At 51.3% G+C, this 142,721-nt stretch overlaps 6 protein-coding genes across 15 annotated transcripts in view; 5 read left to right on the top strand and 1 right to left on the bottom strand.

The window, feature by feature from the left end:
- The window catches only part of dnah2 (dynein, axonemal, heavy chain 2), a 118,591-nt gene extending 95,849 nt beyond the window's left edge, over nucleotides 1-22,742 (top strand). For all 3 annotated transcript variants that reach the window (XM_031899560.1, XM_031899559.1, XM_031899561.1), the window contains 23 exons: nucleotides 1,481-1,645; nucleotides 2,211-2,333; nucleotides 2,447-2,595; nucleotides 2,827-2,893; nucleotides 4,292-4,442; nucleotides 4,789-4,937; nucleotides 5,106-5,239; nucleotides 5,428-5,572; nucleotides 5,745-5,944; nucleotides 6,165-6,291; nucleotides 7,489-7,675; nucleotides 7,835-7,983; nucleotides 11,381-11,564; nucleotides 11,650-11,840; nucleotides 11,943-12,134; nucleotides 12,226-12,410; nucleotides 12,964-13,195; nucleotides 13,305-13,456; nucleotides 14,479-14,593; nucleotides 15,748-15,924; nucleotides 16,020-16,094; nucleotides 16,175-16,325; nucleotides 22,378-22,742. In XM_031899560.1, coding sequence (XP_031755420.1) covers nucleotides 1,481-1,645; nucleotides 2,211-2,333; nucleotides 2,447-2,595; nucleotides 2,827-2,893; nucleotides 4,292-4,442; nucleotides 4,789-4,937; nucleotides 5,106-5,239; nucleotides 5,428-5,572; nucleotides 5,745-5,944; nucleotides 6,165-6,291; nucleotides 7,489-7,675; nucleotides 7,835-7,983; nucleotides 11,381-11,564; nucleotides 11,650-11,840; nucleotides 11,943-12,134; nucleotides 12,226-12,410; nucleotides 12,964-13,195; nucleotides 13,305-13,456; nucleotides 14,479-14,593; nucleotides 15,748-15,924; nucleotides 16,020-16,094; nucleotides 16,175-16,325; nucleotides 22,378-22,532 — 3,555 coding nt within the window. In that variant the 3' untranslated portion in view covers nucleotides 22,533-22,742. The remainder of the gene's footprint in view (nucleotides 1-1,480; nucleotides 1,646-2,210; nucleotides 2,334-2,446; nucleotides 2,596-2,826; nucleotides 2,894-4,291; nucleotides 4,443-4,788; nucleotides 4,938-5,105; nucleotides 5,240-5,427; nucleotides 5,573-5,744; nucleotides 5,945-6,164; nucleotides 6,292-7,488; nucleotides 7,676-7,834; nucleotides 7,984-11,380; nucleotides 11,565-11,649; nucleotides 11,841-11,942; nucleotides 12,135-12,225; nucleotides 12,411-12,963; nucleotides 13,196-13,304; nucleotides 13,457-14,478; nucleotides 14,594-15,747; nucleotides 15,925-16,019; nucleotides 16,095-16,174; nucleotides 16,326-22,377) is intronic.
- Nucleotides 22,743-27,792: 5,050 nt separating this feature from the next.
- Nucleotides 27,793-106,654, top strand: kdm6b (lysine (K)-specific demethylase 6B). 8 transcript variants are annotated; one of them, XM_031898017.1, is made up of 25 exons: nucleotides 27,793-27,970; nucleotides 55,368-55,430; nucleotides 71,611-71,724; nucleotides 73,502-73,965; nucleotides 87,585-87,663; nucleotides 89,169-89,286; nucleotides 89,402-89,500; nucleotides 89,623-89,836; nucleotides 89,919-90,008; nucleotides 90,746-90,898; nucleotides 91,007-91,144; nucleotides 91,302-91,532; nucleotides 91,623-94,303; nucleotides 94,403-94,529; nucleotides 94,618-94,723; nucleotides 94,864-95,069; nucleotides 95,167-95,231; nucleotides 95,312-95,386; nucleotides 95,502-95,650; nucleotides 95,834-95,948; nucleotides 99,020-99,207; nucleotides 99,863-100,004; nucleotides 100,285-100,411; nucleotides 100,495-100,674; nucleotides 101,164-106,654. In XM_031898017.1, exons 6-25 carry the CDS (start codon nucleotides 89,174-89,176, stop codon nucleotides 101,185-101,187), a joined length of 5,223 nt encoding a protein of 1,740 aa, XP_031753877.1. In that variant the 5' UTR covers nucleotides 27,793-27,970; nucleotides 55,368-55,430; nucleotides 71,611-71,724; nucleotides 73,502-73,965; nucleotides 87,585-87,663; nucleotides 89,169-89,173; the 3' UTR covers nucleotides 101,188-106,654.
- A 5,227-nt stretch (nucleotides 106,655-111,881) lies between these two features.
- LOC100489710 lies at nucleotides 111,882-116,497 on the top strand. Its single transcript, XM_031899558.1, has 2 exons — nucleotides 111,882-112,048; nucleotides 113,727-116,497. The coding sequence occupies exon 2, from the start codon at nucleotides 113,740-113,742 to the stop codon at nucleotides 115,990-115,992; it is 2,253 nt and encodes a 750-aa protein (XP_031755418.1). The 5' UTR covers nucleotides 111,882-112,048; nucleotides 113,727-113,739; the 3' UTR covers nucleotides 115,993-116,497.
- Nucleotides 116,498-122,647: 6,150 nt separating this feature from the next.
- On the top strand, nucleotides 122,648-131,101 carry LOC105946942 (transmembrane protein 88). The gene is made up of 2 exons (XM_031899557.1): nucleotides 122,648-122,985; nucleotides 129,653-131,101. Exons 1-2 carry the CDS (start codon nucleotides 122,740-122,742, stop codon nucleotides 129,899-129,901), a joined length of 495 nt encoding a protein of 164 aa, XP_031755417.1. The 5' UTR covers nucleotides 122,648-122,739; the 3' UTR covers nucleotides 129,902-131,101.
- A 187-nt stretch (nucleotides 131,102-131,288) lies between these two features.
- naa38 (N(alpha)-acetyltransferase 38, NatC auxiliary subunit) lies at nucleotides 131,289-135,822 on the bottom strand. The gene is given in 3 exon segments (NM_001276499.1): nucleotides 131,289-131,630; nucleotides 132,060-132,231; nucleotides 135,700-135,822. Coding segments are annotated over 3 exon segments (342 nt in total). The 5' UTR covers nucleotides 135,757-135,822; the 3' UTR covers nucleotides 131,289-131,517.
- Nucleotides 135,823-135,990: 168 nt separating this feature from the next.
- Nucleotides 135,991-142,625, top strand: cyb5d1 (cytochrome b5 domain containing 1). Its single transcript, NM_001079152.1, has 4 exons — nucleotides 135,991-136,182; nucleotides 138,878-138,954; nucleotides 140,757-140,975; nucleotides 142,056-142,625. Exons 1-4 carry the CDS (start codon nucleotides 136,056-136,058, stop codon nucleotides 142,284-142,286), a joined length of 654 nt encoding a protein of 217 aa, NP_001072620.1. The 5' UTR covers nucleotides 135,991-136,055; the 3' UTR covers nucleotides 142,287-142,625.
- The last annotated feature ends 96 nt before the right edge of the window (nucleotides 142,626-142,721 follow it).

Below are 142,721 nucleotides of genomic sequence, written 5' to 3'. Positions count from 1 at the left end.
TGATTACTCTGTACAAGTACATTAGAGGGGATTATAGGCAGTTGGGGGATGTTCTTTTTTCCCATAAAAACAATCAACGCACCAGAGGTCACCCCTTTAGATTAGAGGAACAGAGCTTCCATTTGAAGCAGCGTAGGGGGTTCCTCACGGTGAGGGCAGTGAGGTTATGGAATGCCCTTCCTAGTGATGGGGTAATGGCAGACTCTGTTAATGCCTATAAGAGGGGCCTGGATGAGTTTTTGAACAAGCAGAATATCCAAGGCTATTGTGATACTGATATCTACAGTTAGTATTACTGGTTGTATATATAGTTTATGTATGTGAGTGTATAGATTGGTTAGTATAGGTTGTGTGCTGGGTTTACTCGGATGGGTTGAACTTGATGGACAATGGTCTTTTTTCAACCCTATGTAACTATGTAACTATGTAACCTGCCCACAAGGAGCCGGGACTTCCCCTCAGTTATAAATCCAACCGTACCTGCCCACAAGGAGCCGGGACTTCCCCTCAGTTATAAATACAACTGTACCTGCCCACGAGGAGCGGGGACTTCCCGTCAGTTATAAATACAACTGTACCTGCCCACGAGGAGCCGGGACTTTCCCTCAGTTATAAATACAACTGTACCTGCCCACGAGGAGCGGGGACTTCCCGTCAGTTATAAATACAACTGTACCTGCCCACGAGGAGCCGGGACTTCTCCTCAGTTATAAATCCAACTGTACCTGCCCACAAGGAGCCGGGACTTCCCCTCAGTTATAAATACAACTGTACCTGCCCACAAGGAGCCGGGACTTCCCCTCAGTTATAAATCCAACTGTACCTGCCCACAAGGAGCCGGGACTTCCCCTCAGTTATAAATCCAACTGTACCTGCCCACAAGGAGCCGGGACTTCCCCTCAGTTATAAATCCAACTGTACCTGCCCACAAGGAGCCGGGACTTCCCCTCAGTTATAAATCCAACTGTACCTGCCCACAAGGAGCCGGGACTTCCCGTCAGTTATAAATACAACTGTACCTGCCCACAAGGAGCCGGGACTTTCCGTCAGTTATAAATACAACTGTACCTGCCCACGAGGAGCGGGGACTTCCCGTCAGTTATAGATCCAACTGTACCTGCCCACAAGGAGCCGGGACTTTCCGTCAGTTATAAATACAACTGTACCTGCCCACGAGGAGCGGGGACTTCCCGTCAGTTATAAATACAATTGTACCTGCCCACGAGGAGCCGGCGCTTCCCCTCAGTTATAAATACTACTGTATCTGCCCACGAGGAACCAGCGCTTCCCCTCAGTTATAAATACAACTGTACCTGCCCACGAGGAGCGGGGATTTCCCCTTAGTTATAAATAGAACTGTACCTGCCCACGAGGAGCATGGACTTCCCCCTCATTTATAAATCCAACTGTACCTGCCCACGAGGTTTAGCAGTATTAGAATTATGCCAAGTGCCTGATACCCATGGTGATTGTGCCACAGGTTGCTGAGCGCCTGGAGCAGCTAAAGACTCAATACGATGAGAAGTTGGCACAGAAGGAGGCGCTGCGTGCCGAGGCCGAACTCATGGAACTGAAACTCCAAAGGGCAGGAACCTTAGTGACTGGGTTGGCAGGGGAGAAATCCCGATGGGAGGAGACTGTAAAGGTCAGAAATCTAATAATACTGTGTCCTGTCATTAGCCTCCTACTCTACTCTGTGCCCACATCATGCCTGTCATTAGCCTCCTACTCTGTGCCCACAGCATGCCTGTCATTAGCCTCCTACTCTACTCTGTGCCCACATCATGCCTGTCATTAGCCTCCTACTCTACTCTGTGCCCACAGCATGCCTGTCATTAGCCTCCTACTCTACTCTGTGCCCACAGCATGCCTGTCATTAGCCTCCTACTCTACTCTGTGCCCACAGCATGCCTGTCATTAGCCTCCTACTCTACTCTGTGCCCACAGCATGCTTGTCATTAGCCTCCTACTCTACTCTGTGCCCACAGCATGCCTGTCATTAGCATCCTACTCTACTCTGTGCCCACAGCATGCCTGTCATTAGCCTCCTACTCTACTCTGTGCCCACAGCATGCCTGTCATTAGCCTCACACCCTACTCTGTGCCCACATCATGCCTGTCATTAGATGTCTCGTGTATCTCCTATGCCACGGCCATATTGTATATTGGTGCCGCTCCATGTCTCATACCACCGTGCTTATGAATTTAAGGGCCTGGATGAGGATCTGGGGTTCCTGGTGGGAGACTGCCTTCTGGCCTCTGCCTATCTCTCTTACATGGGACCATTCCTGTCCAGTTACCGGGAAGGCATCCTGTCCATCTGGATCAAAGAGGTAAGACATTACCCAGCAGCCAGTTCTTTCACAGGTCTCAGTCAGTTCCCTTCCCAAAATATTGCTGGTCCCTTGCCCAAAGCCCTAACAGTTTCCCTCCTGTGCCCCTGCAGGTCCGAGAGATGCTGGTTCCCTGTTCTGCCGTCTTCTCCCTGACCAACTTCCTGTCCAGCCCGACCATGGTACGTGAGTGGAACCTGCAAGGCCTGCCCTCCGACAGCTTCTCCAGCGACAATGGGGTCATTGTTACTCGAGGGAACAGGTAACTCCCAGCATCCTCTGTGGTATTCCATTATCCTCCCCTTCAGCCACCATTTCTTCTGCTAGGAGTGTGCAAGGGAATAAACAGCCTTTACCCTGGGGGGGGGAGGGGGGGGTGTAGGGGTGATGGTGCTGCACACAGTGGGGTAACAATGCGAGTTATTGCTTGGGTCTGTGCTACTATGATTACCTGCCGTGTATCCACTAACAACGAGTTGTATCTGTGCTGTAGGTGGCCTCTCATGGTAGACCCACAAGGACAAGCCACCAAATGGATCAAAAGCATGGAGTCTGCAAAGGCAAGGCCTCAGCCATAAGCACATACTCAGCAACTTCCTGCTGCCTTAGTAGATCATCAGACTTAGAGACATAGCCCCTCCCTCTTCTTCATCAACCCTTCCCTCTGTCTTAGTAATATAGTCCCTCCCCCTTTCTCAGAAACATAGCCCTTCCCTCTGCCTTAGTCACACAGACCCTCCATTGCCTCAGTCATATTTCCCCTCCTTCTCCCTCACTCACATAGCTCCTTCTTCTCCCTCACTTACATAGCCCCCTCCTCTCTCAATCACATAGCCCCTCCTTCTCTCTCAATCACATAGCCCCTCCTTCTCCCTCACATACATAGCTCCTCCTTCTCCCTCACTCACATAGCCCCTCCTTCTCCCTCACATACATAGCTCCTCCTTCTCCCTCACTCACATAGCTCCTCCTCTCTCAATCACATAGCTCCTCCTTCTCTCTCAATCACATAGCCCTGCCTTCTCTCTCACTTACATAGCCCCTCCTTCTCTCTCAGTCATGTTGATTTTCCCACTAATCTCCCAATTACCTATTACCCTCCTTCGCCCTTAGTCATATTGCCCCTCCTTCTCTCTCAATCACATAGCCCCTCCTTCTCTCTTACATAGGCCCTCCTTCTCCCTCACTGACATAGCTCCTCCTTCTCCCTCATTCACATAACCCCTCCTTCTCCCTTACTTACATAGCCCCTCCTTCTCTCTCACTCACATAACCCCTACTTTTCTCTCACTCACATAGCCCCTCCTTCTCCCTCACTCACATAGCCCCTCCTCCCTCACTCACATAGCTCCTCCTTCTCTCTCACTCACATAACCCCTCTTTCTCCCTCACTCACATAACCCCTCTTTCTCCCTCACTCACATAACCCCTCCTTCTCCCTCACTCACATAACCCCTCCTTCTCCCTCACTTACATAACCCCTCCTTCTCCCTTACTTACATAGCCCCTCCTTCTCTCTCACTCACATAACCCCTACTTTTCTCTCACTCACATAGCCCCTCCTTCTCCCTCACTCACATAGCCCCTCCTTCTCCCTCACTCACATAGCTCCTCCTTCTCTCTCACTCACATAACCCCTCTTTCTCCCTCACTCACATAACCCCTCTTTCTCCCTCACTCACATAACCCCTCCTTCTCTCTCACTCACATAACCCCTCTTTCTCCCTCACTCACATAACCCCTCTTTCTCCCTCACTCACATAACCCCTCTTTCTCCCTCACTCACATAACCCCTCCTTCTCCCTCACTCACATAACCCCTCCTTCTCCCTCACTTACATAGCCCCTCCTTCTCCCTTAATCACATAGCCCCTCCTTCTCTCTCAATCCCATAGCCCCTCCTTCTCTCTCAGCCATGTTGATTTTCCCACTGACCTCTCAATTATCTGTTTCAAACAGGGTCTGAAGGTAATTGACCTCCAAATGACAGATTTCATGAGGACTCTGGAGCAAGCCGTGCAGTTTGGCTTCCCCGTGCTCCTACAGAACGTCCAGGAAGAGCTGGACCCCTCATTGGCTCCCATTCTAAATAAATCCGTCACCAAAGTGGGTGAGTTTTAGGAGGCCATACTGTGCAGGGAGGGGCCATTCTGTTTATGGGCAGTTATGAAGGCCTGTTATTATATGGCACCGTAGGCAGTTAAACGGCAGGATGGGGGGGGGGTAATAGTGCCATGTCTGGTATTGTCTGTCCTTATAAAGCCATAATGGTTCCTACCTGCCATGTCCAGGCAATACATACTGCAGTGACTAACCGTCAGACTTACCAGCCTGTAATTGCCAGATTAAGACCCTTTTTGAATTTCAGAAATTGTTTCGGGGATGAGTGTGACAGTGTGAGAATATGGCCTGTGTGTATTGTGTATAATAACCAGCCGTGTATGTGTGTCACACAGGGGGGCAGCTGCAGATCCGACTCGGGGATAAAGATATTGTGTATAACCCTGAGTTCCGATTCTACATCACAACTAAACTGTCCAACCCGCACTATACTCCCGAGATCAGCTCCCAGGCAACCATTGTGAACTTCGCTGTGAAAGAGCAGGTAACAACATCCACATATCATTGGCTCTGTTACTCCACATGGGACTGACCAACAGCCAATCATAATGCTGATGTGGCAAAATCCATATAGAGGGTGGGCATTGCTCTCTGTCCCCTGTATATACAGAGATACCTTTAGACTGAGGCAGCAGTACTTTATTCCCCGCAGGGGCTGGAGGCTCAGTTACTGGGCAGTGTGGTTCGGAAGGAGAGGCCGGAGCTGGAGGAGCAGAAACAGTCTCTCGTACTAAACATCGCAGCAGGAAAACGCAAACTCCAGGAGCTGGAGGATGAGATACTGAGGTGAGTGCCCCTGGGAGTGGTTATATGAAGATATAAAGATATTTTTTGACTAGAAAAAAAGAGCTCTGTATAAACAACACCTCCTCCCCCCCTTTATCATTTGCTGTGACTGTGGCATAGGGCCAGGTTACTACTTCCACTGCTACTGCCAACTGCCCCCTCGGGTTCTGCCCTTTGCCGTCCCACAGGCTCCTGAACGAAGCCACCGGCTCTCTCTTGGACGACGTGCAGCTGCTGAACACTTTGCAGACGTCGAAAGTCACGGCCACGGAAGTGAGCGAGCAGCTGGAGAGCAGCGAGGAGACGGAGGAGAAGATCGACACGGCAAGAGAGGTAAGACAGCCCGTGGGAGTCAGAGACAGTTGTGCTAGAAAGAGACAGCAACGAGTGAAGGGGTCACATCTAAATGCCAGGGCAAGGGTTGCCCCTCTCAGTTCCTTTGGTGTCTCTCTCAGACTAAATGGAGCCGCTATATCCCTCATCTCACATATTCGCTCTCCCCCAGGCGTACCGCCCCTGCGCCCAACGCGCCTCCCTCCTCTTCTTCGTCCTCAATGACCTGGGGCGGATAGATCCCATGTACCAGTTCTCCTTGGATTCCTACACGGATCTCTTTCATTTGAGCATTGACAAGAGCAAACGCAGCGCCAACGTGGAGGAGAGAATCGCCAACCTCAATGACTGGCACACCTATGCCGTTTACAGGTGGGGGTCATGACAAGTGTTGGATTCTGGGTAAAAAAAACATGGCTGACTGGGCAATACACATGGTAACTACTTGCCCACAGTCAGCCATGTTTTTTTACCCAGAATCCAACAGGAAAGCTTAAAGCTCCCTGGCACATTGCCATTATTATGAGTGGGGGGGCCAAGACATCCAACAAATGGGCTTTCCCGAATGCCGCCATATTCCTTCCCATCGCAGGTACACGTGCCGCGCACTCTTTGAGCGCCACAAGCTGCTCTTCAGCTTCCAGATGTGCGCCAAGATCCTGGAGGTGGCAGGGAAGCTCAACATGGACGAGTACAACTTCTTCTTGCGCGGGGGGGTGGTGAGTACTATCCTTCCGAAAATGGCTGAATCTTGGCCAAACTCCAAACCGAATCCTGGGTTTGGTGCATCCCTACTTCTAATATCCTTATATTTTACAACAGGGGGTACTTTATTATACAGGTATGGGACCTGTTATCCAGAATGCTTGGGACCTGAGGTTTTCGGGATAAGGGATCTTTCCGTAATTTGGATCTCCATAACTTAAAAGTCTGCTAAAAATCATTTAACCATTAAATAAACCCAATAGGGCTGTTCTGCCCCAATAAGGGGTAATTATATCTTAGTTGGGATCAAGTACAGGTACTGTTTTATTATTACAGAGAAAAGGGAATCATTTAACCATTAAATAAACCCAATAGGGCTGTTCTGCCCCAATAAGGGGTAATTATATCTTAGTTGGGATCAAGTACAGGTACTGTTTTATTATTACAGAGAAAAGGGAATCATTTAACCATGAAATAAACCCAATAGGACTGTTCTGCCCCCAATAAGGGGTAATTATATCTTAGTTGGGATCAAGTACAGGTACTGTTTTATTATTACAGAGAAAAGGGAATCATTTAACCATTAAATAAACCCAATAGGGCTGTTCTGCCCCCAATAAGGGGTAATTATATCTTAGTTGGGATCAAGTACAGGTACTGTTTTATTATTACAGAGAAAAGGGAATCATTTAACCATGAAATAAACCCAATAGGGCTGTTCTGCCCCAATAAGGGGTAATTATATCTTAGTTGGGATCAAGTACAGGTACTGTTTTATTATTACAGAGAAAAGGGAATCATTTAACCATGAAATAAACCCAATAGGGCTGTTCTGCCCCAATAAGGGGTAATTATATCTTAGTTGGGATCAAGTACAGGTACTGTTTTATTATTACAGAGAAAAGGGAATCATTTAACCATTAAATAAACCCAATAGGGCTGTTCTGCCCCAATAAGGGGTAATTATATCTTAGTTGGGATCAAGTACAGGTACTGTTTTATTAGTACAGAGAAAAGGGAATCATTTAACCATTAAATAAACCCAATAGGGCTGTTCTGCCCCAATAAGGGGTAATTATATCTTAGTTGGGATCAAGTACAGGTACTGTTTTATTAGTACAGAGAAAAGGGATATATATATACTGTACATACGCTATATATAACATTAATATTATATCCCCTTCAGTCCGTGTCTGTTTGCGCCGCTGCAGGTTCTGGACCGGGAAGAACAGATGGACAACCCCTGCTCCGCATGGCTCTCCGATACCAACTGGGATAATATCACGGAGCTGGACAAGCTGGCCAACTTCCATGGCATCATGAATTCATTTGAGCAGTACCCGCGAGACTGGCACCAGTGGTATACCAGCCCAGAGCCGGAGAGTGCCTGCCTGCCAGGTAACAACATGGCCGCTCCTACTGGGAGTCAGTATGTGCCCTGACGCACCAATGTGCAGGATTGGCTGAAAGCAAATGTTGGCTCACACAAGCTCCTCCTCTAGATGCCATAACTTCCCCCCCCCCCCCCCACTCAGTACATGTGTTTGCCTCCGGCAGGTGAGTGGGAGAATTCGTGCAGCGAGATACAGAGGATGCTGATCGTACGCTCTCTGCGCCAGGACCGCGTGGCCTTCTGCGTCACCTCCTTCATCATCAACAACCTTGGGTCCAAGTTTACAGAGCCCCCAGTGCTGGATATGAGGGCGGTGAGTGCAAAAGGGGTCACATATATGATCTGTGTGTGCCCCCCAGCTTCCCTTTCCCTATAACTGTCTGTGTGTGCCCCCCAGCTTCCCTTCCCTCATAACTGTCTGTGTGTGCCCCCCAGCTTCCCTTTCCCCATAACTGTCTGTGTGTGCCCCCCAGCTTCCCTTTCCCCATAACTGTCTGTGTGTGCCCCCCAGCTTCCCTTTCCCCATAACTGTCTGTGTGTGCCCCCCAGCTTCCCTTTCCCCATAACTGTCTGTGTGTGCCCCCCAGCTTCCCTTTCCCCATAACTGTCTGTGTGTGCCCCCCAGCTTCCCTTTCCCCATAACTGTCTGTGTGTGCCCCCCAGCTTCCCTTTCCCCATAACTGTCTGTGTGTGCCCCCCAGCTTCCCTTTCCCCATAACTGTCTGTGTGTGCCCCCCAGCTTCCCTTCCCCCATAACTGTCTGTGTGTGCCCCCCAGCTTCCCTTCCCCCATAACTGTCTGTGTGTGCCCCCCAGCTTCCCTTTCCCCATAACTGTCTGTGTGTGCCCCCCAGCTTCCCTTTCCCCATAACTGTCTGTGTGTGCCCCCCAGCTTCCCTTCCCCCATAACTGTCTGTGTGTGCCCCCCCAGCTTCCCTTCCCCCATAACTGTCTGTGTGTGCCCCCCAGCTTCCCTTTCCCCATAACTGTCTGTGTGTGCCCCCAGCTTCCCTTTCCCCATAACTGTCTGTGTGTGCCCCCCAGCTTCCCTTTCCCCATAACTGTCTGTGTGTGCCCCCCAGCTTCCCTTCCCCCATAACTGTCTGTGTGTGCCCCCCAGCTTCCCTTCCCTCATAACTGTCTGTGTGTGCCCCCCAGCTTCCCTTTCCCCATAACTGTCTGTGTGTGCCCCCCAGCTTCCCTTTCCCCATAACTGTCTGTGTGTGCCCCCCAGCTTCCCTTTCCCCATAACTGTCTGTGTGTGCCCCCAGCTTCCCTTTCCCCATAACTGTCTGTGTGTGCCCCCCCCAGCTTCCCTTTCCCCATAACTGTCTGTGTGTGCCCCCCAGCTTCCCTTCCCCCATAACTGTCTGTGTGTGCCCCCCAGCTTCCCTTTCCCCATAACTGTCTGTGTGTGCCCCCCAGCTTCCCTTTCCCCATAACTGTCTGTGTGTGCCCCCCAGCTTCCCTTTCCCCATAACTGTCTGTGTGTGCCCCCCAGCTTCCCTTTCCCCATAACTGTCTGTGTGTGCCCCCCCAGCTTCCCTTCCCCCATAACTGTCTGTGTGTGCCCCCCAGCTTCCCTTTCCCCATAACTGTCTGTGTGTGCCCCCCCAGCTTCCCTTTCCCCATAACTGTCTGTGTGTGCCCCCCAGCTTCCCTTTCCCCATAACTGTCTGTGTGTGCCCCCCAGCTTCCCTTTCCCCATAACTGTCTGTGTGTGCCCCCCAGCTTCCCTTTCCCCATAACTGTCTGTGTGTGCCCCCAGCTTCCCTTTCCCCATAACTGTCTGTGTGTGCCCCCCAGCTTCCCTTCCCCCATAACTGTCTGTGTGTGCCCCCCAGCTTCCCTTTCCCCATAACTGTCTGTGTGTGCCCCCCAGCTTCCCTTTCCCCATAACTGTCTGTGTGTTCCCCCCAGCTTCCCTTTCCCCATAACTGTCTGTGTGTGCCCCCCAGCTTCCCTTTCCCCATAACTGTCTGTGTGGGCCCCCCAGCTTCCCTTTCCCCATAACTGTCTGTGTGTGTCCCCCAGCTTCCCTTTCCCCATAACTGTCTGTGTGTGCCCCCCAGCTTCCCTTTCCCCATAACTGTCTGTGTGTGCCCCCCAGCTTCCCTTTCCCCATAACTGTCTGTGTGTGCCCCCCAGCTTCCCTTTCCCCATAACTGTCTGTGTGTGCCCCCCAGCTTCCCTTTCCCCATAACTGTCTGTGTGTGCCCCCCAGCTTCCCTTTCCCCATAACTGTCTGTGTGTGCCCCCCAGCTTCCCTTTCCCCATAACTTTCTGTGTGTGCCCCCCAGCTTCCCTTTCCCCATAACTGTCTGTGTGTGCCCCCCAGCTTCCCTTTCCCCATAACTGTCTGTGTGTGCCCCCCAGCTTCCCTTTCCCCATAACTGTCTGTGTGTGCCCCCCCCAGCTTCCCTTCCCCCATAACTGTCTGTGTGTGCCCCCCAGCTTCCCTTCCCCCATAACTGTCTGTGTGTGCCCCCCAGCTTCCCTTCCCCCATAACTGTCTGTGTGTGCCCCCCAGCTTCCCTTTCCCCATAACTGTCTGTGTGTGCCCCCCAGCTTCCCTTCCCCCATAACTGTCTGTGTGTGCCCCCCAGCTTCCCTTCCCCCATAACTGTCTGTGTGTGCCCCCCAGCTTCCCTTTCCCCATAACTGTCTGTGTGTGCCCCCCAGCTTCCCTTCCCCATAACTGTCTGTGTGTGCCCCCCAGCTTCCCTTTCCCCATAACTGTCTGTGTGTGCCCCCCCAGCTTCCCTTTCCCCATAACTGTCTGTGTGTGCCCCCCCAGCTTCCCTTTCCCCATAACTGTCTGTGTGTGCCCCCCAGCTTCCCTTTCCCCATAACTGTCTGTGTGTGCCCCCCAGCTTCCCTTTCCCCATAACTGTCTGTGTGTGCCCCCCAGCTTCCCTTCCCCCATAACTGTCTGTGTGTGCCCCCCAGCTTCCCTTTCCCCATAACTGTCTGTGTGTGCCCCCCCAGCTTCCCTTTCCCCATAACTGTCTGTGTGTGCCCCCCAGCTTCCCTTTCCCCATAACTGTCTGTGTGTGCCCCCCAGCTTCCCTTTCCCCATAACTGTCTGTGTGTGCCCCCCAGCTTCCCTTTCCCCATAACTGTCTGTGTGTGCCCCCCAGCTTCCCTTTCCCCATAACTGTCTGTGTGTGCCCCCAGCTTCCCTTTCCCCATAACTGTCTGTGTGTGCCCCCCAGCTTCCCTTTCCCCATAACTGTCTGTGTGTGCCCCCCAGCTTCCCTTTCCCCATAACTGTCTGTGTGTGCCCCCCAGCTTCCCTTTCCCCATAACTGTCTGTGTGTGCCCCCCAGCTTCCCTTTCCCCATAACTGTCTGTGTGTGCCCCCAGCTTCCCTTTCCCCATAACTGTCTGTGTGTGCCCCCCAGCTTCCCTTTCCCCATAACTGTCTGTGTGTGCCCCCCAGCTTCCCTTTCCCCATAACTGTCTGTGTGTGCCCCCCAGCTTCCCTTTCCCCATAACTGTCTGTGTGTGCCCCCCAGCTTCCCTTTCCCCATAACTGTCTGTGTGTGCCCCCAGCTTCCCTTTCCCCATAACTGTCTGTGTGTGCCCCCAGCTTCCCTTTCCCCATAACTGTCTGTGTGTGCCCCCCAGCTTCCCTTTCCCCATAACTGTCTGTGTGTGCCCCCCAGCTTCCCTTCCCACATAACCCAGTCTGTTCTGCCTTGGCCGTAGGTGGTAGAGGACTCCCTGCCCCGCTCCCCTCTGGTGTTTGTGCTGTCGCCAGGAGTGGACCCGACGGGGGCCCTATTACAGCTGGCGGAACAGTGTGGGATGGCGCAGAATTTCCACGCTCTATCCCTTGGGCAAGGCCAGGCCCCCATCGCCACACGCATGATCAAAGAAGGAGTGAAGGATGGTAAGGGGGCATCGTGCCACTCCCAGCGAGGCCGTTGGGTTGATTCCAAGTCCTATTGTGAATGTAATCACTATCTCTGTTCCAGGACACTGGGTCTTCCTGGCCAATTGCCACCTGTCCCTATCATGGATGCCCCAGCTGGACAAGCTGGTAGAGCAGCTGCAGATTGAGGACCCTCACCCAAACTTCAGGCTGTGGCTCAGCTCCAGTCCCCACCCAGACTTCCCCATCTCCATCCTGCAGGCCAGCATCAAGATGACCACGGAGCCACCCAAGGTGAGAGTCCCATGGGAAGCAGCTTGGGCACGCTGGGGGGTGAGAGAATGGCATGGAGAGCTCAGTGTTACACATATGGTGGCACCTCTCTTTCTTCCCTAGGGACTGCGGGCCAACATGACCAGACTCTACCAGCTGATCACTGAGCAACAGTTCAGCCACTGCGCCAAATCCTCCAGCTACCGCCGCCTGCTCTTCTCCCTCTGCTTCTTCCACAGCGTTCTACTGGAGAGAAGGAAGTTCCTTCAGCTCGGCTGGAACATCGTCTACGGCTTCAACGACTCAGACTTTGAGGTCAGTCAACTTTACATTGTCGCCATGGGTTCTCCACTAATGGAAGGATGTTCCACCAACTACCGGCAATGTCTCTCTGTGCTTTCTCCAGGTGTCCGAGAACCTGCTGAGCCTGTACCTGGACGAGTACGAGGAGACACCGTGGGAGGCTCTTAAATACCTCATTGCAGGGGTCAACTACGGGGGTCACGTGACCGACGACTGGGACCGGCGGCTGCTGAGCACCTACATCAACGACTACTTCTCCGAGCCAGCACTGACCAACCAGTTCTACAGGTGATGGGGCGGCCTGGCACATATTGCTGCCCATGTACGGAGCCGCCCATTAATGGGTCCACGTAGGCCACTCACTCTTCAGTCTTGACCAAGTTGTGGCCAAAACTTTGGATTCCCCAACTGATTGGTGCTTGGCCACATAATGGTCGGGCCGGGTGATGAGTAAAGGTGGCCATACACAGGCCTATTTCAGTTGCCGATTTGGGTCCTTCAGACTAATCATCCCCCCCACGATGGGTCTCCCTGGCCAATATCTGGCCTAAAATTGGGCAGATCTTGATCGGGCAGGTTTGATTTTCCATCAGATTAAGGACCACATTGGCTCGTTAATATAGTTCTCGGCACCTATCCACCATTTTAAATTGAATTAACCCGATATCGCCCACCTTAGGTGGCCATATTGGGAGAAGATCCCTACACCTCAAGACGGACTGTGGTTGCCACCCTGTACCAAAGCAGTAGGAAAGTTTGGGGGGAGACTGGCACTGCCAATGCCTGCTCCGTGTATGCTGAGGGGTAAGAGTGGGCACTAATGTTTCTCTCACCTGTGCAGGCTCTCCTCCTTGGACACCTATTATATTCCTCGCGATGGACCTTTGGCATCGTATAAGGAGTTCATTTCCCTGCTCCCCGCTGCTGATCACCCCGAGGCGTTTGGGCAGCACCCCAATGCGGACATAGCCAGTCAGATCACCGAGGCTCGCACCTTGTTCGACACTCTGCTCTCCCTGCAACCCCAGATAACCCCAAGCGCCCAGGGAGGGGGGCAGACCCGGGAAGAGAAGGTATCCCATGCTGCTTCCTTATTGGTCCTCTCAGCTCCCTATGCCTTCCAATCCCCTCCCTCCCGTAGCAGGAAGCCTTCCCGCTGGCTCACCCTGTGCTCCCCGGCAGGTACTCGACTTATTGTCTGACGTTCGGGAGAAGATTCCACCGGAAATCGATTATGAGGGAACTTGCAAAGTGCTGAGTGGCGACCCCAACCCCCTGAATGTGGTCCTACTGCAAGAAATACAGCGATACAATGCGCTACTCGACACAATCAGGTCTGCACCCCCCCAGCACACATTATAAGGGATAATGCACCCCCTACTGTAAATGATAAGGATATTAGCAGTCACTGAGGGGTTCTGTGCCCCCCATATAAAGGCACAAGGCTGCAGGCTGAGTTATACAGGGAACTCTGAGTATCACTCATGTATTATAAGGGATAATGTACCCCCTACTGTAAATGATAAGGATATTAGCAGTCACTGAGGGGTTCTGTGCCCCCCATATAAAGGCACAAGGCTGCAGGCTGAGTTATACAGGGAACTCTGAGTATCACTCATGTATTATAAGGGATAATGTACCCCCTACTGTAAATGATAAGGATATTAGCAGTCACTGAGGGGTTCTGTGCCCCCCATATAAAGGCACAAGGCTGCAGGCTGAGTTATACAGGGAACTCTGAGTATCACTCATGTATTATAAGGGATAATGTGCCCCCTACTGTAAATGATAAGGATATTAGCAGTCACTGAGGGGTTCTGTGCCCATATAAAGGCACAAGGCTGCAGGCTGAGTTATACAGGGAACTCTGAGTATCACTCATGTATTATAAGGGATAATGTACCCCCTACTGTAAATGATAAGGATATTAGCAGTCACTGAGGGGTTCTGTGCCCATATAAAGGCACAAGGCTGCAGGCTGAATTATACAGGAAACTCTGAGTATCACTCATGTATTATAAGGGATAATGTACCCCCTACTGTAAATGATAAGGATATTAGCAGTCACTGAGGGGTTCTGTGCCCCCCATATAAAGGCACAAGGCTGCAGGCTGAGTTATACAGGGAACTCTGAGTATCACTCATGTATTATAAGGGATACTGTACCCCCTACTGTAAATGATAAGGATATTAGCAGTCACTGAGGGGTTCTGTGCCCCCCATATAAAGGCACAAGGCTGCAGGCTGAGTTATACAGGGAACTCTGAGTATCACTCATGTATTATAAGGGATAATGTACCCCCTACTGTAAATGATAAGGATATTCTTGTGACGGACAAGCTGCTCTCCCCTGCAGGACGTCTCTGAATGACCTGGAGCGGGGCATACAGGGCCTGGTGGTGATGTCGGCAGAGCTGGAGGAAATATTCACCTGTATCTATGATGCCCGCGTGCCGCCGCTGTGGGAGAAGGTGGGTGATGAAGGTGCCAGGGAGAAGGGTATCTGTATGGGCAGAAGGGTATCTGTATGGGTAGAAGGGTATCTGTATGGGTAGAAGGGTATCTGTATGGGCAGAAGGGTATCTATGGGCAGAAGGGTATCTGTATGGGCAGAATGGTATCTGTATGGGCAGAAGGGTATCTGTATGGGCAGAAGGGTATCTGTATGGGCAGAAGGGTATCTGTATGGGCAGAAGGGTATCTATGGGCAGAAGGGTATCTATGGGCAGAAGGGTATCTGTATGGGCAGAAGGGTATCTATGGGCAGAAGGGTATCTGTATGGGCAGAATGGTATCTAGGGGCAGAAGGGTATCTGTATGGGCAGAAGGGTATCTGTATGGGCAGAAGGGTATCTGTATGGGCAGAAGGGTATCTATGGGCAGAAGGGTATCTGTATGGGCAGAATGGTATCTAGGGGCAGAAGGGTATCTGTATGGGCTGAAGGGTATCTGTATGGGCAGAATGGTATCTAGGGGCAGAAGGGTATCTGTATGGGCAGAAGGGTATCTGTATGGGCAGAAGGGTATCTGTATGGGCAGAAGGGTATCTGTATGGGCTGAAGGGTATCTGTATGGGCTGAAGGGTATCTGTATGGGCAGAAGGGTATCTGTATGGGCAGAAGGGTATCTGTATGGGCTGAAGGGTATCTGTATGGGCAGAAGGGTATCTGTATGGGCAGAAGGGTATCTGTATGGGCAGAAGGGTATCTGTATGGGCTGAAGGGTATCTGTATGGGCAGAAGGGTATCTGTATGGGCTGAAGGGTATCTGTATGGGCAGAAGGGTATCTGTATGGGCTGAAGGGTATCTGTATGGGCTGAAGGGTATCTGTATGGGCAGAAGGGTATCTGTATGGGCAGAAGGGTATCTGTATGGGCTGAAGGGTATCTGTATGGGCAGAAGGGTATCTGTATGGGCAGAAGGGTATCTGTATGGGCAGAAGGGTATCTGTATGGGCAGAAGGGTATCTATGGGCAGAAGGGTATCTGTATGGGCAGAAGGGTATCTGTATGGGCAGAAGGGTATCTGTATGGGCAGAAGGGTATCTATGGGCAGAAGGGTATCTGTATGGGCAGAAGGGTATCTGTATGGGCAGAAAGCTGACTGTGCCCCCCTTTCCCGCCAGGCATACCCCTCCCTGAAGCCTTTAGCCGCCTGGACCCGTGACCTGGTGCTTCGCGTGGAGCTGTTTTCTCGGTGGGCAAAGACGGCTCATCCGCCGGTCCTGTTCTGGCTCTCGGCCTTCACCTTCCCCACGGGCTTCCTAACGGCGGTGCTGCAGAGCGCGGCCCGGCAGAACAACGTAAGGGTGTAGCGGCCATTAGCCCCCCCCCCATAGCCAGAGTAGCCATCGTGGCACCAACAGGGGGCAACCCTGACATCTCCTTTATCCCTCAGGTCTCGGTCGACTCCCTCTCGTGGGAATTCATCGTGTCCACTGTGGATGACAATAACCTGGTGTATCCCCCTAAGGTAAGCTCCGCCCAGGCAGAGGGGGTTATGGGTAATAGCCGAACCAGGGGGCCATTAGTGACTAATGATTGCTGCCTCAGGATGGAGTGTGGATTCGGGGCCTGTACCTCGAGGGGGCCGGTTGGGATAAGAAGAATTCCTGTCTGATCGAGGCCGAGCCCATGCAGCTGGTGTGTCCCCTACCCACAGTGCACTTCAGGCCCACGGAGAGCCGCAAGAAGAGCAGCAAAGGTACAGAATGGGCATAAATGGGGGGTATATACTAACTGGGGGGGTATATACTGGCACTCTCTGCCCTCTCTCTCCCACAGGTCCCTACTCCTGCCCCTGTTACTATTACCCTCACTCTCTGCCCTCTCTCTCCCACAGGTCCCTACTCCTGCCCATGTTACTATTACCCTCACTCTCTGCCCTCTCTCTCCCACAGGTCCCTACTCCTGCCCATGTTACTATTACCCTCACTCTCTGCCCTCTCTCTCCCACAGGTCCCTACTCCTGCCCATGTTACTATTACCCTCACTCTCTGCCCTCTCTCTCCCACAGGTCCCTACTCCTGCCCATGTTACTATTACCCTCACTCTCTGCCCTCTCTCTCCCACAGGTCCCTACTCCTGCCCCTGTTACTATTACCCTCACTCTCTGCCCTCTCTCTCCCACAGGTCCCTACTCCTGCCCATGTTACTATTACCCTCACTCTCTGCCCTCTCTCTCCCACAGGTCCCTACTCCTGCCCATGTTACTATTACCCTCACTCTCTGCCCTCTCTCTCCCACAGGTCCCTACTCCTGCCCATGTTACTATTACCCTCACTCTCTGCCCTCTCTCTCCCACAGGTCTCTACTCCTGCCCATGTTACTATTACCCTCACTCTCTGCCCTCTCTCTCCCACAGGTCCCTACTCCTGCCCATGTTACTATTACCCTCACTCTCTGCCCTCTCTCTCCCACAGGTCCCTACTCCTGCCCATGTTACTATTACCCTCACTCTCTGCCCTCTCTCTCCCACAGGTCCCTACTCCTGCCCATGTTACTATTACCCTCACTCTCTGCCCTCTCTCTCCCACAGGTCCCTACTCCTGCCCATGTTACTATTACCCTCACTCTCTGCCCTCTCTCTCCCACAGGTCCCTACTCCTGCCCATGTTACTATTACCCTCACTCTCTGCCCTCTCTCTCCCACAGGTCCCTACTCCTGCCCATGTTACTATTACCCTCACTCTCTGCCCTCTCTCTCCACAGGTCCCTACTCCTGCCCATGTTACTATTACCCTCACTCTCTGCCCTCTCTCTCCCACAGGTCCCTACTCCTGCCCATGTTACTATTACCCTCACTCTCTGCCCTCTCTCTCCCACAGGTCCCTACTCCTGCCCATGTTACTATTACCCTCACTCTCTGCCCTCTCTCTCCCACAGGTCCCTACTCCTGCCCATGTTACTATTACCCTCACTCTCTGCCCTCTCTCTCCCACAGGTCTCTACTCCTGCCCATGTTACTATTACCCTCACTCTCTGCCCTCTCTCTCCCACAGGTCCCTACTCCTGCCCATGTTACTATTACCCTCACTCTCTGCCCTCTCTCTCCCACAGGTCCCTACTCCTGCCCATGTTACTATTACCCTCACTCTCTGCCCTCTCTCTCCCACAGGTCCCTACTCCTGCCCCTGTTACTATTACCCTCACTCTCTGCCCTCTCTCTCCCACAGGTCCCTACTCCTGCCCCTGTTACTATTACCCTCACTCTCTGCCCTCTCTCTCCCACAGGTCCCTACTCCTGCCCCTGTTACTATTACCCTCACTCTCTGCCCTCTCTCTCCCACAGGTCCCTACTCCTGCCCATGTTACTATTACCCTCACTCTCTGCCCTCTCTCTCCCACAGGTCCCTACTCCTGCCCCTGTTACTATTACCCTCACTCTCTGCCCTCTCTCTCCCACAGGTCCCTACTCCTGCCCCTGTTACTATTACCCTCACTCTCTGCCCTCTCTCTCCCACAGGTCCCTACTCCTGCCCATGTTACTATTACCCTCACTCTCTGCCCTCTCTCTCCCACAGGTCCCTACTCCTGCCCATGTTACTATTACCCTCACTCTCTGCCCTCTCTCTCCCACAGGTCCCTACTCCTGCCCATGTTACTATTACCCTCACTCTCTGCCCTCTCTCTCCCACAGGTCCCTACTCCTGCCCATGTTACTATTACCCTCACTCTCTGCCCTCTCTCTCCCACAGGTCCCTACTCCTGCCCATGTTACTATTACCCTCACTCTCTGCCCTCTCTCTCCCACAGGTCCCTACTCCTGCCCATGTTACTATTACCCTCACTCTCTGCCCTCTCTCTCCCACAGGTCCCTACTCCTGCCCATGTTACTATTACCCTCACTCTCTGCCCTCTCTCTCCCACAGGTCCCTACTCCTGCCCATGTTACTATTACCCTCACTCTCTGCCCTCTCTCTCCCACAGGTCTCTACTCCTGCCCATGTTACTATTACCCTCACTCTCTGCCCTCTCTCTCCCACAGGTCCCTACTCCTGCCCATGTTACTATTACCCTCACTCTCTGCCCTCTCTCTCCCACAGGTCTCTACTCCTGCCCATGTTACTATTACCCTCACTCTCTGCCCTCTCTCTCCCACAGGTCCCTACTCCTGCCCATGTTACTATTACCCTCACTCTCTGCCCTCTCTCTCCCACAGGTCTCTACTCCTGCCCATGTTACTATTACCCTCACTCTCTGCCCTCTCTCTCCCACAGGTCCCTACTCCTGCCCATGTTACTATTACCCTCACTCTCTGCCCTCTCTCTCCCACAGGTCCCTACTCCTGCCCATGTTACTATTACCCTCACTCTCTGCCCTCTCTCTCCCACAGGTCCCTACTCCTGCCCATGTTACTATTACCCTCACTCTCTGCCCTCTCTCTCCCACAGGTCCCTACTCCTGCCCATGTTACTATTACCCTCACTCTCTGCCCTCTCTCTCCCACAGGTCCCTACTCCTGCCCATGTTACTATTACCCTCACTCTCTGCCCTCTCTCTCCCACAGGTCCCTACTCCTGCCCATGTTACTATTACCCTCACTCTCTGCCCTCTCTCTCCCACAGGTCCCTACTCCTGCCCATGTTACTATTACCCTCACTCTCTGCCCTCTCTCTCCCACAGGTCTCTACTCCTGCCCATGTTACTATTACCCTCACTCTCTGCCCTCTCTCTCCCACAGGTCTCTACTCCTGCCCATGTTACTATTACCCTCACTCTCTGCCCTCTCTCTCCCACAGGTCCCTACTCCTGCCCATGTTACTATTACCCTCACTCTCTGCCCTCTCTCTCCCACAGGTCCCTACTCCTGCCCATGTTACTATTACCCTCACTCTCTGCCCTCTCTCTCCCACAGGTCCCTACTCCTGCCCATGTTACTATTACCCTCACTCTCTGCCCTCTCTCTCCCACAGGTCCCTACTCCTGCCCATGTTACTATTACCCTCACTCTCTGCCCTCTCTCTCCCACAGGTCTCTACTCCTGCCCATGTTACTATTACCCTCACTCTCTGCCCTCTCTCTCCCACAGGTCTCTACTCCTGCCCATGTTACTATTACCCTCACTCTCTGCCCTCTCTCTCCCACAGGTCTCTACTCCTGCCCATGTTACTATTACCCTCACTCTCTGCCCTCTCTCTCCCACAGGTCCCTACTCCTGCCCATGTTACTATTACCCTCACTCTCTGCCCTCTCTCTCCCACAGGTCTCTACTCCTGCCCATGTTACTATTACCCTCACTCTCTGCCCTCTCTCTCCCACAGGTCCCTACTCCTGCCCATGTTACTATTACCCTCACTCTCTGCCCTCTCTCTCCCACAGGTCCCTACTCCTGCCCATGTTACTATTACCCTCACTCTCTGCCCTCTCTCTCCCACAGGTCCCTACTCCTGCCCATGTTACTATTACCCTCACTCTCTGCCCTCTCTCTCCCACAGGTCCCTACTCCTGCCCATGTTACTATTACCCTCACTCTCTGCCCTCTCTCTCCCACAGGTCCCTACTCCTGCCCATGTTACTATTACCCTCACTCTCTGCCCTCTCTCTCCCACAGGTCCCTACTCCTGCCCATGTTACTATTACCCTCACTCTCTGCCCTCTCTCTCCCACAGGTCCCTACTCCTGCCCATGTTACTATTACCCTCACTCTCTGCCCTCTCTCTCCCACAGGTCCCTACTCCTGCCCATGTTACTATTACCCTCACTCTCTGCCCTCTCTCTCCCACAGGTCCCTACTCCTGCCCATGTTACTATTACCCTCACTCTCTGCCCTCTCTCTCCCACAGGTCCCTACTCCTGCCCATGTTACTATTACCCTCACTCTCTGCCCTCTCTCTCCCACAGGTCCCTACTCCTGCCCATGTTACTATTACCCTCACTCTCTGCCCTCTCTCTCCCACAGGTCTCTACTCCTGCCCATGTTACTATTACCCTCACTCTCTGCCCTCTCTCTCCCACAGGTCCCTACTCCTGCCCATGTTACTATTACCCTCACTCTCTGCCCTCTCTCTCCCACAGGTCCCTACTCCTGTCCATGTTACTATTACCCTCACTCTCTGCCCTCTCTCTCCCACAGGTCTCTACTCCTGCCCATGTTACTATTACCCTCACTCTCTGCCCTCTCTCTCCCACAGGTCCCTACTCCTGCCCATGTTACTATTACCCTCACTCTCTGCCCTCTCTCTCCCACAGGTCTCTACTCCTGCCCATGTTACTATTACCCTCACTCTCTGCCCTCTCTCTCCCACAGGTCCCTACTCCTGCCCATGTTACTATTACCCTCACTCTCTGCCCTCTCTCTCCCACAGGTCTCTATTCCTGCCCATGTTACTATTACCCTCACTCTCTGCCCTCTCTCTCCCACAGGTCCCTACTCCTGCCCATGTTACTATTACCCTCACTCTCTGCCCTCTCTCTCCCACAGGTCCCTACTCCTGCCCATGTTACTATTACCCTCACTCTCTGCCCTCTCTCTCCCACAGGTCTCTACTCCTGCCCATGTTACTATTACCCTCACTCTCTGCCCTCTCTCTCCCACAGGTCCCTACTCCTGCCCATGTTACTATTACCCTCACTCTCTGCCCTCTCTCTCCCACAGGTCCCTACTCCTGCCCATGTTACTATTACCCTCACTCTCTGCCCTCTTTCTCCCACAGGTCCCTACTCCTGCCCATGTTACTATTACCCTCACTCTCTGCCCTCTCTCTCCCACAGGTCCCTACTCCTGCCCATGTTACTATTACCCTCACTCTCTGCCCTCTCTCTCCCACAGGTCCCTACTCCTGCCCATGTTACTATTACCCTCACTCTCTGCCCTCTCTCTCCCACAGGTCCCTACTCCTGCCCATGTTACTATTACCCTCACTCTCTGCCCTCTCTCTCCCACAGGTCTCTACTCCTGCCCATGTTACTATTACCCTCACTCTCTGCCCTCTCTCTCCCACAGGTCTCTACTCCTGCCCATGTTACTATTACCCTCACTCTCTGCCCTCTCTCTCCCACAGGTCCCTACTCCTGCCCATGTTACTATTACCCTCACTCTCTGCCCTCTCTCTCCCACAGGTCCCTACTCCTGCCCATGTTACTATTACCCTCACTCTCTGCCTCTCTCTCCCACAGGTCCCTACTCCTGCCCATGTTACTATTACCCTCACTCTCTGCCCTCTCTCTCCCACAGGTCTCTACTCCTGCCCATGTTACTATTACCCTCACTCTCTGCCCTCTCTCTCCCACAGGTCCCTACTCCTGCCCATGTTACTATTACCCTCACTCTCTGCCCTCTCTCTCCCACAGGTCCCTACTCCTGCCCATGTTACTATTACCCTCACTCTCTGCCCTCTCTCTCCCACAGGTCTCTACTCCTGCCCATGTTACTATTACCCTCACTCTCTGCCCTCTCTCTCCCACAGGTCCCTACTCCTGCCCCTGTTACTATTACCCTCACTCTCTGCCCTCTCTCTCCCACAGGTCTCTACTCCTGCCCATGTTACTATTACCCTCACTCTCTGCCCTCTCTCTCCCACAGGTCTCTACTCCTGCCCATGTTACTATTACCCTCACTCTCTGCCCTCTCTCTCCCACAGGTCCCTACTCCTGCCCATGTTACTATTACCCTCACTCTCTGCTCTCTCTCTCCCACAGGTCCCTACTCCTGCCCATGTTACTATTACCCTCACTCTCTGCCCTCTCTCTCCCACAGGTCCCTACTCCTGCCCATGTTACTATTACCCTCACTCTCTGCCCTCTCTCTCCCACAGGTCTCTACTCCTGCCCATGTTACTATTACCCAGTCCGGGCGGGTTCCTCTGGCCGGGCCTCGTTTGTCATTGGGGTGGATCTGCGCTGTGGGGCGGCGCCGGCGGAACACTGGATCAAGAGGGGCACAGCTCTACTGATGAGCCTGGACAGCTAGGCCTTGTGTTACCCCGACCCGGCACCATCCCAGGGCTGCTGGGACTTCATACACATTGCCCTCTCCTTTGTACTATTGGCCAATGTACCCCCCCATATTCTGCTCCACCACCCTGCAGCCCCTCTCCTTGGTCTGTGCCTTGGGAAAACTGTATTTAGTTGTACGCAAAGAGCAATATCTATTTAATAAAAATAATAATCTATTCTTGCACCTCGGGGTCTGTGTCCTTCCCGTCTATGTTGTTAAGGGGGCACCAAACATGTTATACTGTGGGGGTGGTGTAAATTCTACCCAGGACCCCAGCAACCAGGCAGAGGTGTGACAGACTGGATAAGGAGCTGATATGGAACTGCCCGGGGGCACCAGAGGAAGGCAAGCAAACAGTTCCTTCCCAACACCAAAATGGCCTGATTGCCCCCTACCTTACTATACCTACTTACTATACTTACCTGCCCCATATGGAACCGATATCCAACCAGCACCTAGAGATGTAGCCTCAGCCCCAGTGCACTCTCCAGCTGGGTGCCAGCACCTATGGGTGGGCCAGACCTTACTGCAGCATCACTGTGCCCAGAACTGACTCCCCTACTCACCATGAAGGTGCCATATTCTCCTCCATAGATTCCAGATGACACTTACACCCCCCCCCCCCCCCCGTGCTACTCACTACCTGTGATCTACCTATGGGGGTTCTGCTGACTCTTCTGTACCCCCAACCCCCAGGCACTGCTACCACTGAATCCCAGCTCTGTGCCTGCGCCCCCCCCCCCCCCCCCACACAGAACAATGTATTTTCCACTAAATCCTGCCACATTCACCTATAGACCAGGGATCCCCAACCAGTGGCTCGGGGGTAACATGTTGCTCCCCAACCCCTTGGATGTTGCTCTCAGTGCCCCCAAACCAGGGAGTTATTTTTGAATTCCTGACTTGGGGGCAAGTTTTGGTTGAATAAAAACAAGATTCCCTACCAAATAAAGCCCTGTAAGCTGATAGGGTGCATAGAGGCCCCTAATAACCAATCACAGCCCTTGTTTGGCTCCTCCATGAACTTTTATGGTGCTTGTGTTGCCCCCCAAGTCTTTTTACTTGTGACTGCGGCTCCCGAGTAAGAACGGTTGGGGACCCCTGCCCTACAGAATGTTTCTAAAATCAGATAATTTAACATACAGGAAGCCATTCACAATCGCGCAATTTCACACTAAATAACATACATTAGGGCAAAAGTAACATTTTCCTACATTTTGCTAGAAATCAGGCAAATAGAAAGACTTGCGGAGTCCCAGGGCCTGATTTACTCAAGGTACGAGGCTGCTGGGATGTGATTGGCTCACAATACACTGTGGGGGCTATGGGGGTATGTGAGGCTGCTGGGGGGGGGCAGTAATCCTGGCACACATCCTGGCATCTCAGCCAATGACGCAGCCAAAACTGTGATGAACAGAAGAAAAACAACAACAGGGAGCTAATTTGTTTTGCTCCTTCCCTCCCCAGCGCTGCCAAGCTCCTTAATGAGCCCGTCGTTAGCGCATCACCATTCCCTGAGATTCCCTGCCAACGGGCGCACTTCCTGTTATCTTTGCATCCACGCGTCTCCGCTTCCTGGGGGTGCAGAGCCTTCTCTCCGTGACCCCCTGGCCCCCCGTCTGCAAAACAGATTCCCCCGCAGGGAACTGGGAATAAACAGGATATTTAAAGGGAGCGCAACGCCATGGAGCTGAATTGTCTCTATGAACAGGACTATCCCCCATTTCTACCCTCAGTGGGGCAACACAAATCCATTCAGAGTAAGGTGTAAGGCCATGTCTGCCCAAGCCACACCCCCTGCTGAGCCCCAGCCACGCCCAGTTCCACCCAGACCTTACCCCCCAATAGCCAGGATCTACCCTAAGTGGTCGCTCCTGCACCCCCATCTCCAACATCAGGGGAAGGAGGGCCCAAAGCCATAAAGTAGGGCGAGCCTTGTAGCCATTGGCACAGAGGGTTGGCATAGGGCACTGCGCTATGGGAAAGTACATTATGGTGCCAGGCAGGGACCTGGTGGAGGAGCAGTTAGTTGGCCCAACAGGGAGCTATAGATTATCTTTCTCTGTGTGAGAGAAGAGCTGTGATTGGCTACTCACATCCTACCAAGCTTCTATACCCATAATTCCCAAGTGAAGGCTAAAGCTGTGTAGATGGGGGCTTTGATTAGGCTGGTACTGCAGTCTCTGGGGCTCTCGGGCTGCTGTCTCGCCCTGACCGTGATGGTCTCTCTACCACAGAAAAACCAAACAGCTGATACATTGCAGCCCTTAGCCAACATCTACTGCCCCGCAGGCTCTCTGGGGCATCTGTGCTATCAGTGCAGGTAGCCACTATCCACTGGTGGGACAGAGGGGCATCCTGTGGCCAAAGGCTCAGCTGCTATGGAGCCCTAGCGTTACTTGTGCCCCAGGCTTGGCACTCCTGGGTGCCCCATCTGATGGCATTACCCCCTGTAAAATGGCACCGGGGCACTTATTACTCTGGCACCTTATGCCCTAAGTCCTAAGCCACTTCTTGGGAAGATACCGGTAAGATACAGTAAGTACAGGAGAGGGGCGGGGATAAGGTACAGTAAGTACAGCAGAGGGGCGGGGATAAGGTACAGTAAGTACAGGAGAGGGGCGGGGATAAGGTACAGTAAGTACAGGAGAGGGGCGGAGGATAAGGTACAGTAAATACAGGAGAGGGGCGGGGATAAGGTACAGTAAGTACAGGAGAGGGGCGGGGGATAAGGTACAGTAAGTACAGGAGAGGGGCGGGGGATAAGGTACAGTAAGTACAGGAGAGGGGCGGGGGATAAGGTACATTAAGTACAGGAGAGGGGCGGGGATAAGGTACAGTAAGTACAGGAGAGGGGCGGGGATAAGGTACAGTAAGTACAGGAGAGGGGTGGGGATAAGGTACAGTAAGTACAGGAGAGGGGCGGGGATAAGGTACAGTAAGTACAGGAGAGGGGCGGGGATAAGGTACAGTAAGTACAGGAGAGGGGCGGGGATAAGGTACAGTAAGTACAGGAGAGGGGCGGGGATAAGGTACAGTAAGTAGAGAGGGGCGGGATAACCTTATCCCCGCCCCTCTCCTGTACTTACTGTACCTTATCCTGTATCACTAATTGCTATGAGGTGTATCTGTGCAGCGGTGCCCTGGGGCAATAGGGCAAAGTGCTGCATAAGGTGCCAGAGTAATAAGTGCGCCTGTACCATATCACACGGCTGTGTTTGGGCTAGTCCCGGCTGTGGTTGGGCTACTCCCGGTTGGGCTAGTCCCGGCTGTGTTTGGGCTACTCCCGGTTGGGCTAGTCCCGGCTGTGTTTGGGCTACTCCCGGCTGTGGTTGGGCTACTCCCGGTTGGGCTAGTCCCGGCTGTGGTTGGGCTACTCCCGGCTGTGTTTGGGCTACTCCCGGCTGTGGTTGGGCTACTCCCGGTTGGGCTAGTCCCGGCTGTGTTTGGGCTACTCCCGGCTGTGGTTGGGCTACTCCCGGTTGGGCTACTCCCGGCTGTGGTTGGGCTACTCCCGGTTGGGCTAGTCCCGGCTGTGGTTGGGCTACTCCCGGTTGGGCTAGTCCCGGCTGTGTTTGGGCTACTCCCGGCTGTGTTTGGGCTACTCCCGGTTGGGCTAGTCCCGGCTGTGGTTGGGCTACTCCCGGTTGGGCTACTCCAGGCTGTGTTTGGGCTACTCCTGGCTGTGGTTGGGCTACTCCCGGCCGTGTTTGGGCTACTCCCGGCTGTGGTTGGGCTACTCCCGGTTGGGCTACTCCCGGCTGTGGTTGGGCTACTCCCGGTTGGGCTAGTCCCGGCTGTGTTTGGGCTACTCCCGGCTGTGGTTGGGCTACTCCAGGCTGTGTTTGGGCTACTCCCGGCTGTGGTTGGGCTACTCCCGGTTGGGCTAGTCCCGGCTGTGGTTGGGCTACTCCCGGTTGGGCTAGTCCCGGCTGTGTTTGGGCTACTCCCGGCTGTGGTTGGGCTACTCCCGGCCGTGTTTGGGCTACTCCCGGCTGTGGTCGGGCTACCCCCGGTTGGGCTACTCCCGGCTGTGGTTGGGCTACTCCCGGCTGTGGTTGGGCTACTCCCGGTTGGGCTAGTCCCGGCTGTGTTTGGGCTACTCCCGGCTGTGGTTGGGCTACTCCCGGTTGGGCTAGTCCCGGCTGTGTTTGGGCTACTCCCGGCTGTGGTTGGGCTACTCCCGGTTGGGCTAGTCCCGGCCGTGTTTGGGCTACTCCCGGCTGTGGTTGGGCTACTCCCGGTTGGGCTAGTCCCGGCCGTGTTTGGGCTAGCAGGAACGGCCCGTTGGCTCAGTAGGACTGAGCCAGAGACAAAAGGCGAGAGGTAGAGAGAGAAGTGGGCGGGGAGAGGACGAAAAGGGGCTGCTGATTGGCCGGCTTAGAGAAGGAGTGACAGGGGGAGGAGCCGAGGGTGGGTGACGTCGGGCTCACTACGCACTTTAAATAAACCAGCGAAATTTCCAGAGGAGCCCGGATCCCTATTGTCCGCTCCCCCTGCCCCCCCTGCCCCCCCAGCTCCCCCTGCCCCCCCCCGTGCCCCCCCAGCTCCCCCTGCCCCCCCAGCTCCCCCTGCCCCCCCTGCCCCCCCAGCTCCCCCTGCCCCCCGTACCTCTCCTACCCCCCCATCCTCTCCATCTCATCCTGCCCCTCTCACTTGCATTTTGCCCCTGCCCCGCCTCCATTTTTATGGGATTCCTCATTATTCTGCCATTGGCCCCCCTCTCCCCTCCCTGCATTCTGCCCCCACCCATATCATTATTTACCTCTTCTGCCCCCCTGCCCCCACCTTTCCTATGATAGTTACCCCTTTCTTTATTCCTGTGGGAACCCCCCCCTGCAGCCCCTCAGGTTACTGCTCCCCCCCCTCCCCTGCCCCTTCCTGTTTTTCCTTTGCACCCCCCAATGGCACCACCAGCACCCTCCTGCCCCCCCCCAGTCATCACCCTTTGTACCCCCCTCCTGTGCCCTACCCCTTCACTGCACCCAACCCCCCCATCACCCCTCTCCTTCTGCTCTGCACCCCCTCTAGTCTGTCACTCCTGCCCCTCTGCACCCCCCCTCCAGTCTGTCACTCCTGCCCCTCTGCACCCCCCCTCCAGTCTGTCACTCCTGCCCCTCTGCACCCCCCCTCCAGTCTGTCACTCCTGCCCCTCTGCACCCCCCCTCCAGTCTGTCACTCCTGCCCCTCTGCACCCCCCCTCCAGTCTGTCACTCCTGCCCCTCTGCACCCCCCCTCCAGTCTGTCACTCCTGCCCCTCTGCACCCCCCCAACCTTCCTCCCCTCTCCCTTTTCCTCCACGACCCCCTTCCTGTTCCCCCTACGCACCCAGGGTGCCATGTACAAGCCTTACACCCCGCTTGAAGATGCCACGCGGGACCCCTCCAGACTGATGAAGGGCAGATACACAGGTGTGTGCGCCCGGGGCACCAATAAGGGGGGAGTATGGGGCAGGATAGATGCTGGTTCTGCTGGCCCATTCCTCCTGCCTTTCCCACTTTTGGAACAGCACTCCATTTTCTTTGTCCATGTGTTAGAGCTGTGTGTTAGAACCCTGTGTTAGAGCAATGGGTGAGAGCCCTGTGTTAGAGCAATGGGATAGAGCCGTGTGTTAGAGCCGTGTGTTAGAGCCCTGTGCTAGAGCCCTGTGTTAGAGCCATGGGATAGAGCCATGGGTTAGAGCCCTGTGTTAGAGCCATGGGTTAGAGCCCTGTGTTAGAGCCATGGGTTAGAGCCCTGTAGTGTTACTAAGTGACGGGAGCCCAGACTCATATTGCTGGTGAGTAATGGGCATGTAAAAAGTGCCAACTCTACTCCGTTTGCCCAGCGGAGGGTAAAAAATAGTATTCCCCCCCCCCCCATAACTGTTATATTTGCTCATTTAGCATCACCCTGCTAAATGCCCCGGCCCATATCTGCCCCCCCCCCCCACGCGGTAGCACTCACCTCCTTCTTTATATGTGTATATATATATATAAATGGGTGTGTAGCTACTGTATATCCATTGGTCAGGTACAGGGCAGAACTGGTCCGATTCCTCCTCCTCTGAGCCCACAGGTTCTGTACAGAACTCTCCATCTCTGTACTGTATATTATAGGGCTGTACCCCCCCATGGTATATTATAGGGCTGTACCCCCCCATGGTATATTATAGGGCTGTACCCCCCCATGGTATATTATAGGGCTGTACCCCCCCATGGTATATTATAGGGCTGTACCCCCCATGGTATATTATAGGACTGTACCCCCCCATGGTATATTATAGGGCCGTACCCCCCCATGGTATATTATAGGGCTGTACCCCCCATGGTATATTATAGGGCTGTACCCCCCCATGGTATATTATAGGGCTGTACCCCCCATGGTATATTATAGGGCTGTACCCCCCCATGGTATATTATAGGGCTGTACCCCCCCATGGTATATTATAGGGCTGTACCCCCCCATGGTATATTATAGGGCTGTACCCCCCCATGGTATATTATAGGGCCGTACCCCCCCATGGTATATTATAGGGCCGTACCCCCCCATGGTATATTATAGGGCTGTACCCCCCCATGGTATATTATAGGGCCGTACCCCCCATGTTATATTATAGGGCCGTACCCCCATGTTATATTATAGGGCCGTACCCCCCATGTTATATTATAGGGCCGTACCCCCCATGTTATATTATAGGGCCGTACCCCCCATGTTATATTATAGGGCCGTACCCCCCATGGTATATTATAGGGCCATATCCCCCCATGGTTTATTATAGGGCCATATCCCCCCATGGTTTATTATAGGGCCATATCCCCCCATGTTATATTATAGGGCCGTACCCCCCATGGTATATTATAGGGCCGTACCCCCCATGGTATATTATAGGGCCGTACCCCCCATGTTATATTATAGTGCCGTACCCCCCATGGTATATTATAGGGCCATATCCCCCCATGGTATATTATAGGGCTGTACCCCCCATGTTATATTATAGGGCTGTGTGGTAATTAGATATGCCAAAATGGTATGGGTTCTAGGTTTGTATAGAACTCCCTAGATCCATATGGTATTGGGCAGTATAGGAACCTCTTATCTGCATACAGTATATTATAAGGCTATATAGGAACCCCCTATCTACATACAGGAATCCCCTAGCCCCATATAGTATATTATAAGGCTATATAGTACCCCCTATCTACATACAGGAATCCCCTAGCCCCATATAGTATATTATAAGGCTATATAGGAACCCCCTATCTACATACAGGAATCCCCTAGCCCCATATAGTATATTATAAGGCTATATAGGAACCCCCTATCTACATACAGGAATCCCTAGCCCCATATAGTATATTATAAGGCTATATAGGAACCCCCTATCTACATACAGGAATCCCCTAGCCCCATATAGTATATTATAAGGCTATATAGGAACCCCCTATCTACATACAGGAATCCCCTAGCCCCATATAGTATATTATAAGGCTATATAGTACCCCCTATCTACTTACAGGAATCCCCTAGCCCCATATAGTATATTATAAGGCTATATAGGAACCCCCTATCTACATACAGGAATCCCCTAGCCCCATATAGTATATTATAAGGCTATATAGGAACCCCCTATCTACATACAGGAATCCCCTAGCCCCATATAGTATATTATAAGGCTATATAGGAACCCCCTATCTACATACAGGAATCCCCTAGCCCCATATAGTATATTATAAGGCTATATAGGAACCCCCTATCTACATACAGGAATCCTCTAGCCCCATATAGTATATTATAAGGCTATATAGTACCCCCTATCTACATACAGGAATCCCCTAGCCCCATATAGTATATTATAAGGCTATATAGGAACCCCCTATCTACATACAGGAATCCCCTACCCCCATATAGTATATTATAAGGCTATATAGGAACCCCCTATCTACATACAGGAATCCCCTAGCCCCATATAGTATATTATAGGGCAATACAGGAACCCCCTATCTACATACAGGAATCCCCTAGCCCCATATAGTATATTATAAGGCTATATAGTACCCCCTATCTACATACAGGAATCCCCTAGCCCCATATAGTATATTATAAGGCTATATAGGAACCCCCTATCTACATACAGGAATCCCCTAGCCCCATATAGTATATTATAAGGCTATATGGGAACCCCCTATCTACATACAGGAATCCCCTAGCCCCATATAGTATATTATAGGGCAATACAGGAACCCCCTATCTACATACAGGAATCCCCTAGCCCCATATAGTATATTATAGGGCAATACAGGAACCCCCTATCTACATACAGGAATCCCCTAGCCCCATATAGTATATTATAAGGCTATATAGGAACCCCTTATCTACATACAGGAATCCCCTAGCCCCATATAGTATATTATAAGGCTATATAGGAACCCCTTATCTACATACAGGAATCCCCTAGCCCCATATAGTATATTATAAGGCTATATAGGAACCCCCTATCTACATACAGGAATCCCCTAGCCCCATATAGTATATTATAAGGCTATATAGGAACCCCCTATCTACATACAGGAATCCCCTAGCCCCATATAGTATATTATAAGGCTATATAGGAACCCCCTATCTACATACAGGAATCCCCTAGCCCCATATAGTATATTATAAGGCTATATAGTACCCCCTATTCCTCTACAGTAACAAAGTACCAGTCGCTAAATTGACTCCATGTAATTTCTCTGATAATGACACAATGAGAAGTTTATTTTGGCGGAAGGGCTTGTGTCCTATGTCAGTGATTGGCTGGAAGAGTGAATATATTGTGACCAACCAGTTCAGTGAGTTGGAAAAGGCTTGTGGGATACAGAATACGGGTTCCTCACATCCCGACCAATCATATAGGGAATATTACTAATTATTAAATATACATATAAATAAATATAATATAATAATTTATTACACAGGAATCCCCCAAACTTCTCATCACCCCCTGTACTGACTTGTGTGAGGGCTGAGTGGGTCCATCACATCACATTATAGTAAGTCTGTCCCTCATTATGTATTATTGTCAGTATGGCAGCCCCTACCCATGTACTGTCAGTATGGCAGTCCCTACCCATGTATATATTATACTAAGTCTGTTGCCTCATTCTGTACTGTCAGTATGGCAGTCCCTACCCATGTATATATTATACTAAGTCTGTTGCCTCATTCTGTACTGTCAGTATGGCAGTCCCTACCCATGTATATATTATAGTAAGCCTGTCCCTCATTATGTACTGTCAGTAAGGCAGCCCCTACCCATGTATATATTATAGTAAGTCTGTCCCTCATTCTGTACTGTCAGTATGGCAGCCCCTACCCATTTATTTATTATAGTTAAGTCTGTCTCTCATTATGTACTGTCAGTATGGCAGCCCCTACTCATGTATATATTATAGTAAGCCTGTCCCTCATTCTGTACTGTCAGTATGGCAGCCCCTACCCATGTATATATTATAGTAAGCCTGTCCCTCATTTTGTACAGTCAGTATGGCAGCCCCTACCCATGTATATATTATAGTAAGCCTGTCCCTCATTATATACTGTCAGTATGGCAGCCCCTACCCATGTATATATTATACTAAGTCTGTTGCCTCATTCTGTACTGTCAGTATAACAGCCCCTACCCATGTATATATTATAGTAAGCCTGTCCCTCATTATGTACTGTCAGTTTGGCAGCCCCTACCCATGTATATATTATAGTAAGTCTGTCCCTCATTATGTACTATCAGTACGGCAGCCCCTACCCATGTATATATTATACTAAGCCTGTCCCTCATTATGTACTGTCAGTTTGGCAGCCCCTACCCATGTATATATTATAGTAAGTCTGTCCCTCATTCTGTACTGTCAGTACAGCAGCCCCTACCCATGTATATATTATAGTAAGTCTGTCCCTCATTCTGTACTGTCAGTATAATATATACATGGGTAGGGGCTGCCGTACTGACAGTACAGGATGAGGCAACAGACTTAGTATAATATATACATGGGTAGGGGCTGCCGTACTGACAGTACAGGATGAGGCAACAGACTTAGTACGGCAGCCCTTACCCATGTATATATTATACTAAGTCTGTTGCCTCATCCTGTACTGTCAGTACGGCAGCCCCTACCCATGTATATATTATACTAAGTCTGTTGCCTCATCCTGTACTGTCAGTACGGCAGCCCCTACCCATGTATGTAGTAATATTAATGACGTAAAAGAATGGGGGAAATGAATGGAAGCTGATCTGTACGTGGTTAATTTCCCCCTTTAGATTGGTTGTTTTGATGCGTTAGAGTCAGGTGCTGGGCACTTCCCAGAAGCCCCGGGGCAGTCAGTATTGCGTCACGCCGCTCAGTTGCAGAGAAGGGAAGTCGTGGGCCGGCGGCGGGGAATTCGCAGCATTTAGAGAACCGAGGAACACGTGAGCCTTTTGGCCAAACCATAAACAAATTTACATGTGCGACCGCGTGGGGGGGGCATTAGAGCTCATTATCAGTAACGAGCCTGAGTGTTTGGCCCCTAGGGGCCCCCACCACTTGCACTGTCTGTTTATATTGGCTGCACTGCTGGTTCTGACTCTGAACAAGTGCTTATAGCAACAGATGGGAGGGGCTAGTGGAGGTGGCGGCCCAGCAATCCGCTCTTACAGAACAACCCTACTGCTTAGAATGGCCTTAGGTGGGGAGACATTGCCGGTTCCCTGTACTGGTTTCTACAGGGATCTTTCTGGCATGTATAGGGTTAATTTAATACATTCAGTATATTTTCTGTAGTGATCTTACCGGCATGTGTAGGGTTAATGTAATACTTTCAGTGTATTTTCTGCAGTGATCTTACCGGCATTTGTAGGGTTTATGTAATACATTCAGTGTATTTTCTGCAGTGATTTTCCTGGTATGTATAGGGTTAATGCAATACTCAGTGTATTTTCTGCAGTGATTTTCCTGGTATGTATAGGGTTAATGCAATACTCAGTGTATTTTCTGCAGTGATTTTCCTGGTATGTATAGGGTTAATGTAATACTCAGTGTATTTTCTGCAGTGATTTTCCCGGCACTCCCCTGTATTGAGGGGGGAGGCATTAGACATGCACCCCACATTTCGCCCCGGGAACACACAGGGAACACGCCGTCCGGGCGCCCCCACACCTGTGAATAATTCCAGATACGCAGATAGGTACAATATATGTGCATATATTAACAGAGGGATATATTTACCCCAGGCTGGTAGGCATGGGGTATATTTGTCCCTGACTGCATTAGGCGCCCACTCTCCCCCGGCGCCAACCCTCTCTCACGCAGAAGCTGCTGCGCTCTCGCTCCGAGCGTTCCCTTGCTTTCCAAGAACGGCCTGTTAGTAACTCCCCCCCCCCTTACTCATCGCTCGCTCTTCCCAGTAAACACCCAGTTGTTATTATAGTTGCCCTTTATCTGACTTTCCGAGTCCCATTTCTGCATCGACGGATTCGTTCAGCCACTGGGGGGGGTAGGAAATCCCCTTTGGCTTTTGTAACCAAAAACTGACAGGGTGACAGTTGCAGTGCGGCGGAATGCTGAGTGCCAGCTCATTGCGAGACTGCCTGTAGTGCCATTCTGGGAAGCCGCCACTCACGTGCGGGGAAATGGGGCTCTAATATATAAACAAGTTTTTCTTTTTTATTCCGCTTCTTCCTGGCTGGTTGTCAGGGTCGCTGACCCCAATAATAAAAGCTAGGGATTGGCTGGGTTATAGAATGGCCTATTCCTAGCAACTATTCTTCATTTGTATTTTTTTTCCTTCTTCTGACTCTTTGCAGCTTTCAGATGGGGGTCACTGACCCCGGCAACAAGTAAATGATTGCTCTGTGAGGCGCCAGTTTTATCATTATTATTACTTATCTTTCAGTCTCTATTTAGGCCCCTCCTCTGTTCATATCCCTGTCTCTCTTTCAAACCACTGCCTGGTTGCTAGGTTACATTAGACCCTAGCAACCAGATAGCTGCCCACATTCCAACCTGAACGAACAGATAAATATTTCAAAAACCACAAATAGTAAAAAACTAAGACCAATTGCAATTTGCCTCAGAATATTACTCTCTACAACATACTAGAAGTTAATTTAAAGGTAAAGCTTTGTATTTATTTATTTTATTGATGATTTGAAATCAACCTTTATCTGCGCTTAATTAATTTTAACTTCTAAGTGTAAAATAACGTGCAATTAGCAAAAAACCACATAAATACCCAACAATAATGACCATAAATGTGACCTAAACAAAAGTGAACAGCTGCCTTCCTCCGGACTAATCCCAAATATAAACTAAAAAAATTATTACAAAACGGAGTTGGCGCTCAACGAATTAGACCACCCAGTGTAAATATAATAATCAATTTATTTGAATTTTTAATTCATTAAAATAAAAATAATCACACAGAGTTACACATAATTAGTCTTATATTAAAAAACAAAGAATAAAAAATACCTATACATGAACTAATAATCATGAATTAAATATAATACCAGAGTAAGAAAAGATTTGTCACTTAATAGAGAAATGGAAATGGCATTGTATAATTTCATAGAACAGTAGGAATTAAAAATTGAAGTTACCAAAAAGAATCAATACATGAAACAAATTATCAGAGATATAGCAAAATATGTGTAAAAACAGATAAAGCGGATAAACTAAATAACTCTATAGCAGATTGTTACATTATACACAGGAGGGAGAGGATTATTGCACATATACCCAATAAATAGATATGAAGTTCATTAATTGAGGCTTCACTAATAACTAATCGCCTATTACTGCAATTAATTAGGGCAAACTGGCTCCTATAGGGAGATCTCTCTCAGGCAAACACCCTAAGTGCACCAAGGGTTAAAACCGGTTCACAGGCCGGCAATTCATAAAATCTAGAACAAAATTATCCCCAAATATTAAATAGATCCCCCCACACTTGTAGTGTTAGATATATTACCCTCTGTCCCGGGTCAGAAACAGTCTGAGGATCAGCCCCCTACAAACGGCACAGCGCCGCTTCTCTTCCGAGCGGTGACGTCACTAATGTGTCTTTTCTTACTCTGGTATTATATTTAATTCATGATTATTAGTTCATGTATAGGTATTTTTTATTCTTTGTTTTTTAATATAAGACTAATTATGTGTAACTCTGTGTGATTATTTTTATTTTAATGAATTAAAAATTCAAATAAATTGATTATTATATTTACACTGGGTGGTCTAATTCGTTGAGCGCCAACTCCATTTTATTGATGATTTACCTGTTCAGGCGCTTTCCTATTCAGCTTCCATTCCGACTTCCGACTGGCTGTCTGGTTGCCATGGTAACTGAGGTTGCGTCCGGGGCCGGCAGGCAGGGAAATACAGGTTATTCGGGTTCTTCAGGCTGGATAGAAAGACAATAGAGCGTTACAACATGTCCCTTCCCCCCCCCCCCCCCGGGGGAAACTATGTGGTGATGCCCCAAAGGGAGGCCCCCTGGGGTTACTGCCGGGACTGTGCAAGGTCCATATTTATCTTCCCCTTTAATTTCAATCACATCCGGCAGTAGCAATGTGTCTGTCAGCCACAAGGTGGCAGCGTGTCTCTAACAGCTGGGAGTCACTTCCCACGGCCGACGGGGGTATATAGTAAGGATTTTTGTTACCTAGTTATTTTAGGTTAAATATAGTCACATTCAGGAAAAAATAGTCTCCCCTTCCAGAATTAGATCTTGAACGCAGTATCCCTACGCCTAACCTATTATTATTTAGAGAGAGATATTCTGAGAAAACTTGCAATTGGTCTTCATTTTTTATTATTTGTAATTTTTTTCTTAATTATTTAGCTTTTTATGTAGCAGCTCTCCAACAGCTATCTGGTTGCTAGGGTCCAAATTACCATAGCAACCAGGCATTGGTTTGAGTGAGAGGCTGGAATATGAATAGGGGAGGGGCTGAATAGAAAGATAAGGAATAAAAAGTAACAATAACAATAAAACTGGAGCCTCACAGAGCAATAGGGTTTGGCTGCCGGGGTCAGTGACCCCCATTTGAAAGCTGCAAAGAGTTTGAAGAAGAAGGAAAATAATTGAAAAATTAAGACCAGTTGAAAAGTTGCTTAGAATGAACAATTATATAACATAATTAAAGTTAACTCAGAGGTGAACCACTCCTTTAATTAGTGTTCAGACTGTTGCCCTTCATTAGAGTCTGTACTTGTGTGAGTTAATAAAGGTCCCCACTATTAATTTAATTGCCTGTTACTGTATTTGCACGCAGATTGCCTCGGGTTGTTTAGGCATGGCTGCCTTCTCTGCAGTGCTGGGATCCACTCTACCCGGGGCCTGTAGGTTCCCTGGGGGTTAACTGGCTCCTGATCCTACTGTTTGTCATGTAGTGAAAGTAGATTGTAAGCTCCACTGCCCGGTGATACTCACCATAGAGTTCCAGGAAACATTCTTGGGGGGCAGTGGGGTTTCCCTTCAGTTATTAACTCATTGGGGGGCAGTGGGGTTTCCCTTCAGTTATTAACTCATTGGGGGGCAGTGGGGTTTCCCTTCAGTTATTAACTCATTTAGGGGCAGTGGGGTTTATATACTGTATATGCAGAGATGTTGATGAGTATGTTACTATGCGGTACTGTATATGCAGAGATGTTGCTGAGTATGTTACTATGCGGTACTGTATATGCAGAGATGTTGATGAGTATGTTACTATGCGGTACTGTATATGCAGAGATGTTGATGAGTATGTTACTATGCGGTACTGTATATGCAGAGATGTTGATGAGTATGTTACTATGCGGTACTGTATATGCAGAGATGTTGATGAGTATGTTACTATGCGGTACTGTATATGCAGAGATGTTGCTGAGTATGTTACTATGCGGTACTGTATATGCAGAGATGTTGCTGAGTATGTTACTATGCGGTACTGTATATGCAGAGATGTTGATGAGTATGTTACTATGCGGTACTGTATATGCAGAGATGTTGATGAGTATGTTACTATGCGGTACTGTATATGCAGAGATGTTGATGAGTATGTTACTATGCGGTACTGTATATGCAGAGATGTTGATGAGTATGTTACTATGCGGTACTGTATACCCAGAGATGTTGATGCGTATGTTACTATGCGGTACTGTATATGCAGAGATGTTGATGAGTATGTTACTATGCGGTACTGTATATGCAGAGATGTTGATGAGTATGTTACTATGCGGTACTGTATATGCAGAGATGTTGATGAGTATGTTACTATGCGGTACTGTATATGCAGAGATGTTGATGAGTATGTTACTATGCGGTACTGTATATGCAGAGATGTTGCTGAGTATGTTACTATGCGGTACTGTATATGCAGAGATGTTGATGAGTATGTTACTATGCGGTACTGTATACCCAGAGATGTTGATGCGTATGTTACTATGCGGTACTGTATATGCAGAGATGTTGATGAGTATGTTACTATGCGGTACTGTATATGCAGAGATGTTGATGAGTATGTTACTATGCGGTACTGTATATGCAGAGATGTTGATGAGTATGTTACTATGCGGTACTGTATATGCAGAGATGTTGATGAGTATGTTACTATGCGGTACTGTATATGCAGAGATGTTGATGAGTATGTTACTATGCGGTACTGTATATGCAGAGATGTTGATGAGTATGTTTACTATGCGGTACTGTATATGCAGAGATGTTGATGAGTATGTTACTATGCGGTACTGTATATGCAGAGATGTTGCTGAGTATGTTACTATGCGGTACTGTATATGCAGAGATGTTGATGAGTATGTTACTATGCGGTACTGTATATGCAGAGATGTTGATGAGTATGTTACTATGCGGTACTGTATATGCAGAGATGTTGATGAGTATGTTACTATGCGGTACTGTATATGCAGAGATGTTGATGAGTATGTTACTATGCGGTACTGTATATGCAGAGATGTTGATGAGTATGTTACTATGCGGTACTGTATATGCAGAGATGTTGATGAGTATGTTACTATGCGGTACTGTATATGCAGAGATGTTGATGAGTATGTTACTATGCGGTACTGTATATGCAGAGATGTTGCTGAGTATGTTACTATGCGGTACTGTATATGCAGAGATGTTGATGAGTATGTTACTATGCGGTACTGTATATGCAGAGATGTTGCTGAGTATGTTACTATGCGGTACTGTATATGCAGAGATGTTGATGAGTATGTTACTATGCGGTACTGTATATGCAGAGATGTTGATGAGTATGTTACTATGCGGTCTGTTTATTCAGAGTCACTGTCCCTAGAGACCCTAATTCATTGAAGTCAAACGAACTCTGCAAAACATGTTGGAACCCCCCCCCCCCCCGCCATACTCCCCCCTGCCCTACAAAAGGGACAGTTAGTAAGATTAGGACGGTGTAACGAGGTTAGTAACGGTTGTACTTCCTGTAGAACTCGCCGGCTCAGGGAAGTGGCTTTGCCCTCAGCGTTTGGCTGTCGCCTCGTTAGGTGTTTATCTTCCCTTGCACTCATTGGCTGAAGGCAACTTAGTCCCTTCCCGGCCACCTCTGCTGAATTCCGGGGGTCCCCTGTGAGTAACCCTTACACAGAAGCAGGAGCTGGGGAGGCACCTGTTAGTTAATATATATTAACCTGTACTAAATCAGGCACTACTCACACAGCACCCTGTACTAAATCAGGCGCTACTCACGCAGCACCCTGTACTAAATCAGGCGCTACTCACACAGCACCCTGTACTAAATCAGGCGCTACTCACACAGCACCCTGTACTAAATCAGGCACTACTCACACAGCACCCTGTACTAAATCAGGCGCTACTCACACAGCACCCTGTACTAAATCAGGCGCTACTCACGCAGCACCCTGTACTAAATCAGGCGCTACTCACGCAGCACCCTGTACTAAATCAGGCACTACTCACACAGCACCCTGTACTAAATCAGGCGCTACTCACACAGCACCCTGTACTAAATCAGGCGCTACTCACGCAGCACCCTGTACTAAATCAGGCGCTACTCACGCAGCACCCTGTACTAAATCAGGCGCTACTCACACAGCACCCTGTACTAAATCAGGCGCTACTCACGCAGCACCCTGTACTAAATCAGGCGCTACTCACGCAGCACCCTGTACTAAATCAGGCGCTACTCACACAGCACCCTGTACTAAATCAGGCGCTACTCACACAGCACCCTGTACTAAATCAGGCACTACTCACACAGCACCCTGTACTAAATCAGGCGCTACTCACACAGCACTCTGTACTAAATCAGGCACTACTCACACAGCACCCTGTACTAAATCAGGCGCTACTCACGCAGCACCCTGTACTAAATCAGGCACTACTCACACAGCACCCTGTACTAAATCAGGCGCTACTCACACAGCACCCTGTACTAAATCAGGCGCTACTCACACAGCACCCTGTACTAAATCAGGCGCTACTCACACAGCACCCTGTACTAAATCAGGCGCTACTCACACAGCACCCTGTACTAAATCAGGCACTACTCACACAGCACCCTGTACTAAATCAGGCGCTACTCACACAGCACCCTGTACTAAATCAGGCGCTACTCACACAGCACCCTGTACTAAATCAGGCGCTACTCACGCAGCACCCTGTACTAAATCAGGCGCTACTCACGCAGCACCCTGTACTAAATCAGGCACTACTGATAGTAGTACTGATAATAGCCAGTAGTATAACACACTATAGCAGTAGTAGTACAGACACAGGAATATCTCACACACACACACACACTAGTAGTAGTAGTACAGACACAGGAGTATCTCACACACACAGTAGTAGTAGTACAGACACAGGAGTATCTCACACACACACACACACACACACTAGTAGTAGTAGTAGTAGTAGTACAGACACAGAAATATCTCACACACAGTAGTAGTAGTAGTAGTGCAGACACAGGAGTATCTCACACACACACACACACACACACACACACTAGTAGTAGTAGTAGTAGTGCAGACACAGGAGTATCTCACACACACACACACACACACACTAGTAGTAGTAGTAGTAGTACAGACACAGAAATATCTCACACACACTAGTAGTAGTAGTACAGACACAGGAGTATCTCACACACACACACTAGTAGTAGTAGTAGTACAGACACAGGAGTATCTCACACACACACACACTAGTAGTAGTAGTAGTACAGACACAGAAATATCTCACACACACTAGTAGTAGTAGTACAGACACAGGAGTATCTCACACACACACTAGTAGTAGTAGTACAGACACAGGAGTATCTCACACACACACTAGCAGTAGTAGTAGAGAGACACGCTGGCCCCTCCCAACCTTCCGCCAGATGCCACACACATGAGCGCCCACGTGCAGACACACTCCTCTCCTGGCTCTGTGCCTAGCTCAGCATGTAGTATTACAGCAGATCAGTGCTTGTTCTGATTGGCTGGTTTTGGTTGGGGCGGGCTCCTCTGTTGTTAGGGTAACGCTTCCCTTGTTACCGTGGCGACTCAGTCTCTGGAATCCACTCAGCCACTGGTCATAGGAGGCCCTGGCTGTGTGACATCACGGGGCACTGGCCAATCAAGTGCCAAGAGGGGGGCTGTTACTAGGACTGATGAGAGTAGATTGAGAGAGACAATACATGGACTCCCTGCTTTGCTTCGGCGGCTGGCATGGCGGGAACCTGCTTCTATACAGCCAGTCATGCAGCCAGGGCAGAGAGACACATTACCCACAATTCTCAGTGGGAACCAGTCTGGCTGCATAATCCTGCCATGTAACACACAGAGCACAGACATACCACATTCACGCAGGTATAGCTGCACTATACTCCCAGGTCTTGTACCTTCCATACACAGCCACTCACCTGAGGTAATATGTTACCCACAATCCCACAGGGGAACCAGTCTCCTCACATGATTCTTGTACCTTCATATGGAACACAGACATACACAGCCACTCACCTGAGGTAATATGGGCCCAGGCCTGTTACCCACAATCCCACAGGGGAACCAGTCTCCTCATATGATTCTTATACCTTCATATGGAACACAGACATACACAGCCACTCACCTGAGGTAATATGGGCCCAGGCCTGTTACCCACAATCCCTCAGGGGAACCAGTCTCCTCATATGATTCTTATACCCTTATATGGAACACAGACAGACACAGCCACTCACCTGAGGTAATATGGGCCCAGGCCTGTTACCCACAATCCCACAGGGGAACCAGTCTCCTCATATGATTCTTGTACCTTCATATGGAACACAGACATACACAGCCACTCACCTGAGGTAATATGGGCCCAGGCCTGTTACCCACAATCCCTCAGGGGAACCAGTCTCCTCATATGATTCTTGTACCCTTATATGGAACACAGACATACACAGCCACTCACCTGAGGTAATATGGGCCCAGGCCTGTTACCCACAATCCCACAGGGGAACCAGTCTCCTCATATGATTCTTGTACCCTTATATGGAACACAGACATACACAGCCACTCACCTGAGGTAATATGGGCCCAGGCCTGTTACCCACAATCCCACAGGGGAACCAGTCTCCTCATATGATTCTTGTATCTTCATATGGAACACAGACATACACAGCCACTCACCTGAGGTAATATGGGCCCAGGCCTGTTACCCACAATCCCACAGGGGAACCAGTCTCCTCATATGATTCTTGTACCCTTATATGGAACACAGACATACACAGCCACTCACCTGAGGTAATATGGGCCCAGGCCTGTTACCCACAATCCCACAGGGGAACCAGTCTCCTCATATGATTCTTGTACCTTCATATGGAACACAGACATACACAGCCACTCACCTGAGGTAATATGGGCCCAGGCCTGTTACCCACAATCCCTCAGGGGAAACAGTCTCCTCATATGATTCTTGTACCTTCATATGGAACACAGACATACACAGCCACTCACCTGAGGTAATATGGGCCCAGGCCTGTTACCCACAATCCCACAGGGGAACCAGTCTCCTCATATGATTCTTGTACCTTCATATGGAACACAGACATACACAGCCACTCACCTGAGGTAATATGGGCCCAGGCCTGTTACCCACAATTCCACAGGGGAACCAGTCTCCTCACATGATTCTTGTACCTTCATATGGAACACAGACACAGCCACTCACCTGAGGTAATATGGGCCCAGGCCTGTTACCCACAATCCCTCAGGGGAACCAGTCTCCTCACATGATTCTTGTACCTTCATAATGAACACAGACATACACAGACACTCACCTGAGGTAATATGGGCCCAGGCCTGTTACCCACAATCCCTCAGGGGAACCAGTCTCCTCATATGATTCTTATACCCTTATATGGAACACAGACATACACAGACACTCACCTGAGGTAATATGGGCCCAGGCCTGTTACCCACAATGCCTCAGGGGAACCAGTCTCCTCACATGATTCTTGTACCTTCATATGGAACACAGACATACACAGCCACTCACCTGAGGTAATATGGGCCCAGGCCTGTTACCCACAATCCCTCAGGGGAACCAGTCTCCTCACATGATTCTTGTACCTTCATATGGAACACAGACATACACAGCCACTCACCTGAGGTAATATGGGCCCAGGCCTGTTACCCACAATCCCTCAGGGGAACCAGTCTCCTCATATGATTCTTATACCCTTATATGGAACACAGACATACACAGACACTCACCTGAGGTAATATGGGCCCAGGCCTGTTACCCACAATGCCTCAGGGGAACCAGTCTCCTCACATGATTCTTGTACCTTCATATGGAACACAGACATACACAGCCACTCACCTGAGGTAATATGGGCCCAGGCCTGTTACCCACAATCCCTCAGGGGAACCAGTCTCCTCACATGATTCTTGTACCTTCATATGGAACACAGACATACACAGCCACTCACCTGAGGTAATATGGGCCCAGGCCTGTTACCCACAATGCCTCAGGGGAACCAGTCTCCTCACATGATTCTTGTACCTTCATATGGAACACAGACATACACAGCCACTCACCTGAGGTAATATGGGCCCAGGCCTGTTACCCACAATCCCTCAGGGGAACCAGTCTCCTCACATGATTCTTGTACCCTTATATGGAACACAGACATACACAGCCACTCACCTGAGGTAATATGGGCCCAGGCCTGTTACCCACAATCCCTCAGGGGAACCAGTCTCCTCACATGATTCTTGTACCCTTATATGGAACACAGACATACACAGCCACTCACCTGAGGTAATATGGGCCCAGGCCTGTTACCCATAATCCCACAGGGGAACCAGTCTCCTCATATGATTCTTGTATCTTCATATGGAACACAGACATACACAGCCACTCACCTGAGGTAATATGTTACCCACAATCCCACAGGGGAACCAGTCTCCTCATATGATTCTTGTACCTTCATATGGAACACAGACATACACAGCCACTCACCTGAGGTAATATGGGCCCAGGCCTGTTACCCACAATCCCTCAGGGGAACCAGTCTCCTCATATGATTCTTATACCCTTATATGGAACACAGACATACACAGACACTCACCTGAGGTAATATGGGCCCAGGCCTGTTACCCACAATGCCTCAGGGGAACCAGTCTCCTCACATGATTCTTGTACCTTCATATGGAACACAGACATACACAGCCACTCACCTGAGGTAATATGGGCCCAGGCCTGTTACCCACAATCCCTCAGGGGAACCAGTCTCCTCACATGATTCTTGTACCTTCATATGGAACACAGACATACACAGCCACTCACCTGAGGTAATATGGGCCCAGGCCTGTTACCCACAATGCCTCAGGGGAACCAGTCTCCTCACATGATTCTTGTACCTTCATATGGAACACAGACATACACAGCCACTCACCTGAGGTAATATGGGCCCAGGCCTGTTACCCACAATCCCTCAGGGGAACCAGTCTCCTCACATGATTCTTGTACCTTCATATGGAACACAGACATACACAGCCACTCACCTGAGGTAATATGGGCCCAGGCCTGTTACCCACAATCCCACAGGGGAACCAGTCTCCTCATATGGTTCTTGTACCCTTATATGGAACACAGACATACACAGCCACTCACCTGAGGTAATATGTTACCCACAATCCCACAGGGGAACCAGTCTCCTCATATGATTCTTGTACCTTCATATGGAACACAGACATACACAGCCACTCACCTGAGGTAATATGGGCCCAGGCCTGTTACCCACAATCCCACAGGGGAACCAGTCTCCTCATATGATTCTTGTACCTTCATATGGAACACAGACATACACAGCCACTCACCTGAGGTAATATGGGCCCAGGCCTGTTACCCACACTCCCACAGGGGAACCAGTCTCCTCATATGATTCTTGTACCCTTATATGGAACACAGACATACACAGCCACTCACCTGAGGTAATATGTTACCCACAATCCCACAGGGGAACCAGTCTCCTCATATGATTCTTGTACCTTCATATGGAACACAGACATACACAGCCACTCACCTGAGGTAATATGGGCCCAGGCCTGTTACCCACAATCCCTCAGGGGAACCAGTGTCCTTCCATTCAGTACACAGAGATACAGAGCTACTCAGGCAGAGCAGTGCAATATATCAGTAACCGTGTATGCTGCTGTCAGTTACCCACAATCCTCCTGGGGAGCCAATGGCCTCTCACTTTCATTTTCTGGACCCCTGCAACTTTCAGTATTTTGGAATAATATTCAGGTATAATGTGTCAAATGCACTAAAAGGGAACATAAAAGTGCCCTACTTACACTAAATTATATGTGTAATGGATAATAGTGTAACACTGCAGTTGCATAATTAGCCTCCATTTTAGGTGGAGTAGGCAGTTGGGCAAGTTTTACCGAGACAAAGGGTAAAACTGGATGAAAGCGTGTCTTTTTAAACCGCATATACATTAACCCTAATGGCAGTCTCCTGTGAGGAGCAACGTGGCGGGTGTGTAACAAGAGCAGCAGCAGAGCCAAGGGTGCCGGGGAAACCCAGTGAAATAGAGCACCCATAGGCTACTGGGTGACATCTATATCTAAGAGGTTATGCGGGGCCATAGAAACCTTATGCAAGCCAGAATTTGCCAGTGGTCCCCAATACCTTACGTCACCTGTGTTCCTTATAAACAGGTTCTTCCACATTCAGTGTTATGTGCCTGTGGCTTATTCTGAGCCATTGAGTTGAATTTGAGCAGTGGATTTAATGTGCATTGTGAAAGATGGGTGCAGGAGCTATATTTATAAGGAGCCATAGGCAGCGAGCTATACAGAAAGCACAGGGTGATTCATGTACTTGTTCCAAAGTATTATTATCTGTCATACGGCACCCTTAATGGGGTGGCTCACTGTAACTTTTAGTATGTTATAGAATGTCCTATTCCTAGCAATTGGTTTTAATTATTTATTTGTTGTAGTTTTTGAATTATTTGCTTTCAAATTGGGGTCACTGACCCCGGCCGCCAAAAACTGTTGCTCTGTGAGGCTCCAATTTTATTGTTATTGTTACTTTTTATTCCTTATCTTTCTGCTTGGGCCCTCTACTATTCATATTCCCTTCTCTCATTTAAGCCACTGCCTGGTTTCTAGGGTAAAAAAGACCCTAGCAACCAGATAGCAGCTAAAATACCAAATGGAAAGCTGCTGCACAAAAAAAGCTAAATGACTGAAAAGCCAGACCAATTGCTAGTTGTCTCGGAATATCAATGTCTAAAACTTATTAATAGTTAATTTAAAGGTGAACTACCCCTTTAATGCTGTGCTTTACAAATCGGACCATGACACTTGCGTTCCCTATTTTATTCATACTTGCTAGGTCAGCATCATCAGGAGCGAGTTAACCTGCCTGTATGTTCAGTATAGTATTATCTAGATGGGCACCAAAGGGCCTTTGGCCAGGATTGTAGATTTAGGGGATTCTAATATAGAAAAAATGTCCCCCCCCAGTCTTTTTTAGACCCTCTGGCCACCACTGTGTACATACTGTGACCCCTGAAGGGGGGGTCTCAGACAGAAAGATAGATATATGTTGGATGCTGTATGAGTTCTGGGTGCCAAATAGTGATTACCAGGGTAATGCCAAATATGGCAAGTTTATGTCAGTCCAGTAACCCATAGCAACCAATAGACAATTCGATTTTATTGGTCTTGTTTAGTTGGTTGGGTGCCCTGGGCTACTAGACTGGGGCAGATTTTGCTCTGCTGTTTGTGTTTAACCCCAGAGAAGCAATATGATCCTAAAAACAAGGGCAAGAGGCAGTACTGTACTGCGAGTTTGGCTCCCACTCAAATCCATCACTCTCAGTAGCCTGAGCATCACCTCTGTGTGCCTTCCCGGAGGCACCCATAAGCCGTACATCAGAGTGACTAGTGCTGGAATACAGCATATACATAATTAAACAGAAGGCAATTAGCTGTGCCGACCCTTCCTTCCAGAAAATATTTGCTGGCAAATCTAAGATTATGTAATGAGAGGGTCTGTCAGATGAGCCGTCACTTATTAAACGATTGAGAGGTAAAGTGCAACCATTATACAGTATATATGATGGTATTTTTTGTACAACCAGATTAGCCGAGGGATCATGTTTCCTTCCTCAGTTTGTAGCCCACCCTGCTCACAGGGCTGATTATCTCTTATACCCATATGCCGGGGGCCGGATGTTAAAATGATGAGGTCATTAATAAAAGGCTGTTGGGCAGTGAGGGGACCATAACATCCCGGGGAGGGCCACATCTGTATAGCAGACCTTCAGCCGGACATCTCGGGGTTATATTAATATTAATGGACTGTCTACAGTGCGGAGAGATTCATAGTGTGACCCTCTGCAATCCTACTGGGTTTATTCTTCCTGTTCCCAGTTCTGTCAGAATGCCTGGCACTATCCGGGCACGAGATCCATTGCTTTGGCCAGGGCACAACACAAACACTTTTGCCTAATTTGCCCACCCAAGCTGTGGGCCACTTATCAGATAACATCTGCAGCCTTTGTGGGCTCCTCTGTCACAATCTGCATTCATAGTTGTTCAGAGCCAATCTGATCAATATTGGACTAAGCCCTGATCAGATATTGATGCTTAAGGGCCTCGTTTTGGTCCCATAGACAGGACAAAAGGCTGCCGGCTCTGTGTGTAGCAGCCAACTTGGCAGCCTCTGCCCCTGAGTCTCACTAAGCTGCCCATTTATCACTATCAGCCGCACAGCTGGGATCAGTGGCGTAACTATAGAGGAAGCAGACCCCGCGGTCTGGGCCCCCCCGTCCCCCTGCGACTGCAAAAAATACCCCCTTCTACAGCCCCTTTGCTACCAGCGGCCAGCGAGGGGGATGCGGCGGGCAGGAGACTCCAGCGGGGGGGGCAGTTAGCAGGATGGCGGGGGTCCAGGTAGGGAGAGGTGTCCTTCCAAACCCTTTTTTTTCAGGGGGGCACGTTGCACCCTAGTTGTCTCAACTTAGTCCAAACCCTTAAAGTAATGTGGCCTTAACGAGGTGCTTCACCTTTTAGTATGTTGTAGGATGTCCTATTCCTAGCTACTTTGTACTTGGTCTTTGTTGTTTATTTGTTATAGTTTTTGAATAGTAATTAGCGAATCTTAGCTTTGCTGAAAGATTTCCGAAACTGCAAAAAGAAATTGCGGAACGGTGCGTGCTACTTTTTTGACCCAACCACTGTTGTTTTTTACGCAACTGCACCCTTTTTGATGCAACCTTTTTTTTTTTTTTTTTTTTTGTGAACCAGTTTGCCAATTGGGAAATGTGGAATTTCACTGCGAATCCATGTCTGGCGATTTGCCTTCAGATGGGGTTTTTGCCTTCCTCTGGATCATTTAGCAGTTAGGCAGCTTATATATAGACATTAAGGTTGAACTTGATGGATGTCTTTTTTCAACCTAACTTACTGTGTTAGTATGAAGCAGATGAAGCCCCAAGAGCTTTAACTCAGCAAGAAAACTTGTAATTTAATTACAATTCTCTCATTAGCTGGGTGTACAGTGGGGCCCCTGGCAGCCATACTGTGCCCCCAGTAACGTGCATGCAGGAGTTTGTTGCATGTGATCGATGCTTGTCTATAAAGTGGAACCCAGGCGCCTCAGTGAGACTTCCTCGCGCCTCTTCCCCATCTCCGCGATCGATGGATGAGGTCACCTTGGAGCCGCCATCCTGCTCGTGGGTTCCTACGCTGGGTCTCTCCGTCAGCACGACCTTGGTTGGTGGGAGAATGTGCCCCCATCGACCAGCGCGACCATTTGCTCGGCCTGTCAGACTCGCCCTGCGGAACATTCTCTGTGCTGTCCTTTTTCCGCCGAGTGGCAGCTGCAGATTTCCTGAGAGACCCCGAGCGCACAATGGCCACATGATTGCCGGCTCCTTTCATTAACAAACAGGGTCTCTGTCATGCAAAGTAGCCGTACGAGCGCCAAGTTGTGCCACCTTCAGCGGGCATCGCGTCTCCCTGCAGCTCAGTCTGGGCCGCAGAACCCACAGCTGTATTGCCCCATATGTGTTTCCAGGAACATCACTTCCAGCCTGAGATCCTGCTTTATGGGCTAAAATAATATCCCGCCGGGGACACTGGGCCATTCATAATGCGCTGCTGTTTGTTGGCCTCAAATGTGTCCCAGTCTTTGGAGCTTGAAGGGCAAGAGAGAAAAAAAAACAGAATTGAACAGAAAATAAACCTGCATTTTACCCATATTGCTCATTTTTCTATCCACCTAGAAACTATACGTCTCTAAACATTACTGTTAATAGCAACGAGGCTGTAATGCTGGGAATCTTTGCCTTTTGTTCCACAGCACATAGCAATGCCGTCGCCTCTACATTCAAGGAACCATAAATTATTTACACAGGCTTTCGCTTATTCCTTGATGCACTGATGCAAAGTTGGTCACCCCCGCTGTGTAAAAATGGCTCGTGCCAACTGTGTAAAAATGCTACAAACGGGTACAAATGGGCTTTGTGTTTGTATTATCCCATTATTCTGTGTAACAGATCTGTTTGTTGTGTTTTTGTTTTAGAAATATAAAATTTTAAAGTTGTTCACCTTTGAGTTAACTTTTAGTATGATGTAGGGCAGGGGTAAAGTCACGGGGGGCGGGGAAGAGGCGGGGCCACAAAATCACAGGATGGGGGGAAAGGCGGGGCTGTGACATCACGGGGACAGGGATCGGCGATTGGTCGAACACCACGTCAGTGTCAGCAAGTCTTGCCCGGTTTTCCTAAATTTACGGTTTTCTTGAATTGGGGGACTTGGTCATCTCTTCCGAAAACCAGGTTGTTCGGGTCAAAACCAGGTGGCATCCAAAATAGGGATGTGTGGTCTGGGAAATTACCTGTAGGGCCTGTAGGTTTACCCACGGGTCGGGTGGGTTTGGGCCGACCTCGGCACACCATTTGCGGGTCACAGGTGGGTTCAGGTTGAGTTCTTCTGTCCGCTCTCCCCGCCAGCGACCTTACACCGCCAGCTTCTGACTTTATAGGCGCACGCCCCTCACCCCACCTCTTTTGTGACATCATCGGTGGGGTGGGTTTATAAATAGAGGGGAGAAGCCGGGTCGGGCAGGGTTCTGGTTGGGAGCAGGTGGTTTAGGATCGGGTGCGGGTAATATTCTGAGACAGTTTGCAATTGGTTTATTAGGGATCCACCGAATCCAGGATTCGGTTCGGTATTCTGCCTTTTACGGCAGGGTTCAGATTCGGCCGAACTGGGCTAGTTAGGTTTTGAAGGGTTAAATGGCGCCACATGAACAGAGAAGTGGAAAATTTTTTGCTGCATGTTTTTGCTTAACCCTTCTGTATCCTAATTAGCACATGCTAATTAGGGTTCGGTTCGGTATTCGCCAAATCCCTTACAATGGATTCGGGGGTTCGGCCGAACCCGAAAAACTGGGCTTGATGCATCCCTATTTTTTATTATTTATAGTTTTTTTTTTTTTTATTTCAATTTTTGTTTACCAACTGGAGTTTTAGCAGCTGTTTGGTTGCCAGAGCCCAAATTACATTAGCAACCAGGAAGTGGTTTGAACGAGACTGGTATATAAATAGGGGAGGGACCTGAATAGAAGAATAAGTTATGAAAAGTAACAATAAAAATAAAACTGTAGCCTCAGGCAACAATGGTTTTCTGGCTGCCGGGGTCAGCGACCCCCATTTGAAAGCTACAAAGAGTCAGAAGAAGACTGCAAATAATTAAAAAACTATAACAAATAAACAATGAAGACCAATTGAAAAGTTGCTTAGAATTGGCCATGGGGGCAGCCATTTATAAGGAGAAAAGGCATATTACCTGTGTCTTTTTAAATGGCTGCCCACGGGGCTACACAGCAGGGTAAACAGTTTGGAATTGGTCTTTATTTTTGGTGGTTTTTCAGTTATTTCGTTTTTTATGCAGTAGCTATTTGGTTGCTAGGGTCTTGTTTACCTTAGCAACTCAGCAGTGGGTTGAATGAGAGACTGGAATATGAATAGAAGGGGGACTGAATAGAAAGATAATCAATGAAAAGTAACAATAACAATAATAAAACTGGAACCTCACAGAGCAATAGGTTTTTAGCAATCGGGGTCAGTGACCCCCATTTCTAAGCTGAAAAGATGTAGCAGAAGAAGGCAAACAATTTGAAAACTATACAAAACAAACAGTGAAGACCAACTGCAAAGTAGTTAGGTAAAAGTTAAAGGTGCACCGCCCCTTTAAGGTGATTTTTCCTATGCTATATTTCTCCCCCATATACAGTATATATATATAATTGGGTATATGAAGTTTCGCTGTTTGTTCCACCTCCTAACCACCCAGTTCCACAAACCGAAATGTCATGACGATGCCACCTTCCTGTCCCATATAGATAAACCCCCAAGATCCCGCAGTTTAACGGAAGCTCTTACTGTCACTGCTCAGAATCGGCCGCTTTCAGTTGACATTTAGAAACGGTTTCTTTGACACAGAACATTTGTCCGTTGCTCAGTAAGAAACCTGTTTATTGGTTAGTCAGTATTATTGGTTAGTCAGTATGAGTCAGTATAAATAGAAATTAAACATGAAACCCAAACTCTTTTTTTTTTAATTAATCATCCATAAATGTATTTAAAAATCGGAGCTGTCAATCATATATTGCCTGCCCCGCCTCTATGCCGGAGGCATAGAGGCGGGGCAGGCAATATATGATTGACAGCTCTGATTTTTAATTACAATTACTTAGATATCACCTAGATGGCAAATACATAAGATTTTGGGGGTTATACAAAGCTCCGCCTTAATAACTGTTCACAAAATGGCGCCGGCCTGCTGGCTGTGATGGCAAATTCCAAGACTGAAGGGAAAAAAATTAAATAATTCATATAGTGTCAGTAATGTTTATTGTGCTCAACTAACCTGATAGAAAAGCGTTTAGAATTATTTCTTGGGGTGACAGGTCTCCTTTAACTCTCTGCGCTACCTTTCTTCCCCCTTATTGTTGTCATGCACCTCCCCTCCCCCCCCCCCCCCCCGCGCCACCCGCTCTGCCATCTTCCACCTGTGTATGGTTAGCGTCTCCTCAGCACATGTTTGTGGTCACCGGTTTGGGGTAAGAAAGAGAAAACCCACAACGAGAGTTTTTCATTTTTTCCACTTTCGCTCTTTGCTTTACCGTTGTTGTTTCTCTTCCTCCTTCGCCTGCGAGGCTACGTACCCACAGGTGTTTGCACCCGCGAGTGGCGCGCTTCAATGGTACGGTCACTGCGCCATCCCTGTGCGTTGAAAGTGAGGTAAAGTGGCGCTTCCGATGGCAGATAACTCGCCGTACATGCAAACTTCATGGGTTCCGGTGTTGAATGCACTCTTTGTCTCAATTTATTTCGATTTTCTACCCAGGGTTGGGGCTCATCAGGGCTTCTGCCCCAAGGGGCCCCCGTGTCAGCACCAGGGGGGGGAGATTGGGCCTGGGCCCAGTCCGACCCTCTTCCCACCCAAAGAGGTCAAACTCAGGCTCCGGGCAAGAGCGACTTTATCTCAGAATAAATAAGGCACGGGGTGCTATGGGGACAAGGTGAGCACCATATGTTGCATTTACTGTCTATTATACGTGTAGACAGATAGATAGATAGACAGATAGATAGATAGATAGATAGATAGATAGATAGATAGATAGGTGATAGATAGAGAAATAGATGTTGGTATGGATGGGGGGGCACGATGTGTAGGTAGGGAAACTGGAATAAACTAGTTGTATTCCATGCCCGTTCTAAGGACCCCCGCCTGCCACCTAACCCCCTCCCCCAAGCACACATACAAAATGTATAGTTATTCACACTCATGGGAGAGCTATTAGCGGCCCCGGGGGGGGTGGGGGGGATTGGGCCTGGGACCAGTCCGACCCTCTTCCCACCCAAAGAGGTCAAACTTTGGCTCCGGGCAAGAGCGACTTTATCTCAGAATAAATAAGGCACAGGGTTGCTATGGGGACAAGGTGAGCACCATATGTTGCATTTATTGTCTATTATAGACAGATAGATAGGTGATAGATAGAGAAATAGATGTTGGATATGGATGGGGGGGCACGATGTGTAGGTAGGGAGACTAGAATAGAATTGTATTCCACGCCCGTTCTAGGGACCCCCGCCAGCCACCTAACCCCCTCCCCCAAGCACACAACAAAATGTATAGTTATTCACACTCATGGGAGAGCTATTAGCGGCCCCGGGGGGGGGCGGGGGGGATTTGGGCCTGGGCCCAGTCCGACCCTTTTCCCATCCAAAGAGGTCAAACTCTGGTTCTGGGCAAGAGCGACTTTATCTCAGAATAAATAAGGCACGGGGTGCTATGGGGACAAGGTGAGCACCATATGTTGCATTTATTTATATAGACAGATAGATAGAGAAATAGATGTTGGATATGGATGGGGGGGGGCGCGATTTGTAGGTAGGGAGACTAGAATAGAATAATTGTATTCCACCCCATTCTAGGGACCCCTGCCGGCCGCCTAACCCCCTCCCCCAAGCACACATACAAAATGTATAGTTATAGAGATAGATAGATAGATAGATAGATAGATAGATAGGTGATAGAGAAATAGATGTTGGATATGGATGGGGGGGGGGCATGATGTGTAGGTAGGGAGACTGGAATAGACTAATTGTATTCCACCCCATTCTAGGGACCCCTGCCGGCCGCCTAACCCCCTCCCCCAAGCACACATACAAAATGTATAGTTATAGAGATAGATAGATAGATAGATAGATAGATAGATAGATAGGTGATAGAGAAATAGATGTTGGATATGGATGGGGGGGGCATGATGTGTAGGTAGGGAGACTGGAATAGACTAATTGTATTCCACCGCATTCTAGGGACCCCCGCCGGCCGCCTAACCCCCTCCCCCAAGCACACATACAAAATGTATAGTTATTCACACTCATGGGAGAGCTATTAGCGGCCCCGGGGGTATTGGGCCTGGGCCCAGTCCGACCCTCTTCCCACCCAAAGAGGTCAAACTCTGGCTCCGGGCAAGAGCGACTTTATCTTTCTTTATCTTTATCTCTTAATATTGTTAGAAGTGACTGAAATGCCATTAGAAGCGGCTCGTATAGTGCAGCTCCACCACAGGTGATATTAACCTCTTGCTGAATGACCCACAGTGTAAGCCCCTCCCTCAATGTGTCCCAGAATGCAGCACATTGGGTACAACTGGAGGACTATGGGAAATAAACAGGGCGTATCATTCGGTGATGGCACAGGTTTTTGGCATGTACCAATCCTAATGGAAAACTATCCCCCCAGAATGAATACGTAACCAAGACTAGACTTACTCACACACATAGGAACCATTGGCAGCCACTCCCTGTTGGGCTCCAGGCTACTCGTAGCATTGCCTGCTCTAGACTTACTCACACACATAGGAACCATTGGCAGCCACTCCCTGTTGGGCTCCAGGCTACTCGTAGCATTGCCTGCTCTAGACTTACTCACACACATAGGAACCATTGGCAGCCACTCCCTGTTGGGCTCCAGGCTACTCCTAGCATTGCCTGCTCTAGACTTACTTGCACACATAGGAACCATTGGCAGCCACTCCCTGTTGGGCTCCAGGCTACTCGTAGCATTGCCTGCTCTAGACTTACTCGCACACATAGGAACCATTGGCAGCCACTCCCTGTTGGGCTCCAGGCTACTCGTAGCATTGCCTGCTCTAGACTTACTCACATAGGAACCATTGGCAGCCACTCCCTGTTGGGCTCCAGGCTACTCGTAGCATTGCCTGCTCTAGACTTACTCGCACACATAGGAACCACTGGCAGCCACTCCCTGTTGGGCTCCAGGCTACTCGTAGCATTGCCTGCTCTAGACTTACTCGCACACATAGGAACCATTGGCAGCCACTCCCTGTTGGGCTCCAGGCTACTCGTAGCATTGCCTGCTCTAGACTTACTCGCACACATAGGAACCATTGGCAGCCACTCCCTGTTGGGCTCCAGGCTACTCGTAGCATTGCCTGCTCTAGACTTACTCGCACACATAGGAACCATTGGCAGCCACTCCCTGTTGGGCTCCAGGCTACTCGTAGCATTGCCTGCTCTAGACTTACTCGCACACATAGGAACCATTGGCAGCCACTCCCTGTTGGGCTCCAGGCTACTCGTAGCATTGCCTGCTCTAGACTTACTCGCACATATAGGAACCATGTTGGATGTTGGATACGGAAGGGGGGGGGGGCACGATGTGTAGGTGGGGAGACTGGAATAATTATATTCTATGGTAACTCTAAAACTGTGTTTTATGTTTCTTACAGGCCCCAACAGCTCGTATCTACTCCTAAATGGACCTTCTGCCCAAAACTACACGGCCACCATGGGTGAGTTATACTTTTAGGTTCAAGGCATAGTTGTGAGCCTATTATTTTGTTTTTTGTGAGTGTTATATTGTAGTGTGAGTAGTGTAGTATAGAAGTATGATATAGTGGTATGTGAGGTATGGTAGTATGTTATGGTAGTGTGAGTAGTGAGGTATAGTAGTGTGATATAGTGAGGTAGACCTCGCAGCCCTGGCACAATACCCTCCCTCACTAACACCCTCAGATACCCCTTATTCACTCTGGCCCCTTGCACAAGTAATTTGCCCTAACTTGCTCTTTGCACAAAAGTGTCCTGGAACACATCTGAGCTAAGCACTTGTGCAACCTCTCCCCGTGCCCTCGCTCCTTGCACTAAACTCTTGGTGTCCAGTAGCCTCCGTCACTATGTGCCCCCTTACCCACCAACTCACACACAGCGCCCCCTTACCCACCAACTCACACACAGCGCCCCCTTACCCACCAACTCACACACAGCGCCCCCTTACCCACCAACTCACACACAGCGCCCCCTTACCCACCAACTCACACACAGCGCCCCCTTACCCACCAACTCACACACAGTGCCCCCTTACCCACCAACTCACACACAGTGCCCCCTTACCCACCAACTCACACATAGTGCCCCCTTACACACCAACTCACACACACAGCGCCCCCTTACCCACCAACTCACACATAGTGCCCCCTTACCCACCAACTCACACACACAGTGCCCCCTTACCCACCAACTCACACACAGTGCCCCCTTACCCACCAACTCACACACAGTGCCCCCTTACCCACCAACTCACACATAGTGCCCCCTTACCCACCAACTCACACACAGCGCCCCCTTACCCACCAACTCACACACAGTGCCCCCTTACCCACCAACTCACACACAGCGCCCCCTTACCCCACCAACTCACACACACAGTGCCGCCTTACCCACCAACTCATACACACAGCGCCCCCTTACCCACCAACTCACACACACAGTGCCCTCTTACCCACCAACTCACACACACAGTGCCCCCTTACCCACCAACTCACACACAGCGCCCCCTTACCCACCAACTCACACACAGCGCCCCCTTACCCACCAACTCACACACAGCGCCCCCTTACCCACCAACTCACACACAGCGCCCCCTTACCCACCAACTCACACACAGCGCCCCCTTACCCACCAACTCACACACAGCGCCCCCTTACCCACCAACTCACACACAGTGCCCCTTTACCCACCAACTCACACACAGCGCCCCCTTACCCACCAACTCACACACAGCGCCCCCTTACCCACCAACTCACACACAGCGCCCCCTTACCCACCAACTCACACACACACTGCCCCCTTACCCACCAACTCACACACACAATGCCCCCTTACCCACCAACTCACACACAGCGCCCCCTTACCCACCAACTCACACACACAGTGCCCTCTTACCCACCAACTCACACACACAGTGCCCCCTTACCCACCAACTCCACACACAGCGCCCCCTTACCCACCAACTCACACACACTGCCCCCTTACCCACCAACTCACACACAGCGCCCCCTTACCCACCAACTCACACACAGCGCCCCCTTACCCACCAACTCACACACAGCGCCCCCTTACCCACCAACTCACACACAGCGCCCCCTTACCCACCAACTCACACACACAGTGCCCCCTTACCCACCAACTCACACACAGCGCCCCCTTACCCACCAACTCACACACACAGCGCCCCCTTACCCACCAACTCACACACACAGTGCCCCCTTACCCACCAACTCACACACAGCGCCCCCTTACCCACCAACTCACACACACAGTGCCCCCTTACCCACCAACTCACACACAGCGCCCCCTTACCCACCAACTCACACACACATCGCCCCCTTACCCACCAACTCACACACAGTGCCCCCTTACCCACCAACTCACACACAGCACCCCCTTACCCACCAACTCACACACAGCGCCCCCTTACCCACCAACTCACACACAGCGCCCCCTTACCCACCAACTCACACACAGCGCCCCCTTACCCACCAACTCACACACACAGCGCCCCCTTACCCACCAAACTCACACACAGCGCCCCTTACCCACCAACTCACACACAGCGCCCCCTTACCCACCAACTCACACACAGCGCCCCCTTACCCACCAACTCACACACAGCGCCCCCTTACCCACCCCCCACCCCCCCAACTCACACACAGCGCCCCCTTACCCACCAACTCACACACAGCGCCCCCTTACCCCACCAACTCACACACACAGCGCCCCCTTACCCACCAACTCACACACAGCGCCCCCTTACCCACCAACTCACACACAGCGCCCCCTTACCCAACAACTCACACACAGCGCCCCCTTACCCACCAACTCACACACAGCGCCCCCTTACCCACCAACTCACACACACAGCGCCCCCTTACCCACCAACTCACACACAGCGCCCCCTTACCCACCAAATCACACACAGCGCCCCCTTACCCACCAACTCACACACACAGCGCCCCCTTACCCACCAACTCACACACAGTGCCCCCTTACCCACCAACTCACACACAGCGCCCCCTTACCCACCAACTCACACACAGCGCCCCCTTACCCACCAACTCACACACAGCGCCCCCTTACCCACCAACTCACACACAGCGCCCCCTTACCCACCAACTCACACACTGCGCCCCCTTACCCACCAACTCACACACAGCGCCCCTTACCCACCAACTCACACACAGCGCCCCTTACCCACCAACTCACACACAGCGCCCCCTTACCCACCAACTCACACACAGTGCCCCCTTACCCACCAACTCACACACAGCGCCCCCTTACCCACCAACTCACACACAGCGCCCCCTTACCCACCAACTCACACACAGCGCCCCCTTACCCACCAACTCACACACAGCGCCCCCTTACCCACCAACTCACACACAGCGCCCCCTTACCCACCAACTCACACACAGCGCCCCCTTACCCACCAACTCACACACAGTGCCCCCTTACCCACCAACTCACACACACACATGTAATTCTCTCTCCTCACACACCTTTGCCTCACTCCTGCTTCCCAGCGCACACCTCTCACTCCCCCTTTCTGACACCTCGCTTACAGGGGGGGGGGGTCAGCCCGGGGGTGGGGGTGGGAGTGCTGCTTACTTGTGGGGTGAAGTGAGGACACTATCCAGATGTTCTATAAGAAAGAAAGAGAAGGGGTCTGGGCGGTGTGCCAGGGCCCATATACAGCTGTGAGAGGGAGAGGAGGGGGGATCTGGGCACAATGCTGGTGTATATGTGTGTGTATATAATGTATAGCTGCTGCACACTAGCTGTCAGTGTAGCACACATGGTATTTACTCAGTCAGTGATTGGACGGGCTGGGAACTTATTGCTCCTGTTGCTGCCAACCCCATGTGTAGCATTTACCTACCTCTGTGCTAAGCCTTCAGCCATTAACCCAACCCCTTTACTTACTAGCCCCTCCCAAAATCTGCCACACCCTCCAGTCTCACTCATTTGCTTCTGTGTGACACTGGGAGAACTGGGACACCTTCAATGGCTCCTTCTGTCTGTCACCCGGCAGGAGGAGGGGCCGACTCACGGCTCCTTCTGTGTCACTGTGTCACCCTGCAGGGGGAGGGGCCGACTCACAGCTCCTTCTGTGTCACTGTGTCACCCTGCAGGGGGAGGGGCCGACTCACGGCTCCTTCTGTCTGTGTCACCCTGCAGGGGGAGGGGCAGACTCACAGCTCCTTCTGTCTGTGTCACTGTGTCACCCTGCAGGGGGAGGGGCCGACTCACGGCTCCTTCTGTCTGTGTCACTGTGTCACCCTGCAGGGGGAGGGGCCGACTCATGGCTCCTTCTGTCTGTGTCACTGTGTCACCCTGCAGGGGGAGGGGCAGACTCACAGCTCCTCCTGTGTCACTGTGTCACCCTGCTGGGGGAGGGGCCGACTCACGGCTCCTTCTGTCTGTGTCACCCTGCAGGGGGAGGGGCAGACTCACAACTCCTTCTGTCTGTGTCACTGTGTCACCCTGCAGGGGGAGGGGCAGACTCACAGCTCCTTCTGTCTGTGTCACTGTGTCACCCTGCAGGGGGAGGGGGGGACTCACGGCTCCTTCTGTCTGTGTCACTGTGTCACCCTGCAGGGGGAGGGGCAGACTCACGGCTCCTTCTGTCTGTGTCACTGTGTCACCCTGCAGGGGGAGGGGCAGACTCACAGCTCCTTCTGTCTGTGTCACTGTGTCACCCTGCAGGGGGAGGGGCAGACTCACGGCTCCTTCTGTCTGTGTCACTGTGTCACCCTGCAGGGGGAGGGGCAGACTCACAGCTCCTTCTGTCTGTGTCACTGTGTCACCCTGCAGGGGGAGGGGCAGACTCACAGCTCCTTCTGTCTGTGTCACTGTGTCACCCTGCAGGGGGAGGGGCAGACTCATGGTTCCTTCTGTCTGTGTCACTGTCACCCTGCAGGGGGAGGGGCAGACTCACAGCTCCTTCTGTCTGTGTCACTGTGTCACCCTGCAGGGGGAGGGGCAGACTCACAGCTCCTTCTGTCTGTGTCACCCTGCAAGGGGAGGACACTCTTTGCGTGTTTGTTAGCGGATTGTGGGGAGAGAGAGAGACTGTATGTATGGGACACCCTGCAGGGGGAGGAGCCTGGGCTTGTAGCAGTGCCTGGGTGTGGGGTGGGCTGATCTTTCCCTAGCACCCTGTGCCTGGGTGAGGACTAGGAAACAGGATGGGAGAGAGGGAAGGATGTTAGAGGGGGGGGGGAGTGAGAGCTGGGATAGGCCTATGAAAGCGAGGCTGCCGTTCCTGGAGGGAGGGGGAGGAGGGCACACACAGACCTGGGGGGAAGGGGAGCTGAGCTTTCTTTGTTTGAATACAGACTGGGAAAAAAAGAGAGAGGCAGAGTGTGAAAGAGAGAAAAGAAGAGAGAGCCCCAGTTATAGGCACTCAGCCCCCCGGTACCTGGCCCTGTACCCCCGGGAGGGGGAGGCTCACCCCATGGGATTATCTCTGTGCCGCCGCTACTGGGAATGAGAGAGAGACTCGCATGGTTCCACTACACACAGGGAGACCCACCGAAGTGCCCCAACCAGGTAACTCTCTCCCCCGGCACTACTTGTGTGTGCGCCCTGCCGGCAGCTGGGGGGTTAAAGTGCGCTGTGCGCGGCCTGACAGCTGAGCGGTTTAAAGGGACCGTCGGGGGCGCGGAAGGTTAAAGGGACTGTCGGGGGCGCGCAGGCTTAAAGGGACCGTCGGGGGCGCGGAAGGTTAAAGGGACCGTCGGGGGCGCGCAGGCTTAAAGGGACTGTCGGGGGCGCGCAGGAGGTACGTGGGAAACAGCCTGAGTGTGTGCAGTTACACTATAGCGTGTCCGTGTAGGGACCGGGGGGGGGGGGCTGTATAGGGGTGCATATGGGGGGTATGGGGGTGCATATGGGGGGCTGGGGAGGGTGGGGGTATAGGGGTCCATATGGGGGGTATAGGGGTGCATATGGGGAGGGTGGGGGGTATAGGGGTGCATATGGGGGGGCTGGGGGCACATCATGCTTCCTGACCTATCATGTACACATTAACCCTCTGCATACCCCCCCAGCCCATCATTCTGCACATTAACCCTCTGCATACCCCCCAGCCCATCATTCTGCACATTAACCCTCTGCATACCCCCCAGCCCATCATTCTGCACATTAACCCTCTGCATACCCCCCAGCCCATCATTCTGCACATTAACCCTCTGCATACCCCCCAGCCCATCATTCTGCACATTAACCCTCTGCATACCCCCCAGCCCATCATTCTGCACATTAACCCTCTGCATACCCCCCAGCCCATCATTCTGCACATTAACCCTCTGCATACCCCCCAGCCCATCATTCTGCACATTAACCCTCTCCATACCCCCCAGCCCATCATTCTGCACATTAACCCTCTGCATAACCCCCCAGCCCATCGTTCTGCACCTTAACCCTCTCCATACCCCCCAGCCCATCATTCTGCACATTAACCCTCTCCATACCCCCCAGCCCATCATTCTGCACATTAACCCTCTGCATACCCCCCCAGCCCATCATTCTGCACATTAACCCTCTCCATACCCCCCAGCCCATCATTCTGCACATTAACCCTCTGCATAACCCCCCAGCCCATCGTTCTGCACCTTAACCCTCTGCATACCCTCAGCCCACCGTTCTGCACCTTAACCCTCTGCATACCCTCAGCCCACCATTCTGCACATTAACCCTCTGCATACCCCCCCAGCCCATCGTTCTGCATATTAACCCTCTGCATACCCTCAGCCCACCATTCTGCACATAAATCCTCTGCATACCCCAACCCATCTTTTTGCACATAAATCCTCTGCATACCCCCCCAGCCCAGCATTCTAGATATAAACCCTTTTTATACCCCCCAGCACTTCATTCTGCAACTCCTAAAGCTTTTTTTCCCTATGTGCTGATGGATTCAGTGTGCAGTATCAAAGTAAATGTTATGCATCTCTGTAAAACAAAATATATGGTTTAAGGTTAAATGCACTAGGGATCTGCACTAAGACTGGTAGCACTTATAGGGTTAATCTGCACTGCCGAAATTATTTGCTGTGTCCTGTGAAGTTAAATTGCTGTGTGTAGTTAAAGAGTTAATATCCTTCCCACTATTCAAGGAATGCAGGACTTTAATGCTCCATACATGAAGGGACGGGAGGAATGCTGCTAGCTGCAGGGAGGCTGCCATACTGACAGGCAGCAGGGCTTCCCATAGGTAAATTAACTAGATATTCTAAGGGTTAAATTGCCTTACCAGTTGGGCTAATAGAGGGGCAAATTGAGCAGGGATGTTCCTAGCCTTTCCGTGAGGGCTAAGGAGGTATTTATGGGGCAGGGTAATTGGGTGAGAGTGCAGTGTGTATGTACTGGGGGAATAAGTCACTATATAAAAGGGGCAGGGGTATTTATGGGGCAGGGTAATTGGGTGAGAGTGCAGTGTGTATGTACTGGGGGAATAAGTCACTATATAAAAGGGGCAGGGGTATTTATGGGGCAGGGTAATTGGGTGAGAGTGCAATGTATATGTACTGGGGAAATAAGTAATTGTATAAAAGGGACGGGTATTTATGGGGCAGGGTAATTGGGTGAGAGTGTAATTTGTATGTACTGGGGTATATAAAAGGGACCAGGGGTATTTATGGGGTGGTGCTGGAGACATATTTGGTAGATGCCGGGGTAGGGGCTGATTCTCAGTCTATCTGCAGGCAAAGAATCCTCCCTGTGTGGCATTAGCCTAAGAAACAGGTTGTATTAAAAGGGTTTAAGGCAGTGATGGGTTAAAGTGGAAATAGAAGTTGAATTATGTATTGATAGTGTTAATAAACCCCAGCATATTGCACATAGTCAGTAGGCCATTAATAGCATTGCCGAATACTCAATATTCCCACGCTGCTTCTGTACCCTCGCTGGCTTCAGAATGGAGATGGCAGGGTTAAGTGCAAAGGGGGCGGAGTTAGTGCCTGTATGTAATAGGTCAGTCCCGTACATGTTGTACAGTAGATTCCCTCTCTGTGGCTTATTTTAATCTTCCTGCATCTCCTTATTTCACCCCTCATAATAAGCAATGGCCGGCCCCCAATCCCTCCTTCCTGCCCGCCCTCTATGTTCCCATTGCCTGCTGCCTCTCCCGATGTCTCATTACCCATGATGCACAGTGCCACCCACGTGTCTCCCAGGCAGGCCTGGCAACATTGTAAAATTACAGGGCTGCTCCTGGCTACTCTGATGTGCAGCTCTCTATGTATTTGTGCTTGTATTCACTCACAGAGTGACTTGGTCCTGCTAGCCATTCCTGTCCTACATGTGCATGTACGTCTGCTTGTTATTACTGTGCCAGTTTTATGCATATTGGGCTGGTAATGGGTACTGTGTCGGCTTCTAGTTCATATAGAGCCAGTAAGGATCACATGCATTGGGCTAAGGGTGCGTATGGGACTGGTAGGGATTATTGTTCTGGTTACATGGGTATATGGGGCCTGTAGGGGTTACTGTGTTGGGTACATGGGTATATGGGGCCTGTAGGGGTTACTGTGTTGGGTACATGTGTATATGGGGCCTGTAGGGGTTACTGTGTTGGGTACATGGGGCCTGTAGGGGTTACTGTGTTGGGTACATGTTTATATGGGGCCTGTAGGGGTTACTGTGTTGGGTACATGGGTATATGGGGCCTGTACGGGTTACTGTGTTGGGTACATGGGTATATGGGGCCTGTAGGGGTTACTGTGTTGGGTACATGGGTATATGGGGCCTGTAGGGGTTACTGTGTTGGGTACATGGGTATATGGGGCCTGTAGGGGTTACTGTGTTGGGTACATGGGTATATGGGGCCTGTAGGGGTTACTGTGTTGGGTACATGGGTATATGGGGCCTGTAGGGGTTACTGTGTTGGGTACATGGGTATATGGGGCCTGTAGGGGTTACTGTGTTGGGTACATGGGTATATGGGGCCTGTAGGGGTTTCTGTGTTTGGTACATGGGTATATGGGGCCTGTAGGGGTTACTGTGCTGGGTACATGGGCATATGGGGCCTGTAGGGGTTACTGTGTTGGGTACATGGGTATATGGGGCCTGTAGGGGTTACTGTGTTGGGTACATGGGTATATGGGGCCTGTAGGGGTTTCTGTGTTTGGTACATGGGTATATGGGGCCTGTAGGGGTTACTGTGCTGGGTACATGGGCATATGGGGCCTGTAGGGGTTACTGTGTTGGGTACATGGGTATATGGGGCCTGTAGGGGTTACTGTGTTGGGTACATGGGCATATGGGGCCTGTAGGGGTTACTGTGTTTGGTACATGGGCATATGGGGCCTGTAGGGGTTACTGTGTTGGGTACATGGGCATATGGGGCCTGTAGGGGTTACTGTGTTGGGTACATGGGCATATGGGGCCTGTAGGGGTTACTGTGTTGGGTACATGGGCATATGGGGCCTGTAGGGGTTACTGTGTTGGGTACATGGGCATATGGGGCCTGTAGGGGTTACTGTGTTGGGTACATGGGTATATGGGGCCTGTAGGGGTTATTGTGTTGGGTACATGGGTATATGGGGCCTGTAGGGGTTACTGTGTTGGGTACATGGGCATATGGGGCCTGTAGGGGTTACTGTGTTGGGTACATGGGCATATGGGGCCTGTAGGGGTTACTGTGTTGGGTACATGGGCATATGGGGCCTGTAGGGGTTACTGTGTTGGGTACATGGGCATATGGGGCCTGTAGGGGTTACTGTGTTGGGTACATGGGCATATGGGGCCTGTAGGGGTTACTGTGTTGGGTACATGGGCATATGGGGCCTGTAGGGGTTACTGTGTTGGGTACATGGGCATATGGGGCCTGTAGGGGTTACTGTGTTGGGTACATGGGCATATGGGGCCTGTAGGGGTTACTGTGTTGGGTACATGGGCATATGGGGCCTGTAGGAGTTACTGTGTTGGGTACATGGGCATATGGGGCCTGTAGGGGTTACTGTGTTGGGTACATGGGCATATGGGGCCTGTAGGGGTTACTGTGTTGGGTACATGGGCATATGGGGCCTGTAGGGGTTACTGTGTTGGGTACATGGGCATATGGGGCCTGTAGGGGTCACTGTGTTGGGTACATGGGCATATGGGGCCTGTAGGGGTTACTGTGTTGGGTACATGGGCATATGGGACCTGTAGGGGTTACTGTGTTGGGTACATGGGCATATGGGGCCTCAAGGGGTTACTGTGTTGGGTACATGGGCATATGGGGCCTGTAGGGGTTACTGTGTTGGGTACATGGGTATATGGGGCCTGTAGGGGTTACTGTGTTTGGTACATGGGTATATGAGGCCTGTAGGGGTTACTGTGTTGGGTACATGTGTATATGAGGCCTGTAGGGGTTACTGTGTTGGGTATATGGGGCCTGTAGGGGTTACTGTGTTGGGTACATGGGGCCTGTAGGGGTTACTGTGTTGGGTACATGGGTATATGGGGCCTGTAGGGGTTACTTTGTTGGGTACATGTGTATATGGGGCCTGTAGGGGTTACTGTGTTGGGTACAGGGGTATATGGGGCCTGTAGGGGTTACTGTGTTTGGTACAGGGGTATATGGGGCCTGTAGGGGTTACTTTGTTGGGTACATGGGTATATGGGGCCTGTAGGGGTTACTGTGTTGGGTACATGGGTATATGGGGCCTGTAGGGGTTACTGTGTTGGGTACATGGGTATATGGGGCCTGTAGGGGTTACTGTGTTGGGTACAGGGGTATATGGGGCCTGTAGGGGTTACTGTGTTTGGTACAGGGGTATATGGGGCCTGTAGGGGTTACTTTGTTGGGTACATGGGTATATGGGGCCTGTAGGGGTTACTGTGTTGGGTACATGGGTATATGGGGCCTGTAGGGGTTACTGTGTTGGGTACATGGGTATATGGGGCCTGTAGGGGTTACTGTGTTGGTTACATGGGCATATGGGTTACTGTGTTGGGTACATGGGGCCTGTAGGGGTTACTGTGTTGGGTACATGTGTATATGGGGCCTGTAGGGGTTACTTTGTTGGTTACATGGGCATATGGGGCCTGTAGGGGTTACTGTGTTGGGTACATGGGGCCTGTAGGGGTTACTGTGTTGGGTACAGGGGTATATGGGGCCTGTAGGGGTTACTGTGTTGGGTACATGGGTATATGGGGCCTGTAGGGGTTACTGTGTTGGGTACATGGTATATGGGGCCTGTAGGGGTTACTGTGTTGGGTATATGGGGCCTGTAGGGGTTACTGTGTTGGGTACATGGGTATATGGGGCCTGTAGGGGTTACTTTGTTGGGTACATGGGGCCTATAGGGGTTACTGTGTTGGGTACATGGGTATATGGGGCCTGTAGGGGTTACTGTGTTGGGTACATGGGTATATGGGGCCTGTAGGGGTTACTGTGTTGGGTACATGGGTACATGGGGCCTGTAGGGGTTACTGTGCAGAAGGGCTGAGATTCAGAATAGGCCCTAGCATTTCAAGTACACAGAGGCCCAAGTAGCCATAATAGGTACCGGTATTACTGTGCCAGTTGTACTTGGGCCGTTTCATAGGGGCCGTTGGCTAAAGACCCCAAGCATGGCCCCCCAGGGATCAGATAGAGGCCAGGGAGGGGGGCGCTTTAGGCCCATACACGCTCTGCATCAGTGCAGCCTTTTGTGTATAAGAACAGATAGTTGTGTGAGGAACGATCAGCATTGGGGTGAGGCAATAATAATGTCTTTGTGTCAGTGCGAGGGGTCTCCCCGGGGACCAGCCCACAGCAACCTATATAGTATCCTGTAATGTTGTCTTACGGGGCCTTGGCCAATATATCTTGTGTCAGTCGCAGCATGGGCAGAGGTTGTGCCTTATATATTATATATATATATATATATATATATATATATATATATATATATATATATATATATATATATATATATATATATATATATAATTATAATATTCACCTTCAAATTCACTTTTCACATCATGTAGACATTGGTATTCTGAGCCATTTTGCAATTGGTCTTCATTTTTTATTTTTTATGGTTTTCCAGTTGTTTCGCTTTTTGTTCAGCAGCTCTCTATTTGGTATTTTAGCAGCTATCTGGTTGCTAGGGTCTTATTTACCCCAGCAACCAGGTAGTGGTTTAAACGAGAGATGGGAATATAAATAGAGGGGCTGAGTAGAAAGATAAGGAGTAAAAAGTAACTATAACAATAAAACTGGAGCCTCACAGAGCAATAAGGTTTGGCTGCCGGGGTCACTGACCCCCATTTGACAGCTGCAGAGTTTAAAGAGGAAGGCAAATAATTAAAAAATGATAAGAAATAAATAATGAAGACCAATTGAAAAGTTGCTTAGAACTGGCCATTCTATAATGTGCTAAAAGTTAACTTAAAGGTGAACCGCCCCTTAAATGGTCATTTTATTGGCCAGGCCTGTACAGATGGCAGCCCTAATGGGAATTTAATATATGTAATTGGAATGTAACAATATAGCCGCTCCCAGCCATGTAATGTATAGGTTTATAGGAAAAGTACAGTCAGTCGAGGTTGGCATGATGGGTTGGTTGGCAGCAATCTACGTATAGCGCGTGTTGGCGAGCATAAAGCGTATTCACTTATTGCATGGGTTGCTATGTATATAGGGATGTATCAATATGCATGGAGCTGCCCTTACAGTGATGGAGCTCACCAAACGAACACGTCTGTCCCCAATATGCCCACCTTGAGGCTGGCGACATTGGCTCCTATTGCCAGAATACAGGCTGTTAGAATGGGGGCCGCATCAGAGAGCCAGTGTGCCCCCCCCCCCCCCCCCCCCCCGTGGGCTTCTATCAGCCCATGTATGGCTACCAGTACTAACTTGGGCTTTATATTGTATTGACAGATTGCTGTGAATGGAAAGCTACTTATATATTTATATATATTTAAATATGTATGTGTGTATATGTATGTATGTATGTATGTATATAATATATGTATGTATGTAATATATGTATGTATGTAATATATGTATGTATGTATGTATGTAATATATGTATGTATGTATGTATATAATATATGTATGTATGTATGTATATAATATATGTATGTATATAATACATACACCCCCTGTTCTTAACTTATTCCCTGTTTAATACACTGAACAAAGCAGTACATTGTCACATATAGTCACATGATATGTTATATAATCCAAAGTAACTTGTAAAATACAGTCAAACCTTCATTTCACATTTTGTTTCTGCTCCTCTGACATGCAAAATGGGGGTTCACATGTATATCCTTATTTTGCTTAATCATTATATCAGTTTTTTACTGTGCTGAATGATGTTGTTTGGGTTGCATGAGTGATAATCAGAGTTCCTGCAGCCTTGTGCCTTTATATGGGCACAGAACCCCTCAGTGACTGCTAATATCCTTATCATTTACAGTAGGGGGTACATTATCCCTTATAATACATGAGTGATACTCAGAGTTCCCTGTATAACTCAGCCTGCAGCCTTGTGCCTTTATATGGGGGGCACAGAACCCCTCAGTGACTGCTAATATCCTTATCATTTACAGTAGGGGGTACATTATCCCTTATAATACATGAGTGATACTCAGAGTTCCCTGTATAACTCAGCCTGCAGCCTTGTGCCTTTATATGGGGGGCACAGAACCCCTCAGTGACTGCTAATATCCTTATCATTTACAGTAGGGGGTACATTATCCCTTATAATACATGAGTGATACTCAGAGTTCCCTGTATAACTCAGCCTGCAGCCTTGTGCCTTTATATGGGGGGCACAGAACCCCTCAGTGACTGCTAATATCCTTATCATTTACAGTAGGGGGTACATTGTTCCCTATCTAATCAATCGATGCAGACATCAGACATTGCACTGCTTGTACCTGTGTAGTTGCACCATGGGAAAGTTCTGTAGAGACTGGGAGCTTATTGGCCAGGAGGCTGTTTGTGGTGTAGTGTTTGCCACACACAGCTCTTAGTTGCTCCTGTGGGTGTAGTAGCGCTGTGGCTGCAGAAGGCACACAAGGGTTTGCCATAGGTGGAAGGTGTGGGTAGTAGTGGGTAGGATGTGGGTATCTGCCCCGTGGCTTTGGGAGTAGCCTGTGGGGAGGGTGGAAGGGCCATTCATGGGGAGAGAGTGGCTTACACATAAATCAACTGCCCCTTGAGGGGGTGGCACATTGAGCTGAATTCTGATCTGTTTGACTCTAGGATGTGTTTGCCTTTGGGAGATCTTGTAGATCAATTGCAAGTTGGACTTGGCTTGTGGATAGGCCATTGGGCTTCTGAAAATGGGTTTATGTGTAAATAATCCCGGGAACATCGGGAAAATGCAAATCTGGGAATGTGAGGTGTGTAGGGAGCAGCGGGGGCACCTATAGGCCCATAAGGGGGTTCTGAACACATGAGGTGGGTAGGGAGCAGCGGGGGCACCTATAGGCCCATAAGGGGGTTCTGAACACATGAGGTGTGTAGGGAGCAGCAGGGGCACCTATAGGCCCATAAGGGGGTTCTGAACACATGAGGTGTGTAGGGAGCAGCGGGGGCACCTATAGGCCCATAAGGGGGTTCTGAACACATGAGGTGGGTAGGGAGCAGCGGGGGCACCTATAGGCCCATAAGGGGGTTCTGAACACATGAGGTGTGTAGGGAGCAGCGGGGGCACCTATAGGCCCATAAGGGGGTTCTGAACACATGAGGTGTGTAGGGAGCAGCGGGGGCACCTATAGGCCCATAAGGGGGTTCTGAACACATGAGGTGTGTAGGGAGCAGCGGGGGCACCTATAGGCCCATAAGGGGGTTCTGAACACATGAGGTGTGTAGGGAGCAGCGGGGGCACCTATAGGCCCATAAGGGGGTTCTGAACACATGAGGTGGGTAGGGAGCAGCGGGGGCACCTATAGGCCCATAAGGGGGTTCTGAACACATGAGGTGGGTAGGGAGCAGCAGGGGCACCTATAGGCTCATAAGGGGGGTTCTGAACACATGAGGTGTGTAGGGAGCAGCGGGGGCACATATAGGCCCATAAGGGGGGTTCTGAACACATGAGGTGTGTAGGGAGCAGCGGGGGCACCTCTAGGCCCATGAGTTGGGGGGGGGGAGTTTGTACCCAGCCTGGGACATATGGGGGTGACTGAGCTGGAGCATTGGTTTGTGGGGGTGTATTATGGGGGGGGGGAACAAATGGGATTACAGGGTGGGACAGGACATGAGACCTGTAGGGTTTGTATGAAGGGCAGGGAGACTGGGCTGGGGCATGGGGGGGGCTGTATAATGTATTATGGGGGGGTACAAATTGGATCACAGGGTGGGACAGGACATGAGACCTGTAGGGTTTGTATGAAGGGCAGGGAGACTGGGCTGGGGCATGGGTGGGGCTGTATAATGTATTATGGGGGGGTACAAATGGGATTACAGGGTGGGACAGGACATGAGACCTGTAGGGTTTGTATGAAGGGCAGGGAGACTGGGCTGGGGCATGGGGGGGGCTGTATAATGTATTATGGGGGGGTACAAATGGGATCACAGGGTGGGACAGGACATGAGACCTGTAGGGTTTGCATGAAGGGCAGGGAGACTGGGCTGGGGGGGGGGGATACTAATGGGAAAGGAACACCCCCGGGGCTGAGCGGCAGATGCGGCACAGAGGGGCCTGACTGACTGATCGGGGGCTGGGAGGAGGAAGATGAGGGAAAGGAGGCGGATGGTGGCTCCTGTATGGGGAATGTGTTAGTTCCCTCACTTGCCTCCCTGTGCTGCTCCCTCGCTCACTCACTTTTTCTCCACGCTCCCTAAACTTGATTCCTTTGTCTCCTTGCCCTTACCCCAGCTGACACTGAGTCCTCACCTCCCCCTCCTGCTTGCTCCTCCTCCCTCCTGCCCCCTCCCTCCCTGCTGGCCCCTCCCTGCTCAGCTCTCTGGCTCTCAGCTGTTCATAAATCATTCATCCGCTCTGGCTGCCATCCAGCCCCGTAACTGGCATACAGGTGGCACAGGGCTCGCCAGCTGGGGCTGCACCTGTGGGGACCACTTTACACTCTCTCCCTACTAATGATATTGGGGTCACATGCACTACCCTTGTCACCCCCACCTATGGGTGTGATGCAGCTGGCAGTCAGCCCAGCCCCCTGTCGGGTGGTGACACAGCTGGCAGTCAGTCCCGCCCCCGGTCAGGTGGTGCATGAGTGTTAGGGCACAGACTGTTGCTGGTATAAGGCTAGCAATCAGGCTGGGGCCCCCCGTGGGATTGATAAAAGGCACAAACATGCCGGCGCACCTGTTTCCCACCCACAGGGGACGCCCTTACATCATCGCAGCAAGCAGGTTACTGGGTGTTGCATCACAAGGGTTGTATGAATCCATCTGGCAACGGCATAGGGCCCCGGGGCCAAACACAACACACTGTCTGGCACTTAATTGAATTCACCAATGAACGTCGCTCACAGTGGTGCCTAATGGGAAACCATGTAAAGGGGAAGTAATGCCTGTAATTTGTGCCTCCAACATTGCTCTTCTAGTTGCACACCCTGATTGGTCGTCTGCTTTACACCTTTCCTTTGGTCCTGTAATTGCACAGGTAATTATTAGTAGTACGGCCAGAATCCCACAACCAATCTTACCCCCCCCGTGCTTCTTTCTCTTGCCAGTGCGATCTTCCGACGCCTCGCGAGCCGGCTCAGACAAGAAGGGACCCTTGTATGCAGCTGAGAAGACTGGAAAGATATCCATCCGCCTCGTACAGAAAGCTCCTATCCCTCGAGGTAGAGTCATTATTACTACTGAGTAATTAGGGGAGGGGCCTGTCCCATTGGGCTCCATGTTGGCTTGGACCATCATAAACCAATGGCTGTGCCTTCATCCTACTGGCAGCAGGAAAGACCTATTGACTTGCCTGTGGCTTGTACATCAAGCCAAGCACACACGGTGTAGGTCGGGCAAGATGTGCCTAACGATGTGGGGGCTGCCATAGGGTCCCAGGGATTATTTACTGCACTGAGGCCCCACACAGGGTTATAACACCAGACCCCAAACATACAGTTCTTCATTACAGGTCCTTATTTTTTTTCATTTGTAGTTTTTTAGTTATTTTATTTTTAGTTTAGGAGCTCTCCAGGTTGGAGTTTCAGCAGCTATTTGGTTGCTAGTGTTCAAGTTGCCTTAGCAACCAGGGAGTGATTTGGATGAGAGACAGATAAATGAATAGGGGAGGGACTAAATAGAAAAGAAAGTTACAAAAGTAACAATAACTGGAGCCTCACAGAGCAATAGTTTTTTGGCTGCCAGGGTCAGTGACCCCCAGTTGGAAGAAGAAGGAAAATAATTTAAAAAAAAACAAAAAACTATAACATAAATAATGAAGGCGGCCAATTAAAAAGCTGCTAAGAATTGGCCATTCTATAACATACTAAAACTTAATTTAAAGTAGAACCCACCCCTTTAATGCTGTAGGAATACACAACCACCAGGAGAACAGGATCATGGGAGAGCATTGGGGCCAGACCCAAGAATTCGGGTTCTGGGACATACCCCATACCTACAAGGGGCCCCTGACTTGCTACAGTGGCACATAGACCAACTGCATAACAGGTTTCCTGCTTCCCCCTATGGCACATTGTTAGGCACACCTTGCCCCACCTACACCCTGTGTGTTTCGCTTCATGTAGCCACAAATGCCGCATAAAACATATATGCCTCCATGCCTGGTGATGGTGGTCCTGGATACCATATTCCATGCCGCCATTTTGTCATGTGGATAAGATTGGTGTGTACAGATATGTTTCTCTCTCTTCGGCGCCATGTTGTTCCAGGGCTACTTAAAAAAGCACCCTGTGTGCCATTACCCAAAGCTCCGTGTCTAAGTAAGAATACTGCCCCCCAGAGGGCTTGGCTCACTGGCGCAGCGAAGTCTCTTCTAGGCCTTTTGCCATTGGCACAGGATTTGGTTTAGGTTGGTAAATGATGGCAGGTAACTGATGATCATTAACCCCAGCGGCTGCAGAGGGAAGCAAAGAAATCAATGGCGGAACCTTTTCTGAGGGGGACAGCTGTGGGTATACGTGGCTATACACACGAAGCAAATCATCTCCAGATATGCCCACCTTATGGTGGCCAATATTGGGTTAAATCGATCGTGCATAGGCACCGCTGGATCGGGGACAGCATCAATGAGCCAATGTGGTTCCTGTTCTGATAGAAAAGCAAACCTGCCCGATCAAGATCTGCCCAGATGTCAGTGGGGTAGGCCCGTCGGGGGAGCCCATACAGGGGCAAAATGGCTGCCTTTATGCCCAGCACAAGGGCAACTTATGGAGCAGCCGAAGGGCTGAGGGTGGAAGTCTCCAGGGGCCACTGTTCTCGCAGAGGAGACCCAGCTCCTATTGTGCTTTGTCTGTGTGTATTTGGACATACAATGACCAGGGTCATGGTGGGGGTCAGCTGCTGACCTCAGCCCCCCCCCAGGAGGTAAGGGGACAATGGAAGGGAATGATGCTGCGTGGGTGGGCGCTGGGTATTTGAGACATTTTGTATACTCTGCAGGTCCGTGCCGACTGGAGAGAGGGGCTAAGGGGAGTCATGCCCCGCGGCACGTCCCAGCCCCGAGGAAAAGACTCGATGCTCTGCAGGTCTCTACATGGGGGGGCCTGCAGCACCCCCTGCAGGACACTCTACTCTACAACTGAGCTGAGAAATTTACTTACTATACACAGCACAGCTGCTCCAGCTGATACTACACAGGCACCCACGCACCCTCACACCGACACAAACACACATATACACACGTAGGCCTCTACACCACGCACCTCATATATAGGGTTTTCTGCTGCCCCTCGTCCCCCCTGAGTGCTCCCATTGCTCCCCAGCCTACCTTCCCTCTCCTAACCCTCCTGTTATGCAGTCTCTGCCATTCCCGGGCTAAGTTTCTTTCCTTTTTACCTGTAGGGACACCTGGGATTCAGACACCGGTCTACGTGCAGTACCATTGGCTCTCCCCTGAACCCTCGGTAAGCTCTCTTTGGTTCCCTACATGCGTTTGTGCTTGTGGCCCTGGTGTGCGGGCCCCTCTTGCCGCTGCTGTTGTGACTTTTATACTGTGCTGTGTAAGGAAAACAATATGGCAGCTCTCATACTGTTTATATGGACAATGTTTTGTGCCCTAATGGCAAATAAATCTAAATGAAAGGGATGGTTCACCTTTAATTTAACATTTTAGTATGTTATAGAATGGACAATTCTAAGCAACTTGTGAGGCTCCAGTTTTATTGTTATTTTATATTCCTTATCTTTCTATTCAGCCCCTCCCCTATTCATATTCCTGTCTCTCATTCAAACTACTCCCTGTTTGCTAAGGTAATTTGGATCCTAGCAACCAGATAACTGTTATAACTCCAATCTGGACAGCTGCTGAACCAATACAGGTATGGGATCCCTTATCCGGAAACCCAATATTCAGAAACCTCCAAATTACGGAAAGCCTGTCTCCCATAGGCTCCATTATAAGCAAATAATTCAGATTTTTAAAATTGATTTCCTTTTTCTCTGTAAAAATTAAACAGTACCTGTATTTGATCCCAACTAAGATATAATTACCCCTTATTGGGGGCAGAACAGCCCTATTGGGTTTATTTCATGGTTAAATGATTCCCTTTTCTCTGTAATAATAAAACAGTACCTGTACTTGATCCCAACTAAGATATAATTACCCCTTATTGGGGGCAGAACAGCCCTATTGGGTTTATTTCATGGTTAAATAATTCCCTTTTCTCTGTAATAATAAAACAGTACCTGTACTTGATCCCAACTAAGATATAATTACCCCTTATTGGGGCAGAACAGTCCTATTGGGTTTATTTCATGGTTAAATGATTCCCTTTTCTCTGTAATAATAAAACAGTACCTGTACTTGATCCCAACTAAGATATAATTACCCCTTATTGGGGCAGAACAGCCCTATTGGGTTTATTTCATGGTTAAATGATTCCCTTTTCTCTGTAATAATAAAACAGTACCTGTACTTGATCCCAACTAAGATATAATTACCCCTTATTGGGGCAGAACAGCCCTATTGGGTTTATTTCATGGTTAAATGATTCCCTTTTCTCTGTAATAATAAAACAGTACTTGTACTTGATCCCAACTAAAATATAATGAATCCTTATTGGATGCAAAATAATACTATTGGGTTTAATTTATGTTTAAATGATTTTTTAGTAGACGTAAGGTATGAAGATCCAAATTACGGAAAGACCCCTTATCCGGAATACCCTTGGTCCCGAGCATTCTGGATAATGGGTCCTATACCTGTATTGAAATAATAAAAAAAAAAAACTACAAATAGAAAAATGAAGACCAATTGCAAATTGTCTCAGAATATTACTCTCTACATCCTACTAAACGTTAACTCAAAGGTGAACTACCCCTTCAACTTTTAGTATGATGTAGAGAGTAATATTTTGAGACAATTTGCAATTGGTCTTCATTTTTTTATTATTTGTAGTTTTTAGTTATTTTTGTTCAGCAGCTCTCCAGTTTGGAATTTCAGCAGCTGTCTGGGTGCTAGGGTCCAAATTACCTTAGCAACCAGGGAGTGGTTTGTATGAGAGACTGATATATGAATAGAGAAGGGACTGAATAGAAAGATAAGGAATAAAAAGTAACAATAAAACTGGAGCCTCACAGAGCAATAGTTCTTGGCTGCCGGGGTCAGTGACCCCCATTTAAAAGCTGCAGAGAGTTAGAAGAAGGGAAATCATTTGAAAACCATACAAAATAAATAATGAAGACCAATTGAAAAGTTGCGTAGAACTGGCCATTCTATGACATACCAACAGTTAATTCAAAGGTGACCCCCCCCCCTTTCCTTTAAACATACAACGCTGTGCTTCTCCTGCCCAAGTGCAAATATAGCGTGTATTTGTGTAGTTGCACTGAGCCCGCCTTGTTACCGCCACAGAGCTTTGTTTACGCCTGAAGGAGACAACCCTGCCTCTCTTTATTGCACTTCTGTAATGATCGCGTAGCTGTCGGCTGTACATTCCTGTGCCCTGACAGGTACCGGCGTTACGCTCCTTGCTGTGTGCCAATAAATGTCACTTATACAGGGATGACGCCATCTACACGTTACAGTGCGTATTATGGCTAATCATTGCTCATGTTTATATCTCCTGCGCTGTGTATATAAAGGCACCTACTGGGAATGGGCTGCAGGGCTGCAAACTGGGCACCTGGTTGTGTTATGGGGGGCTGTTATATTGTACTGTGACAGAATGCTCTGTTATACAGATAGCTAGAATCTCAGCCATAAAGCAGGGCAGGACTGCTGCTTACAATGGGGGGGATCAGATAGGATCTGTGCCACTGTGACAGAATGCTCTGTTATACAGATAGCTAGAATCTCGGCCATAAAGCAGGGCAGGACTGCTGCTTACAATGGGGGGGATCAGATAGGATCTGTGCCACTGTGACAGAATGCTCTGTTATACAGATAGCTAGAATCTCAGCCATAAAGCAGGGCAGGACTGCTGCTTACAATGGGGGGGATCAGATAGGATCTGTGCCACTGTGACAGAATGCTCTGTTATACAGATAGCTAGAATCTCAGCCATAAAGCAGGGCAGGACTGCGGCTTACAATGGGGGAGATCAGATAGGATCTGTGCCACTGTGACAGAATGCTCTGTTATACAGATAGCTAGAATCTCAGCCATAAAGCAGGGCAGGACTGCTGCTTACAATGGGGGGATCAGATAGGATCTGTGCCACTGTGACAGAATGCTCTGTTATACAGATAGCTAGAATCTCAGCCATAAAGCAGGGCAGGACTGCTGCTTACAATGGGGGGATCAGATAGGATCTGTGCCACTGTGACAGAATGCTCTGTTATACAGATAGCTAGAATCTCAGCCATAAAGCAGGGCAGGACTGCTGCTTACAATGGGGGGGGGATCAGATAGGATCTGTGCCACTGTGACAGAATGCTCTGTTATACAGATAGCTAGAATCTCAGCCATAAAGCAGGGCAGGACTGCTGCTTACAATGGGGGGATCAGATAGGATCTGTGCCACTGTGACAGAATGCTCTGTTATACAGATAGCTAGAATCTCAGCCATAAAGCAGGGCAGGACTGCTGCTTACAATGGGGGGATCAGATAGGATCTGTGCCACTGTGACAGAATGCTCTGTTATACAGATAGCTAGAATCTCAGCCATAAAGCAGGGCAGGACTGCTGCTTACAATGGGGGAGATCAGATAGGATCTGTGCCACTGTGACAGAATGCTCTGTTATACAGATAGCTAGAATCTCAGCCATAAAGCAGGGCAGGACTGCTGCTTACAATGGGGGGGATCAGATAGGATCTGTGCCACTGTGACAGAATGCTCTGTTATACAGATAGCTAGAATCTCAGCCATAAAGCAGGGCATGACTGCTGCTTACAATGATAGGATCTGTGCCACTGTGACCGCTCTGGGATAGAGACAGCTATTTAGTGAGACTGTACAGTTACACATTATGTGTGTGAGTCGGAGCCACCGTACAGTAAAGCACCCCCATGCATCACTATTACAAAGTGCCTAGGAGCTGCTGGGGGCTGATGAATCAGCAGACTTCTCCTTTCTGTATAAGACTGGGGGCGCGCCTGTGGTCACACACTTGTGCTTTAGGTGCAATTTCTCATCCTCACGGGTGACGGTTTCCCAGGCTGGTGACATATCCCCCTCTGTGGGTTGTGCAACCCGACTTCTGCTGACTGATATCATGAAATGGCAATTTCTGGGAGACGCAAAGACTCAGGGCGAGACCTGGGGGCAGGGGAGGGAAGTGCTGAAGTCAGCCGACAAGGGGTTAATATTGTGGTGCAGCCAGATAGGCTACTCTGTGTGTAATGTGTTGGGCTAGTCTATTTCTGTCATCCCATAATAACCGTATTATCCACCAGTATCCTGTGTCCTTATAAGTGCAGCCTGGGGGTGTCTGTGATTATAATCAGTGCTTGGTCATGTCATTTGAGTCACATGATTTGGGTCTTTTATATGATCATTTACCCCCCTGTTGTAAAATACAAGATATTAGGTCACAGAACCCCTCACAGACTTCTGATATCCTTATCATTTACAGTAGGGGGTACATTATCCCTTATAATACATGAGTGATACCCAGAGTTCCCTGTATAACTCAGCCTGCAGCCTTGTGCCTTTATATGGGCACAGAACCCCTCAGTGACTGCTAATATCCTTATCATTTACAGTAGGGGGTACATTATCCCTTATAATACATGAGTGATACCCAGAGTTCCCTGTATAACTCAGCCTGCAGCCTTGTGCCTTTATATGGGCACAGAACCGCTCAGTGACTGCTAATATCCTTATCATTTACAGTAGGGGGTACATTATCCCTTATAATACATGAGTGATACTCAGAGTTCCCTGTATAACTCAGCCTGCAGCCTTGTGCCTTTATATGGGGGGCACAGAGCCCCTCAGTGACTGCTAATATCCTTATCATTTACAGTAGGGGTACATTATCCCTTATAATACATGAGTGATACTCAGAGTTCCCTGTATAACTCAGCCTGCAGCCTTGTGCCTTTATATGGGGGGCACAGAACCCCTCAGTGACTGCTAATATCCTTATCATTTACAGTAGGGGGTACATTATCCCTTATAATACATGAGTGATACTCAGAGTTCCCTGTATAACTCAGCCTGCAGCCTTGTGCCTTTATATGGGCACAGAACCCCTCAGTGACTGCTAATATCCTTATCATTTACAGTAGGGGGTACATTATCCCTTATAATACATGAGTGATACTCAGAGTTCCCTGTATAACTCAGCCTGCAGCCTTGTGCCTTTATATGGGGGGCACAGAACCCCTCAGTGACTGCTAATATCCTTATCATTTACAGTAGGGGGTACATTATCCCTTATAATACATGAGTGATACCCAGAGTTCCCTGTATAACTCAGCCTGCAGCCTTGTGCCTTTATATGGGCACAGAACCCCTCAGTGACTGCTAATATCCTTATCATTTACAGCAGGGGGTACATTATCCCTTTATATCATCACGCAATAGATGATAGAAGTTTAAGGCTACATCCGACGGTGGGAGACGCAGGTCCCGGATCAGTGGCTCCCATTCCGGCTGAAGTGCGTTCCCAGTCTATAAATAGGCGGCGTGCCTGCCAAGCGCGTATAGTAAGGCACCTTACGTTGCTCAGTGGAAAGGCAGCGGAGGGAACGTTCCCTGGGGCTCGGGCGCTGAATGGAACAGAACAAGTAGTAGCTATGTTTGCCCCGTGATGCCTCCTCTCTCTCTCTCAGCGTGACACGGGCACATTCCCCACTGGCACATTACCCAGTACTGCCCCTGCTGCCTCCCAGGGGCTTTTTTTCTATTTATTCTGTTCTGTGCACTGCTGTTTATATATGTTAAATACATGTTGCGTTTAATTGCAGTCAGTGCAGCCCTGCAACATGCATTCGTTAGACGTGTCTTAATTGCCCCATGTGCGTTTGCCCTAAACGGCCCCTATCATAGGGCAGTGTTGTTGCCTGCAGGGGCTGGAGCTGCCAGTACTTGCGGCCATGTTTGTACTCCCTCATTATGCACTTGTGTGTGATGTAAGATTGGGGGCGGGGCTGAGTGATGCTATGTAACATGCTGACTGGGGCATTCCTTGTTACGTGTATAGTGCCAACATGGCTGCCTCATTGGGTGCCAGGTAGTGTTGTTTTCCCCAGCTGGGGGGAGTTATTAACTCTGGTGGGAGGAGCTATTTGCCTATGGGGTGTTTATATGTACAACTGGGGGACCAAACTAGAATTACTCAGCGTGGCGGCCGGAGGGGATTGGGAAGTAACTGCCTTTGGGATGGATGTGGGTGTGCTGGCCAGGGAAGGGTTAAACAAGCTCTGCTTTAGTACTGGGGCAATAGGCATTGCAGACGTGGGGTTAAAAGATGTAGTAGATGTAGACAGGATAGGGTTAATCAGCACTCAAGTGGCAGTGGAGTTTAGGGATCAATATTCCAGTTGGGGGGGGGGCAGGGTTGTAATAGATGGCAATGTGTTGGCAGGCAGCTGTTAGTGTCAGGAATGGGTTAAGGGAAAGATTCTCTGGTAGTTGGCATGGAAAGGGTGAATGATGCTCCAGCGGAGGAGGTAAACAAGAGGTTCAGATGATGATGCTTTGTTGATGGTTGGCAGCCAGGGGGTTAATTGAATTCTGGCGGTTGGGAGGGGAGGAGTTAAGACAATGATACTTTGGTGGTTGGCTGAGAGAGAAGTAAGTTATGGTTTGTTTGGCAGGGGAGGAGTTATGTGAAGCTTCATTAGTTGGCAATATGGGGTTTAAGTGTTGGCAGTCAGAGGGTTAAGAGTTGATACTTTGTGGGTTTGCAGGTGAGAGGTGAATGGGACAATGCACTATGGGTAGGTACAGGAAGGGTTAAAGAAATAATACTGCGCCAGGAGAAGGGGTACAGGGGTAATGCTGTATTGGTAGCAGCACCATCTATGGATGAGGCACAGGAGGGGTTAAAGGAGCGATACTGATGTTGATGTGAAAGAATCACTGAAGGACTTTGCTGGCAGACAAAAGGTTAATGGTTAGGGGGTTTAAAGGGACAATTCTCTGTTGGGAGTGATGGTGGTTATATTGTAATGTAAGGTGGCAGGGATGGGGTTAAAGGAGCAGCTCCATGTTCATTGGAGGAATGCGCATAAGGTAGTGATGTTCTGTTGGCTGGCAGGGATGGGGTTAAAGGAGTGAGTCTCTGTCGGTAAGGGTTAAGGAATAATACTCTGTAGGAGCTGCCGGCAGGGACGGGGTTAAGGAACAATACTCTGTAGGAGCTGCCGGCAGGGACGGGGTTAAGGAACAGTACTCTGTAGGAGCTGCCGGCAGGGACGGGGTTAAGGAACAGTACTCTGTAGGAGCTGCCGGCAGGGACGGGGTTAAGGAACAGTACTCTGTAGGAGCTGCCGGCAGGGACGGGGTTAAGGAACAGTACTCTGTAGGAGCTGCCGCAGGGACGGGGGTTAAGGAACAGTACTCTGTAGGAGCTGCCGGCAGGACGGGGTTAAGGAACAGTACTCTGTAGGAGCTGCCGGCAGGGACGGGGTTAAGGAACAGTCCGTAGGAGCTGCCGGCAGGGACGGGGTTAAGGAACAGTACTCTGTAGGAGCTTGCCGGCAAGGGACGGGGTTAAGGAACAGTACTCTGTAGGAGCTGCCGGCAGGGACGGGGTTAAGGAACAGTACTCTGTAGGAGCTGCCGGCAGGGACGGGGTTAAGGAACAGTACTCTGTAGGAGCTGCCGGCAGGGACGGGGTTAAGGAACAGTACTCTGTAGGAGCTGCCGGCAGGGACGGGGTTAAGGAACAGTACTCTGTAGGAGCTGCCGGCAGGGACGGGGTTAAGGAACAGTACTCTGTAGGAGCTGCCGGCAGGGACGGGGTTAAGGAACAGTACTCTGTAGGAGCTGCCGGCAGGGACGGGGTTAAGGAACAGTACTCTGTAGGAGCTGCCGGCAGGGACGGGGTTAAGGAACAGTACTCTGTAGGAGCTGCCGGCAGGGACGGGGTTAAGGAACAGTACTCTGTAGGAGCTGCCGGCAGGGACGGGTAAGAACAGTACTGTAGGAGCTGCCGGGGCGGGTTAAGGAACAGTACTCTGTAGGAGCTGCCGGCAGGGACGGGGTTAAGGAACAGTACTCTGTAGGAGCTGCCGGCAGGGACGGGGTTAAGGAACAGTACTCTGTAGGAGCTGCCGGCAGGGACGGGGTTAAGGAACAGTACTCTGTAGGAGCTGCCGGCAGGGGACGGGGTTAAGGAACAGTACTCTGTAGGAGCTGCCGGCAGGGACGGGGTTAAGGAACAGTACTCTGTAGGAGCTGCCGGCAGGGACGGGGTTAAGGAACAGTACTCTGTAGGAGCTGCCGGCAGGGACGGGGTTAAGGAACAGTACTCTGTAGGAGCTGCCGGCAGGGACGGGGTTAAGGAACAGTACTCTGTAGGAGCTGCCGGCAGGGACGGGGTTAAGGAACAATACTCTGTAGGAGCTGCCGGCAGGGACGGGGTTAAGGAACAATACTCTGTAGGAGCTGCCGGCAGGGACGGGGTTAAGGAACAATACTCTGTAGGAGCTGCTGCCGTAAGTCTGTCGCCCTCAGACGCCCCCTCATTGGGGAACAGAACATCTCGCCCCTGAGTGGCTGCATGATAGTGACCTCATCTCTCCCCCTCAGCCCCCCCCCCCGTCTCCTCTCTCCCTTATTATCTGCCCCCCCCCCCAGCCCTGTCCTGTCTCCCCTCTCCCTTATTATCTGCCCCCCCCAGCCTGTCCTGTCTCCCCTCTCCCTTATTATCTGCCCCCCCCAGCCTGTCCTGTCTCCCCTCTCCCTTATTATCTGCCCCCCCCAGCCTGTCCTGTCTCCCCTCTCCCTTATTATCTGCCCCCCCCCAGCCTGTCCTGTCTCCCCTCTCCCTTATTATCTGCCCCCTCCCCAGCCTGTCCTGTCTCCCCTCTCCCTTATTATCTGACCCCCCCCCAGCCTGTCCTGTCTCCCCTCTCCCTTATTATCTGCCCCCCCCAACCTGTCCTGTCTCCCCTCTACCTTATTATCTGCCCCCCCCCCCCCCCGTCTCCCCTCTCCCTTATTATCTGCCCCCCCCCCCCCCGTCTCCCCTCTCCCTTATTATCTGCCCCCACCCCAGCCTGTCCTGTCTCCCCTCTCCCTTATTATCTGCCCCCCAACCTGTCCTGTCTCCCCTCTCCCTTATTATCTGCCCCCCAACCTGTCCTGTCTCCCCTCTCCCTTATTATCTGCCCCCCAACCTGTCCTGTCTCCCCTCTCCCTTATTATCTGCCCCCCAGCCTGTCCTGTCTCCCCTCTCCCTTATTATCTGCCCCCCCAACCTGTCCTGTTTCCCCTCTCCCTTATTATCTGCCCCCCCCAGCCTGTCCTGTCTCCCCTCTCCCTTATTATCTGACCCCCCCAGCCTGTCCTGTCTCCCCTCTCCCTTATTATCTGCCCCCTCTCCAGCCTGTCCTGTCTCCCCTCTCCCTTATTATCTGACCCCCCCCAGCCTGTCCTGTCTCCCCTCTCCCTTATTATCTGCCCCCTCTCCAGCCTGTCCTGTCTCCCCTCTCCCTTATTATCTGACCCCCCCCAGCCTGTCCTGTCTCCCCTCTCCCTTATTATCTGCCCCCCCAGCCTGTCCTGTCTCCCCTCTCCCTTATTATCTGCCCCCCCAACCTGTCCTGTCTCCCCTCTCCCTTATTATCTGCCCCCCCAACCTGTCCTGTCTCCCCTCTCCCTTATTATCTGCCCCCCCCCCAGCCTGTCCTGTCTCCCCTCTCCCTTATTATCTGCCCCCTCCCCAGCCTGTCCTGTCTCCCCTCTCCCTTATTATCTGACCCCCCCCCAGCCTGTCCTGTCTCCCCTCTCCCTTATTATCTGCCCCCCCAGCCTGTCCTGTCTCCCCTCTCCCTTATTATCTGCCCCCCCAGCCTGTCCTGTCTCCCCTCTCCCTTATTATCTGCCCCCTCCCCAGCCTGTCCTGTCTCCCCTCTCCCTTATTATCTGCCCCCTCCCCAGTCTGTCCTGTCTCCCCCCTCCCTTATTATCTGCCCCCTCCCCAGCCTGTCCTGTCTCCCCTCTCCCTTATTATCTGCCCCCCCCCCAGCCTGTCCTGTCTCCCCTCTCCCTTATTATCTGCCCCCTCCCCAGTCTGTCCTGTCTCCCCCCTCCCTTATCTGCCCCCCCCAGCCTGTCCTGTCTCCCCTCTCCCTTATTATCTGACCCCCCCAGCCTGTCCTGTCTCCCCTCTCCCTTATTATCTGCCCCCTCCCCAGCCTGTCCTGTCTCCCCTCTCCCTTATTATCTGCCCCCCAGCCTGTCCTGTCTCCCCTCTCCCTTATTATCTGACCCCCCCAGCCTGTCCTGTCTCCCCTCTCCCTTATTATCTGCCCCCCCTAGCCTGTCCTGTCTCCCCTCTCCCTTATTATCTGCCCCCCCCAGCCTGTCCTGTCTCCCCTCTCCCTTATTATCTGACACCCCCCCCCCCCCCCCCCCCCCGTACAACCCCATCTTATCATAGCTCGGTCTCACCCTGTTACCCCCCCCCCCCCCCCCATATCACTTCCTCCCTTCCCATTGTATATAAGGAGGGGACATCCTTCCCTGTTGGGGACTCCTATCGCGTCACACACCAGCGGGCCCCCGTCTGCAAACAGGGCATTTTATGTTAGAGTGCAAGCTCTGCTGCTCCAGCGCATTACACTGTGCCACTAGCCTATTGCCCCAGTCCCCTAATGGGAGCTGTAGCTGATCAGGGTGCCTGGGAGTTGCAGTTGAGCGACTGAGTGAATGGGGGGGGGGCACATGAAGCCCTCGGGGCAAACACTACAGTTTCCCTATATTCCAGCCGAGTTCATCAGAATTAGCCAGTTCTACTTTAAATGAGCTGTGTGGGGGTGTGGCCAGGGAATCCCAGGATGGGCGTGTCTGACGGGTGTAATGACATCATCACTGTCCCTTTAAACTTGGCTGCTCATGAGAGAGCGGAGGTGAGGGAGGCGGAGCTTGGCGAGTGGTGCCGGCAGGGGGGGAACAAGAGAGCGTGAGAGAGAGCGCCTGTGACAGACAAAACTCCCAGCCGGAGGAGAGCGCTTTGGATTTAGGAGTGGAAGGGAGTTGAGCGCCTAGGAGCTGCCATAGTGTGGGTGCCGGGAGTTGTATCGGCTGTGAGGGGACCCGTCGGCTGGGTGCCTGTGTGACTGCTGCCCGGTTACGCTACAGGTGAGTGACAGCTGGGGCTGTGCGGCGGCAGTCTCCCATTGTGTCTCTCGTGTTGTGTGAGCGTACACATGCGCTCTCCCCCGGCGTCCCACGGTCACATGATACCCGCAACTGCACCCATTCATTGCCAGGCACAGTGTTTATATGGGTCCTGCCTGCCCAGAGTGATGCGCCGGGGGGATACCCAGCCTGACCCGCGGGGAAGCCCCCGGCATCACAACATTGCGCTCTCTGTGGGTGGGGGAACAATGGGGGAAAACAACTGGCTGTTACCGGCTGGCACTGCCCGCAGTCTACCCTGTGTGTGTGTGAGGGGAGACTGGCACTGCCCACATTGTGCCCTGTGTGGGGGGGGAGACTGGCACTGCCCACAGTGTACCTATCCCCTGCCCTGTGTGTGTGAGGGGAGACTGGCACTGCCCACAGTGTACCTATCCCCTGCCCTGTGTGTGTGAGGGGAGACTGGCACTGCCCACAGTGTACCTATCCCCTGCCCTGTGTGTGTGAGGGGAGACTGGCACTGCCCACAGTGTACCTATCCCCTGCCCTGTGTGTGTGAGGGGAGACTGGCACTGCCCACAGTGTAACCTGTGTGTGAGGGGAGACTGGCACTGCCCACGGTGTACCTATCCCCTGCCCTGTGTGTGTGAGGGGAGACTGGCACTGCCCACAGTGTACCTATCCCCTGCCCTGTGTGTGTGAGGGGAGACACTGCCCGCAGTCTGCCGTGTGAGGGGAGACTGGCACTGCCCACAGTGTACCTATCCCCTGCCCTGTGTGTGTGTCTGTGTGTGTGTGTGTGACTGACACTGCCCACAGTGTACCTATCCCCTGCCCTGTGTGTGTGAGGGGAGACTGGCACTGCCCACAGTGTACCTATCCCCTGCCCTGTGTGTGTGTGAGGGGAGACACTGCCCGCAGTCTGCCGTGTGAGGGGAGACTGGCACTGCCCACAGTGTACCTATCCCCTGCCCTGTGTGTGTGTCTGTGTGTGTGTGTGACTGACACTGCCCACAGTGTACCTATCCCCTGCCCTGTGTGTGTGTGTGAGACTGGCACTGCCCACAGTGTACCTATCCCCTGCCCTGTGTGTGTGTGTGTGAGACTGGCACTGCCCACAGTGTACCTATCCCCTGCCCTGTATGTGGGGGGGAGACTGGCACTGCCCACAGTGTACCTATCCCCTGCCCTGTGTGTGTATGTGGGGGGGGGGAGACTGGCACTGCCAGTGCCCATACAGTTTTGTGTATTCCTGGCACATAGCAGGGTGTGTGGGAGTGACTGGGCTGGTTCCTGCCATGCTGTGCCAGTGCTTGGGCGGCTGTTCCGGTGCCAGCGTGTTTGCTGTGCCAGGGTGCGTGTGGGGGGGGGTGGCTGTTCCGGTACCGGCGGCTTTGCTGTGCCAGTGGGGGGGGGGGGTGGCTGTTCCGGTACCGGCGGCTTTGCTGTGCCAGTGGGGGGGGGTGCAGACGAGTAGGAGGGAGTGAGGTTTCGGGACTCTGCTACCTGCTCCCCAGCCACTCATCTCCTGCCCCCCCCCCCCCCGCGCTCACGTGACGGGTGTCCGAGGCCGAGGGGTTAATGTTGTTTGTGTGAGTGCTGAGCTGACACATGGGGGGTGTGTCCCACTGAGTAACCCACTGCCTTTATCTGGGGAGCACTGAGTCAGTGTGTGAGTGTGAGTGGGAGGAACCAGCCCTGTCATCATGGCATCACTAGCACTCATGTGTCTCTGTGCCTCCTGCCCCCCCGTGTCTGTGCCTCCTGCCCCCCCCGTGTCTGTGCCTCCTGCCCCCCCCATGTCTGTGCCTCCTGCCCCCCCCCCGTGTCTGTGCCTCCTGCCCCCCCCCGTGTCTGTGCCTCCTGCCCCCCCCCGTGTCTGTGCCTCCTGCCCCCCCCCCCGTGTCTGTGCCTCCTGCCCCCCCCGTGTCTGTGCCTCCTGCCCCCCCCCGTGTCTGTGCCTCCTGCCCCCCCCGTGTCTGTGCCTCCTGCCCCCCCGTGTCTGTGCCTCCTGCCCCCCCGTGTCTGTGCCTCCTGCCCCCCCGTGTCTGTGCCTCCTGCCCCCCCGTGTCTGTGCCTCCTGCCCCCCCGTGTCTGTGCCTCCTGCCCCCCCGTGTCTGTGCCTCCTGCCCCCCCATGTGTCACTGTGCCCCACACTCCTGCTCCCCCGTGTCTGTGCCTCCTGCCCCCCGTGTGTCACTGTGCCCCACACTCCTGCCCCCCCGTGTGTCACTGTGCCCCACACTCCTGCCCCCCCGTGTGTCACTGTGCCCCACACTCCTGCCCCCCCGTGTGTCACTGTGCCCCACACTCCTGCCCCCCCGTGTGTCACTGTGCCCCACACTCCTGCCCCCCCGTGTGTCACTGTGCCCCACACTCCTGCCCCCCCGTGTGTCACTGTGCCCCACACTCCTGCCCATTTTACCCCGCAGCAGGGCAGACATGAGGGGGTATAGGAGGTACAACTGTTAGGGACCCAGAACAACTGATAACTGGGAGCAACACAGAGAGCCCCAAATGTCAAGTAGGGTCCCTGTGCCTAATGGGGGGGCTCCTCCCTCCTTCTGTCTGTGTGTCGCCCCAGAGAGGAAAAGGCAATCTCTCATTATTTCCTAGCGGGGGAGGGACAAGTCGCAACGCTCGTATCTAATTAATGTTGGTGACACTTATTAAAGACACGCCCCCTCCTATTGGCGCACGTTGTACTTCCCTGTATTGTGAATGGGAAGTGTTGGCTCTACACTGACCCCTGCTGGTCGCCTTTGTTGTTACAGGTCCCTTTACCTACTGTTTCTCACTCTCCTCTCCATTGTTTTGTAGGCTCTTTTGTTGATCAGACACATCATGCTGCTCCTCCAGCACTTGTACCTTGACCTGTGAAACTTCCTGCACTGAAACGGTATGTAGTGAGCATATTTATATCCTTCCAAGCAGCTAGTAAGCAGCAGCGGCAAGCAGGAAAGTGAGGGAAACTGGGCAGGCAATGGGGGTGAGAGACAGAGGGTCACGAGACAATAAGAAAGGGCCAGGAGAAAAGAGAGCTACAGAGAGGGCCAGGCAGCATGGGACTGGGGGATAGGCAACAGAAGAGGGCAGGCAGTGGGAGGGAGGTGGGGGGCAGGGAGAGGGAGAGTGGGGGGCAGGCAGCAGGAGAGTGGGATAGTGGGGGGCAGGGAGATGGAGAGTAGGGAGCAGACAGTGGGATAATGGGGGGGGAGGCAGCAGGAGAGAGGGTGAGTAGAGGGCAGGCGGGGGGGAAGAGAGAGTGGGGAGCAGACAGCGGGGGTGAGAGAGTGGGGAGCAGACAGCGGGGGGTGAGAGAGTTGGGGGCAGGCAGCAGGGGGATGAGAGAGTGGGGGAGAAGGCAGCAGGGCATGAGAGAGTCGGGGGCAGGCAGCGGGGGATGAGAGAGTGGGGGAGAAGGCAGCGGGAGAGTGGGGGGCAGGCAGCGGGGGGTGAGAGAGTGGGGGGCAGGCAGTGGGGGATGAGAGAGTGGGGGAGAAGGCAGAGTGAGAGTGGGGGGCAGGCAGCGGGGATGAGAGAGTGGGGGAGAAGGCAGCGGGAGAGTGGGGGGCAGGCAGCGGGGGGTGAAAGAGTGGGGGAGAAGGCAGCGGGGGATGAGAGAGTGGGGGGCAGGCAGCGGGGGGTGAGAGTGGGGGAGAAGGCAGCGGGGCATGAGAGAGTGGCGGAGAAGGCAGCGGGAGAGTGGGGGGCAGGCAGCAGGGGGTGAGAGAGTGGGGGGCAGGCAGCGGGGGATGAGAAAGTGGGGGAGAAGGCAGCGGGAGAGTGGGGGGGCAGGCAGCAGGGGGTGAGAGAGTGGGGGGCAGGCAGCGGGGGATGAGAGAGTCGGGGGCAGGCAGAAAAACACCCCTGACCCCTTTTCTTCATACAGTTGGTATTTCCCTAGGGTAGGGATAATGCTGGGGTAGCCGGGTGAGATATAACAGCTGTGAATGTGTGTTACTGGGGGGGGGGGGGGTTGTGTTGGGACCAATACAAACTCATTGGCACAGTTCATAGACTGTTGTGTTGGAGGCACCAAAGTAACAACAAATAGTTGCCCCCCCCCGAGGGTCAGTGCCGTTACTCACGAGTGAGTGTATCCGGGGCCAAACTACTCAGCAAGTCTCGCCGGGTCTGACTCACCGTGACTTATTCACTGTCTCCCTCAGGTGCCATGTCTGGGCCCAAATACTAGCCCCGCCCCCCGCTCGGCCCAAGGGTTGGCTCATCATTCTCTATAGCCGGATATTAAAGGGACAGGGCCTCTCTGGACTGTGCATACTACTGGGTGGGTGGGGGGGCTAGTATAGCCTTAAGGTGTTGCCCCCGCTGACATTACACCGCCACTGCTGCCTATTACAAATAACACAACAAACTGAACGCTTTGTGCCCCCCCCACAGGCTGGATGTATCGCTCACAGGATCAGTTTGGCTCTCGCTTTCCCCGAGATTCCTTTATCAGTGGAGTCAACACAACATGGAGCCCGCCCCACCCCAGGCCATGGGCCCCCGTGAGCAGGTGAGAGCAGAAGGGTATAATTGTGCTGCGTATCCATGTTACGGGGCAGAGGCCGCTGCCCGCACTGTACCTGGGGGCACACTCACTCATTGCTGTGTATTATCCTTTCTCCTAGGTGTTCTTCAAACATGAATCAGCCCCAGCTGCCCCCTTACCTGCCCTCTGGCCATGTGACTAACCTTGGGCATCCCAGCAAACCTTATTACCCAATCAGGTGAGAGCTTTCATACCTCTTATGAGCAAATAACACAGAGCCTGGTGTTGGCATTGCATACCTTCAGTTCCCAGCATCCATCTGTTCCTGTGCCCTAGCTCTCCTTTCTCTCTCGCCCCCAGCTCACCCCCCGGCCCCCGCATTGGGAAGTTGGAGCGGGTACACTCCTGCGTGCAAGCCCTGCTGCGGGATGAGCAGCAGCCCTCCCTCTGGGAGCAGCTGGGTCAGATCTACGAGTCGGAACAGGAATGGGAGGACGCCATTCACTGCTATCAGACGGCTGCCCGCTATCATGGTGGCTACGAGCTTGGCGCGCGCATCTCCAGGCTGCAGCAGGTAAGGAACCCCCCACTCTTGCTGGTACGGCTCGTAGCCCTATACGTTCCCCCCACTAATTCACGTGCCCTTTCTCTTTCAGGCTCACATGTGGAACATGCACGCAACCCCCCATCATCGGCCCAAATCTCTGCCCCCCCTGCAACAAGTCTGGGACCTTATGCAACACGAGGTAAGGGAAATAATCTGTATCTTATCCATGCTCTACGCTGCACCATGGTACAAACAGAGCAGATATGTAGCTGTATAGTAGGGCCGGAACTAGGGGTAGGCAGAAGAGGCAGCTGCCTAGGGCTAGCTCGTAGCCACCATGATAGCGGGCAGCCGTCTGATAGCAGTGAATGGCGTCCTCCCATTCCTGTTCCGACTCGTAGATCTGACCCAGCTGCTCCCAGAGGGAGGGCTGCTGCTCGTCCCGCAGCAGGGCTTGCACGCAGGAGTGTACCCGCTCCAACTTCCCAATGCGGGGGCCGGGGGGTGAGCTGTATCTTATCCATGCTCTACGCTGCACCATGGTACAAACAGAGCAGATATGTAGCTGTACAGTAGGGCCGGAACTAGGGGTAGGCAGAAGAGGCAGCTGCCTAGGGCGCAACGATTGGGGGCACCAGGCAGGAGCCTCTCTTGCCTACCCCTAGTCCTCCTTCTTTGCCCATTGCCCCGGCCGCTTGTCATTAGGCAATGACCTATCGCATCGCGCACCCCATTCCCCCCCTGTGCGCCAAAGCAGTGGGGGGGGGGGGGGGCGTGGCGGCCGGTTGCCTAGGGCGCCGGGTCGGCTTGGCCCGCCCCTGGTGTACAGTCACAGAGCGGCCAGCCCTAGGTGTAGTTGCACTAGAACAGCTGCCCCTTCCCCCCCGTGGTACTTGGGCCCATAGTTACATGATATTTCTGTGCTATTTTTTGCAGCAGAAGAGACATTTCGGAGCTAAACGGTGTCTCCCGCAGCTGAAGCGCCCGGTGCCCCCCTCAGACTCTTCCGCACTCCAGCTGAGCCCACACAATCCCCATGGAGGGGAGGAGCAACCGATGAAACGGAGGAGGAGCCGGAGCCCCGAACAGGTGGGACACCCTAGGAACATTGAGGGTTGGGTGGGGGCGCAGGGCTCGGGAAGGTGGGGCACCGCTAGGTTTCCAGAGCTTAACCTGCCCTCTTTCCCCTCCCTCTAGCAAAGGAGGGGGAACCCTGGCCTGCACTCTCCTCCAGCCTCAGGGGGTTCTGGGAGTTTGTACCATCAGGCACCCGTCAAGCCCAGTGTTTGGAATCCACTCACCCATGTGCCCTGGGCTGAGCGCAGGGAGCGGCAGGTGAGCAGGAAGGAGAGCAGGAGAGGAAAGGGGGGGCCGTGTTGCCGGGGAGGGGCCGTCTCTGGCAAAGGGGAAGGGATGGCTGCCAAATATTGTCACTTGCACGCACCCTTCTCCCTCTCATCACGCTTAATCTTTTACTTCATTGATTTCACAGGAACCCAGACCCCCCCACGCGCCGTCTTACCCACCATATTGCCCTCCACGCCCTCTACCGCCTCCACCACCACTTCACCAGCAGCCCCGCCCTCCAAGTGACCTTAGTGAGGCTCGGGGGCAGAGGTGTGCAGAGGCCGTCCCCCCAGCACCGCCCCCTCTCCACGTGCCTTACGATCAGAGAAGACCCCGCGCCACCCCGCCGACTACCCCCAGGACCGATCTCACCACTGTAAGTACCATAAGTTGTTCTGCCCCATACCCTGCGCCCCTGCCCACACTACTCCCTGTAACATTGGCTTTCTCTTCACTCTCCCTCTAGTCCTCTGATCGCTACCAGAATTCCGCAGGCAGCCCGTCTAGAATCTGCCCTCCTCTTGTAGAGCAGCTGGACCCCCCACAAACTATATGTCAACCCCAGCTACCAGCTGTCTCTCGACCTCCTCCTCCTCTGCAACAGGGATGGCTGCCCCCCCCAGCCAAAGAGGAGATGAAGAAGGGAGACCCACTAGAGGACATTCTGTATGGAGATGGACCTACAAAGGTTAAACAGGAAGGGTTTTACCCATCCCGTGACACCCAAAGAGAGGGCAATGTCTACAACCACCAACCTCAGGGCATTACCACCAGCAAAGCCAGGTCTGAGGCCTACCAGCCTGGAAGCCTGGATCACGTACTGCAGAAGATGGATGAATCTGGGTTAATTGCCCCAAAGAAGGAGGAAGAGATTAAACAGGAAGTTAGAAATCATCCATTGACCCCAGAACTGGAGGTTGGAGGCAAACAATCAAGCCATGGACTCTCTAGAGCTGAGGGCAGCTATTCTGGTGGGAAGGGGTCACCAGAAGGCGCGGATGAAACGTCTTTCTGCCCCTCTTTGGCCCCCCACCACAAAGATACCTCAGGGAGCCTCCCGGTTCCAGGCTCAGTTGCATTACCAGCCAAGCCAATGCCTAACTTGACTCGCAGGCCACTAAGTCCGAACTCGGCCTTCTCGGAGAGAACGTCGGTGTGCGGACAGGAGAAGGAGCAACCCACTGGATGCAACCAGCTCTTTGAATTCCCCGGGGGGCAGTTGCACGAGCCCTTTGAGGAAGCCGCGGAGTTTGCAAAAATATTACCGGACGGGCTTGACGACATCATGAAAATGCTTGACGAGTCGATAGAAAAGGAAGAGGAAGGGGTTGGGAACGCCAGTGGGATGGACGATAGTTCCTCCACTACATCCAGCAGTCCACCAGCAGAGACCATGCCAGCATCCAGCCTAGTGAGCTCAAATCAGACCACTGTTGTGAAAAGCCCACCGCCCAATGCCAAAACAGCGGAAGTCCGGCCAAGTGACACCTTCCCCTATCATGGCCCTAAGAAAGCCATGCTGGAGCAAGAAGCAAGCAAGGAGGCAAAGACTGCGCAGCACAGGGGAGGCAGCGTTCTGAAATCACTCGCAAATGTTCTAGAGGGGCAGAAGTATTGCTACCGAGGCAGCTCTGGGGCGAAGTCCGCAGGAAACCCGGCATACTTCACTGGTGCTATGGTGAGCAAGCGTAATGTTGACCCATACGCTACGCAATCTACCTCACACCGGGCCTGGGACACCAAGCCAGGGACGCATGTTGGGGCAGCCCCTACCTCAGAGGCTCTTAAGCCAGGGGTGATTGAGAAAAGGCCAGAGGTACGGACAGAGACGGACATTCTGGAGGACATAGCGAGGGCTTGTGAGACTTTGGTTGAGGGTGCAAAGGGGTCGGCGGCAAGCAGGACGGGAAACGAGAGAGCAGTTGAGAAAGAGCCCAAAAAGTCTGAAGGGATTGTGGACAGGAAGCCAGATTTACAGTGGGGCATAGAAAAACGTGACATCCATTGGGGGGCAAATAAACTAGAAGGACCAGTTAAGCAGAAAGTAGATTTCAAGTGGAGAAGCGATACCCAGAAAGAAGTGGTTGAGAAGAAGCCAGAGGCTCCCAGGGCTACTGGCCAACAGGACTATGTTGAGAAGAAACATGGGGCAGACAAACCCCGCGTCCCCGTTGACAGGAAGCCTGAGACTTTGCAGAAGGCAGATGTACAGGAAGGAGTTGCTGAAATAAAGCAGGAAACATCTTATGGCACAATCAGGCATGAAGTGGCAGAGAGGCTGGAGGCGGCTCTTGAGAGAGAATCCAAGAAGTCGGTGAAGGGAGCAGAGAAGAAATGTCTCCCAGGTCCAGCTGACTCCCCCTCAGGTACAGCCCGGGAAGATCCCTCTAAAATACACGGTGCTAATGTCAAGGAGGCTGTAAAGGAGGCGACAGCTAAGCGGCTGCAAGGGGTAAATGACAGAGAGTCACCAAAAAAGAACACCGATTCTTTGGCCCAGGGAGGGGTCAGTAAGAACGTGGCGGCTGAAGTGGCAAAACCGAATGCCGATAGCAAGGACACTAAGTCATCTGAGGAAGCACCGATGCCAACAATGGAGGCAGGAGACAATGGCACAAAGGGATGGGAGGCTGGGAAACCCATTGAGAGGTTGACTATATCTCTACCTGCCCCTGCTCGGAGCAAGGAGGAAAGCAGGAGGAGAGAGCGGAAGCACAGGAAGTCCAGGCGGGACTGTAGTAAGAAGTCAACTGACCGCAGGTCTCTGAAGGACAAGGAGAGGCAAGTCCTAGGCAACCTAGATCTCCAGAGCCAGTGCCGGGACACCTCAAATTCTACACTTAAGCAGAGTTCAAGGAAGTCCGAGACTGGCAGAAGAGGGTGCGAGGAAGCGCATCACCACCAACCTACCCCACCTACTCCTCCAACTTCCGCACCCCCTCCAACGTCCCACGGCACAGCCAACTCTGACCTTCTAAAGATGAGACCCTTCACCGAAGGGCCGCCTAAAGAGCTCAAGATCCGCCTCATAAAGGTTGAAAGCGGAGATCGGGAGACTTTTATAGCCTCCGAGGTGGAAGAGCGAAGGTTGCAGGCCAGTGAGCTGACCATTAATAACACTGCTGCGGAGATTGTAAGGGCCACCAGGTGAGTAACACGGGCGTAGGGGGCAGAATGCTGGGGTGGGACATATTAAGGTGGAGACTATTTTTGCTAATTTTGCCTCCTTTACCCCCCCGGTCTCAGGAGTATGGTGCTAAAAGGGAAGTTCAAAGAGTCCTACCTGCTGCCCTCGATGTCCGTGAAGCCGCCCTTGGGGACGGAGCAGAACCTTCCACGAGAGAAGCTGAATCCCCCAACTCCCAGTATATATGTAAGTGGAGCCACCGGAGGGGGCGGAGCTCCTGCAAAGCTGATTAAAGGTCTAACCCAGTGGGTTTTTCCCCCCTTATGTTCCACAGCTGGAGAGCAAACGAGATGCCTTCTCCCCTATCCTGCTTCAGTTCTGCACCGACCCCAAGAATCCCATCACTGTTATCCGCGGTTTGGCCGGGTCCCTGCGTCTCAGTAAGTCTGAGGGAGGTGGGGTATATAGTTATCAGGGTGCAGATTATGGTTGGGGCCTCATGTGGTTCCTTTCTTCTGTCTGTTCATCTTGATACGTCTGCTTCCAACTGATTGGATGTCTTCTTTTGTCCCCACTCAAGACCTCGGACTCTTCTCCACCAAAACGCTCGTTGACGCCAACGGGGAGCACATGGTGGAGGTGCGCACTCAGGTACAACAGCCGTCAGATGAGAACTGGGACCCGTCGGGCACTCGCCAGATCTGGCACTGCGAGAGCAGCCGTTCCCACACCACCATCGCCAAATATGCACAGTATCAGGCCTCCTCGTTCCAGGAGTCCCTGCAGGTAACGGGTCTGCGCCCCCATTTCCCTCCTCCTCCTCGAGGCCTGGTCTTCTACCGTCTGTCCATCATTTCACCTCTGGGCTTTCTTCTCTGTCTAGGAGGATAAGGAAAGTGATGACGACTCCAATGAACCAGATAGTACCACAGAAACCCCACCCCCCAGGTGATTACCCTTAAGTCCCACCCTCTTCTCGTTAGAACAGTAGTGATTGACAGTCATACTAATTATTTCCTCCTCCGCAGTAGCACAAACCCGGAGCACAAGACCCCACAGATTATCAAGTTCGGCACCAATATTGATCTGTCTGATCCCAAAAGGTGAGACCCCCCCCCCCCCAGGGAAGTTTAGGGGGGCTACATGGGCATTTCCAGTGGAGGAATAAGGGGGTACAAGGGTGGGACGTTCCATGTAACGCTGGTCTCATTCCCCCAGGTGGAAACCTCAGTTACAGGAGCTGCAGAAGTTGCCATCTTTCATGCGTGTTACATCCAATGCCAACATGCTAAGCCACGTGGGCCATACTATACTTGGCATGAACACCGTTCAGCTCTACATGAAGGTTCCGGGCAGCAGGACCCCGGGTAAGTGACCTAAAGCTGATATTGGAAATCACCATCGTCTCCTTAAACTGGGCTGTATGTCATTGGCTGTGTGTGTCAGCCAATCAGCAGGTCAGGACTGTGATTTAGGAAACTGAAACTAGAAGCTATTTGTCCCATGAATAATATTGGAAGTATTGACAAGATCTCTGCTGCCCCCACCAGGTCACCAGGAGAATAACAACTTCTGCTCTGTGAATATAAACATCGGCCCCGGGGACTGCGAATGGTTCGCTGTACATGAAAATTACTGGGAGAAAATCAGCGCCTTCTGTGACAAGTAAGAATGCTGTGCTGTCTGTCGCGGGCCCCTGGGAATGCTGGGTCGCGGGCCCCTGGGAATGCTGGGTCGCGGGCCCCTGGGAATGCTGGGTCGCGGGCCCCTGGGAATGCTGGGTCGCGGGCCCCTGGGAATGCTGGGTCGCGGGCCCCTGGGAATGCTGGGTCGCGGGCCCCTGGGAATGCTGGGTCGCGGGCCCCTGGGAATGCTGGGTCGCGGGCCCCTGGGAATGCTGGGTCGCGGGCCCCTGGGAATGCTGGGTCGCGGGCCCCTGGGAATGCTGGGTCGCGGGGCCCCTGGGAATGCTGGGTCGCGGGCCCCTGGGAATGCTGGGTCGCCGGGCCCCTGGGAATGCTGGGGTCGCGGGCCCCTGGGAATGCTGGGTCGCGGGCCCTGGATGCTGGGTCGCGGGCCCTGGGAATGCTGGGTCGCGGGCCCCTGGGAATGCTGGGTCGCGGGCCCCTGGGAATGCTGGGTAGCGGATTACATGCTGGCTAGCGGGCCCCTGGGAATGCTGGGTCGCGGGCCCCTGGGAATGCTGGGTCCGCGGGCCCCTGGGAATGCTGGCTAGCGGATTACATGCTGGGTCGCGGCCCCTGGGAATGCTGGGTCGCGGGCCCCTGGGAATGCTGGGTCGCGGGCCCCTGGGAATGCTGGGTCCGCGATTACATGCTGGGTAGTGGGCCTCTGGGAATGCTGGGTCGCGGGGCACTGGGAATGCTGGGTCGCGGGCCTCTGGGAATGCTGGGTAGTGGGATTACATGCTGGGTAGTGGGCCCCTGGGAATGCTGGGTAGCGGGGCACTGGGAATGCTGGGTCGCGGGCCTCTGGGAATGCTGGGTAGTGGGATTACATGCTGGGTAGTGGGCCCCTGGGAATGCTGGGTAGCGGATTACATGCTGGGTAGTGGGCCTCTGGGAATGCTGGGTAGCGGGGCACTGGGAATGCTGGCTAGCGGGCCCCTGGGAATGCTGGGTAGTGGGATTACATGCTGGGTAGTGGGCCTCTGGGAATGCTGGGTAGTGGGATTACATGCTGGGTCGCGGGCCCCTGGGAATGCTGGGTAGCGGATTACATGCTGGGTAGTGGGCCTCTGGGAATGCTGGGTAGCGGGGCACTGGGAATGCTGGGTCGCGGGCCTCTGGGAATGCTGGTAGTGGGATTACATGCTGGGTAGTGGGCCCCTGGGAATGCTGGGTCGCGGGCCCCTGGGAATGCTGGGTCGCGGGCCCCTGGGAATGCTGGGTCGCGGGCCCCTGGGAATGCTGGGTCGCGGGCCCCTGGGAATGCTGGGTCGCGGGCCTCTGGGAATGCTGGGTAGTGGGATTACATGCTGGGTAGCGGGCCCCTGGGAATGCTGGGTCGCGGGCCCCTGGGAATGCTGGGTCGCGGGCCCCTGGGAATGCTGGGTCGCGGGCCCCTGGGAATGCTGGGTCGCGGGCCCCTGGGAATGCTGGGTCGCGGGCCCCTGGGAATGCTGGGTCGCGGGCCCCTGGGAATGCTGGGTCGCGGGCCCCTGGGAATGCTGGGTCGCGGGCCCCTGGGAATGCTGGGTCGCGGGCCCCTGGGAATGCTGGGTCGCGGGCCCCTGGGAATGCTGGGTAGCGGATTACATGCTGGCTAGCGGGCCCCTGGGAATGCTGGGTCGCGGGCCCCTGGGAATGCTGGGTCGCGGGCCCCTGGGAATGCTGGCTAGCGGATTACATGCTGGGTCGCGGGCCCCTGGGAATGCTGGGTCGCGGGCCCCTGGGAATGCTGGGTCGCGGGCCCCTGGGAATGCTGGGTCGCGGATTACATGCTGGGTAGTGGGCCTCTGGGAATGCTGGGTCGCGGGGCACTGGGAATGCTGGGTCGCGGGCCTCTGGGAATGCTGGGTAGTGGGATTACATGCTGGGTAGTGGGCCCCTGGGAATGCTGGGTAGCGGGGCACTGGGAATGCTGGGTCGCGGGCCTCTGGGAATGCTGGGTAGTGGGATTACATGCTGGGTAGTGGGCCCCTGGGAATGCTGGGTAGCGGATTACATGCTGGGTAGTGGGCCTCTGGGAATGCTGGGTAGCGGGGCACTGGGAATGCTGGCTAGCGGGCCCCTGGGAATGCTGGGTAGTGGGATTACATGCTGGGTAGTGGGCCTCTGGGAATGCTGGGTAGTGGGATTACATGCTGGGTCGCGGGCCCCTGGGAATGCTGGGTAGCGGATTACATGCTGGGTAGTGGGCCTCTGGGAATGCTGGGTAGCGGGGCACTGGGAATGCTGGGTCGCGGGCCTCTGGGAATGCTGGGTAGTGGGATTACATGCTGGGTAGTGGGCCCCTGGGAATGCTGGGTCGCGGGCCCCTGGGAATGCTGGGTAGCGGATTACATGCTGGGTAGTGGGCCTCTGGGAATGCTGGGTAGCGGGGCACTGGGAATGCTGGCTAGCGGGCCCCTGGGAATGCTGGGTAGTGGATTACATGCTGGGTAGTGGGCCTCTGGGAATGCTGGGTAGTGGGATTACATGCTGGGTAGTGGGCCCCTGGGAATGCTGGGTCGCGGGCCCCTGGGAATGCTGGGTCGCGGGCCCCTGGGAATGCTGGGTAGCGGATTACATGCTGGGTAGTGGGCCTCTGGGAATGCTGGGTAGCGGGGCACTGGGAATGCTGGGTCGCGGGCCTCTGGGAATGCTGGGTAGTGGGATTACATGCTGGGTAGTGGGCCCCTGGGAATGCTGGGTCGCGGGCCCCTGGGAATGCTGGGTAGCGGATTACATGCTGGGTAGTGGGCCTCTGGGAATGCTGGGTAGCGGGGCACTGGGAATGCTGGCTAGCGGGCCCCTGGGAATGCTGGGTAGTGGGATTACATGCTGGGTCGCGAGCCCCTGGGAATGCTGAGTCGCGGGCCCCTGGGAATGCTGGGTCGCGAGCCCCTGGGAATGCTGGGTATCAGGGTTACATGCTGGGTAGCAGGCCCCCTGTGAATGCTGGGTATCAGGGTTACATGGGACCTACAGTTCAGTCACAACAACAGCTGTACCCCATGTAGATGATGTAAAGCCTCTCCCAGTGGCCCCTAATGATCCCTGCTCTCTGCCTAGACACAATCTGGACTACCTGACCGGATCTTGGTGGCCGGTTCTAGAAGACCTGTACCGCGCCGACATCCCAGTTTATCGGTTTGTTCAGCGCCCGGGAGACCTGGTCTGGATCAACGCCGGAACTGTGCATTGGGTGCAGGCTACAGGCTGGTGCAACAACATCGCGTGGAACGTGGGGCCCCTGACACGTGAGTCTTACTGCCCGGGGGCGGGGCTTCTTCCCCTGGGGCTGAGGGCATTGATATGAGGATGTATCTGTGTAGGAATAGGGGGTAGGGCCGAATAATGATCAGCCCAGATCCTTGGGCTATATCTGCCCCAGATCCTTGGGCTATATCTGCCCCAGATCCTTGGGCTATATCTGCCCCAGCCCCAGATCCTTGGGCTATATCTGCCCCAGATCCTTGGGCTATATCTGCCCCAGCCCCAGATCCTTGGGCTATATCTGCCCCAGCCCCAGATCCTTGGGCTATATCTGCCCCAGCCCCAGATCCTTGGGCTATCTGCCCCAGATAGATACCAGTTGGGCCATCATTTTAGCCCCATATACAAATGAGTAAGCTGCTGGCTTTTCAGGAGTCCATGGCCACTTTTTCTTTTAGTAGGTCCCCTTTTCTGAGCTTTTGTTGAAAGATCTGATTGGTTCCTATGGGTGATAAGTCCTGGGGCAAACTGCTCCAGTTACGACATTGGGCGTTTGTTCTACAGTCCTTGCCCCTTAGCACACAGGCCCTGTAGGGGGCGTATATGAGTTCTGACGTAGCTTCAGGATCCATTGAATGGGTTGGGTTCTAGCACGGTTGCCCATAAGGACCCGACAGTAAAGTCTCTCGTTCCCTGCAGCCTATCAGTACCAACTGGCGCTGGAGCGATTTGAGTGGAACGAAGTCAAGAACGTGAAATCCATCGTCCCAATGATCCACGTGTCCTGGAACGTGGCCCGGACCGTCAAAATCAGTGATCCAGACCTGTATCGCATGATCAAGTGAGTGTGCCCGCCCCCACTCAGCCGAGTGGCCTTCTCTGTTTTCAGTCAGTCTCCGCCCTTGGAAGACTCTCTTGGTCGGCCATTTGCCTTTATAGAAGTGAGCAGAGAAGCGACATGAGGTGCTTCTGGCATCAGTCATTTCCTAATGACCAACCGCAGGGGAGCATTTCTGTTGCAGGTTTATAATAGTCGCAGGGTGATACTCATCAGGAAAAATAATGTGTGTATTTTACAAAAGCCCCAAGTGTTTAACCTGTCCCTATATCCCCGCCCCCAGGTACTGCCTGATGCAGTCTATGAAGCGCTGCGTTTTGCAGAGGGACAGCCTGATCCGCGGCGGGAAGAAAATCGCCTACCAGAGCAGAGTGAAAGATGAACCGGCCTATTACTGCAACGAGTGTGATGTGAGTTAGCCCCGCCCCTTAATGCCCACCAGCTCCTCCCCTACGTCTGTGTTGGATCTCACTCCGGCGTCTGTCTCTTTTAGGTGGAGGTGTTTAACATCCTATTCGTGACCAGCGAGAGCGGTGGGAAGAACACGTACCTGGTGCACTGTGAGAGCTGCTCCCGGAGCGCCAGTAGCGCAAGCAGCGCCAGCAGCAACGTCGTCATCTTGGAGCAGTTTAAGACCGAGGAGCTAATGCACATATACGACAACTTCCACCTGGTGAGGGAACCAATGGGAACACAGGGGAAGTAAACCCTGCAAAAGGCTAGAAATTCTGCATGTAATGCACTTACTGTGTCAGCGGCACCGCACGTGCCCAGTGGGCTCCGGGGCTAGAAATTCTGCATGTAATGCACTTACTGTGTCAGCGGCACCGCACATGCTCAGTGGGCTCCAGGGCTAGAAATTCTGCATGTAATGTACTTACTGTGTCAGTGGCACCGCACGTGCTCAGTGGGCTCCAGGGCTAGAAATTCTGCATGTAATGTACTTACTGTGTCAGTGGCACCGCACGTGCTCAGTGGGCTCCGGGGGAGGAGCTAAACTTAGGGCTGCTGGGAAATCATCAAACCATTAGCAGGAAGTGAGGTCACATCTGCCATAGAAGATTTATGGGATATATGAATATTGGGGGAGTAACCCAAGGTGGGGGGGCAGTCACTATAAAATTCATGATGATATATCTCTGGTTTCCTTTTTCTTTCTCAGGCTCCACCCCCGAACATCCGGTGAGTCTCCGCCCCCCTCCTCTGCTGTTCCTCCAACAGTCTCTAACCATCTACCACAGAGCCAGCCAATCAAAACTCCCCTCCTAACCAAAACACGGGAAAGAGGGGGGGCGGTGCTATCCAAACCAGCCAATCGCGGAAGAGAGGGGAGTAAATCACAGACCGGCAGCTTTTTTTTTTTTTTATTGTCTCACTCTTCAGCCAATTGCAGGCCTTGTTTACACAGAACCCGCCCCCTTTGCGGGAACAGCCAATCAGGATGCAGGATTCTTTGTGTCCTCTTTAATTTTATTGTTACTTTGTTTTTTTTGTAATTTTATCAGGAATATTTATTCTGAAATCTTGAATTTTGTGACTTTGGGGGGGGGGGGGGGTTATCGGGGGAGGGGCGGTTGTATTAATTTCGTGGGATATTTTTGTGATATTTTTTTTCGTTGCAGGTGGGGACACTGCATGGTTTTATTTTCTAAAGAAACTTTAAATTAAGTTTTAGAGTGGTGCTCTGCTTTTCAACTAGTACAAAGGGGAGGTTCCCTCTGTTTGCTGATGCTAAGAGACTTACAGTGGGGGGGGGGCATTGTGGGGGGGCAACTCCCGTGAGTGACTGGGAGACACCTGGTGGCTTTTGTGGTATTCTAACTACGACTGCGGCGTGAGTGGGGTGCTGGTCGCATTCTGTTGTATAGTCTTATGTGAAAGAATGAGGATTTGGTTCCTCGGGGGCGGGGCATTGTCGGGAACGCGTGGGAGGGGAAGCTATGGATTGGTTTTTATGGATTCTGTGTGGCAGGTCAAGCTTGGCGTGCTGACACTGGAGTGGTAGGTGGAGGTATGACAAACCTCACTGTCGGAACACTTGGAAGGGCGGGGGGGGTCCCACAGGCTCCTCGTGGGGGGGGGGGGGGGTTGAGGAACCACAAGGTGCTTTTTTTCCCCAAACAGGCAGGAAATTTAAAAAAATATATATATATTTAAAAAAAAAGAGAAACTACATTTATGGTTCCTTGTCCCTGTTACTCTGTGTGTGACCCCCCCGCACCCCCCTTTGTGTTCAGCAAGAGAGATACGGGTTTTTACACATATAAATATATATATAGATAGAGGAATATCACCATTGAAACCTGTTCCTTGGATTTTCACCCCGTTTCCTGGTCTCTGTAATATAGAAAAATTATAAATATATATATAAATATAGAAATATATAGATTTGGTTTAAACCCCCCCCCCCCCCCCCCCCAGAAAGTTCCTGCCAGTTGGTCTCTTTGTTCTCTCTCCTGTCTGTCCCTTCTCTCTCTTGGGGCTGTCTCTCTGGTCACACATTCCCTCTCTCTCTCATATCCCCATCACTTGAGCATTCACCTCCCTTATTGCTCCGCCTCCTTCAGTTGTTTTCCTTGGCCCTCGGGACAGTCGGGGGGCCCCTCGGGACAGGGACCCACATTATTTCAAACAGAGGTTCATGTCACGGTTTGTCCCACCTTCCCTGTACCCCATTTGATATACTGGGCACTACTGTCTGTGCCCCCCTATAACTACTGGGTAAGGGGGGTTGCACTCTATGGGTGCTGGGATAAGCTGGGGGTACTATTTATAATGCTGCCCCGACCTATGGCCTCTAAAGCCCCCTGGCCAAGCAGCTATAGGGCAAGTGCATTCACCCAGATAGGTGGGGGGCAGTGAGTGGCCCCCCATGAGTAGTTGTTCATCTATGGCGGATGGGAAAGTGAATAGAACCCCCGCTGCACGGGGAGGGGCCCCTGTTCCTGGGGGGGGGGGGGGTTCAATAAAGTGGAGTACAAAACACGGTGTTATTTACTTTTTTTTTTTACATTGCTGTACAGAGGGGCCCTCACTGTGGCCCCCCCCAAAGACAAACTATTTAATTTGTTGTGTAAATTTTGTTTCTAGACATTTTGATAATAAAAAAAAAAATCTATTTTTGGCCTCTGCCAATGATTAACAATGATTTTGTCTTTTACTTTCTTCCCCCCAAAAATGACTTTTTGTAATGACTTTTTGCACTCCATTTTATGAATCTGCCCCTCCCTTTCCCACAGGTTCAGATAGTGGTGTTGTACGTTATAGGGCTCATTCCAGATCCGCATCGTGCTCCCCCTTAACAGTGTCAGGGTGCACCCCACCGGGACCTGCGTAGTGCTCCCCAACAGTACATGCTCCCCACTTACCCACAGGGACCTGCGTAATGCTCCCCAGCAGTGAGGGGGTGCACCCCACTTACCCACAGGGACCTGCGTAATGCTCCCCAGCAGCGAGGGGTGTACCCCACTTACCAACAGGGACCTGCGTAATGCTCCCCAGCAGCGAGGGGGTGCACCCCACTTACCCACAGGGACCTGCGTAATGCTCCCCAGCAGCGAGGGGGTGCACCCCACTTACCCACAGGGACCTGCGTAATGCTCCCCAGCAGCGAGGGGGTGCGCCCCACTTACCCACAGGGACCTGCGTAATGCTCCCCAGCAGCGAGGGGGTGCGCCCCACTTACCCACAGGGACCTGCGTAATGCTCCCCAGCAGCGAGGGCTGGTTACCAAGTCATAAGAGTTTGGCAACTGGAGGTCGCTTTCTTAAAACACAGGATCCCGGGGCAGGGTGGCCTACGTTAATCTGTTATACAGAAAATGAATAACCCCAGCCCCCCCCCACCAACACATGATACTGTAACATATTTACCCCTGTACATAAATACACTTCTATATTACACTTTGTCACTATAAACTAGATGTTACATCCAGGCATTCCTTCCTCATTAATTCATGGCTCCTCCCCTGAGAAACCCTGTTCCACCCCTAATATAACAGTCCCTCCCCTGAGAAACCATTCTCCACCCAATATAACAGTCCATCCCCTAAGAAACCCTGTTCCACCCCAAGTATAACAGTCCCTCCCCCAAGAAACTCTTGTTTCACCCCAAACATAACAGCTCCTCCCCTAAGAAACCATTCTCCACCCCAAGTAAAACAGTCCCTCCCCTGAGAAATCCTGTTCCTCCCCAAGTATAATAGCTCCTCCCCTGAGAAACCATTCTCCACCCCAAGTATAACAGTCCCTCCCCTGAGAAATCCTGTTCCTCCCCAAGTATAACAGCTCCTCCCCTGAGAAACCATTCTCCACCCCTAGTATAACAGTCCCTCCCCTGAGAAGTCCTGTTCCACCACAAGTATAATAGCTCCTCCCCTGAGAAACCATTCTCCACCCCAAGTATAACAGTCCCACCCCTGAGAAACCCTGTTCCACCCCAAATATAATGGCTTCTCCCCTGAGAAACCCTGTTCCACCCCAAGTATAACAGTCCCTCCCCTGAGAAACCCTGTTCCACCCCAAGTATAACAGTCCCTCCCCTGAGAAACCATTCTCCACCCCTAGTATAACAGTCTCTCCCCTGAGAAACCCTGTTCCACCCAATATGTCCCTCCCCTGAGAAACCCTGTTCCACTCCTAGTATAACAGCTCCTCCCCTGAGAAACCATCCTCCATCCAATATAACAGTCCCTCCCCTGAGAAACCCTGTTCCACCCCAAGTATAACAGTCCCTCCCCTGAGAAACCATTCTCCACCCCTAGTATAACAGTCTCTCCCCTGAGAAACCCTGTTCCACCCAATATGTCCCTCCCCTGAGAAACCCTGTTCCACTCCTAGTATAACAGCTCCTCCCCTGAGAAACCATCCTCCATCCAATATAACAGTCCCTCCCCTGAGAAACCATCCTCCATCCAATATAACAGTCCCTCCCCTGAGAAACCATCCTCCATCCAATATAACAGTCCCTCCCCTGAGGTTCTGTTTTTGGTGGAGCAAGGAGGGGCCAAAGAAAATGCTTTCTGGGCTGCAGACAAGCATTCTATAAGCTAAATCCAATGTATTTTCTCAAGGCAGCAGCTCTCGGGGGGGGGGGGGGGGCACCTTTTGTTGTTTCTCCCTATACCTACCTGTCCTGCCAGCTTACGGCAGTGTTAGTGCTTTTATCTGGTCTAGAATGAAAAAAACCCTACAAGAGACCTCACAAAGGGGAGAAAATCCACCAAAGGGAGATTATCACAAAGAAATAACGTGGCTTTATTAAATATGGCATGTCGTAGGACTGAGTAGAAGAGATTGGGCAACGCGCCAGGACTAAGTCCTAGTCCAGTAACACGGAAATGGCCGCAGTTTGGCTGGAAGCAGTTGAGGAATGAGTTGGAGCAGATGCAGAATCCATAATACTGGTTCTCAGGCATCTCCATTCACTGAATCACCAGCTTGGTCTCCACCAGCATCTCATGAGGTTCCTCACTAGCCTTCTCCTGGGCTTCTGGTCCCACAGATTATCAGTATTCAGGCTTCAGAGCTGGTTTTGGGGGGGTGGGTGAGACGAGAAAGACTGTAACTTTTTTATTTATAACATGGGATGAAGATGGTTAGTAGCCCCCGGTGTGGGGCAATGGCCAGTAGAAGCCATCTTTGGGGTGGAGACTTCCTAACTATGCACAACAGGCACAGCCACACCATACAGCATTTCATCCAGCCAAAGATTTCTTTCTGATATTTCCCCTATGGGTACAACACACTTTTCTCTGCTTTATTTATTTTCCGCGGTTTTTTTCTCACTTTAGGAATTTCGGGGCAATATTTTCCTTTAATGTTTGTTTGTAGGATTTACTATTTGCCTATTTTTTACGGTGCTACGTTTCCAACCATTTTGTTTTTGTAAGGTCTTTCAAAAATGGTGGAGGGGTTGTTTGTTTTTGTTTTCTAAACATCAAGGGGGTGTTGTTCGTATTATTAGCCCCGCCCTCGAATGGAGCTGGACAGGGGCGGGGCTTCTCGAGGGTCTGACGCTTATGGGAGGGGATATATATATTGATACGCAACGGGGGGAGAGTCGGATCTAGCAGGAGAGGGGGTTCCGACTGTAAGCTCTGCTGGTCGCTGGTGCTAATGATCCCCTTTTACCTCAGGACCGCAGGGCTCCTCCCCTTTCGCCGTTACCTGGTGCTACTTCATCTTTTATACTCGGGTTTTACTTTGTAATTTATCAATATCTGAAGGCATGTATGGCGGAGGGGTATTTATTCCATGACTGCTAGGGACTGATACCCACCTACCCCCTTGTAGGGGCAAATTCGCGCTGGAGTGGAGTAATGAGCCCTACGTGGATCCGACCTCGTTAATATTAAGGGAGAACGGGGAGAGTCACTGGAAATGAAGCTAAACGGGGCAATTGCTCGTTGGGGGGGGTATTTCGCTTATTGGATACAAATATAAACCCCGCCCCCTTTGTCAGAATCTCCGCCTCACCAGCCGCCCAATGGGGACTGTCCCGGCCTCTCGTCCCTTTCCGCGACGCCACCACTATCCCACAAACTCCAAACCTGTTCTTTTTTTATCTGAGCCAGCGGATTTTTTGCCCTTTTTTTGTGAATTTGTGATATTAATAAATCTGAAAACAAAAAAATAAAAGATTTTGATTATTAACTGGTTTTTCGACCGTTGTTTGCGAACGACAGAAGCGACACTTAGGGTGTGGGATACTGGGCGGGCACTAAACTGCATCAGCGCAGATCTGGGGGGGGGGGATTATTATTGAGGGTGGGACTGGGATATTAGGGGTGAAAAAAGTAGGGGGTCATATCTTAAAGGGAAACTAAACCCCCAGAATGAATACGTAACCAACAGACAGTTTATATTATATAAAGGGACCTATTAAAGAATCTCCCCAAACTGGAATATATATATCAGTAAATATTGCCCTTTTACATCCTTTCCCTTGAGCCGCCATTTTGTGATGGGCTGTGTGCCCCCTCAGAGATCAGCTGACAGGAAGTGATGCAGCTCTAACTGTAACAGGAAGTAGTGTGGGAGTAACATATAGTTTATATCATATTAAGTGGCCTATTAAAGAATCTCCCCAAACTGGAATATATATATCAGTAAATATTGCCCTTTTACATCCTTTTTGTTCAGCAGCTCTCCCATTTGGAATTTCAGCAGCTATCTGGTTGCTAGGGTCCAAATTACCTTAGCAACCAGGCGGTGATTTGAAAGAGAGACAGGTATGTAAACAGAGAGGAGGGCCTAAATAGAAAGATAAGTAATAGACAGTGCCAATGAGCAGGGTCGGACTGGGCCACTGGGAATAAACCCAGTGGGCCACGGTGGCCCAGACCTGATCCCTGTTGCCGCTTCCCCTGGCCACCAATGTCCTCCCCTGATGCTTTTCACTTACATGCGCTCATGGGAGGACGTCGGGCGGGGGCCCCTGCAGGGGGTTAGGAGGGGTGTGGTGGTGGGGGGACGGGTCCCTGGAGCGGTGGGCCCTGCACCCCCCAGTCCACGGATTGGGATTCAGTTTCAGCCACATAGTAGGTTGTGTATCAGAGAAATAGTGCCCCCCCCTGTATAAGGGCTTTATAGTTACACAAGATCCTTCATCCCATCAGTTAATAGAGCTTCTCCAGCAGAATCCTGCATTGTAATCTGTTTTTTCCATGGGGCTAGCCATATTCTTCATTTCCCAGGGTGCCACAGCCATGTGACCTGTGCTCTGATAAACTTCACTCACACTTTACTGCTGTGCTGCAAGTTGGAGTGATATCCCCCCCCCCCTCACCCCCAGCAGCCGATCAGCAGAACAATGGGAAGGGAGCAAGATAGCAGCTCCCAGTAGGTATCAGAATAGCACTCAATAGTAAGAAACCCAAGTCCGGCTTGGGACTCCTCCAGTTACATGGGAGTAGGAGAAACAATAGGTTAGCTGAAAGCAGTTCTAATGTGTAGCGCTGGCTGAAAGCTCAGACTCAGGCACACTTTACTGCTGCGCTGCAAGTTGGAGTGATATCCCCCCCCCCTCACCCCCAGCAGCCGATCAGCAGAACAATGGGAAGGGAGCAAGATAGCAGCTCCCAGTAGGTATCAGAATAGCACTCAATAGTAAGAAATCCAAGTCCGGCTTGGGACTCCTCTAGTTACATGGGAGTAGGAGAAACAATAGGTTAGCTGAAAGCAGTTCTAATGTGTAGCGCTGGCTGAAAGCTCAGACTCAGGCACACTTTACTGCTGCGCTGCAAGTTGGAGTGATATCCCCCCCACTCACCCCCAGCAGCCAATCAGCAGAACAATAGGAAGGGAGCAAGATAGCAGCTCCCAGTAGGTATCAGAATAGCACTCAATAGTAAGAAATCCAAGTCCAGCTTGGGACTCCTCCAGTTACAAATGGTGGGGTTTGGGTGGGGGAGATGTGCCCAACTTATATACATGGTAGGCTTTACATGTCCTTCAAGCTGCTCCTGCACATACGATAAATAGTCTGAAAATACCTTCCGGTTGCTATCGGTGAGAATCGCTAGAAACACATGATGTGCCGTTCCGCTAATACAAACCAGGGAACAAGCTCAGGAGGAGCTGGAAACGTAAACCAATCATCTGCCGGGAAACATGAAAAACACAAATGAAAAAATCAGCTGAAAGAAAGTCATTATTTCAGTTGTCAATTTTTTTAAGGTTAACTTCCCCTTTAATCACCAACCGACTTTTCAATAATTCAGCTCATTCAGCAGGAGCCGCGGGGATTGGAGCTGCGCGATTTTATTCCGTGAAACGGAGCGTCGGCGCCCAATAAATCCGTACTGAGCCCCATCTGCAATCTCATGTCTCCACCTAGTGGCGATAACTGCCCATTACAACTGCAAACTACATCCAGCCAATGTGCTTTCTGCTTCAGGTATATAACAGTCACTATATACACTTTAAAGGGAAAGTAAAGCTTACATACAGCCTCAATGTAGAAGTATTTTTATCATTACTAAAGGTCCAGTTGTTATTTTATTTATCCCGGGGTATTAAACGAGCTTAACTCTGTGATTGCCAAACCTACTTAGGGCCAGATTTAGCATTACTGAAGCCTTCAGATGTGAGTAACCATAGAAGGAACCCCATGTGAAGGCTGGAGCAATCATAAATGTGCCCCTTAAGGTTTTAATATTTTGTGAGGTCTGGCACGGTACGGAGAGACTGGAAAAATGTGGTGCCATTATTCAAAAAGGGATCCCGTTCTCAGCCTGGAAACTATAGGCCTGTTAGTCTGACACCAGTGGTAGGAAAACTGTTAGAAGGGGTAATAAGGGATAGGGTACCTGACTATAATAAAAATCACAATGCCATGAGTTTGTGCCATGGTTTTATGCCTAATAGAACTTGCCAGACTAATCTAATTGTCTAATTGAGGAGGTGAGCAGGAACCTAGATTTTGGAGTGGCAGTGGATGTGAGGTTTCTATTTGCACCCTGAGATTTATATTAAGGACGTTGTATCTTGGAACCCAATGATACGTGGGAGATAAGACGCTGCCAAATAGAAGCTTTGAGATGATGCTCAGAAATGTCATCACCAACTTCTGAATGCCTTGCTCTTTGGTCATTTGGAATAGAAAGATACTTGTAGCCATTTTGGATTTGGGACAATGTGCACTTTCCAAAAATGTAATGTTTTTTTGGGGTGAAATTACTTTTTTTTATAGTTGTACTCCACAAATACTTAATACTTTTGACCCTGTGGATCCCCCTCTCCTGCTCCAGTCCCTCCATTCTCTTGGCCTTTTGGTCTTGTCCTGGTTTTCATTTTATCTCACAAATCCCTCTTTTGGTGTCTCTTATATAGTAACATAGTAACATAGTAAGTTGGGTTGAAAAAAGACATACGTCCATCAAGTTCAACCATAATGCCTATATATAACCTGCCTAACTGCCAGTTGATCCAGAGGAAGGCAAAAACCCCAACTGAAGCCTCTCTAATTTGCCGCAGAGGCAGAGGTATTATCTTCTCCCTTCCCTCTTTCTGTTGGGGTTCCTCAAGGCTCTGTCCTGGGCTCCTCTTATTCATTTCTTCTCTATACACCCTCCCATGGCAAACTAATCAACTCATATGGTTTCATTATTTCAGTTCTCCAGTTTGGGATTTCAGCAGCTATCTGGTTACCATGGTCCAGTTTACCCTAGCAACCAGGCAGTGGTTTGTATGAGAGACTGGAAGATGAATAGGAGAGGCCCAAGCTCCAGCTGTAATGTCCTATCTCTATCTAGTGGCAGTAAATGGCCATTCCAATACCCATACTATTACATAACTGTAATAAGGGACTGTCGTTTGTACATTACTCCATCTGGTGGCAGTAATTGGTCACTACAATACCCATACCTAGAGCTATAACTACAGGTACTGTATCATGTATCCATCTGAAGGCAATAAATGGCCATTCCAATACCCACACTGGAAACTGTAATAATAAGGGACTGTCGTTTGTACATTACTCCATCTAGTGGCAGTAATTGGTCACTACAATACCTAGAGCTCCATCAACAGGTACTGTATCATGTATCCATCTAAAGGCAATAATTGGCCATTCCAATACCCATATATTTGTACTTATCTTTACCATACACATGCCGAGAGCTACATCAGTAATATAATGTCCATCTAGTGGCGAAAATTGGTTACTACAATGGCTGTTCTTCGAACGTCAGCGGCAATAATTGGTCATTGCGATACCTACACCCAGGAACGGCAGCCACTGTGCATTATGGAGGGCAAAGCGGGACCCCCCAATCTTGCCATGAAGCGATAACAGATGCATCGAATTCTGTAAGATTCCTAATTGTCAGTCATTAAAGGGGCAGTCTTTTAGTATTATAGAATAGCCAGTTCTAAGCAACTTTTCAATTGGTCTTCAGTGTTTATTTCTTATAGTTTTTAATCTATTTGCCTTTTCTTCTCTTTACATCTTTCAAATGGGGGTCACTGACCCCGGCAACCAAACCCTATTGCTCTGTGAGGCTCCAGTTTTATTGTTATTGTTACTTTTTATTCCTTATCTTTCTATTCAGCCCCTCCCCTATTCATATACCTGTCTCTCATTCAAACCACTCCCTGGTTGCTAAGGTAATTTGAGCCCTAGCAACAGGATAACTGACCCCGGCAACCAAACCCTATTGCTCTGTGAGGCTCCAGTTTTATTGTTATTGTTACTTTTTATTCCTTATCTTTCTATTCAGCCCCTCCCCTATTCATATACCTGTCTCTCATTCAAACCACTCCCTGGTTGCTAAGGTAATTTGAGCCCTAGCAACAGGATAACTGACCCCGGCAACCAAACCCTATTGCTCTGTGAGGCTCCAGTTTTATTGTTATTGTTACTTTTTATCCCTTATCTTTCTATTCAGCCCCTCCCCTATTCATATACCCACCTCTCAATCAATCCACTCCCTTGTTGCTAAGGTCATTTGGACCCTAGCAACCACATAGCTGCTGAAACTATACTACAGAGCTGCAGAACAAACAGTTAAATAACTAAAACCCTACAAATAATATAACATTCTCCAGCAGAATCCTGTATTGTAATCTGCCTGTCATTGGGACCAGAGGAGCAATGAGAGAAAGGCAAGCAGCTCTGTGTGACTGAGCCCTGTACTAACACTGCCTTGGGTGTGCGCATATACGGGCGGGGGGGGCTTACCCGCACCCAGGGACTTGCACTTCACTAAAAGAGTATTCTCTCGCCATATATATATATGTTATTGTCTAGTTCAGTATTATACGAGCACCATTTTATGGTTGTCACTCAAAGGCAGCGCCAAGTTTAAACACCGCTTCCACCCTGGGCTCCGCACCCCTTCACAAATGGAATCTCCCAGAAAGATTGATTGGCAGCTCTGTGCAATGAACACAGTCCGCCCACTGGCGCTCCGAGCTGTCATTCCATCTTAGCCCCGCCCCTTCCCTCCGTGAGAAGCTTCCGGTTACAGTGAGTGGGGAAGGAGCCATTCAGAGCGGAGGGGGAATATTCTGATGCAGCTTCTTCTTCCTGCCCCGGGCAGACAGGTGTGTGTCCCCCATAACTGCCCCCCCAGCCCCCCTGTCCCATAACTGCCCCCCCAGCCCCCCTGTCCCATAACTGCCCCCCCAGCCCCCCTGTCCCATAACTGCCCCCCCAGCCCCCCTGTCCCATAACTGCCCCCCCAGCCCCCCTGTCCCATAACTGCCCCCCCAGCCCCCTGTCCCATAACTGCCCCCAGCCCCCACTGTCCCATAACTGCCCCCCCCCCTGCCCCACTGTCCCATAACTGCCCCCCCCAGCCCCCCTGTCTCATAACTGCCCCCCCAGCCCCACTGTCCCATAACTGCCCCCCCAGCCCCCCTGTCTCATAACTGCCCCCCAGCCCCACTGTCCCATAACTGCCCCCCTAGCCCCACTGTCCCACAACTGCCCCCCCAGCCCCACTGTCCCACAACTGCCCCCCCAGCCCCACTGTCCCATAACTGCCCCCCCAGCCCCACTGTCCCACAACTGCACCCCCAGCCCCACTGTCCCACAACTGCCCCCCCCAGCCCCCCTGTCCCATAACTGCCCCCCAGCCCCCCTGTCCCATAACTGCCCCCCAGCCCCCCTGTCCCATAACTGCCCCCCAGCCCCCTGTCCCATAACTGCCCCCCCAGGCCCACTGTCCCATAACTGCCCCCAGGCCACTGTCCCATAACTGCCCCCCAGCCCCACTGTCCCATAACTGCCCCCCCAGCCCCACTGTCCCATAACTGCCCCCCCCAGCCCCCCTGTCCCATAACTGCCCCCCAGCCCCCCTGTCCCATAACTGCCCCCCCAGCCCCCCTGTCCCATAACTGCCCCCCCAGCCCCCCTGTCCCATAACTGCCCCCAGCCCCACTGTCCCACAACTGCCCCCCCAGCCCACCTGTCTCATAACTGCCCCCCCCAGCCCCACTGTCTCATAACTGCCCCCCCAGCCCCACTGTCCCATAACTGCCCCCCCAGCCCCCCTGTCCCATAACTGCCCCCCAGCCCCACTGTCTCATAACTGCCCCCAGCCCCACTGTCCCATAACTGCCCCCCCAGCCCCACTGTCTCATAACTGCCCCCAGCCCCACTGTCCCATAACTGCCCCCCCAGCCCCACTGTCCCACAACTGCCCCCCCAGCCCCACTGTCCCATAACTGCCCCCCCAGCCCCACTGTCCCACAACTGCCCCCCCAGCCCCACTGTCCCACAACTGCCCCCCCAGCCCCACTGTCCCATAACTGCCCCCCCAGCCCCACTGTCCCACAACTGCCCCCCCAGCCCCACAACTGCCCCCCCAGCCCCACTGTCCCATAACTGCCCCCCCAGCCCCACTGTCCCATAACTGCCCCCCAGCCCCCCTGTCTCATAACTGCCCTCCCAGCCCCCCTGTCCCACAACTGCCCCCCCAGCCCCCCTGTCCCACAACTGCCCCCCAGCCCCCCTGTCCCACAACTGCCCCCCCAGCCCCACTGTCCCACAACTGCCCCCCCAGCCCCACTGTCCCATAACTGCCCCCCCAGCCCCCCTGTCTCATAACTGCCCCCCCAGCCCCCCTGTCCCACAACTGCCCCCCCCAGCCCCACTGTCCCATAACTGCCCCCCCAGCCCCGCTGTCATGGTTCTTTACTTTATATATTTGTACTTATTCTGTAAACGTGCATTTTTAGTGATTATATAATCCTTAATGTATATATTATTCTATTTCAGGCGATTGCTGACGATGCCGAGTTGCATAGTAAAAGGCTGCATTCACAAGAGCGGCCAGAAGGCGTTACACCCGGATGTGGTCATGCACCCCTTCCCGCACAATCGGGAGCAGATCAAGAACTGGGTGCTGCAGACCGGTCAGTACACTGAGGATCTCGAGACCATGACTGACAGAATCGTCAAGGGCCTAAAACATTCCAGTTTCCGAATGTGCTCGAAACACTTTACAGAAAACTGTTACATGATGAAAAACACCAAAAAGGTCCTGAAACCGAACGCCGTGCCGACTATATTTCCCACGATCCCGAGGCCGACGGTAATCACCGCCCAACCTTTACCCGTACTGTTACCCCCTGCCAAACGGCAACGGGTAGACAACAACCACGAAGAACAACAACCGTCGACTTCGACGACCATCGTACGGATAGTGTCCCGACTTGCGACCGTTTCGACGCAAACAAAAGCGAGAATGTTCGCTAATTACAACGTGGAAACGATGGATATTTATAAGAACGTCGGGATACAGAATACGGTGGTTATGAAGGACATGTCCACGCAAACGCACGACGTGGCACCTACAGACGTTCCCAGCACCACCAAGGACCGCCCATATCCGGTGTTCTACCCCGTTCTAGTCAAACCCGAATCCATGCCAGGCATGAATAAAATAACTTCGATTTTACAATCCCCTTCTGTTGCCATTCAGTTTGTTCCGCCAACCAGATCCGCCCTTATGGGAAATGGTGAAAGATCCTCGGTCGAAGATCGAAGAGACGAGGCGACTTTTAAAATTCAAGAACGGGCTGGAAGTCGAGATGAGGGAACGACGACGGGGAACGGCGATTATATCAAGCAGAGAAAGTTCATCGTATACGAAGACCAACTGGATCTACTACTGCGTCTTGTTCGTTGCCAGCATAGGTCGGATCCTCCCTGCCAAGCCCCCATTACACGTATTAAAAAGCGCACCGACGGCAGTCTCTTAAACATACAACTCTGCTGTCTCAACGGACACGACTCTCTCCTGTGGAATTCTCAACCCACGTCGGGAGAGTTCTCGATCGGAAACGTTGCTCTCGCCAATTCGATGGTTCTGGTGGGATCGACCTATCAAAGGATGAAAGAGTTTTTTCAGCTTATGAACATTCCATTGTTTTCTCGTGCCGCGTTTTACAAATACCAAAAAGAGTTCATCTTCTCGGCCATAGACATTCAGTGGAAAAAAGAACGCGCGGAGATCAAACAATCATTGGCCGGGAAAGCCGTGGCGTTAGCTGGCGACGGGCAGTTCGACCGCCCCAGTCACAGCGCTACGTATTGCACGTATTCCATGATGGAGCTGATGTCCAAAAAGATTATCGATTTCAAAATTCGACGTGTCGGACCTGGAAAAAAGTCCGATGGAATGGAAATCTCGTTACATTCGTGCCTGAAAAGTCTAAAGGACGAAAAGATAAACGTCAGAATCGTGGCGACCGACAGACACGACGGGATAAAGAAACTGATGCGTACGAAGTTCGAGGGCGTCGACCACCAGTTCGACGTCCGGCACATTTGCAGAAGCCTAAGGAAAAAATTACTTGCCGCCTCTAGAAAGAAAAACTGCGGCGACGTCGCGTTTTGGATTAGGCCTATAACGAACCACATGTGGTGGGCGGCGCAAACGTGTCGACAAAACGCGGATCTTCTCGTCGAAAAGTGGAAATCGGTTCTGTTTCATATATCGAACGAACATGCGTTCCCTTCGTTTGTACATTATAAAAAATGCCAGCACCGGCGGATAATGGCGGCCCAAAGGAGGAGTTATAGATGGATAGGCCCCGCCCACCCTGCTCACTCCGCCTTACGGAAAATCATAATGGATCCGTTATTGTTACGCGACCTACGCAAAGTAGGGAAGTTCTGCCATACGGGCGAACTAGAAAACTTCCGCGGCAAACTCATAAAGTACAGACCTAAGTGCCTGTCCTTCAATAGGGACTCGGCGATTGCCAGGACCTGTCTCGGCGTTTTAGCGCATAATAGGAACGTTCACCGACAGGAAGTTGTAAAAAAAATGGCGAGTCTCGCCAAGCCAATTTACGACGCTGTCGTCGACGATCATCTTTTTGATATTCTGTCGGACTCGATTGACATTCTGACAGGGAAACTGACTCACCGGTGGCCGTCGGAGACCAAATCCGTGCCCAAAAATATAGCGACATCCGATAGGCCAATCAAAAGCGAGGTCATAGCCAATCATGTTTTTCAGTTCTCGCATTCCTAGAATGCAGTAGAACTAATACTGACAGTGAGCGATTAAAGGGGCGGTTTATATTTAATGTAACTTTTCATACGATGTGGACGTTGATATTCTGAGACAATTTGCAGTTGGTCTTCATTTTTTGTTCCATTATTTAACTTTGTTCAGCAGCTTTCCATTGTTATATTGGCAGGTGTCTGGTTGCTAGGGTCTTATTTACCCTAGCAATCAGACTGGTTTAAACGAGAGACGGGAATATGAATAGGGGAGGGAATAAAAAGTAACAATAAAACTGGAGCCTCACAGAGCAATAGGGTTTGGCTGCCGGGGTCACTGACCCCCAAAAGAAAAAGGCTGAACCCCCAAACCCACCCCGATTGATCCTGCCGAATCCCGAACCGAATCCTAATTAGCATTGCGATGGGAAAAATGTTTCCCCCTACCGGGACCGTGGATTTGGCCGAAACCGAATCCTTCAAAAAAAGCCGAGCCCAATCCAGGACTCGGTGCATCCCTACTATAAAAAAAATAAATAATGAAGACCAACTGAAAAGTTGCTTAGAATTAGCCATTCTATAACATACTAACAGTTAACCTAAAGGTGAACCGCCCCCTTTCAGACTGACTGCCAGTTTCAAATTGACGGTGTTGGTCGATATAATCTGTAATAATGTTAATGATGTTCGTTAGTGAGAACATTTTTATAAGGGTTAATTATGTATATCTACACAAGTGACATTTACCCCCCCCCCCCCCCCCGCTCTGCCCTTTTGTAAATCAAATTTTTTTAGTTTTATATTGAAATTTTCAGTTGAACCCGTCGGGGGTAATAAATCCCGAGCCTCTTTGGTTTCATCAACGGTTTATTGTGTATTTGTGTCAAAGGCAGAAGGAGGAAGAGGATCGTTGGCTCGCAGGTACCCCGGGGCTGGGGCAGTTTTCTACTAACAGGGGCAGCAGCCCAGGGTAAGGGATTTGATTACAATCACTGGGCGGTGCCTAACATTTTAAATCACGCCCCTCCCCCGTGATTTGTTTCCTTTGAACCAAGATAATAAATAATTACTGAATGTGAGTTTCTATTGAGGAGAAAAGGAGGAGTAACATTTGGTTTGACTACATGCCCCCTAGTGACTCAACCTGCCCCGGGCCCCAACCCTACCTAACTCGGCTAGTCTCTATTCATCGGCCCACCCACCCATGATGTCACAAAAGGGGCGGGGATGGGGGGAACATGCCTATAAATCAGAGCGCTGGAACCCAACAGCCGGCAGTGTAAGGAGGTGGGGAGAGTAGGCAAGGGGGCGGGGAGAGTAGGCAAGGGGGCGGGGAGAGCAGGCAAGGGGGCGGGGAGAGCAGGCAAGGAGGCGGGGAGAGCAGGCAAGGAGGCGGGGAGAGCAGGCAAGGGGGCGGGGAGAGCAGGCAAGGAGGCGGGGAGAACAGGCAATGGGCGGGGAGAGTAGGCAAGGAGGCGGGGAGAGTAGGCAAGGGGCGGGGAGAGCAGGCAAGGGGGTGGGAGGAGTAGGCAAGGGGGCGGGGAGAGCAGGGGCGGGAGGAGTAGGCAGGGAGAGCAGGCAGAAGAGCTCAACCCAAACCAGCCCATGACCTAGGAATGTTGTGCTGACGTTGGCCCTGACCCGCGGGTATTGGCCGGCCCACACATTACTAATGGATAGGGGTAATGTAGGCATAATAGCAAACCAGTTGGCCAGGGAGCTTACACTCACACCCAAGGTCAGCTTTCCGTACCCTGGGAATGGTAGTGGGGCTGTACATTTGCTACTGGGCAGCGGGCAAGTGGGGGGGTTTATCCATCTGATCAGATGTGAGCTGGGGGGGGTATTGAAACCTGGATACATTTAACGCTGGACAGTAGTGCGATTGGTCTTCGTTTTTTATTATTTGTAGTTTTTTAGTTATTTCATTTTCAGTTCAGCAGCTCTACAGTTTGGAGTTTTAGCAGTTATCCTGTTGCTAGGGCTCCAATTACCTTAGCAACCAGGGAGTGGATTGATTGAGAGGTGGGTATATGAATAGGGGAGGGGCTGAATAGAAAGATAAGGGAATAAAAGTAACAATAAAACTGGAGCCTCACAGAGCAATAGGGTTTGGCTGCCGGGGTCAGTGACCCCCATTTGTAAAGCTGCAAAGAGTCAGAAGAAGAAGGCAACTCAATGAAAAACTATAAGAAATAAATAATGAAGACCAATTGAAAAGTTGCTTAGAACTGGCCATTCTGTAACATACTAAAACTTCATTTGACCCACCCCTTTAAAATATATCATTATAAAAGATAAAATAAACACAACAGTGACCGTACATGTAAAGGCCCAGTTTATTCACTTTCTGATTTTAGTGGTTTTAGATGTTTTTTTTTTGTTTTTAACTTAACCCCCCCCCCCCCCCCAGCAGTGCTCCTGATAGGAGAAACCCATCTGTGGCAGGGACTGGCAGCCATTAATCATTCCCCTTGTGTCCCGCTGCTGTGGGGTCAGTGTCTGTTTTATATCAAACCTGTCATTCAACCTCTGGTATCAGCCCCTGCCCAACCCTCATACAGTCCTTTCAACTGTAGGTCAGGCTTGGCCAGTCTGCCCCCCCTCTAGATCTGAACTACAACTCCCAGAATCCTGGGCTGTGCTGCCATAGTTTTATGGTATCTCTCTGTACAGGCTATGAGCAAACTTAGGGGGCTGTTCCTGCTGAATTGTGCTTAGTACAGGGGAATCCCTATGTGCCATAGTTTTATAGTATCTCTCTGTACAGGCTATGAGCAAACTTAGGGGGCTGTTCCTGCTGAATTGTGCTTAGTACAGGGGAATCCCTATGTGCCATAGTTTTATGGTATCTCTCTGTACAGGCTATGAGCAAACTTAGGGGGCTGTTCCTGCTGAATTGTGCTTAGTACAGGGGAATCCCTATGTGCCATAGTTTTATGGTATCTCTCTGTACAGGCTATGAGCAAACTTAGGGGGCTGTTCCTGCTGAATTGTGCTTAGTACAGGGGAATCCCTATGTGCCATAGTTTTATGGTAACTCACTGTACAGGCTATGGGCAAACTTAGGGGGCTGTTCCTGCTGAATTGTGCTTAGTACAGGGGAATCCCTATGTGCCATAGTTTTATGGTAACTCACTGTACAGGCTATGGGCAAACTTAGGGGGCTGTTCCTGCTGAATTGTGCTTAGTACAGGGGAATCCCTATGTGCCATAGTTTTATGGTATCTCTCTGTACAGGCTATGGGCAAACTTAGGGGGCTGTTCCTGCTGAATTGTGCTTAGTACAGGGGAATCCCTATGTGCCATAGTTTTATGGTATCTCTCTGTACAGGCTATGGGCAACCTTAGGGGGCTGTTCCTGCTGAATTGTGCTTAGTACAGGGGAATCCCTATGTGCCATAGTTTTATGGTATCTCTCTGTACAGGCTATGGGCAAACTTAGGGGGCTGTTCCTGCTGAATTGTGCTTAGTACAGGGGAATCCCTCTGTGCCATAGTTTTATGGTATCTCTCTGTACAGGCTATGAGCAAACTTAGGGGGCTGTTCCTGCTGAATTGTGCTTAGTACAGGGGAATCCCTATGTGCCATAGTTTTATGGTATCTCTCTGTACAGGCTATGAGCAAACTTAGGGGGCTGTTCCTGCTGAATTGTGCTTAGTACAGGGGAATCCCTATGTGCCATAGTTTTATGGTATCTCTCTGTACAGGCTATGAGCAAACTTAGGGGGCTGTTCCTGCTGAATTGTGCTTAGTACAGGGGAATCCCTATGTGCCATAGTTTTATGGTATCTCTCTGTACAGGCTATGGGCAAACTTAGGGGGCTGTTCCTGCTGAATTGTGCTTAGTACAGGGGAATCCCTATGTGCCATAGCTTTATGGTATCTCTCTGTACAGGCTATGAGCAAACTTAGGGGGCTGTTCCTGCTGAATTGTGCTTAGTACAGGGAAAGCCCAATGCTGCCATAGCTTTATGGTATCTCTCTGTACAGGCTATGGGCAAACTTAGGGGGCTGTTCCTGCTGAATTGTGCTTAGTACAGGGGATCCCTATGCTGGTATAGTTTCTCTATGGTGTATAGAGGCTGCTGTTGCCCCGGGGGGGGGCAGTAGAATGTATATATATATGAGCGGCGCCGTACGGACTCAGTACATTACACACACAGGTATGCCAGCAATCTGAAGGCGGAACTGCATGTTTCTAACAGGATGATACCATTATATAAACACCATTACAAGTAGGGGGCCCGTTACCATGTACCCTGTATGGAGCAGCGCAAATCCTGACTAATGGAGCCCAGTTGGGGGTCAGACGGAGCGGCCCATACACAGCAGGGGGCACTATTTACATTTTGGACCCCCCCATTTATTATAGCGAATGTGACGCCCATGAAAAGCTATTGGCACCTCAGTGCCACCCATGTCTGGGCTGAAGCCTTTCCCATACGCCCTCTGGGTGCTACATGGACCCCCAGTCAGCACCGCCAGCAGAGGGGGTGCAACTGTACCGGCCCCATGAAATCTTAAGTTACGCCAAAACTTACGCAATTTACGTAACGTACCTAGGAACTTACGTAACTTGCGTATGAAGCAAAAGCCAATGCAGAGAAGCTTTGCAGGGACAAAGCCCACTGCCCCCCAATGGGTTAATAACTGAAGGGAAACCCCACTGCCCCCCAATGAGTTAATAACTGAAGGGAAACCCCACTGCCCCCCAATGAGTTAATAACTGAAGGGAGACCCCACTGCCCCCCAATGAGTTAATAACTGAAGGGAAACGCCACTGCCCCCCAATGGGTTAATAACTGAAGGGAAACCCCACTGCCCCCCAATGAGTTAATAACTGAAGGGAGACCCCACTGCCCCCCAATGAGTTAATAATTGAAGGGAAACCCCACTGCCCCCCAATGAGTTAATAACTGAAGGGAAACCCCACTGCCCCCCAATGAGTTAATAACTGAAGGGAAACCCCACTGCCCCCCAATGAGTTAATAACTGAAGGGAAACCCCACTGCCCCCCAATGAGTTAATAACTGAAGGGAAACCCCACTGCCCCCCAATGAGTTAATAACTGAAGGGAAACCCCACTGCCCCCCAATGAGTTAATAACTGAAGGGAAACCCCACTGCCCCCCAATGAGTTAATAACTGAAGGGAAACCCCACTGCCCCCCAATGAGTTAATAACTGAAGGGAAACCCCACTGCCCCCAATGAGTTAATAACTGAAGGGAAACCCCACTGCCCCCCAATGAGTTAATAACTGAAGGGAAACCCCACTGCCCCCCCAATGAGTTAATAACTGAAGGGAAACCCCACTGCCCCCCAATGAGTTAAACTGAAGGGAAACCCCACTGCCCCCCAATGAGTTAATAACTGAAGGGAAACCCCACTGCCCCCCAATGAGTTAATAACTGAAGGGAAACCCCACTGCCCCCCAATGAGTAAATAACTGAAGGGAAACCCCACTGCCCCCCAATGAGTTAAACTTAAGGGAAACCCCACTGCCCCCCAATGAGTTAATAACTGAAGGGAAACCCCACTGCCCCCCAATGAGTTAAACTTAAGGGAAACCCCACTGCCCCCCAATGAGTTAATAACTGAAGGGAAACCCCACTGCCCCCCAATGAGTTAATAACTGAAGGGAAACCCCACTGCCCCCCAATGAGTTAAAAACTGAAGAGAAACCCCACTGCCCCCCAATGAGTTATTAGGGAAACCCCACTGCCCCCCAATGAGTTAATAACTGAAGGGAAACCCCACTGCCCCCAATGAGTTAATAACTGAAGGGAAACCCCACTGCCCCCCAATGAGTTAATAACTGAAGGGAAACCCCACTGCCCCCCAATGAGTTAATAACTGAAGGGAAACCCCACTGCCCCCCAATGAGTTAATAACTGAAGGGAAACCCCACTGCCCCCAATGAGTTAATAACTGAAGGGAAACCCCACTGCCCCCCAATGAGTTAATAACTGAAGGGAAACCCCACTGCCCCCCAATGAGTTAATAACTGAAGGGAAACCCCACTGCCCCCCAATGAGTTAATAACTGAAGGGAAACCCCACTGCCCCCAATGAGTTAATAACTGAAGGGAAACCCCACTGCCCCCCAATGAGTTAATAACTGAAGGGAAACCCCACTGCCCCCCAATGAGTTAATAACTGAAGGGAAACCCCACTGCCCCCCAATGAGTTAATAACTGAAGGGAAACCCCACTGCCCCCCAATGAGTTAATAACTGAAGGGAAACCCCACTGCCCCCCAATGAGTTAATAACTGAAGGGAAACCCCACTGCCCCCCAATGAGTTAATAACTGAAGGGAAACCCCACTGCCCCCCAATGAGTTAATAACTGAAGGGAAACCCCACTGCCCCCCAATGAGTTAATAACTGAAGGGAAACCCCACTGCCCTTCAGTTTAACTCTTTACATGCCTTGCTTATTAAATACATCAGCTGTCTGTATTGCACACACAGGGGGCGGGGCCAGAGTGTTGGTACTGGGCACTAGAGTTCATGGGGGGCCCCAGTGAGTGTGATGGTGGCCCCTGGCCCCCGGGATGGCCGTAGGGCTGTAGGGAAGCAGAGGCTGCTGGGATATCTCTGCCAGGCTGTATATTGGGGGGTTGGGGGGGCCTGACATTCCTGAGCGCAGAGCATTGGGGGAGTGAGCCGCATTCCTAGATAAGGGTGGGAGGGGGCAGGGAGTTGGGACCACACTGAGTTGGGACGGGCACCGGGTCAGTACGGCAGAACAAGACGTGGCACCTACAGGGGTTTATGTCTCACTCCGACATGAGCCTGGCAGCGCTGGGGGGCGACGATGCAGCCACCCTGCCCCCCCCTTATACCCCGGGGCCCCCCAAGCCCAGGGAACCCCTGGATTGCTGGGCCTGCGCCGTTCTGATCACTGCCCATAACCTGCTGGCGGGATGTGCCAACCTGCTGATATTCGTGGTGCTGTGCGGGGGGGCCCTGCTGCCTGCTGCCGCCATGCTGCTCTACGGGTTCCTGTGTCACCCCCGGGTAAGTAACCATGGGCTGGGGGGGTAAGTAACCATGGGCTGGGGGGGTAAGTAACCATGGGCTGGGGGAGTAAGTAACCATGGGCTGGGGGAGTAAGTAACCATGGGCTGGGGGGGTAAATAACCATGGGCTGGGGGAGTAAGTAACCATGGGCTGGGGGGGGTGAGAGTACATTAGATGCTCCAGCATGGTAACCAGCAACCTAGAACCCAGCTCTAGGGTAGGTGCAGCCAATCAGCACTAAGCTTTCATCACTACAGGGCATACACAGTAATAAAAGCACATTTCTGACTGGTTATGAAGGGTCACAAGCAGGTACCATTATAATAAGTGGGGGTGTATGTGGTATAGTTGAGCCAAACCATCACAACTACCCCTCCCCTCACATTCCCGGTGGTAACTCTGTTCCTCCGGGGTCACAGCTAAGGGGGAAAGGGATGTTGTGCCACCGATGTGCCCTTCTGGCTCGCTGGGCTTTATATGAGAAGGGCGACTTACACGGGCAGATATTTCCCTGGGCTTTATATGAGAAGGGTGACTTACACGGGCAGATATTTCCCTGGGCTTTATATGAGAAGGGCGACTTACACGGGCAGATATTTCCCTGGGCTTTATATGAGAAGGGTGACTTACACGGGCAGATATTTCCCTAAGCTTTATATGAGAAGGGTGACTTACACGGGCAGATATTTCCCTGGGCTTTATATGAGAAGGGGGACTTACACGGGCAGATATTTCCCTGGGCTTTATATGAGAAGGGTGACTTACACGGGCAGATATTTCCCTGGGCTTTATATGAGAAGGGTGACTTACACGGGCAGATATATCGCTGGGCTTTATATGAGAAGGGCGACTTACACGGGCAGATATTTCCCTGGGCTTTATATGAGAAGGGCGACTTACACGGGCAGATATTTCCCTGGGCTTTATATGAGAAGGGTGACTTACACGGGCAGATATTTCCCTGGGCTTTATATGAGAAGGGCGACTTACACGGGCAGATATTTCCCTGGGCTTTATATGAGAAGGGCGACTTACACGGGCAGATATTTCCCTGGGCTTTATATGAGAAGGGCGACTTACACGGGCAGATATTTCCCTGGGCTTTATATGAGAAGGGTGGCTTACACGGGCAGATATATCGCTGGGCTTTATATGAGAAGGGCGACTTACACGGGCAGATATTTCCCTGGGCTTTATATGAGAAGGGTGACTTACACGGGCAGATATTTCCCTGGGCTTTATATGAGAAGGGTGACTTACACGGGCAGATATTTCCCTGGGCTTTATATGAGAAGGGTGGCTTACACGGGCAGATATTTCCCTGGGCTTTATATGAGAAGGGTGGCTTACACGGGCAGATATTTCCCTGGGCTTTATATGAGAAGGGGGACTTACACGGACAGATATTTCCCTGGGCTTTATATGAGAAGGGCGACTTACACGGGCAGATATTTCCCTGGGCTTTATATGAGAAGGGTGGCTTACACGGGCAGATATTTCCCTGGGCTTTATATGAGAAGGGTGGCTTACACGGGCAGATATATCGCTGGGCTTTATATGAGAAGGGCGGCTTACACGGGCAGATATTTCCCTGGGCTTTATATGAGAAGGGTGGCTTACACGGGCAGATATATCGCTGGGCTTTATATGAGAAGGGGTACTTACACGGGCAGATATTTCACTGGGCTTTATATGAGAAGGGGGACTTACACGGGCAGATATTTCCCTGGGCTTTATATGAGAAGGGCGACTTACACGGGCAGATATATCGCTGGGCTTTATATGAGAAGGGCGGCTTACACGGGCAGATATTTCCCTGGGCTTTATATGAGAAGGGTGGCTTACACGGGCAGATATTTCCCTGGGCTTTATATGAGAAGGGTGGCTTACACGGGCAGATATATCGCTGGGCTTTATATGAGAAGGGCGACTTACACGGGCAGATATTTCCCTGGGCTTTATATGAGAAGGGTGACTTACACGGGCAGATATTTCCCTGGGCTTTATATGAGAAGGGTGACTTACACGGGCAGATATTTCCCTGGGCTTTATATGAGAAGGGTGGCTTACACGGGCAGATATTTCCCTGGGCTTTATATGAGAAGGGTGGCTTACACGGGCAGATATTTCCCTGGGCTTTATATGAGAAGGGGGACTAACACGGACAGATATTTCCCTGGGCTTTATATGAGAAGGGCGACTTACACGGGCAGTTATTTCCCTGGGCTTTATATGAGAAGGGTGGCTTACACGGGCAGATATTTCCCTGGGCTTTATATGAGAAGGGTGGCTTACACGGGCAGATATATCGCTGGGCTTTATATGAGAAGGGCGGCTTACACGGGCAGATATTTCCCTGGGCTTTATATGAGAAGGGTGGCTTACACGGGCAGATATATCGCTGGGCTTTATATGAGAAGGGGTACTTACACGGGCAGATATTTCACTGGGCTTTATATGAGAAGGGGGACTTACACGGGCAGATATATCGCTGGGCTTTATATGAGAAGGGGGACTTACACGGGCAGATATTTCACTGGGCTTTATATGAGAAGGGTGACTTACACGGGCAGATATTTCCCTGGGCTTTATATGAGAAGGGCGACTTACAGGGGCAGATATTTCCCTGGGCTTTATATGAGAAGGGCGACTTACACGGGCAGATATTTCCCTGGGCTTTATATGAGAAGGGTGACTTACACGGGCAGATATTTCCCTGGGCTTTATATGAGAAGGGCGACTTACACGGGCAGATATTTCCCTGGGCTTTATATGAGAAGGGCGACTTACACGGGCAGATATTTCCCTGGGCTTTATATGAGAAAGGCGACTTACACGGGCAGATATTTCCCTAAGCTTTATATGAGAAGGGTGACTTACACGGGCAGATATTTCCCTGGGCTTTATATGAGAAAGGTGACTTACACGGGCAGATATTTCCCTAAGCTTTATATGAGAAGGGTGACTTACACGGGCAGATATTTCCCTGGGCTTTATATGAGAAGGGTGACTTACACGGGCAGATATTTCCCTGGGCTTTATAGGAGAAGGGCGACTTACACGGGCAGATATTTCCCTGGGCTTTATAGGAGAAGGGCGACTTACACGGGCAGATATTTCCCTGGGCTTTATATGAGAAGGGCGGCTTACACGGGCAGATATTTCCCTGGGCTTTATATGAGAAGGGCGGCTTACACGGGCAGATATTTCCCTGGGCTTTATATGAGAAGGGCGGCTTACACGGGCAGATATTTCCCTGGGCTTTATATGAGAAGGGTGACTTACACAAGCAGATATATCGCTGGGCTTTATATGAGAAGGGCGACTTACACGGGCAGATATTTCCCTGGGTTTATATGAGAAGGGTGACTTACACGGGCAGATATATCGCTGGGCTTTATATGAGAAGGGCGGCTTACACGGGCAGATATTTCCCTGGGCTTTATATGAGAAGGGCGACTTACACGAGCAGATATATCGCTGGGCTTTATATGAGAAGGGCGACTTACACGGGCAGATATTTCCCTGGGCTTTATATGAGAAGGGTGACTTACACGGGCAGATATATCACTGGGCTTTATATGAGAAGGACGGCTTACACGGGCAGATATTTCCCTGGGCTTTATATGAGAAGGGTGACTTACACGGGCAGATATATCGCTGGGCTTTATATGAGAAGGGTGACTTACACGGGCAGATATATCACTGGGCTTTATATGAGAAGGGCGGCTTACACGGGCAGATATATCACTGGGCTTTATATGAGAAGGGCGGCTTACACGGGCAGATATATCACTGGGCTTTATATGAGAAGGGCGGCTTACACGGGCAGATATTTCCCTGGGCTTTATATGAGAAGGGCGACTTACACGGGCAGATATTTCCCTGGGCTTTATATGAGAAGGGTGACTTACACGGGCAGATATATCGCTGGGCTTTATATGAGAAGGGCGGCTTACACGGGCAGATATTTCCCTGGGCTTTATATGAGAAGGGTGACTTACACGGGCAGATATATCGCTGGGCTTTATATGAGAAGGGTGACTTACACGGGCAGATATTTCCCTGGGCTTTATATGAGAAGGGTGACTTACACGGGCAGATATATCGCTGGGCTTTATATGAGAAGGACGGCTTACACGGGCAGATATTTCCCTGGGCTTTATATGAGAAGGGTGACTTACACGGGCAGATATATCGCTGGGCTTTATATGAGAAGGACGGCTTACACGGGCAGATATTTCCCTGGGCTTTATATGAGAAGGGTGACTTACACGGGCAGATATTTCCCTGGGCTTTATATGAGAAGGGGGACTTACACGGGCAGATATTTCCCTGGGCTTTATATGAGAAGGGTGACTTACACGGGCAGATATATCGCTGGGCTTTATATGAGAAGGACGGCTTACATGGGCAGATATTTCCCTGGGCTTTATATGAGAAGGGTGACTTACACGGGCAGATATATCGCTGGGCTTTATATGAGAAGGGCGGCTTACACAGGCAGATATATCGCTGGGCTTTATATGAGAAGGGCGGCTTACACGGGCAGATATATCGCTGGGCTTTATATGAGAAGGGGGACTTACACGGGCAGATATTTCCCTGGGCTTTATATGAGAAGGGTGACTTACACGGGCAGATATTTCCCTGGGCTTTATATGAGAAGGGCGGCTTACACGGGCAGATATATCACTGGGCTTTATATGAGAAGGGCGGCTTACACGGGCAGATATTTCCCTGGGCTTTATATGAGAAGGGCGACTTACACGGGCAGATATTTCCCTGGGCTTTATATGAGAAGGGCAACTTACACGGGCAGATATTTCCCTGGGCTTTATATGAGAAGGGTGACTTACACGGGCAGATATTTCCCTGGGCTTTATATGAGAAGGGCGGCTTACACGGGCAGATATATCACTGGGCTTTATATGAGAAGGGCGGCTTACACGGGCAGATATTTCCCTGGGCTTTATATGAGAAGGGTGGCTTACACGGGCAGATATTTCCCTGGGCTTTATATGAGAAGGGTGACTTACACGGGCAGATATTTCCCTGGGCTTTATATGAGAAGGGTGACTTACACGGGCAGATATATCGCTGGGCTTTATATGAGAAGGGTGGCTTACACGGGCAGATATTTCCCTGGGATTTATATGAGAAGGGCGACTTACACGGGCAGATATTTCCCTGGGCTTTATATGAGAAGGGCGGCTTACACAGGCAGATATATCACTGGGCTTTATATGAGAAGGGGGACTTACACGGGCAGATATTTCCCTGGGCTTTATATGAGAAGGGTGACTTACACGGGCAGATATTTCCCTGGGCTTTATATGAGAAGGGCGGCTTACACGGGCAGATATATCGCTGGGCTTTATATGAGAAGGGCGGCTTACACGGGCAGATATTTCCCTGGGCTTTATATGAGAAGGGTGACTTACACGGGCAGATATTTCCCTGGGCTTTATATGAGAAGGGCGGCTTACACGGGCAGATATATCACTGGGCTTTATATGAGAAGGGCGGCTTACACGGGCAGATATTTCCCTGGGCTTTATATGAGAAGGGCGACTTACACGGGCAGATATTTCCCTGGGCTTTATATGAGAAGGGCGACTTACACGGGCAGATATTTCCCTGGGCTTTATATGAGAAGGGCGACTTACACGGGCAGATATTTCCCTGGGCTTTATATGAGAAGGGCGGCTTACACGGGCAGATATATCACTGGGCTTTATATGAGAAGGGCGGCTTACACGGGCAGATATTTCCCTGGGCTTTATATGAGAAGGGTGGCTTACACGGGCAGATATTTCCCTGGGCTTTATATGAGAAGGGGGACTTACACGGGCAGATATATCGCTGGGCTTTATATGAGAAGGGTGACTTACACGGGCAGATATATCACTGGGCTTTATATGAGAAGGGCGACTTACACGGGCAGATATATCACTGGGCTTTATATGAGAAGGGCGACTTACACGGGCAGATTTTAGATGCTAATTTGAGTCCTTTAGACAGATTCAGCAGCCTATCTGCCCCTGTATGGGGCTCCCCCTTGGGCCCCCCCAGTTGATATCTGGCCAAAAAATCGTCCAGGTCTCGATCGGGCAAGTTTGATTTTCCGTCGGGGAAAGTAGGGGTAGTTCACCTTTAAATTAACTTTTAACATAATGCTGACATTGATATTCCAAGACAATTTGCAATTGGTCTTCATTTTTTTACAGTTTTTTAGTTATTTTGCTTTTTGTTCAGCAGCTCTCTATTTTAGCAGCTTACCTGTTGCTAGGGTCTTATTTATCCTAGCAACCAGGGAGTGGTTTAACGGAGAGATGGGAATATGAATAGGGGAGGGGCTGAATAGAAAGATAAGGAATAAAAAGTAACAATAACAATAAAACTGGAGCCTCACAGAGCAATAGGGTTTGGCTGCCGGGGTCAGTGACCCCCATTTGAAAGCTGCAAAGAGTCACAAAAAGAAAGGCAAATAATTCAAAAACTATTTTAAAAAAAAAATAATGAAGACCAATTGCAAAGTTGCTAGGAATGGGGCATTCTATAACGTACTAAAAGTAGTAGTAGCTATAGGCAACTGGCTCCCAGCAGCGGTGGCTTGGATAATAGATATAATATGACATCTTGTGCCTGTTGTGTGTTACAGTTCCGCCGGCCCACAGAGCCCCTGTGCTCCCCCATCCTCACCCCCGCGGCCTGCACCGTCCTACTGGTCTTCGGAGTCATCTTGCTGCTCCCGCTGCTCATCCTGGGCCTGGCCGCCTATGCCCGCCTCGCCCGCACCCTGCAGCTGGGCTCCTGCTTCCTGCCCTACAGCCGCGCCGTCTACCAAGGCTCCGCCCAGCGCAAGCAAGAGACCAAGGGCCGGCCTCAGGAGAGCAAAGCCTGGGTGTAAGGGGCGGAGCCACCAAGTGACTGTGCAACAGCTCTACAAATGATGTCATCAATCCTCTTATGACCTCATCCTTCCTCTAATGACCTCATCACTCCTCTAATGAGGTCACTGCTTTAACTCAACGACCCACAATATAGCAACGGTTCTGCATCACTGCGACATTGTTACGGCGGTTTCCACGACCTCAAGCCAATGGACGGAGCAGTCTAACTCACTTTCAAGGGGAAGTTAAACTGTCTATATATATATATATAGCATGGGGGGAATTTAAAGGGGATGTTCAACTTTTAGTATAATGTAGAGAGCGATATTTCATTGGTCTTTTTTTTTTTATTATTTGCGGTTTGAAAATTATTTCACTTTTGTTCAGCAGCGAGCTGGTTGCTAGGGCCCAAATTACCTTAGCAACCAGGGAGTGGTTTGAATGAGGGGCTGGAATATGAATAGGAGAGGGGCTGAATTGAAAAATATTCTGTAGAGAGTGATATTCTGAGACAATTTGCAATTGGTCTTCATTTTTTTTTTATTATTGGTAGCTTTTTAATTATTTTGATTTTTGTTGTCAGCTTGGAATTTCAGCAGCTGTCTGGTTGCTAGGGTCCAATTCACCTTGGTAACCAGGGAGTGGTTTGTGAGAGTGACTGATCTATAAATAGTAGTGGGTCTGGATAGACATATAAATGCATTTTTTACAGTTTTTTAGTTATTTTGCTTTATTTGGTATTATAGCAGCTATCTGGTTGCTAGGGTCTTATTTATCCTAGCAACAAGGCAGTAGTTTAAAGGAGAGATGAGAATATGAATAGTAGAGGGTCTGGATAGACATATAAATGATACAAAGTAACAATAACAATAAAACTGGAGCCTCACAGAGCAATAGGGTTTGGTTGCCGGGGTCAGTGACCCCCATTTGACAGCTGCAGGGAGTTAGAAGAAGAAGGGAAATAGCTTGAAAACTATAACAAATAAATAATAAAGTTGAAAAGTTGCTTAGAATAAGCCATTCTATATGGATAATGAATGCTTTCATGCCATCGAGCCAGCAGGGTCACTGACCCCGGCAACCAAAAACAGACTTGCTCATCCATGTAACATGTGTAACAACAGTCTCTGTACCCCTCGCCCTGTAATCTGTTTATTGTAAGCCTCTGGGGGGGGGGACATTTGATACGAAATATAATTTTTTTTGTTTTTCCCGTGTCGCTGTGTAAAGGCTGAATATCTGCTGGCAGCTCCCGCCTACCCCTGCGGCCCTGTAACCGGCATAGCGTATAACTGTGTGTGTGTGTATACAATGGCACCGCTGCTGCCCGCACTGCATGTCATGGTGTATAAGGAATGGTCACCTCCTGTCTTCCCTCTGCTGCAAAGAACAAGGCCCCGCCCCTTTAGCAATGGATTGGACACTTTATTACACAATCGTTACAAACACACACACCCACATAGGCACCGCCAACCCAGGTACTGCCCTGGCACAGGACACGGGGGGCACACAGAGGTACAAACATGATTTTCTCCGAGTTTACAGATGTTCCCACCCCTCAGGGGCGGGCACTGTACTCGGGGGCAGGGCTATCCAGGCCCCCGAGGAACACAGTTGCCTAAGTCCTAGAGAATTAGATGTACTGAGGGGAGGTGACACTCTCCAGTTCCACTTGGATGGACACAATGTGATGCCCGGGCACCATGGCCAGACCCAGCACCCGCGGCTCCCTGACCGGAAAGGAGTCTGTGGGAAAGAGAAGGTAAATGAGAATATATTGGCCCCAAGTCGGGCAGCCCCTCCCCCACCCTGAGTGCCCTTCTAATTGCCCCAATGTGTTGCTGATCATAGCAATACTGTGTATAACAGGCTTCATTGTGGGGCAATAGGTGCCAATTGGGCACTGAATCTCTCCCTAACATGGGGCCCAATATGGCTGCCTGAGGGACCCAATATGGCTGCACCTCGGTGCCCAATATACCACAGGACTTGTCTGTTCTAGGTGACGGAATATTTATCCTGGGGTTCTATACAACCACATGTGACTCGGTAACAGGACGGGGAGGGGCTAATTCTTGAGCCAATCAAGAGCACCAATTAAAAATCCAATTGCTGGGCACCGAGGTTATGGCGCATAGAAGCCTGCCTGCCCCGGGACCAATCACTGGACCTTACCGGATGGTCGCAGGAACTCCTGGGCGGAGCCTAAGATGACGTTACAGTCTCTGTCCGTACAGAGGAAACAGCCAATCAGAGAGCGTCCGTCTGTCATTTCGATCCTCATGTTCCGGTTGAGGAGGGATTCCAGCTTGTGACGGGCGGTGTCCCCCGCCTCTGCATCCGAGTCCTGGCAACACAAATAAAAAACACTCAGGGTCATTTATCAACACTGGGCAGTAACCCATGGCAACCAAGAAGATTCATGTATTCTCTGTTTTACCTGCAGCCGGCTGAAAAAAAAGCCAATTACCGATTGGTTGCTATGGGTTACTGCCCATGGGCACATTTGCCCAGTGTAGAGAGATAAGCTCCAGTGTGTTTGCTAGGTGCTGTAACTATAGCAACCAATCAGCAGATGGCATGTAGTGGGCACCAGTTTTAAAGCAAACATCTTATTGGCTGCTCTGGGCAGGCTTAGCGGCTGTGATAACTTATTGGGGCAAGAGGTAGGATTTACCCCTTCCATAAGGGCAAACCAGGCCACTGGTAGGAGTCTGCACCCCACACAGGGGCAAACACTGCCCCATATACCTCAGCAGTAAGGTAAGTATACAGGGGGTCTTACTGCAGCTTGTCTGCCCCCCTCTGGCTCAGTGTGGTACAGTGGGATATACCAACTATACACTATGGGGGGAAGGAAAGGGGTACAGAGGAATATACTACCTATACACTATGGGGGGGGGGTGTAAGAAAAGGGGTACAGAGGAATATACTACCTATACACTATGGGGGGGGGGGGGTGTAAGAAAAGAGCTACAGAGGAATATACTACCTATACACTATGGGGGGGGGAAGGGGTACAGAGGGATATACCAATTATAAACTGGGGGGGAGGGAAAGGGGCACAGAGGGATATACCAACTATACACTATGGGGGGAGGGAAAGGGGCACAGAGGGATATACCAACTATACACAATGGGGGGAGGGAAAGGGGCACAGAGGGATATACCAACTATACACAATGGGGGAGGGAAAGGGGCACAGAGGGATATACCAACTATACACTATGGGGGAGGGAAAGGGGTACAGAGGGATATACCAACTATACACTATGGGGGAGAGAAAAGGGCACAGAGGGATATACCAACTATACACTATGGGGGGAGGGAAAGGGGTACAGAGGGATATACCAACTATACACTATGGGGGAGGGAAAGGGGTACAGAGGGATATACCAACTATACACTATGGGGGGAGGGAAAGGGGTACACTATGGGGGGAGGGAAAGGGGCACAGAGGGATATACCAACTATACACTATGGGGGGAGGGAAAGGGGCACAGAGGGATATACCAACTATACACTATGGGGGGAGGGAAAGGGGTACACTATGGGGGAGGGAAAGGGGCACAGAGAGATATACCAACTATACACTATGGGGGGAGGGAAAGGGGCACAGAGGGATATACCAACTATACACTATGGGGGAGGGAAAGGGGTACAGAGGGATATACCAACTATACACTATGGGGGGAGGGAAAGGGGTACACTATGGGGGAGGGAAAGGGGCACAGAGGGATATACCAACTATACACTATGGGGGGAGGGAAAGGGGCACAGAGGGATATACCAACTATACACTATGGGGGGAGGGAAAGGGGTACAGAGGAATATACCAACTATACACTATGGGGGGAGGGAAAGGGGCACAGAGGGATATACCAACTATACACTATGGGGGGAGGGAAAGGGGCACAGAGGGATATACCAACTATACACTATGGGGGGAGGGAAAGGGGCACAGAGGGATATACCAACTATACACTATGGGGGGAGGGAAAGGGGCACAGAGGGATATACCAACTATACACTATGGGGGAGGGAAAGGGGTACAGAGGGATATACCAACTATACACTATGCGGGGAGGGAAAGGGGCACAGAGGGATATACCAACTATACACTATGGGGGAGGGAAAGGGGCACAGAGGGATATACCAACTATACACTATGGGGGGAGGGAAAGGGGTACAGAGGGATATACCAACTATACACTATGGGGGGAGGGAAAGGGGTACAGAGGGATATACCAACTATACACTATGGGGGAGGGAAAGGGGCACAGAGGGATATACCAACTATACACTATGGGGGGAGGGAAAGGGACACAGAGGGATATACCAACTATACACTATGGGGGGAGAGAAAGGGGCACAGAGGGATATACCAACTATACACTATGGGGGGAGGGAAAGGGGTACAGAGGGATATACCAACTATACACTATGGGGGGAGGGAAAGGGACACAGAGGGATATACCAACTATACACTATGGGGGGAGAGAAAGGGGCACAGAGGGATATACCAACTATACACTATGGGGGGAGGGAAAGGGGTACAGAGGGATATACCAACTATACACTATGGGGGGAGAGAAAGGGGTACAGAGGGCTATACCAACTATACACTATGGGGGAGGGAAAGGGGCACAGAGGGCTATACCAACTATACACTATGGGGGAGGGAAAGGGGCACAGAGGGATATACCAACTATACACTATGGGGGAGGGAAAGGGGCACAGAGGGATATACCAACTATACACTATGGGGGGAGGGAAAGGGGTACAGAGGGATATACCAACTATACACTATGGGGGAGGGAAAGGGGCACAGAGGGATATACCAACTATACACTATGGGGGAGGGAAAGGGGCACAGAGGGCTATACCAACTATACACTATGGGGGAGGGAAAGGGGCACAGAGGGATATACCAACTATACACTATGGGGGGAGGGAAAGGGGCACAGAGGGATATACCAACTATACACTATGGGGGGAGGGAAAGGGGTACAGAGGGATATACCAACTAAACACTATAGGGGGAGGGAAAGGGGCACAGAGGGATATACCAACTATACACTATGGGGGGAGGGAAAGGGGCACAGAGGGATATACCAACTATACACTATGGGGGAGGGAAAGGGGTACAGAGGGATATACCAACTATACACCATGGGGGGAGGGAAAGGGGTACAGAGGGATATACCAACTATACACTATGGGGGAGGGAAAGGGGTACAGAGGGATATACTAACTATACACCATGGGGGGAGGGAAAGGGGCACAGAGGGATATACCAACTATACACTATGGGGGAGGGAAAGGGGTACAGAGGGATATACTAACTATACACCATGGGGGGAGGGAAAGGGGTACAGAGGGATATACCAACTATACACTATGGGGGAGGGAAAGGGGTACAGAGGGATATACTAACTATACACTATGGGGGGAGGGAAAGGGGTACAGAGGGATATACCAACTATACACTATGGGGGAGGGAAAGGGGCACAGAGGGATATACCAACTATACACTATGGGGGGAGGGAAAGAGGTACAGAGGAATATACCAACTATACACTATGGGGGAGGGAAAGGGGCACAGAGGGATATACCAACTATACACTATGGGGGAGGGAAAGGGGTACAGAGGGATATACTAACTATACACTATGGGGGGAGGGAAAGGGGTACAGAGGGATATACCAACTATACACTATGGGGGGGAGAACAGGTAGATATTAGTAGAAGAAGGAGCCGGAAGAGACACCACACAGCACTATGGCACAAGTTAGGGCAGAAGGAGGCGACTTACCCCAGCCCCGGGGCTGCTCTGCCTGCTGCAGCCATTCTCCTCCAGCACAGCTGCCATAGCAATCTCCGCACAGCCTTCCGGTACTTGCAGTCCAGCTCACACATGGAACCAAACTAAAACTACAACTCCCATTGCTCCCTATACCTGCCAGCCAATGACAAACGAGAGGCCGGTGACATCACCCAGCTTGCTTCAGCGATAGGGCAGAACGCTACAGCTTAACCACGCCCTGTAAACTCAAAGTGAGGCATGACACGCAAGTAGAGGAAGGTCGACGCTCAGGCAGTGAAACGCGGAAGTGCAGGCGCAACGCGTCTGGTTACCGTAGCAACAGAGCTGCTGGAAGCGCTTCAGCCATGAGTCCCGTACGGCCCCGGTTCTACACCCCACGGGAGGTGTCCCGGCACTGCATCGTCAGCGACCTGTGGGTGTCCTACCTGGGCAGGGTGTACGATCTGAGCCCTCTACTGGAGCTGCACAAGGGTGAGTCGGCGGGGTTATATTTATCCAACCTAAAACTCTCCAAAGGGGTTGTTCACCTTTGAGACAATTTGCAATTGGTCTTCATTTATTTTTATTATTTGTAATTGTTACTTATTTTGATTTTTGTTCAGCAGCTATCTGGTTGCTAGGGTCCAAATTACCTTAGCAACCAGAGAGTGGTTTGAACAAGAGGCTGGAATATGAATAGGGGAGGGGTTAAATAGAAAAATATGATGCAGAGAGTGATATTCCGAGACCATTTGCAGTTGGTCTTCATTTTTTTAGTATTTGTAGTTCTCCAGTTTGCCGTTCCAGCAGCTGTCTGGTTGCTAGGGTCCAAATTACCTTAGCAACCAGAGAGTGGTTTGAACAAGAGGCTGGAATATGAATAGGGGAGGGGTTAAATAGAAAAATATGATGCAGAGAGTGATATTCTGAGACCATTTGCAGTTGGTCTTCATTTTTTTATTATTTGTAGTTCTCCAGTTTGCCGTTCCAGCAGCTGTCTGCTTGCTAGGGTCCAAATTACCTTAGCAACCAGGGATTGATTTGAACAAGAATCTGGTATATCAATAGGAAAGGAATTGAATATAAAAATGTTATAAAAAAAGTAACAATAAAACTGGAGCCTCACAGAGCGATAGGGTTTGGCTGCCGGGGTCAGCGACCCCCCATTTGTAAAACTGCAAACAGAAAAAGGCAAATAATTCAAAAATGATACAAAATAAATCATTAAGGCCAATTGAAAAGTTGCTGAGGTCATTTTACAACATACTAAAAGTTCACGTTAAAGTGAACCACCTTCAACTTAACTATTACTATGTTATACAATGGCCAATCCTAAGCAACGTTTCAATTGGTCCTCATTATTTCTGTTTTATAGTTTTTGAATTATTTACCTTTCTCTTCTATATTTTTCCAGTTTTCAAATGGGGGTCACTGACCCCGGCAGCCAAACCCTATTGCTCTGTGAGGCTCCAGTTTTATTGTTATTGTTACTTTTTATTCCTTATCTTTCTATCCAGCCCCTCCCCTATTCATATAGCAGTTACCACTCTCTGGTTACTAAGGTAAATTGGACCCTAGCAACCAGACAGCTGCTGAAATTCCAAGCTGGAGAGCTGCTGAACAAAAATCAAAACAATTCAAAAACTACAAATAATAAAAAATGAAGACCAATTGCAAATTGTCTCAGAATATCTCTCTCTACATCCTACTAAATGTTAACTCAAAACTCATGTACCTAATTAAAAGTGACAATTTAATGAGGAAAGGAGCGGGAGTCAGAACCAGCAGTGCATTAGGCAGAAAGGGCCAGGCAGTCACAGCTCTCCGAGTACAGATACCAGTGAAAGCGCTGCCAGTGAGGAATGACTGGATATTGGGGATTAGCTTTATATAAGGGGCGGGTACCCACACGGTGGGAGCAGAAGGTTACGGGGAGTTCTTACACTCACGCCCCCCCCCCGCAGGGAATCCCCAGGTACATAATCGGCTTTCCCTCGACTGCTTTTGAGGAAAGTGATAAATATTTCAGGAGCCGAGTCTGAATTCTACTGGGGATGAACCCTATCTCTCCCACTCACTGGCCTGTTGGTGATTGAGCTCCTCTCCCTGCAGGGTGGCACAGTGACACAGACAGAAGGAGCTGTGAGTCTGTCCCTCCCCCTGCAGGGTGACACAGTGACACAGACAGAAGGAGCTGTGAGTCTGCCCCTCCCCCTGCAGGGTGACACAGTGACACAGACAGAAGGAGCTGTGAGTCTGCCCCTCCCCCTGCAGGGTGACACAGTGACACAGACAGAAGGAGCCGTGAGTCTGCCCCTCCCCCTGCAGGGTGACACAGTGACACAGACAGAAGGAGCTGTGAGTCTGCCCCTCCCCCTGCAGGGTGACACAGTGACACAGACAGAAGGAGCCGTGAGTCTGCCCCTCCCCCTGCAGGGTGACACAGTGACACAGACAGAAGGAGCTGTGAGTCTGCCCCTCCCACTGCAGGGTGACACAGTGACACAGACAGAAGGAGCTGTGAGTCTGCCCCTCCCCCTGCAGGGTGACACAGTGACACAGACAGAAGGAGCCGTGAGTCTGCCCCTCCCCCTGCAGGGTGACACAGTGACACAGAAGGAGCTGCGAGTCTGCCCCTCCCCCTGCAGGGTGACACAGTGACACAGACAGAAGGAGCCGTGAGTCGGCCCCTCCCCCTGCAGGGTGACACAGTGACACAGACAGAAGGAGCTGTGAGTCTGCCCCTCCCCCTGCAGGGTGACACAGTGACACAGACAGAAGGAGCCGTGAGTCTGCCCCTCCCCCTGCAGGGTGACACAGTGACACAGACAGAAGGAGCCGTGAGTCTGCCCCTCCCCCTGCAGGGTGACACAGTGACACAGACAGAAGGAGCTGTGAGTCTGCCCCTCCCCCTGCAGGGGTGACACAGTGACACAGACAGAAGGAGCCGTGAGTCTGCCCCCTCCCCCTGCAGGGTGACACAGTGACACAGACAGAAGGAGCCGTGAGTCTGCCCCTCCCCCTGCAGGGTGACACAGTGACACAGACAGAAGGAGCTGTGAGTCTGCCCCTCCCCCTGCAGGGTGACACAGTGACACAGACAGAAGGAGCCGTGAGTCTGCCCCACCCCCTGTAACCATGGGAACATGTTCCCGCCCCACTCACATCCCTCTCTCTGTTCCCCCAGGTGACGTATTGCTCAAGCCAATCATTGAAGCCGCGGGCAGGGATATCAGCCATTGGTTCAATCCCAAGACGGGAGATGTAAGTAACTGGGGGGCGGGGCCGCTAATGCATTGCAGCTGTACCCTCCCTCCCTCCTGTTTATTTGCCTCTGCCAACCCCTCCCAACTCCTCTCCTTCCCCCTGTGTGACCCACTCCCCCTATTCCCTATGGCACAGGAGCCGGCGGAACTGCTTTATTATTAGCAGCAGATTTGCTGCTTCATTCGCTTCTGAGCAGCGTCTGCCTTCCTACCAGCAGGGGGAGCCACCCAGCCAAGCATTAGCGTTACAATGGTACTCCAGGCATATACAGTATGAGCAGATTGGTGCAGTTGTGCCGGGCACCCTTCGTCAGACTGATAGCCTGGCACCTTGCCAGCCGTGGGAATAATTAGCCCTGTTTGCCCCATTATAATGTGGGTGGCATATAACACATGGGCACTTTATAATGTGGGTGGCATATAACACATGGGCACTTTATAGTGGCACACCTAAAGCCTACATTCCCCCTTGCTTTGTTTCCCAAGCTTCTAGGTAGGTGTTATGGATTCAACCTCCCTTAGCTCCTACTCTTCCATTGTCCCCCTATTGTGTTATAATCCATGTAAAATGGCACACAGATTGGCCTATAAGCACTGCGGTTGCACTCCTCCCATTCCTTACTGGTATCTGTGGGGTTGGCCAATTCTGGGGACATCCTTTATATATTATTTCTCTATAAAGCCACCGTATCTGAGATGGCGAAACTTTGCACTTTCCCGTTGAGTTGGCAGCTTATTGGCCTGTGTTTGGGGGCTTCCTGGTGGCTGTATGCAGGGCCGCCATCAGGGGGCACAGGGGGGACAGTTGTCCCAGGCCTGGACGATTCTGGAGGATGCTGGGGGGGAGCTGGAGGATGCTGGGGGGAGCTGGAGGATGCTGGGGGAAAAGCTGGAGGATGCTGGGGGGAGCTGGAGGATGCTGGGGGTAGCTGGAGGATGCTGGGGGGAGCTGGATGATGCTGGGGGGAGTTGCAGGATGCTGGGAGGGAGCTGGAGGATGCTGGGGGGAGCTGGAGGATGCTGGGGGGGAGCTGGAGGATGCGGGAAGGGAGCTGGAGGATGCTGGGAGGGAGCTGGAGGATGCTGGGGGGAGCTGGAGGATGCTGGGGGAGCTGGAGGATGCTGGGGGGGGAGCTGGAGGATTCTGGGGGGAGCTGGAGGATGCTGGGAGGGAGCTGGAGGATGCTGGGGGGAGCTGGAGGATGCTGGGGGGAGCTGGAGGATGCTGGGGAGGACGCTGAGTGAGCTGGAGGATGCTGGGGGAGAGCTGGAGAATGCTGGGAGGGAGCTGGAGGATGCTGGGGGGGAGCTGGAGGACAATGAGGGGAGCTGAAGGATGTAGGGGGAGTGGGAGGAAGCAGTGGGGGGAGAAGAAAGCAGCAGGGAGCGGGCCATAGTATGAGGACACTGGGAGAGGACCAGCAATGTTTTAGGGGGCAGCCAATGTGTTAGAGCCCTGGCTACCAATGTCTGTGTGTCCATTGTACTGATGGGAGGGGTCACTGGGGGAGGGCCATTGGGGGCGGAGCGTGGGAGGAGGGGGGGAAGAAAATTTTGTTGTGAGGGGCCCTTTGATTTCTGAAGGCGGCCCTGGCTTTATGACCAACATCTGGCCCAAGAAATTACCCTAAAGGCGGCCAAACAAGCGGATCTTTCCCACCTAATGGTGGCCATACATGTTGGGGGCACATTGTCAGGAAACTAGCAGACCCTCTCCTGATATAACCCCTGGGGTGGGGGATACTGGGATCATTTGGCCGACCCTGTCACTTTATATGTGAATCAAATGTTGCTTTTTAGGTAAAAACCCATATTGACCCGCAGACTGGGTGCCTGAAGTATTACACCCCCCAGGGGCGCTTCCTGCACACAGCACCCAGCTTTCCCTGCTCAGGATGGGATAATGACTTTGGGCGGCCCTGGTGGAAGGAGAGCACCTATCAAATTGGCATTTTGTCCTCGAAGACCAAGTTCATCCGCATCATTAACACTTTAACATCTCAGGAGCAGGCGTTAGAGGTGAGAGATTGTGTTAGCGCCCCCTGCTGCTCTGAACCCTACATCACTGCTGCCTGAGTCTGCCCCTCCCCCTGCAGGGTGGCACAGTGACACAGACAGAAGGAGCTGTGAGTCTGCCCCTCCCCCTGCAGGGTGACACAGTGACACAGACAGAAGGAGTCGTGAGTCTGCCCCTCCCCCTGCAGGGTGACACAGTGACACAGACAGAGCTGTGAGTCTGCCCCTCCCCCTGCAGGGTGACACAGTGACACAGACAGAGCCGTGAGTCTGCCCCTCCCCCTGCAGGGTGACACAGTGACACAGACAGAGCTGTGAGTCTGCCCCTCCCCCTGCAGGGTGACACAGTGACACAGACAGAAGGAGCTGTGAGTCTGCCCCTCCCCCTGCAGGGTGACACAGTGACACAGACAGAAGGAGCCGTGGGTCTGCCCCTCCCCCTGCAGGGTGACACAGTGACACAGACAGAAGGAGCTGTGAGTCTGCCCCTCCCCCTGCAGGGTGACACAGTGACACAGACAGAAGGAGCCGTGAGTCGGCCCCTCCCCCTGCAGGGTGACAGTGACACAGACAGAAGGAGTCGTGAGTCTGCCCCTCCCCCTGCAGGGTGACACAGTGACACAGACAGAAGGAGCCGTGAGTCGGCCCCTCCCCCTGCAGGGTGACAGTGACACAGACAGAAGGAGTCGTGAGTCGGCCCCTCCCCCTGCAGGGTGACACAGTGACACAGACAGAAGGAGCTGTGAGTCTGCCCCTCCCCCTGCAGGGTGACACAGTGACACAGACAGAAGGAGCTGTGAGTCTGCCCCTCCCCCTGCAGGGTGACACAGTGACACAGACAGAAGGAGGAGCTGTGAGTCTGCCCCTCCCCCTGCAGGGTGACACCGTGACACATACAGATGGAGGAGCTGTGAGTCTGCCCCTCCCCCTGCAGGGTGACACAGTGACACAGACAGAAGGAGGAGCTGTGAGTCTGCCCCTCCCCCTGCAGGGTGACACAGTGACACAGACAGAAGGAGGAGCTGTGAGTATGCCCCGCCCCTGTACCAAGCCGCCAGTAACACTGATGCCTCTGATTGGCAGGTTTGCTCGGAGGAGACCATACGGGAGATCCTGGGGCGCTACCTGCCCTATAATGGCCACGCCGGGAGCTACACGTGGAAGTTCTGTGGGCTCCCCCTGGACATGGACAAGACCCTGCAGGAGAATGGGGTGTGGGATGAAGACGAGGAGTTTGAGGAGCTGAAGATCGCCAGTGACCTGTACACGCCCAGTATCCACCTGTACTTCAACGACGACCTGACGGAGCTGTGACCAGTAAAGCTGCATTGTATGATGGGCCCTCCCCCAATGTGCCCTCCTACAGGGGGCGATAGTGGGATAATCCCATCATTGGGCCCTAGGGGGGTTAAACACAGAATTTAGTGCCAGTTACCCCTAGAGCTGCCCCCACTCACGTAGCCAAAGGATCTGTTTCATTGTGTGCAGCGGCCAATGTAACCAGTAGCACACAGCCAAACAGGGACATCTCTATAGCCAATCAGATTGCAGGGTACGGCAGCCCGGCGCTACTGATAGGAAGGCAGGGACGGTGCTTGTGCCAATGAGCAGGTGCCAGAATAATGAAATTGAAATAAACCCTCGTTGCCAGCGTGCCGCACATCCCGTGTGGTTTGTATTCCCTTTAGGAACTTCCCGACATGCCGGGATAAAGGGATTTTCCCATAAAGGAATCTCCCAGTCACTTAC

The sequence above is a fragment of the Xenopus tropicalis genome, chromosome 3 (genome assembly GCF_000004195.4).
Source record: "Xenopus tropicalis strain Nigerian chromosome 3, UCB_Xtro_10.0, whole genome shotgun sequence".
In the NCBI taxonomy this organism is placed as follows: domain Eukaryota; kingdom Metazoa; phylum Chordata; class Amphibia; order Anura; family Pipidae; genus Xenopus; species Xenopus tropicalis.
The sequence above is the reverse complement of the archived record's forward strand: the minus strand, read 5'-3'. Positions and strand labels throughout refer to the sequence as shown.

What these genes read in the sequence shown, in the direction of transcription:
- kdm6b (XM_031898017.1), top strand. Translation starts at nt 89,174, where the DNA reads ATGTATCGCTCACAGGATCAGTTTGGCTCTCGCTTTCCCCGAGATTCC. An exon ending in GGCCGGGTCCCTGCGTCTCA is followed by an intron (nt 94,724 to 94,863) that starts GTAAGTCTGAGG and finishes TCCCCACTCAAG; the next exon opens with ACCTCGGACTCTTCTCCACC. An exon ending in TCCGGGCAGCAGGACCCCGG is followed by an intron (nt 95,651 to 95,833) that starts GTAAGTGACCTA and finishes TGCCCCCACCAG; the next exon opens with GTCACCAGGAGAATAACAAC.
- LOC100489710 (XM_031899558.1), top strand. Translation starts at nt 113,740, where the DNA reads ATGCCGAGTTGCATAGTAAAAGGCTGCATTCACAAGAGCGGCCAGAAG.
- cyb5d1 (NM_001079152.1), top strand. Translation starts at nt 136,056, where the DNA reads ATGAGTCCCGTACGGCCCCGGTTCTACACCCCACGGGAGGTGTCCCGG. An exon ending in TCTACTGGAGCTGCACAAGG is followed by an intron (nt 136,183 to 138,877) that starts GTGAGTCGGCGG and finishes CTGTTCCCCCAG; the next exon opens with GTGACGTATTGCTCAAGCCA. An exon ending in CTCAGGAGCAGGCGTTAGAG is followed by an intron (nt 140,976 to 142,055) that starts GTGAGAGATTGT and finishes TCTGATTGGCAG; the next exon opens with GTTTGCTCGGAGGAGACCAT.
- LOC105946942 (XM_031899557.1), top strand. Translation starts at nt 122,740, where the DNA reads ATGTCTCACTCCGACATGAGCCTGGCAGCGCTGGGGGGCGACGATGCA. An exon ending in GGTTCCTGTGTCACCCCCGG is followed by an intron (nt 122,986 to 129,652) that starts GTAAGTAACCAT and finishes TGTGTGTTACAG; the next exon opens with TTCCGCCGGCCCACAGAGCC.